This window comes from Epinephelus lanceolatus, chromosome 16 (genome assembly GCF_041903045.1).
Source record: "Epinephelus lanceolatus isolate andai-2023 chromosome 16, ASM4190304v1, whole genome shotgun sequence".
Taxonomy (NCBI): Eukaryota; Metazoa; Chordata; class Actinopteri; order Perciformes; family Serranidae; genus Epinephelus; species Epinephelus lanceolatus.
The window spans coordinates 541539-644349 of NC_135749.1; the positions used below are offsets into that span (position 1 = coordinate 541539).

At 44.0% G+C, this 102811-nt stretch overlaps 5 protein-coding genes across 5 annotated transcripts; all 5 read left to right on the forward strand.

Annotated features, from left to right (window-relative positions):
- Window positions 1–4981: 4981 nt before the first annotated feature.
- LOC117264018 (uncharacterized) lies at window positions 4982–29030 on the forward strand. The gene is made up of 6 exons (XM_078175991.1): window positions 4982–5299; window positions 19216–20593; window positions 21692–22260; window positions 22856–23082; window positions 25384–25624; window positions 27409–29030. The coding sequence occupies exons 1-6, from the start codon at window positions 5107–5109 to the stop codon at window positions 28794–28796; spliced, it is 3996 nt and encodes a 1331-aa protein (XP_078032117.1). The 5' UTR covers window positions 4982–5106; the 3' UTR covers window positions 28797–29030.
- A 12764-nt stretch (window positions 29031–41794) lies between these two features.
- On the forward strand, window positions 41795–58690 carry LOC144467334 (uncharacterized). Its single transcript, XM_078175779.1, has 5 exons — window positions 41795–42100; window positions 42532–42633; window positions 48849–49158; window positions 49290–49572; window positions 55833–58690. Exons 1-5 carry the CDS (start codon window positions 41913–41915, stop codon window positions 56972–56974), a joined length of 2025 nt encoding a protein of 674 aa, XP_078031905.1. The 5' UTR covers window positions 41795–41912; the 3' UTR covers window positions 56975–58690.
- A 3015-nt stretch (window positions 58691–61705) lies between these two features.
- Window positions 61706–72876, forward strand: LOC144467333 (uncharacterized). The gene is made up of 2 exons (XM_078175773.1): window positions 61706–61884; window positions 68572–72876. The coding sequence occupies exons 1-2, from the start codon at window positions 61812–61814 to the stop codon at window positions 71421–71423; spliced, it is 2925 nt and encodes a 974-aa protein (XP_078031899.1). The 5' UTR covers window positions 61706–61811; the 3' UTR covers window positions 71424–72876.
- Window positions 72877–76267: 3391 nt separating this feature from the next.
- Window positions 76268–82595, forward strand: LOC144467342 (uncharacterized). The gene is made up of 2 exons (XM_078175793.1): window positions 76268–76477; window positions 81596–82595. Exons 1-2 carry the CDS (start codon window positions 76405–76407, stop codon window positions 82387–82389), a joined length of 867 nt encoding a protein of 288 aa, XP_078031919.1. The 5' UTR covers window positions 76268–76404; the 3' UTR covers window positions 82390–82595.
- A 13379-nt stretch (window positions 82596–95974) lies between these two features.
- Window positions 95975–98216, forward strand: LOC144467359 (uncharacterized). The gene is made up of 3 exons (XM_078175796.1): window positions 95975–96252; window positions 96336–96443; window positions 98060–98216. The coding sequence occupies exons 1-3, from the start codon at window positions 96145–96147 to the stop codon at window positions 98171–98173; spliced, it is 330 nt and encodes a 109-aa protein (XP_078031922.1). The 5' UTR covers window positions 95975–96144; the 3' UTR covers window positions 98174–98216.
- Window positions 98217–102811: the final 4595 nt, after the last annotated feature.

Genomic DNA, 102811 nt, shown 5'->3' on the forward strand with positions numbered 1-102811 from the left:
GCTGTATCAGTCTTGTTGTGGATGTTTGATTCAGACGTTTTAAGAAAAGTATTAATATATAATTTGATTCTGACTGTGAGTCCATAAATCTATAAACATGTTCCCACACCTGCTGCTGACATTGATTCAGGTGAGGTCAGGGCCCTGTTTCACAGAGCAGGCTCAACAAACTCTGATCCTGATCTCTGAGCTGACTGAGCCTGAACTGAGAAACAGAACAGCTGATCAGAATCAGTTCAATCAGCTCTGAGTATGTTCAGCCTGAGGGAAGCTGGGTCACAGTGAGCACCAACAGACATCAGCAGAGTGCAGATAACATGACTCTCAGAGACAGGAAGTGGAGTTAAAAGCAGAGCCACTGATTTCATCCAAAGCTGAATCAGAGATTTGAAGACATGAAAAATCAGTGTGCTCCATCAGCTGAACAGAGAGAGGTGTGATGGGAACAGCCTGCAGAGCGTGTTCATATGTGAAGTGATGTGATGTCATGTGATGAGCTCATGTGTCTAACATACAGAAACATGTTTCTATCTTAACAGTGTTCATATTTTTTTTTTTTTGGGGGGGGGGGGGGGGCTTTTTGCCTTTAATGGACAGGACAGATTGAAATGGGGTGAGAGAGAGAGAGTGGGGGTTGACATGCAGTAAAGGGTTTGCAAGCCGGAGTCGAACCTGCAACCGCTGCAGCGAGGCATCGTCTCTGTACATGGGGCGCCGGCACTATCCACTATGCTACCGACGCCCTGACAGTGTTCATATATTTGAATATAATTTATTCAGCTGTAACGTGATGGAGCCCAAACACACTGGGCACAAACTCAACATCAAACACAAAGGATGCAAGCTGGGTTTGAACCCACGGCTGTTGCGTATGATCACAGGGCGTTCGCTCCATCCACTGAGCCACCGATGACCCGTAGGACTTGTCCTTGATAATGGATTGTGATTTATGACCAGGGAAAACCACAACAAGGGTCCAAAGTCTTTTCAGAGCCAGAGACACTTTTCTTACGGGCCGACAAACCGCTGTCTCTCTGATGTGTTCAGTGTCTCTGATGTTATAAAGAAAAGAATCAAAGGACAATGCATAAAATGTGCTGTGATGATAATGTAAATCCAGGATGTGTAATATGTGATATATGTGGGTGGAACAGATTGTTAGATAAATGACAGAGTGTGAGGTCAAACAGTATCTTTCATATAGACACTCCTCCAGGGAGACATCCAAACAGGCTCTAATCACCTTCTCCTTACACAACAGCCTCTGAATACACTGGGCCTCAACCTCCACCACTTCATTCACTAAAGGACAACCTGTGAACAGCAGACAGACAGGTGAGATTTACAGATCAATTAATCAATTTTATTTATAAAGCCCAATATCACAAATCACAATTATACATACACCATACGACATCCCTCTGTCCTTATGAGTCTCACAGCTGATCAGGAAAAACTCCCCAAAAAAACCTTTAACGGGGGGGGACGGTAGAGACAGAGAGAGAGATGCAGGTAATGACAGTAGCTTACAACAACATTAATGAAAGTAATAATATTATAGTTATAGTTCTGGCTACTGTGGTACAATATGTTGAAAGTATGTATTAATATCTGGCAGTATACATGTGTGACAATAGTCATATGTGTATAATAACAGTAGAAGTATGACTAATGACTAATGATGGCAGCAGCAGCAGGAGGCATCTGGCAGGACCACGGCAGCAGCACAACCACACACGTCACGCTGTCCAGGCACCGCTGTGATATGAGTTAATCTGAGAGACAGTGGAGCACAAAGGCTCCGGAGAAGAAGCCGAGTTAGTGACATCCAGAATGGCCGAGTTAGCAAGATGCAGTAATAGAATACGAGAGAGAAGGAGAGAAGGTGCCCGGTGTATTATAGGGGGGTCCTCTGGCAGACTAGACCTAAATCAGCCTAACTAGGGGCTGGTACAAGGCAAGCCTGAGCCAGCCCTAACTATGCCTTAACAGATGGGATCTTTCAGTAGGAGCTGAATGATTCAGAGACATCACTGACACAGACACAGACTGCTTCAGTGATGTTTTTTTATCTCTATTTCGATTTTCTTAAAATCGCCTCATTTTATTTGCTAACTTGTTGTTAACTAGCTGCTAACAGCAAATGTTGATAACTGCTAACAGCTAATGTTAACTAACTGCTCACAGCTAATGTTAACTAACTGCTCACAGCTAATGTTAACTAACTGAACACAGAATCTGCCCTGTTGAGTATAACAAATGATCTACTATTATCCTTAGACTCAGGCTGTCATGCCACTCTGATTCTCTTAGATCTTTCAACAGAATTTGATACTGTGGATCACTCCATTCTCTTGGACCGCTTGGAGCATGTTGTTGGCATTCACGGACTGGCTCTTCAGTGGTTTGCTTCCTACCTCCAAAGCCGCTCAGCCTCCGTCCAAATTGGTAATGTGTACTCCTCCTCTGCTCCCATCTCCTATGGTGTTCCCCAAGGCTCCATTTTAGGCCCAATTTTATTTTTACTATACATGCTTCCATTAGGCTCTATACTAAGGAAATACAATATATCTTATCACTGTTATGCAGATGATTCCCAGTTGTACCTCCCTTTGAAACCATCAGATCCTTGCTGCATTAATTCACTATTACTCTGTATTAATGACATAAAATCTTGGATGGCACAAAGCTTTCTTCAGCTGAACCATGACAAAACTGAGGTCCTCATCTTTGGCCTTACAGACACTCCTGCCTCTGTTACCAGTGCTCTTGGTCCTCTGTCTTCACATTTAAAATCTCATGTAAAGAATCTTGGCGTCATCTGACTCTGGCTTTAAATTTCACAAACATCCACTCAGTTGTCAGCTCAAGCTTCTTCCATCTAAGATCCATTGCAAAACTTAAATCATTTCTGTCCATAAAAGATTTAAAAATTCTGGTTCATGCTTTCATCTCCTCCCGATTAGATTATTGTAATTCCCTCTACACCGGCATCAACCAGTCAGCTCTGTCATGCTTGCAGCTCGTTCAGAATTCAGCAGCAAGACTCATTACTGAAGCCTATGAAAGAAAAAAGCTTAGATATGCAGACTTAGGAGCAGAAGCTGAGCAGCGTGGATGGAAGACTAGGATTTGTCCAGTGGAAGTGGGGTGTAGGGGATTCATAGCAAGATCAGCTGTCTCGCTCCTGGGGGAACTCGGAGTGCGGGGACAGAGTTTGAGGAAGACAGTGAGGGAAATGTCAGATGAAGCAATTAAATGTAGCCAGTTTATCTACAAGAGAAGAAATAATGTCAGTTGGGGGCCAGCAGGGGGAACTACTAAACAGGGCACATAACTCCTTGAGATCAGGTGGAGAGATCCACTTCCTCTCAGGAGGAAATCCAGGAAGAGGAAGGTTATTTAAGTGTGGGAGTGGCCTATTGGAATCCATTTTGTTTGAGACCATGCTGCAAGGTGAGTGTGTTTGCTGATCCTGTGAGTTTATTTATCTCCTTTAACTTTAGCTTATATTGTAGTTATGCTATGTAGCGTGTGAAATAGAGTATGGTGAATGTGCTAGGAAAGGTAGTATCAGCCCTGCCTCTACCTGGAGCTCTACCTGTTTGGGCTGAGAAAGCCATGTGTAAGTAAGGTAAAGGAGGTTATTGGGTTGGTGCGGGGAGCAGTGAGACCTGGCATTAGGGGAGTGTCTCTGGGACGCCAGAGATCACTGTCTAGCCTCCTGGAGGTGTCGTGGGACCAAGTAGACGAAACACTGGTGAAAGGAGGTTCCCACCCGATGACCCCAAAGACATGTTAGTTATCACTGCTCACTGGTCTGTATAGTTAAGCCTTGCCATAATAGCTTATCGTAGGGCTTAGGAGGTTATTCACTGAGTGCTGATCCTTTCTCTAGAGCACAAACTTCTTGTGTTTATTTGAATGAACTGGTACCAGGAGAAGTGATCACATTTCCCCTGTATTGGCCTCGCTTCACTGGTTACCTGTAAAGTATAGGATTGATTTTAAGACTCTTTTATTTGTTTTTAAAGCACTGCATGGACCAGCACCAGATTATATTTCAGAACTCCTCACTCCCTATTCCACTTCTCGTCCCCTCAGATCCACTGACAAATCACTGCTTTCTATCCCACTTACAAAGTTAAAAACCAGAGGTGACAGCTTTTTCAGTTGTTGGTCCACAACTGTGGAGCAGCCTGCCACAAACAGTTAGATCCTCACCCTCTATAAATATATTCAAAGCCCGGCTAAAAACCCATCTCTTTGCCTTAGCTTTTGGTGATTCATCATGAGAACATATTGTTTGATATTCATCTTTTTCATTGAATTTGCTCAAGACGAACTCTACTGTCTTAGTTGATTATTGTTGTGCATAATTGTGTCCATTGTAAAACACTTTGGTCAACAATTGTTGTTTTTAAATGCGCTCTATAAATAAAGTTGACTTGACTTGACTACTGCTTACAACTAATGTTAACTAACTGCTAACAGGCAACAGCAAACATTTACCAACTGTTAACAGCTAGCATTAATTAGCAGCTAAAGCTAACTTTCAGCTAATGTAAACCCACAACTAACAGCTATCATTAAGTAGCTGCTAACATCTAACAGACAGCTAATGTTAACTAGCTGAATTTTCTTTGACATTGAAGGATAAAAATGACTAAAATGTGACTAAAACAAACACTTTAACATGTTTGTCTAAAATATCTGTCAAATTAACTAAATTAAAAAGTTCACACCAAGCCACGCCCCTCCTCTTATAAGTAAAGAACGGTCCCTAATTAAAAAAAGCAAAAGTGTATGAAGTTTTAAAAAAACGAGGATTTAATGATTTTATAGTATAGAATATAATCAAAACCTTCATTATCATATTTGATACACACATTTAACATTTAAATTTACAAACATTTATTTTCATTACTTCCTGCGTGTTTTTCTAAATAAACCTGTGATCTGGACTTTTATTTTGAAGGAGAGCAGCTGAACTGCCCCGGAAGCACTATTCTTTCCTGTGGCTAACTTGACAGTGTTTGAAGAAGATGGCGTCGAGCAGAAACGTCTGTTAGCAGAGTGTCTTTGTTGTGTTTTTAAAGTGTGAAGATGTGTAAAGTCCAAATGCTGAGAGCGTTGGTGAAGCAGCGACTAACTGCGGCTGCTGAAGAGATATTTGGGCTGTTTGAAAGAACGATAGCAGAGTACGAGGAGCAACTTTGTCGCTCAAAAGAGGAGAACGAGCGACAACGGAAACTACTGGACGCTGTTTACAACCCTCAGCTCAGGTTACACAGAGCAGGTTAGTGTCTTCTTCTTCTGTGGTTATAAACACAGAGCAGGTTAGTGTCTTCTTCTTCTGTGGTTATAAACACAGAGCAGGTTAGTGTCTTCTTCTTCTGTGGTTATAAACACAGAGCAGGTTAGTGTGTTCTTCTTCTGTGGTTATAAACACAGAGCAGGTTAGTGTCTTCTTCTTCTGTGGTTATAAACACAGCAGGTTAGTGTCTTCTGTGGTTATAAACACAGAGCAGATTAGTGTCTTCTTCTTCTGTGGTTATAAACACAGAGCAGGTTAGTGTCTTCTTCTTCTGTGGTTATAAACACAGAGCAGGTTAGTGTGTTCTTCTTCTGTGGTTATAAACACAGAGTAGGTTAGTGTCTTCTTCTTCTTCTGTGGTTATAAACACAGAGCAGGTTAGTGTCTTCTTCTTCTTCTGTGGTTATAAACACAGAGCAGGTTAGTGTCTTCTTCTGTGGTTATAAACACAGAGCAGGTTAGTGTCTTCTTCTGTGGTTATAAACACAGAGCAGGTTAGTGTCTTCTTCTGTGGTTATAAACACAGAGCAGGTTAGTGTCTTCTTCTTCTGTGGTTATAAACACAGCAGGTTAGTGTCTTCTTCTTCTGTGGTTATAAACACACAGCAGGTTAGTGTCTTCTTCTGTGGTTATAAACACAGAGCAGGTTAGTGTCTTCTTCTTCTGTGGTTATAAACACAGAGCAGGTTAGTGTGTTCTTCTTCTGTGGTTATAAACAGAGCAGGTTAGTGTCTTCTTCTTCTGTGGTTATAAACAGAGCAGGTTAGTGTCTTCTTCTGTGGTTATAAACACAGAGCAGGTTAGTGTCTTCTTCTGTGGTTATAAACAGAGCAGGTTAGTGTCTTCTTCTTCTGTGGTTATAAACAGAGCAGGTTAGTGTCTTCTTCTGTGGTTATAAACACAGAGCAGGTTAGTGTCTTCTTCTGTGGTTATAAACACAGAGCAGATTAGTGTCTTCTTCTTCTGTGGTTATAAACACAGCAGGTTAGTGTCTTCTCCTTCTGTGGTTATAAACACAGAGCAGATTAGTGTCTTCTTCTTCTGTGGTTATAAACACAGAGCAGGTTAGTGTCTTCTTCTTCTGTGGTTATAAACACAGAGCAGGTTAGTGTCTTCTTCTTCTGTGGTTATAAACACAGCAGGTTAGTGTCTTCTTCTTCTGTGGTTATAAACACAGAGCAGATTAGTGTCTTCTTCTTCTGTGGTTATAAACACAGAGCAGGTTAGTGTCTTCTTCTGTGGTTATAAACACAGCAGGTTAGTGTCTCCTTCTTCTTCTGTGGTTATAAACACACAGCGGGTTAGTGTCTTCTTCTTCTGTGGTTATAAACACAGCAGGTTAGTGTCTCCTTCTTCTTCTGTGGTTATAAACACAGAGCAGGTTAGTGTCTTCTTCTGTGGTTATAAACACAGAGCAGGTTAGTGTCTTCTTCTTCTGTGGTTATAAACACAGCAGGTTAGTGTCTTCCTCTGTGGTTATAAACACAGAGCAGGTTAGTGTCTTCTTCTGTGGTTATAAACACAGAGCAGGTTAGTGTCTTCTTCTTCTGTGGTTATAAACACAGAGCAGGTTAGTGTCTTCCTCTGTGGTTATAAACACAGAGCAGGTTAGTGTCTTCTTCTGTGGTTATAAACACAGAGCAGGTTAGTGTCTTCTTCTTCTGTGGTTATAAACACAGAGCAGGTTAGTGTCTTCCTCTGTGGTTATAAACACACAGCAGGTTAGTGTCTTCTTCTGTGGTTATAAACACAGAGCAGGTTAGTGTCTTCTTCTTCTGTGGTTATAAACACACAGCAGGTTAGTGTCTTCTTCTTCTGTGGTTATAAACACAGCAGGTTAGTGTCTTCTTCTTCTGTGGTTATAAACACACAGCAGGTTAGTGTCTTCTTCTGTGGTTATAAACAGCAGGTTAGTGTCTTCTTCTTCTGTGGTTATAAACAGAGCAGGTTAGTGTCTTCTTCTTCTGTGGTTATAAACACAGCAGGTTAGTGTCTTCTTCTGTGGTTATAAACACAGAGCAGGTTAGTGTCTTCTTCTGTGGTTATAAACACAGACCAGATTAGTGTCTTCTTCTTCTGTGGTTATAAACACAGCAGGTTAGTGTCTTCTTCTTCTGTGGTTATAAACACAGAGCAGATTAGTGTCTTCTTCTTCTGTGGTTATAAACACAGAGCAGGTTAGTGTCTTCTTCTTCTGAGGTTATAAACACAGAGCAGGTTAGTGTCTTCTTCTTCTGTGGTTATAAACACAGCAGGTTAGTGTCTTCTTCTGTGGTTATAAACACAGAGCAGATTAGTGTCTTCTTCTTCTGTGGTTATAAACACAGAGCAGGTTAGTGTCTTCATCTTCTGTGGTTATAAACACAGCAGGTTAGTGTCTTCTTCTGTGGTTATAAACACAGAGCAGGTTAGTGTCTTCTTCTGTGGTTATAAATACAGAGCAGGTTAGTGTCTTCTTCTTCTGTGGTTATAAATACACAGCAGGTTAGTGTCTTCTTCTGTGGTTATAAACACAGCAGGTTAGTGTCTTCTTCTGTGGTTATGAATACACAGCAGGTTAGTGTCTTCTTCTGTGGTTATAAACACAGAGCAGGTTAGTGTCTTCTTCTTCTGTGGTTATAAACACAGAGCAGGTTAGTGTGTTCTTCTTCTGTGGTTATGAATACACAGCAGGTTAGTGTCTTCTTCTGTGGTTATAAACACAGAGCAGGTTAGTGTCTTCTTCTTCTTCTGTGGTTATAAACACACAGCAGGTTAGTGTCTTCTTCTTCTGTGGTTATAAACACACAGCAGGTTAGTGTCTTCTTCTGTGGTTATAAACACAGAGCAGGTTAGTGTCTTCTTCTGTGGTTATAAACACACAGCAGGTTAGTGTCTTCTTCTTCTGTGGTTATGAACACAGAGCAGGTTAGTGTCTTCTTCTGTGGTTATAAACACAGCAGGTTAGTGTCTTCTTCTTCTGTGGTTATAAACACAGAGCAGGTTAGTGTCTTCTTCTTCTGTGGTTATAAATACACAGCAGGTTAGTGTCTTCTTCTTCTGTGGTTATAAATACACAGCAGGTTAGTGTCTTCTTCTGTGGTTATAAACACACAGCAGGTTAGTGTCTTCTTCTGTGGTTATAAATACACAGCAGGTTAGTGTCTTCTTCTGTGGTTATAAACACAGCAGGTTAGTGTCTTCTTCTGTGGTTATAAACACAGAGCAGGTTAGTGTCTTCTTCTGTGGTTATAAACACACAGCAGGTTAGTGTCTTCTTCTTCTGTGGTTATAAACACAGCAGGTTAGTGTCTTCTTCTGTGGTTATAAACACAGAGCAGGTTAGTGTCTTCTTCTGTGGTTATAAACACAGCAGGTTAGTGTCTTCTTCTGTGGTTATAAACACAGAGCAGGTTAGTGTCTTCTTCTGTGGTTATAAACAGAGCAGGTTAGTGTCTTCTTCTGTGGTTATAAACACAGAGCAGGTTAGTGTCTTCTTCTTCTGTGGTTATAAATACAGAGCAGGTTAGTGTCTTCTTCTGTGGTTATAAACACACAGCAGGTTAGTGTCTTCTTCTTCTGTGGTTATAAATACACAGCAGGTTAGTGTCTTCTTCTGTGGTTATAAACACAGAGCAGGTTAGTGTCTTCTTCTTCTGTGGTTATAAACACACAGCAGGTTAGTGTCTTCTTCTGTGGTTATAAACACAGCAGGTTAGTGTCTTCGTCTTCTGTGGTTATAAACACAGAGCAGGTTAGTGTCTTCTTCTGTGGTTATAAACAGAGCAGGTTAGTGTCTTCTTCTGTGGTTATAAACACAGAGCAGGTTAGTGTCTTCTTCTTCTGTGGTTATAAATACAGAGCAGGTTAGTGTCTTCTTCTGTGGTTATAAATACACAGCAGGTTAGTGTCTTCTTCTGTGGTTATAAACACAGAGCAGGTTAGTGTCTTCTTCTTCTGTGGTTATAAACACACAGCAGGTTAGTGTCTTCTTCTGTGGTTATAAACACAGAGCAGGTTAGTGTCTTCTTCTTCTGTGGTTATAAATACAGAGCAGGTTAGTGTCTTCTTCTTCTGTGGTTATAAATACACAGCAGATTAGTGTCTTCTTCTGTGGTTATAAACACAGAGCAGGTTAGTGTCTTCTTCTGTGGTTATAAACACACAGCAGGTTAGTGTCTTCTTCTTCTGTGGTTATAAACACAGAGCAGGTTAGTGTCTTCTTCTGTGGTTATAAACACACAGCAGGTTAGTGTCTTCTTCTGTGGTTATAAACACAGAGCAGGTTAGTGTCTTCTTCTGTGGTTATAAACACACAGCAGGTTAGTGTCTTCTTCTTCTGTGGTTATAAACACAGAGCAGGTTAGTGTCTTCTTCTGTGGTTATAAACACAGCAGGTTAGTGTCTTCTTCTTCTGTGGTTATAAACACAGAGCAGCTTAGTGTCTTCTTCTGTGGTTATAAACACACAGCAGGTTAGTGTCTTCTTCTTCTGTGGTTATAAACACACAGCAGGTTAGTGTCTTCTTCTGTGGTTATAAACACAGAGCAGGTTAGTGTCTTCTTCTTCTGTGGTTATAAACACAGAGCAGGTTAGTGTCTTCTTCTGTGGTTATAAACACATCAGGTTAGTGTCTTCTTCTGTGGTTATAAACACAGAGCAGGTTAGTGTCTTCTTCTTCTGTGGTTATAAACACAGCAGGTTAGTGTCTTCTTCTTCTGTGGTTATAAACACAGAGCAGGTTAGTGTCTTCTTCTGTGGTTATAAACACAGAGCAGGTTAGTGTCTTCTTCTGTGGTTATAAACACAGAGCAGGTTAGTGTCTTCTTCTGTGGTTATAAACACAGCAGGTTAGTGTCTTCTTCTGTGGTTATGAACACAGCAGGTTAGTGTCTTCTTCTTCTGTGGTTATAAACACAGAGCAGGTTAGTGTCTTCTTCTGTGGTTATAAACAGAGCAGGTTAGTGTCTTCTTCTGTGATTATAAACACAGAGCAGGTTAGTGTCTTCTTCTTCTGTGGTTATAAACACAGAGCAGGTTAGTGTCTTCTTCTTCTGTGGTTATAAACACAGCAGGTTAGTGTCTTCTTCTTCTGTGGTTATAAACACAGAGCAGGTTAGTGTCTTCTTCTGTGGTTATAAACACACAGCAGGTTAGTGTCTTCTTCTTCTTCTTCTGTAGTTATAAACACAGAGCAGCTTAGTGTCTTCTTCTGTGGTTATAAACACAGAGCAGGTTAGTGTCTTCTTCTTCTTCTGTGGTTATAAACACAGAGCAGGTTAGTGTCTTCTTCTGTGGTTATAAACACAGACCAGGTTAGTGTCTTCTTCTTCTGTGGTTATAAACACACAGCAGGTTAGTGTCTTCTTCTGTGGTTATAAACACACAGCAGGTTAGTGTCTTCTTCTGTGGTTATAAACACACAGCAGGTTAGTGTCTTCTTCTTCTGTGGTTATAAACACACAGCAGGTTAGTGTCTTCTTCTTCTGTGGTTATATACACAGAGCAGGTTAGTGTTTTCTTCTGTGGTTATAAACACAGAGCAGGTTAGTGTCTTCTTCTTCTGTGGTTATATACACAGAGCAGGTTAGTGTCTTCTTCTTCTGTGGTTATAAACACAGAGTAGGTTAGTGTCTTCTTCTTCTGTGGTTATATACACAGAGCAGGTTAGTGTCTTCTTCTTCTGTGGTTATAAACACAGAGCAGGTTAGTGTCTTCTTCTTCTGTGGTTATAAACACACAGCAGGTTAGTATCTTCTTCTGTGGTTATAAACACAGAGCAGGTTAGTGTCTTCTTCTGTGGTTATAAACACAGAGCAGGTTAGTGTCTTCTTCTTCTGTGGTTATAAACACAGAGCAGGTTAGTGTCTTCTTCTTCTGTGTTTATAAACACAGAGCAGGTTAGTGTCTTCTTCTGTGGTTATAAACACAGAGCAGGTTAGTGTCTTCTTCTTCTGTGGTTATAAACACAGAGCAGGTTAGTGTCTTCTTCTTCTGTGTTTATAAACACAGAGCAGGTTAGTGTCTTCTTCTTCTGTGTTTATAAACACAGAGCAGGTTAGTGTCTTCTTCTTCTGTGGTTATAAACACACAGCAGGTTAGTGTCTTCTTCTGTGGTTATAAACACACAGCAGGTTAGTGTCTTCTTCTGTGGTTATGAACACAGAGCAGGTTAGTGTCTTTTTCTGTGGTTATATACACAGAGTAGGTTAGTGTCTTCTTCTTCTGTGGTTATAAACACACAGCAGATTAGTGTCTTCTTCTGTGGTTATATACACAGAGCAGGTTAGTGTCTTCTTCTGTGGTTATAAACACAGAGCAGGTTAGTGTCTTCTTCTTCTGTGGTTATAAACACAGAGCAGGTTAGTGTCTTCTTCTGTGGTTATAAACACAGAGCAGATTGGTGTCTTCTTCTTCTGTGGTTATAAACAGAGCAGGTTAGTGTCTTCTTCTGTGGTTATAAACACAGAGCAGGTTAGTGTCTTCTTCTGTGGTTATAAACACAGAGCAGGTTAGTGTCTTCTTCTGTGGTTATAAACACAGAGCAGATTAGTGTCTTCTTCTTCTGTGGTTATAAACACAGAGCAGGTTAGTGTCTTCTTCTTCTGTGGTTATAAACACAGCAGGTTAGTGTCTTCCTCTGTGGTTATAAACACAGAGCAGGTTAGTGTCTTCATCTTCTGTGGTTATAAACACAGCAGGTTAGTGTCTTCTTCTGTGGTTATAAACACAGAGCAGGTTAGTGTCTTCTTCTGTGGTTATAAACACAGAGTAGGTTAGTGTCTTCTTCTGTGGTTATAAACACAGCAGGTTAGTGTCTTCTTCTTCTGTGGTTATAAACACAGAGCAGGTTAGTGTCTTCTTCTGTGGTTATAAACAGAGCAGGTTAGTGTCTTCTTCTGTGGTTATAAACACAGAGCAGGTTAGTGTCTTCTTCTTCTGTGGTTATAAACACAGAGCAGGTTAGTGTCTTCTTCTTCTGTGGTTATAAATACACAGCAGGTTAGTGTCTTCTTCTGTGGTTATAAACAGAGCAGGTTAGTGTCTTCTTCTGTGGTTATAAATACACAGCAGGTTAGTGTCTTCTTCTGTGGTTATAAACACAGAGCAGGTTAGTGTCTTCTTCTTCTGTGGTTATAAACACAGAGCAGGTTAGTGTCTTCTTCTGTGGTTATAAACACAGCAGGTTAGTGTCTTCTTCTTCTGTGGTTATAAACACAGAGCAGGTTAGTGTCTTCTTCTTCTGTGGTTATAAACACACAGCAGGTTAGTGTCTTCTTCTTCTGTGGTTATATACACAGAGCAGGTTAGTGTTTTCTTCTGTGGTTATAAACACAGAGCAGGTTAGTGTCTTCTTCTGTGGTTATAAACACAGAGCAGGTTAGTGTCTTCTTCTTCTGTGGTTATAAACACAGAGTAGGTTAGTGTCTTCTTCTTCTGTGGTTATAAACACAGAGCAGGTTAGTGTCTTCTTCTTCTGTGGTTATAAACACACAGCAGGTTAGTGTCTTCTTCTGTGGTTATAAACACAGAGCAGGTTAGTGTCTTCTTCTGTGGTTATATACACAGAGCAGGTTAGTGTCTTCTTCTTCTGTGGTTATATACACAGAGCAAGTTAGTGTCTTCTTCTTCTGTGGTTATAAACACAGAGCAGGTTAGTGTCTTCTTCTTCTGTGGTTATAAACACACAGCAGGTTAGTGTCTTCTTCTGTGGTTATAAACACAGAGCAGGTTAGTGTCTTCTTCTGTGGTTATATACACAGAGCAGGTTAGTGTCTTCTTCTTCTGTGGTTATAAACACAGAGCAGGTTAGTGTCTTCTTCTGTGTTTATAAACACAGAGCAGGTTAGTGTCTTCTTCTGTGTTTATAAACACAGAGCAGGTTAGTGTCTTCTTCTTCTGTGGTTATAAACACAGCAGGTTAGTGTGTTCTTCTGTGGTTATAAACACACAGCAGGTTAGTGTCTTCTTCTGTGGTTATAAACATAGAGCAGGTTAGTGTCTTTTTCTGTGGTTATATACACAGAGTAGGTTAGTGTCTTCTTCTTCTGTGGTTATAAACACACAGCAGATTAGTGTCTTCTTCTGTGGTTATATACACAGAGCAGGTTAGTGTCTTCTTTTGTGGTTATAAACACAGAGCAGGTTAGTGTCTTCTTCTTCTGTGGTTATAAACACAGAGCAGGTTAGTGTCTTCTTCTGTGGTTATAAACACAGAGCAGGTTAGTGTCTTCTTCTGTGGTTATAAACACAGAGCAGGTTAGTGTCTTCTTCTGTGGTTATAAACACAGAGCAGATTGGTGTCTTCTTCTTCTGTGGTTATAAACAGAGCAGGTTAGTGTCTTCTTCTGTGGTTATAAACACAGAGCAGGTTAGTGTCTTCTTCTGTGGTTATAAACACACAGCAGGTTAGTGTCTTCTTCTTCTGTGGTTATATACACAGAGCAGGTTAGTGTTTTCTTCTGTGGTTATAAACACAGAGCAGGTTAGTGTCTTCTTCTTCTGTGGTTATATACACAGAGCAGGTTAGTGTATTCTTCTTCTGTGGTTATAAACACAGAGCAGGTTAGTGTCTTCTTCTTCTGTGGTTATAAACACACAGCAGGTTAGTGTCTTCTTCTGTGGTTATAAACACAGAGCAAGTTAGTGTCTTCTTCTGTGGTTATAAACACAGAGCAGGTTAGTGTCTTCTTCTGTGGTTAGAAACACAGAGCAGGTTAGTGTGTTCTTCTTCTTCTGTGGTTATAAACACAGCAGGTTAGTGTCTTCTTCTTCTGTGGTTATAAACACAGCAGGTTAGTGTCTTCTGTGGTTATAAACAGAGCAGGTTAGTGTCTTCTTCTGTGGTTATAAACACACAGCAGGTTAGTGTCTTCTTCTGTGGTTATAAACACAGCAGGTTAGTGTCTTCTGTGGTTATAAACACAGCAGGTTAGTGTCTTCTTCTGTGGTTATAAACACAGCAGGTTAGTGTCTTCTGTGGTTATAAACAGAGCAGGTTAGTGTCTTCTTCTGTGGTTATAAACACAGAGCAGGTTAGTGTCTTCTTCTGTGGTTATAAACACAGAGCAGGTTAGTGTCTTCTTCTTCTGTGGCTATAAACACAGAGCAGGTTAGTGTCTTCTTCTTCTGTGGTTATAAACACAGCAGGTTAGTGTCTTCTTCTGTGGTTATAAACACAGCAGGTTAGTGTCTTCTTCTTCTGTGGTTATAAACACAGAGCAGGTTAGTGTCTTCTTCTTCTGTGGTTATAAATACACAGCAGGTTAGTGTCTTCTTCTTCTGTGGTTATAAATACACAGCAGGTTAGTGTCTTCTTCTGTGGTTATAAATACACAGCAGGTTAGTGTCTTCTTCTGTGGTTATAAACAGCAGGTTAGTGTCTTCTTCTGTGGTTATAAACACAGAGCAGGTTAGTGTCTTCTTCTGTGGTTATAAACACACAGCAGGTTAGTGTCTTCTTCTGTGGTTATAAACACAGAGCAGGTTAGTGTCTTCTTCTGTGGTTATAAACACAGCAGGTTAGTGTCTTCTTCTTCTGTGGTTATAAACACAGCAGGTTAGTGTCTTCTTCTTCTGTGGTTATAAACACAGAGCAGGTTAGTGTCTTCTTCTGTGGTTATAAACATAGCAGGTTAGTGTCTTCTTCTGTGGTTATAAACACAGAGCAGGTTAGTGTCTTCTTCTTCTTCTGTGGTTATAAACACAGAGCAGCTTAGTGTCTTCTTCTGTGGTTATAAACACAGAGCAGGTTAGTGTCTTCTTCTTCTTCTGTGGTTATAAACACAGAGCAGGTTAGTGTCTTCTTCTGTGGTTATAAACACACAGCAGGTTAGTGTCTTCTTCTTCTGTGGTTATAAACACAGACCAGGTTAGTGTCTTCTTCTTCTGTGGTTATAAACACACAGCAGGTTAGTGTCTTCTTCTGTGGTTATAAACACAGAGCAGGTTAGTGTCTTCTTCTGTGGTTATAAACACACAGAGCAGATTAGTGTCTTCTTCTTCTTCTGTGGTTATAAACACAGAGCAGCTTAGTGTCTTCTTCTGTGGTTATAAACACAGAGCAGGTTAGTGTCTTCTTCTTCTTCTGTGGTTAAAAACACACAGCAGGTTAGTGTCTTCTTCTTCTGTGGTTATATACACAGAGCAGGTTAGTGTTTTCTTCTGTGGTTATAAACACAGAGCAGGTTAGTGTCTTCTTCTTCTGTGGTTATATACACAGAGCAGGTTAGTGTCTTCTTCTTCTGTGGTTATAAACACAGAGTAGGTTAGTGTCTTCTTCTTCTGTGGTTATATACACAGAGCAGGTTAGTGTCTTCTTCTTCTGTGGTTATAAACACACAGCAGGTTAGTGTCTTCTTCTTCTGTGGTTATAAACACACAGCAGGTTAGTGTCTTCTTCTGTGGTTATAAACACAGAGCAGGTTAGTGTCTTCTTCTGTGGTTATATACACAGAGCAGGTTAGTGTCTTCTTCTTCTGTGGTTATAAACACAGAGCAGGTTAGTGTCTTCTTCTTCTGTGTTTATAAACACAGAGCAGGTTAGTGTCTTCTTCTTCTGTGGTTATAAACACACAGCAGGTTAGTGTCTTCTTCTGTGGTTATAAACACACAGCAGGTTAGTGTCTTCTTCTGTGGTTATAAACACAGAGCAGGTTAGTGTCTTTTTCTGTGGTTATAAACACAGCAGGTTAGTGTCTTCTTCTTCTGTGGTTATAAACACAGAGCAGGTTAGTGTCTTCTTCTGTGGTTATAAACACAGAGCAGATTGGTGTCTTCTTCTTCTGTGGTTATAAACAGAGCAGGTTAGTGTCTTCTTCTGTGGTTATAAACACAGAGCAGGTTAGTGTCTTCTTCTGTGGTTATAAACACAGAGCAGATTAGTGTCTTCTTCTTCTGTGGTTATAAACACAGAGCAGGTTAGTGTCTTCTTCTTCTGTGGTTATAAACACAGCAGGTTAGTGTCTTCCTCTGTGGTTATAAACACAGAGCAGGTTAGTGTCTTCATCTTCTGTGGTTATAAACACAGCAGGTTAGTGTCTTCTTCTGTGGTTATAAACACAGAGCAGGTTAGTGTCTTCTTCTGTGGTTATAAACACAGCAGGTTAGTGTCTTCTTCTTCTGTGGTTATAAACACAGAGCAGGTTAGTGTCTTCTTCTGTGGTTATAAACAGAGCAGGTTAGTGTCTTCTTCTGTGGTTATAAACACAGAGCAGGTTAGTGTGTTCTTCTTCTGTGGTTATAAACACAGAGCAGGTTAGTGTCTTCTTCTGTGGTTATAAACACAGAGCAGGTTAGTGTCTTCTTCTGTGGTTATAAACAGAGCAGGTTAGTGTCTTCTTCTGTGGTTATAAACACAGAGCAGGTTAGTGTCTTCTTCTGTGGTTATAAACACAGAGCAGGTTAGTGTCTTCTTCTTTTGTGGTTATAAACACACAGCAGGTTAGTGTCTTCTTCTTCTGTGGTTATATACACAGAGCAGGTTAGTGTTTTCTTCTGTGGTTATAAACACAGAGCAGGTTAGTGTCTTCTTCTTCTGTGGTTATATACACAGAGCAGGTTAGTGTATTCTTCTTCTGTGGTTATAAACACAGAGCAGGTTAGTGTCTTCTTCTGTGGTTATAAACACAGAGCAGGTTAGTGTCTTCTTCTGTGGTTATAAACACAGAGCAAGTTAGTGTCTTCTTCTGTGGTTATAAACACAGCAGGTTAGTGTCTTCTTCTTCTGTGGTTATATACACAGAGCAGGTTAGTGTATTCTTCTTCTGTGGTTATAAACACAGAGCAGGTTAGTGTCTTCTTCTGTGGTTATAAACACAGAGCAGGTTAGTGTATTCTTCTTCTGTGGTTATAAACACAGAGCAGGTTAGTGTCTTCTTCTGTGGTTATAAACACAGAGCAGGTTAGTGTCTTCTTCTTCTGTGGTTATATACACAGAGCAGGTTAGTGTATTCTTCTTCTGTGGTTATAAACACAGAGCAGGTTAGTGTCTTCTTCTGTGGTTATAAACACAGAGCAGGTTAGTGTCTTCTTCTGTGGTTATAAAGACACAGCAGGTTAGTGTCTTCTTCTGTGGTTATAAACACAGAGCAGGTTAGTGTGTTCTTCTGTGGTTATAAACACAGAGCAGGTTAGTGTCTTCTTCTGTGGTTATAAACACAGAGCAGGTTAGTGTCTTCTTCTGTGGTTAGAAACACAGAGCAGGTTAGTGTGTTCTTCTTCTGTGGTTATAAACACAGCAGGTTAGTGTCTTCTTCTTTTGTGGTTATAAACACAGCAGGTTAGTGTCTTCTTCTGTGGTTAGAAACACAGAGCAGGTTAGTGTGTTCTTCTTCTGTGGTTATAAACACAGCAGGTTAGTGTCTTCTTCTTCTGTGGTTATAAACACAGCAGGTTAGTGTCTTCTGTGGTTATAAACAGAGCAGGTTAGTGTCTTCTTCTGTGGTTATAAACACACAGCAGGTTAGTGTCTTCTTCTGTGGTTATAAACACAGCAGGTTAGTGTCTTCTGTGGTTATATACACAGCAGGTTAGTGTCTTCTTCTGTGGTTATAAACACAGCAGGTTAGTGTCTTCTGTGGTTATAAACAGAGCAGGTTAGTGTCTTCTTCTGTGGTTATAAACACAGAGCAGGTTAGTGTCTTCTTCTGTGGTTATAAACACAGAGCAGGTTAGTGTCGTCTTCTTCTGTGGTTATAAACACAGAGCAGGTTAGTGTCTTCTTCTTCTGTGGTTATAAACACAGAGCAGGTTAGTGTCTTCTTCTGTGGTTATAAACACAGAGCAGGTTAGTGACATCAGTGACAGAAAATGTTGATAAAACATCCGAAAAATATTACCAAAAAAAAGTACAAAAATGGGAATAAAATATTCAAAACTGTTGATATTGTTGAGAAAAACTCAAAATATAAAAAATATTATTGCAACATTGTGTAAAAGAAATATATATATCAGAATAATATGAATGTTGGGGGAAAAATGTAGAATGTCTTTTAAAATGAATTATAAAATGTAAAATGAAAAATATTTTTTAATTTGTCGAATCAATTGTTGAAAATTGTCTGGAAAAAAAGTCTCAAAAATATTTATAAAATGTCTTTAAATATTATTAAAATGTTGGGGAAAATGAAATGTCTGAAAAAAATGTTGATAAAGTTTATTTATCAAACTTCGGGAAAAAATTAATAAAATGTCACAAAAATATTATTTAAATTAAAAGAAAATGTTCATAAAATGTCCAAAAAATATATTCTATATATTGTTGAAACTTCGGTGAGAAATTAATTGAATGTCAGAGAAATAATTATAAAATTTTGGAACAAAATATCGATAAATGTTTATTAACAGTCCAAAATAGAATGTTGATAAATTGTCTGAAATATATTATTAAACTGTCCACTAAAATATTGAAAATATGTCAGAAAAAAATGTTTATAAATGTTTATAAATGTTTATATAAATGTTTATATATAAATATAAAAATAAAAAATTGTCTAAACAATGCTCATAAAACGTCTGCAAACATTTTTAAAATGTCTGAAATACATTTAAAAAAATGCCAGAAGAAAATCGTAAGTGAATATTTGAAAAAAATGTTGATTAAAATGTGAAATGACAAAAAATATTGACAAAACATCTTAAAATAATGTTATTAAAAAAGACCTGAAAAACAAAGCTGATAGAATTGTCTAAAACAAAAAAGTAAATATGTCCATAAAATGCTGATAAAACATCCGAGGAATATTATTACAAAGTCCAAAAATATTCTTTTAAAAGTCTGAAAAATGCTGATAAAATGTCTAAAAAATATGAATAAAATATCAGAAAATATGTGGGCACTATATCCTGCAGTTTGTCAGGTTGCTCACCTGGCATCAAATGACAGTTTGCCTCTGTTTCCTGTTTCCTGTTTGGTGCAGAGGTCCAGCAGCAGCTGTTGGTGGTTAAAGAAGAGGTTCCCCCTGAGCAGCAGGAGTGGAGCTCCAGTGTGGACCAGGAGGACCCAGAGCCCCCACACATTAAAGAGGAAGAGGAGGAACTGTGGAGCAGTCAGGAGGGAGAGCAGCTTCAAGGGCTGGAGGAGGCTGATATCACCAAGTTCACATTCACTCCTGTCCCTGTGAAGAGTGAAGATGATGAAGAGAAACCTCAGTCTGAGGGACACCACTGTGGAGGACCAGGACCAGGACCAGGACCAGGACCACCACCAGGACCAGACAGGAATTCTGATCCAGAGTCTGAGGACAGGAGCGGAGACTCTTTAGTAGCTGAAATTGAAGTCAGTGTTGACGACTCAGTGGAGACCAGAGAACCTCATGAAGTTCCCGTCAGCGATTCGAAACCATTCAGCTGCTCTGAGTGCGGGAAAAGATTCAGCCTCAAGACAACTCTCAGGAAACACATGATCATTCATACAGGAGAGAAACCGTTCAGCTGCTCCATTTGTAACAAAAGATTTTTAACAAAGGGTAACCTGAATGTCCACATTAGGTCTCACACAGGAGAAAAACCGTTCAGCTGCTCCGTCTGTATGAAGTCTTTTACACAAAACGTGAGTTTACAGACACACATGAGAATTCACACTGGAGAGAAACCGTTTCATTGCTCAGTTTGTGCTCAGAGATTTTTGAGTAAGGCGCACCTGAAGACGCACCTCATCACTCACACAGGAGAGAAACCCTTCAGCTGCTCCGTGTGCGGGAAAGCTTTTATTGAAAATGGAAATCTAAAGAAACACATGATGACTCACACGGGAGAGAAACCCTTCAGCTGCTCCATCTGTGACCAGAGATTTTTACGAAAGGCAAATCTGAAGAATCACTTGATCAGGCACACAGGAGAAACACCATTCAGCTGCTCTGTGTGTGGGAAAGCTTTTAAAGAAAGTGGAAACTTGAAGAAACATCTGATGACTCATACAGGAGAGAAACCGCTTGGCTGCTCTGTCTGCAATCAGAGATTTTGGGAGAAAACTGACCTGAAGAAACATGTGATGACTCACACGGGAGAGAAACCCTTTTGCTGCTCCGTTTGCGATCAGACATTTTTGCAGAAACCAAATCTGAAGAGACATATGATCACACACACGGGAGAGAAACCGTTTCTTTGCTCTGTCTGTGGGAAAAGGTTCACACAGAAGGTTCACCTGACGCAACACACGGCCCGTCACACAGGGGAGAAAAGATTCAGATGCGGCGTTTGTGAGCAGAGATTCATGTGGCGTTATCAGCTCAGGAACCATCAGTGTGATGCTCAGCAGTCATCACAGCTTCTTCAGACTGAGGACAGGAAACTGAAGTTGCCAAATTAAGTTCAAACAATTAGTAGCTCAATGGTAACTTGAGTATCTAAGGAATAAAGAAAAGTGTTCTCCTTGTGTGGCGTCCCACAGGGGTCATCCCTTGGTCCTCTGCTGTCTCTTCTTTATATAAATGACCTGCAGCCTCATTTATTAATACAAAGTCCTGCAGATTTTTTTACACATTATTGGACAATTAAATATAAATTTTCAGATATATAATTGGATATTTTGGACTTTTTAAAAATGTTTTTCTTACAGACATATGACATTTTTTTTTTTTTAGCATTGTATTTATGTGTCAGACACTTTATCAACTTCTTTGGATTTTTAAAAACACATTTGGACATTTCATTAATGTTTTGTTTTGTTTTTTACATTTTTTAAACAGTTTTTGGGGTATTGTATCAATATTTTTTAGACACTTAACAGTCTTCAGATCTTTTCAGGCATGCTAATATTTATGGACAATTTTTTGTGTAGAAAAGAGTATCTGCACACTTCGATCAATGCAAGTATCTTTAATATACCAAGCTTTCGGTCAGAGGACTTGCTTCAGGATATGGACAATTTATTGACATTTTTTCAGACACTTGATTACCATTTCTTTCAGGTACAAGTATTTTTCAGACACTTTATCAACACTTTTTGAACTTTTTGTTTTTCAGATATTTTAATGTTTTTTGGACATTTTATCAACATTTTGTTGGACTTTTATAAAGAATTTATTAGACCATTTAATATTATTTTCAGACATTTCATTAACATTTACTTGGACTTTAAAAAAAAATTGGGAACTCAATCATGTTTTTCAGACATAGACATTTTATCACAACTTTTCAGGGTGTTGTATTAATATTTTCCTGACAGATTATCAACATTATTATTAAAATAATGCAATATCCAAAAAATGGTAATAAAATATCTGTAAAATGTTGATAAAATGTTCAAAAAACATTATTTAAATGTCAGAAAAAGTGGCCGAAAAAATGTTGATAGTCACAAGCCCCCACCTGAGCGCCACCATGTTGAGGTTCTCCCTGGAGAATGAGAGGGTCGTCTCAGACTGTTGTTTGTGCGTATGCACTGAACGGTAGTGCGGAGTACCCGGCCTTCTTGGAGTCTCTTGGCAGCATCCTGCAAGGGGTGCCGGCTGGGGACCCCATAGTTCTCCTGGGGGACTTCAACGCTCACGTGGGCAATGACGGAGAAACTTGGAGGGGGGTGATTGGGAGGAACAGCCTGCCTGATCTGAACCCGAGTGGTGCTTTGTCATTGGACTTCTGTGCAAGTCATGGACTGGTCATAATGAACACCATGTTCAAGCACAGGGAGGTTCATAAGTGTCCCTGGTACCAGAACACCCTAGGCCAAAGATCAATGATCAATCTTGTGGTCATATCAGCAGATCTGCAGCCGTGTGTCTTGGACACTCAGGTGAACAGAGGAGCAGAGCTGTCAACTGATCACCACCTGGTGGTGAGTAGGATTAGATGGCGGGGGAAGCTGTCGGACAGACCTGGTAAACCCAAATGTCTAGTGAGGGTGAACTGGGAATATCTAGCTGAGGCCCCTGTCCTCCCCATCCCAGGGGAGGTTGGGGTCATGGAGTCTGAGTGGTCCATGTTCAAAGCCTCCATTGTGGAGGCGGCTGCTAGGAGCTGTGGTCAGAAGGTTGTCGTTGCCTGTCATGGTGGCAACTGAAGAACCCGCTGGTGGACACCAGCAGTGAGCGAGGGCGTCAGGCTGAAGAAGGATGCCTTTCGGGTCTGGCTGGCCCAGGGGTCTCCATAAGCAGCGGACAGGTATCGGTTGGCCAGAAGGGCTGCAGCTGTGGTGGTCGCTGAAGCAAAAACTCGGGTGTGGGAGGAGTTCGAGGAGGCTATGGAGAAGGGCTTTCAGTTGGCCTCAAGGAAGTTCTGGCAGACCGTTAACCGACTCAGGAAGGGAAAGCAGGGCTTGTCTCTGTCTGTGCTCGGCAGAGAAGGAGAACTGCTGACCCGAACTGGGGACATTGTCGGGCGGTGGAAGGAGCACTTTGAGGACCTCCTGAACCCGGCCATCATGTCCACCGTGAACAAGGCAGAGCCTGAAGACAAAACTTTCACCCATATTCCTGGCAGAAGTTGCTGAGGTAGTTAAAAAGCTCCCCAGTAGCAAGGCACCAGGTGTGGATGAGATTCACCCTTAGATGCTGAAGGCTCTGGACACTGTTGGGCTGTCTTGGCTAACACGCCTTTTCAGTGTCGCGTGGAGGTCAGGTACGGTGCCTGCAGAATGGCAGACCGGGGTGGTGGTCCCCATCCTCAAAAAAGGGGACAGGAGGGTGTGCTCCAACTATCAGGGTATCACACTGCCCAGCCTCGCGGGTGAAGTTTACTCTAGGGTGCTGGTAAGGAGGCTCCGACAGATTGTCGAACCTCAGATTCAGGAGGAGCAATGTGGATTCCGTCCTGGCAGTGGAACAATGGACCAGCTCTTTACCCTTGTGAGGCTGCTGGTGGGGGTTTGCCTATCCAGTCTACATGTGCTTTGTGGACTTGGAGAAGGCTTATGACCGCGTCCCTCGGGGGGTCTTGTGGGGGGTACTGTGGGAGTACGGGGTGCCAGGCTCACTGCTATGAGCCATCCGGTCCCTGTATGACCAAAGTGAGAGCTGTGCCGCATACTTGATGTAAAGCCAAACACGTTCTCGTGGGTGTGGCCTCCGCCAAGGTTGTTCCTTGTCACCAATCCTCTTTGTGATATTAATGGACAGGATCTCGAGGTGCAGCCGGGGGAGGAAGGGGTCCAGTTTGGGGACCTCAGAATTGCATCTCTGCTTTTTGCAGATGAGGTGGTTCTTTTGGCTTCATCGTACTGTGACCTCCAGCATGACTTGGGGTGGTTTGCAGCCGAGTGTGAAGCAGTTGGGATGAGAGTCAGCACCTCCAAATCTGACGCCATGGTCCTCTGCCGGAAACCGGTGGTTTGCCCTCTCTGGGTTGGGGGAGAGTTACTGTCTCAAGTGAGAGAGTTCAAGTATCTCGGGGTCTTGTTCACAGTGAGGGTAGAATGGAGCGTGAGATGGATCGGCGGGTCGGCGCAGCTTCTGCAGTGATGCGGCCGCTGCGCCAGACTGTCAGGGTTCCAAGGCAGCTGAGCCAGAAGGCAAAGATTTTGATTACCTGGTCCATCTCCGTCCCAACCCTCACCTATGGTCATGAGCTCTGGGTAGTGACTGAAAGAATGAGGTCACAGATACAAGCGTCTGAAATGAGTTTCCTCTGTAGGGTGTCTGGGCTCAGCCTTAAGGCTCATTTATGCTCTCTTTACGTACGAAAATGTATACGTCCGTTTCAAACAATGTTATCGTCACTGCCCACATACTTCCATGCGCCCTTTACGTTGGCATGGATGTTAACCAATATATCCACCAGGAGGCAGTCCAGCGTCAAAAGTTTATGACAACAACAAACTCAAAAACAAACATGGCGACTGTGGAGGAGATATTGATAATGTACCTCTTGCATAAAAGACAAAAACAGAGGCAGCGTTGTGGTCGGTGAGGCCGTTAAATACATCGCGACTGGAGGACGGAGAATTCTTTTCTCTAGTACTGCTGATGAGAGAAATTGAATTGTTATTTCGTCTTCGTGTCTCACTAGAGCTACGTATCGGATAGTGACAACAACACTGCCCCCACGGTTCCCAGTGGTACTGCTCCGTTTGGCTCGTATCCATAAGCTTTATGGAAACGTGCAGAAATACAGACGAAATGAGCGCGGAGCACGGACAGAAGGCTCCGTCCATATCCGGATCCGTATTTAACGTTGAGCATAAATGGGCCTTTAGAGTTAGGGGGAGGAGTCAGACATCTGGAGGGAGCTCGGAGTAGAGCTACTGCTCCTTTGCGTCGAAAGGGGTCAGTTGAGGTGGTTCTGGCATCTGACTAGGATGCCTCCTGGGCACCTCCTGCTAGAGCTGTCCCAGGCACATTCCACGCTGGACCCAGAACACACTGGAGGGATTATAGATCTCATCTGGTCTGGGAACGCCTCCTCCAGGAGGAGCTGGAAAGTGTCGCCGGGGCGAGGGATGTCTGGGGTGCTTTCCTCGGCCTGCTGCCCCCTAGACTTGACTCTGGATAAGCAGATGAAAATGGATGGATGGAACATTATTCAAATGTCTCAAAAAATGTTGATAAAATGTCCAAAAAACGTTATTAAAATGTATGAATGAATCTGAATAAAATGTCTGAGTCTGATGTCTGTACGCATGTCAAATGTGGTGCGAAAAAAATGGACTAAAGATTTACATTAACCAGAGGAGGTGCCTTGCTCAAGGGCACCTCGGCACTGCCCAGGAGGTGAACTGGCACTTCTCCAGCTACCAGTCCACAGTTGCTATAAAATTAAAGATGGTTTGGTAAAACGAAACTGTTATACCAGAAAAATATGCTAAAAATAAATACATTAAAAAAAGTTTGTTTCTGCCTTTAGTCATGACTCCACGGATTTTTCTGTAATCGTTCTCTGGACTTTTATTTTGAAGGAGAGCAGCTGAGCTGCCCCGGAAGCTCTATTCTTTCCTGTGGCTAACTTGACAGTGTTTGAACAAGATGGCGTCGAGCAGAAACGTCTGTTAGCAGAGTGTCTTTGTTGTTAGTGATACAGTGTGTGTGTACCTCAGCAGCAGGGATCCGTCAGAGCCTCTGTGTGACTGAATACACTTTATAATTCTGGATGTTTTAACTCTGACTCAACTTCCGGCAGACCACGGAACCGGCGGAGTTAGCTTAGCGTGCTAGCTGTTAGCGGAAGTTAGCATCACAGATCGGCTGTCGGAGAGACTGAAGATGTGTAAAGTCCAAATGCTGAGAGCGTTGGTGAAGCAGCGACTAACTGCGGCTGCTGAAGAGATATTTGGGCTGTTTGAAAGAACGATAGCAGAGTACGAGGAGCAACTTTGTCGCTCAAAAGAGGAGAACGAGCGACAACGGAAACTACTGGACGCTGTTTACAACCCTCAGCTCAGGTTACACAGAGCAGGTTAGTGTGTTCTTCTTCTGTGGTTATAAACACAGAGCAGGTTAGTGTCTTCTTCTGTGGTTATAAACACAGAGCAGGTTAGTGTCTTCTTCTTCTGTGGTTATAAACACAGAGCAGGTTAGTGTCTTCTTCTGTGGTTATAAACAGAGCAGGTTAGTGTCTTCTTCTTCTGTGGTTATAAACACAGAGCAGGTTAGTGTCTTCTTCTGTGGTTATAAACACACAGCAGGTTAGTGTCTTCTTCTGTGGTTATAAACACAGAGCAGGTTAGTGTCTTCTTCTTCTGTGGTTATAAACACAGAGCAGGTTAGTGTCTTCTTCTTCTGTGGTTATAAACACAGAGCAGGTTAATGTCTTCTTCTGTGGTTATAAACACAGAGCAGGTTAGTGTCTTCTTCTGTGGTTCTAAACACAGAGCAGGTTAGTGTCTTCTTCTGTGGTTATAAACACAGAGCAGGTTAGTGTCTTCTTCTTCTGTGGTTATAAACAGAGCAGGTTAGTGTCTTCTTCTGTGGTTATAAACACAGAGCAGGTTAGTGTCTTCTTCTTCTGTGGTTATAAACACAGAGCAGGTTAGTGTCTTCTTCTTCTGTGGTTATAAACACAGAGCAGGTTAGTGTCTTCTTCTGTGGTTATAAACACAGAGCAGGTTAGTGTCTTCTTCTGTGGTTATAAACACAGAGCAGGTTAGTGTCTTCTTCTATGGTTATAAACACAGAGCAGGTTAGTGTCTTCTTCTTCTGTGGTTATAAACACACAGCAGGTTAGTGTCTTCTTCTGTGGTTATAAACACAGAGCAGGTTAGTGTCTTCTTCTGTGGTTATAAACACAGAGCTGTAAGTGTAAGCAGTGACTGTGATGTCTCATCAGTCTGATCATTTCTTAATATTAATGAATTGTCTAAAGGCATTTTTTTGTTTTGAATGTTGATAAAAAAAATCTGAAACTTTGTATTAAATTTTCCAATAAAATATTTTTAAATAATGACCAAAAAATAGTAATAAAATGTCTGAAGAAATATAAATAAAATATCTGAAAAACTTTTTAAAAACTATAAAATGTCTGAAAAAATATTAATACAATTCCCGACAAAAGAGTAATAAGATGTCCAAAAACATTATTTAAATTTAAAAAAAAGTCCCAAAAAATTGTAAAAGACCCAAAAAACATTGATAAATTGTTCGAAAATACTTTGATGAAATGTCAGAAGAAAATTTTTAAGAAGTCCAAAAAAACTGTTGATAAAATGTCTGAAAATGAATATTAAATTGTACAATAAAATGTAAAAAAAAAAAAAAGGCTTAAACAATAATAATCAAATATCCGAAAATTATGAATACAATGCCCGAAAAAATATAAATAAAATGTCCTGAAAATGCAATTAAAAGTCTTAAAAATGTTCATAAAATGTTTTAAAAATGATATTACATTGTCTGAAATGTTAAATGCCCAAAAGATGTTGATAGAATATCCAAAAACTTTATTAAAATGTCAGAAAAAATGTTAATGAAATGTCCAAAAATGTTTTTTTGTTAAAAGTTCAAAAACACTTTGAGAAAATGTCTGTAAATACTATTGAATTGTTGCAAAAATGTCCCAAAACATTATTAAATGTTGATGAAATGTCAGAAAAAAATTTCAAAACCTAAAACAGTGTTGATAAAATGACCGAAACAATGTTAATGTAAAGTCCAACAATAATGGGTAAGATGTCTGAAAAATATTATGAATTTGGACAAAAAATATTAATAAAATGTGTGTTTCCTGTTTCCTGTTTGGTGCAGAGGTCCAGCAGCAGCTGTTGGTGGTTAAAGAAGAGGTTCCCCCTGAGCAGCAGGAGTGGAGCTCCAGTGTGGACCAGGAGGACCCAGAGCCCCCACACGTTAAAGAGGAAGAGGAGGAACTGTGGAGCAGTCAGGAGGGAGAGCAGCTTCAAGGGCTGGAGGAGGCTGATATCACCAAGTTCACATTCACTCCTGTCCCTGTGAAGAGTGAAGATGATGAAGAGAAACCTCAGTCTGAGGGACACCACTGTGGAGGACCAGGAGCACCACCAGGACCGCCAAGACCGGGACCCGGTGGAGGAGAACTACCAGTGCTCAGAGGAGGAGAACTACCAGTGCTCAGAGGAGGAGAACTACCAGTGCTCACAGGAAGAGAACTACCAGTGCTCAGAGGAGGAGAACTACCAGTGCTCGGAGGAGGGGAACTACCAGCGCCTGGAGGAGGAGTACGACCAGTGCTCAGAGGAGGAGAACTACCAGCGCCTGGAGGAGGAGTACGACCAGTGCTCAGAGGAGGAGAACTACCAGTGCCTGGTGGAGGAGAACTACCAGTGCTCACAGGAAGAGAACTACCAGTGCTCAGAGGAGGAGAACTACCAGTGCTCGGAGGAGGGGAACTACCAGCGCCTGGAGGAGGAGTACGACCAGTGCTCAGAGGAGGAGAACTACCAGCGCCTGGAGGAGGAGTACGACCAGTGCGCAGAGGAGGAATACGACCAGTGCTCAGAGGAGGAGTGCGACCAGTGCTCGGAGGAGGAGTGCGACCAGTGCTCGGAGGAGGAGTGCGACCAGTGCTCGGAGGAGGAGTACCAGTGCCCAGAGACTCTTCTGAACCAGACACTGATGACGAGACCAGAGACCCTGTTGTCGCTGAGATTGAAGTCAGTGTTGATGACTGGAAGGAGACCAGAGAACCTCAGTTGGGTTTAAACTCTCTGGGAAACAATGACATCCCTGTGAATCATCTGAAACGATTCAGCTGCTCTGAGTGCGGGAAAAGTTTTGGCCTGAAGGCAACACTGAAGAAACACCTGAGGACTCACACCGGAGAGAAACCGTTCAGCTGTATCGTTTGTGAGAAATCTTTCACACAGAGAGGAAGTCTTCAGTTACACCTGCAGATCCACACCGGAGAGAAACCATTTGGCTGCGTAATCTGTGATTTCAAATGTCGGCGAAAATCATATCTGCAGAAACACATGAGAACTCACACAGGAGAGAAACCATTTAGCTGCTCTGTCTGCGGTCGAAGGTTCACCTGGTCTCAACAGGCCAAAAGACACACCTGTGCCAACCGTCAGCCGTCACAGCTTCATCAGACTCAACCTGAGCAGAGCAGAGTGGCGGAGCCTCCAGACGGCACCTCAGCTGATGGAAACAGAAGCTGATGGACACCACTGTGGAGAACCGGGACCAGGACCAACCAGGAATTCAGGTCCAGACACTGAGGACAAGTCAGGAGACTCTTCTGAAGCTGAGAGTTACGACAGTGATGATTGGACGGAGACCAAAGAACCTCAGTCACCTTTAGACTGTGAAAAATTAACTTCCTGTTTGTGGTATGACTCATGTCACTGTGGGCTGAGTGTGTCTGAAATAAATCTAGTGTGCATGAAAACTCATTTCTGTTCTTTTACTGAGCTCACGAGATCATGTGACGTGTCTGTGCTTCCAAAACAAACTAAAACAGGAAAGGACTCTTTGTTTCTCATTCTGCTGAGAAGTGTGTTACGTAACTTAGAAATAAAAACCAAAAACATTTTCTAATAATCAGAGTGACAAGATGTTTACAAAAGCCTATGAGGTTGTTATGCACAACTCCTCTTTGTTTAATTTTAGATTTAAATAATTTAGGTGGTCGGGGGACAGACACCGTTTGTATAAACCTATGAAAACTATGGCTGGGTAACTGAACTAGAAGCTCAGAGAGGCGTATAGGACTGCGTCTCCGAGTCCTGGTCTCAACTCTGGGTTGTCAGGGATTTGATTTACTAATAAAGTCTGCCAGGTTCCTAGAAATGAGAGCAGCTCCATCCAAAGTGGGATGAATGCCGTCTCTCCTAATAAGACCAGGTTTTCCCCAGAAAGTTTGCCAATTATTAACGAATCCCACATTGTTTGCTGGACACCACCTGGACAGCCAGCGATTAAATGATGACATGCAGCTAAACATGTCATCACTGGTCAGATTTGGGAGGGGTCCAGAGAAAACTACGGAGTCCGACATCGTTTTTGCATATTCACACACCGAGGCAATATTAATTTTAGTGACCTCCGATTGGTGTAACCGGGTGTCATTGCCGCCGATGTGAATAACAGTCTTACTGAATCTACGTTTAGCTTTAGCCAGCAGTTTTAAATTTGATTCAGTGTCGCCCACTCTGGCCCCAGGGATACATTTGACTATGGCCGCTGGTGTTGCTAACTTCACGTTCCTCAGAATAGAGCTGCCAATAACCAGAGTTTTATCTTCAGCGGGTGTGTCGCTGAGTGGGGAAAAGCGGTTGGAAACGTGAACAGGCTGGTGGTGAGCCGTGGGCTTCGGCTTGGAGCCGTGCTTCTCCCGGACAGTTACCCAACCTCCCGGCTGAACAGGGGTTACCGGGGGACCGCTAGCAGAGGCTATGCTATGTGGCTCCGCACCGGCTACAGGGGGCTGGCTAACTACCGCAGCTACCGAGTGATTTTCCATGGTGCGCTTCTAATTCACTGAGCCTCACCTCCAACGCAGCAAATAAGCTACACTTGTTACAATTACCACTGTCGCTACAGGAGACAGAGGCATAACTGAACATCAATCAATCAATCAATCAATTTTATTCATAAAGCCCAATATCACAAATCACAATTTGCCTCACAGGGCTTTACAGCATACGACATCCCTCTGTCCTTATGACCCTCACAGCTGATCAGGAAAAACTCCCCAAAAAACCCTTTAACGGGGAAAAAAAACGGTAGAAACCTCAGGAAGAGCAACTGAGGAGGGATCCCTCTTCCAGGACGGACAGACGTGCAATAGATGTCGTACAGAACAGATCAGCATAATAAATTAACAGTAATCCGTATGACACAATGAGACAGAGAGAGAGAGACAGAGAGAGATGCAGGTAATGACAGTAGCTTACAACAACATTAATGAAAGTAATAATATTATAGTTATAGTTCTGGCTACTGTGGTACAATATGTTGAAAGTATGTATTAATATCTGGCAGTATACATGTGTGACAATAGTCATATGTGTATAATAACAGTAGAAGTATGACTAATGACTAATGATGGCAGCAGCAGCAGGAGGCATCTGGCAGGACCACGGCAGCAGCACAACCACACACGTCACGCTGTCCAGGCACCGCTGTGATATGAGTTAATCTGAGAGACAGTGGAGCACAAAGGCTCCGGAGAAGAAGCCGAGTTAGTGACATCCAGAATGACCGAGTTAGCAAGATGCAGTAATAGAATACGAGAGAGAGAGAGAGAGAGAGAGAGAGAGAGAGAGAGAGAGAGGGAGAGAAGGTGCCCGGTGTATTATAGGGGGGTCCTCCGGCAGACTAGGCCTAAGTCAGCCTAACTAGGGGCTGGTACAGGGCAAGCCTGAGCCAGCCCTAACTATAAGCTTTATCAAAGAGGAAAGTCTTGAGTCTAGTCTTAAATGTGGAGACGGTGTCTGCCTCCCGGACCGTAACAGGAAGATGATTCCACAGGAGAGGAGCCTGATAGCTGAAGGCATCTGGCACACGAAGCAAGAAAGAGCAGAAGGAGAAGCCATCGCTAACTGTTGAGCTAATGTAGCTACCAAGGCTAATAACATGCAAACAACAGCTAAGAGATTAGCAAGAAAGTCATAAAAAGGAGGAGAGCTATAAGTGCTTAAACAGAACTAGTGTGGGTTAAGACTTGAAGTAGATGTTGAGCAATTGAAGTGAGGAAAAGACAGAAAGAAAGCTGGTGGAGTTCACTAGAGCAGCACAGAGACGCTGTCAAAGAAAACACCGGAAATGACACAACACACTTACCGCAATACGTCAGCACGTCAGCCGTTCATGTAACTACAAAGTTGAAAAGCTTCCTGTCAAACTTTCAAACTTTCACAAACAAGCTATGCTGTCCTGGAAACTGATCTAAAGCATCACTTCTTATTATATTTGGAATAATGAAGACATCCTTTATAAAAACAAATTACTGCTTTTTAAGGTTTGGATGGAGCATGGAATTTTATTAGTTGACCAACTTATTAATGACCAGGGTTTTTTTAATTTCTTATTAAGAATTTTTGTTAAAATTTCAGTTGCCAGGTACACCAAAGAAATAAGCTGCAATTTTTGATGCACTACCACAGGGTGTGCTGCAGCTTCTTAAAGGGACTGAAAGAAATACTGCTGTTTTGTTGGTGGAGTAGACATTGCAAAAAAATCCTGCTCTAACAGATATTTGAGAAGCTGCTTACAGTCAACGATTCAGCATCTCCACGGGCTACCTTAGGGAGATTCAATATGGTCTGCATATCTGATGTGGTTGACCATACTGTCGCTCTAAGGTGGCTAGTGCCATAGTTACAGGCTGTGGATCATGTGCATAGGACAGGGCAATATGGCGGGCTGAGGGGAGCTGTAGATGATCCAATAGGATATGAAATTTGTACAGTTCAGGTTCATCTGCAGGTAGCAGGTTAGTCAGAGCCATCTTCAACAGTATAAACTCATGAGGGTCATCATGGCTGAAATAAGGGAACGACGGTCCCTCCACACGTGTTGAGAACCTGGAACCCATAGTTTGCTGCACAGGAGCCACGGGTAAAGACAAGCTTGGACTGGCAGGAGGGAAAGCTCCAGTTAAATGTGGGGCACATGAAACTGGAGCTGGCTGAGACACAGAACCTTGAGCTTGAGGTTGCTGTATGGCCTGAGGGGGCATGTAGTGGAACTGGTATGGAACAACATTGCTTGAGTGATAAACATATGACTGTGAACTGGTTAGCGGAGCTTGAGGTGCAGGGACTGGTGGAGGTTGCATTGCATGGGATGGCAAATGACTGGGAGGGCCATAGCCCATGAGTGCTGTGCTAATGCTCTGGGATGTTGCTGTGGGATACACCTGATGAGAAGACACATGGAACACAGGGTCTTGTGCCATCTGTACTGGCAGTGGTACTTGAGAGGGAACGTGAGGATTTACTTGATATACATGCGGCCCAGCTGCAGGTGGGTGGCTAGAGGTGACATTAGACAACAACACTGAATTTAAATGCTCTGAAACTGGTATGGCTGAACTTAGAGGTGGCATATAAGCTGCTGAAGTTGAAGGTAATGGGCTAGGAGATTCAGGCATTTGTGGCTCAGATCTTACATATGGAGCTGAAACAGGTCTCTTATGTTCACATTCTAGAAAGGCAGATGTCTTATGGACGCAAGGGAAAAGGGTCTGGGCTGACTGGGAAATCTTTCCAGGGTTTAAAGCAGGCGCTGATTCAGATAGGTTCGGTATAAACGAACCTATGTTGCTTGTTGGGCCTCCTGGGGCTCTATATCACGTTCCTCTTCTAAATCTCCCTCCGAGTAACTCTGCTCACACTGCTGAACTCTGTCCATCAAGTCTCGAACCATACCTTTGAGTTGGGCAACTTCTTCCCTTAACAAGTCCGTTTCAGGGGTCTCTTGAGACAGGCTTGGTTGCAGTGATTGCAGAGGAGGCCTGCCGTAAAGTTCAGTCTGGTAATCCTGTAGGTACCTTGGGGGCATTCTCTCCCACTGTGGCCTTTCTCCATGCTCTCTCCCATCATGCGACAGAATAGCTTGTGGATCCATCGCCCAGCATGGATGCTCGATCTGGCTCGAAGAACCATGAAAAAACTAGGCTGTATGTGGCGGTGGTTCAGGGGAGCATCCAGTGTGGTGTGCACATTTAAACACAGGAACCGGCAGTCTGTTCTTGGCAATTTATTTGAGGTTACGAAGATGAGCAGAGTGGAACAAAGGGTGGTGGATGATTTCCTACACAAAATAAACATAAATAGAAGATAACTCATAAAACATAAATTTCCATCTTCAAACAGATGATAACAATAAATCAAGGTCCATGAACTTAACTTACTTCACATTTACGCAACCACAATTTACAATAATAAAACAGGAGGGTACTTCAGGCGGCTTTCTTTGTCTGGTGGTTTTGGAGGGAAGGAGAGAGAGGAGGGGCTGAGGTTCGAGGCGGGTTTATATCACCTCAGGAGGTGGGCGGTTCCAACAGGGTGGAGTCGAGTCTCTTGTGATTTTTAACAGTACCTAGAGTAGAACTTTTAGGAAAGATGTTCAGCATTGTGTTCAAGAGAAAACAGGGAAAACGATAAGTTTCCAGGAAAAAAAAACATTTATATTTATTTTGATGACAAAGATTTGTGTTTGTTCTGTCAGTTGATCTTGAGTCAGGGGAAATTTCACATCCATAAAAACAAATGGGCCAAATCTAAACCAAACATTGTCCTCTTTGGACAAGAACTGCACCGCTGTGCTGCCACAGTCAGGGACATTAGAAATAAGAAAGCTGCTAACACAAACTCTGTCATGGAGACATTCTGTGGAAGTGATCTGTAAAGTCTTTTTGCTGTCTTTTGTTTTTTACCTTTGTTTTATCTGTATCTCTGTATGTTTGTAAGTATGTGTAGGTTTATGTCTGTATGTGAGGTATTGTGTGTCGCACAATTCATAAAAAAAAAAGTTCATCTCAAACGAGTCTAATGTCAGGGTGAGTCAGTTGGAGGGCGGGTCTTACCTTTGCCATCCTAGGATAAAAAAAACATGCTGCCGTCATTAGACATGTCATCTCACACCATCTCCTTGGTTTTTGCAGCATTGAGCTGCAGCTGGTTTCTGTGACACCACCCGACAGTCCTTCACTAGGTTCCTGTACTCCTCCTCCCCTCCTCTAACACATGCCACAATAGCAGTATCATCCGAAAATGTCTGCATGTGGCAGAGTTCTGAGTTGTGCTGGAAATCAGCTGTGTACAGGGTAAAGAGGAGAGGACACAGCACAGTGCCCTGTGGTGCTCCCATGCTGCTGGTCACTGTGGTGGATACACTGCCTCCCAGCCTGAAAAATTGTGGTCTGTCAGTGAGATAGTCGGTGATCCAGGTCACGAGGTGTGGGTCGACTTGCATGCTGGTCAGCTTCTCTTGTAGTAGGAGGGGCTGGATCGTGTTAAATGCGCTTGAGAAGTGGAAGAACAGAATCCTCACAGTGCATCTCCTCTGTCCAAGTAAGAGAGGGCCTGGTGTTGGAGGTACAGGACAGCATCCTCCACCCCTATCTTCTCCCGATATGCAAACTGGAGGGGGTCCTGGGCGTGCTGCACCTGAGGTCTTATACAGTGCAATATCAGCCGCTCCAGGTCCTTCATCACAGGGGAGGTGAGGGCCACAGGTCTGTAGTCGTTGGGCTTGGTGGGACAACCATTCTTGGGAACAGGGACAATGCAGGACGTTTTCCACAGTGTGGGAACTCTCCCTGGTGCAGGCTTAGGTTGTAGACATGCTGCAGAGGTTCCCCCAGCTCAGCAGCACAGGAACTGAACCGGCTGAAAAAGGTGTTGAGCTCACTTGCTCTCTCGATGTTCCCCTCCACTGTGTCGATAAGATAGAGCAAGGCCGGGCTAAGACACTGTGCGCACTTATGGAAACACTTCAGCTGTGATCAACCCCTTGTACCTTTTGTTTAATTATTTATTTACCTTTTTCATTGATTTGTTTTTTATTTGTACTTTCTATTAACTTTATATCTTCTCCCTTGTCAGGTTGTCAGGTTTATCACACAACCTTTATGGCGGGTGTTTCTGATACCTGGCACAATGCAGGTGTGATTTTCTTTTTGCTTTGACATGAGTTGGACAGAAATGAGTCTGTCGCTGTTTCATATTGTTCTATATCTTCAATAAAGGACAAAAAAAGTTTCTTCTCTCCCCCGTGTCCTGCGAGGGCGGAGCTAAGACGCGAGGAAGAGATGAACCCAGTGTGTGGAGAGAGCAGGTGGGAGACAGTGATGGAAGTGGAATTCGGAGACTCGGTTGGCGGTAGGATTGCATAAACTGTACTTTGACTGTAGCGCCATGTCCTCGTCTTCAGGGGGAAACAGTGAGAATGAAATGGAGTGGATGATCTCTAGATCTGCTAGAATGAAAAGAGCGCTTAGAGATAGGCAAGAAAGAGCGAGGAGTTGGTCAGAAGAAAGTGAAAACTCGAAAAGTCATAACAAGAAGATGCGGACCTCTCCAATAAAAACAGCGCATGAGGAGCAAAAACAGACAGATGAGATGAAAGTAATGATTGAATTTGATCGGGAGGGGGGTCATTTCCACCCGATCAAACTAACAAGAGCAATTGAACAGGAAATTTGTAAGATCAAGTTAGCAAAGCTGCTGAATAAAAAGAGAGTGCTAATTCATGCAGTGAGCAAACAACAGCAGGATAAGATCATTAAAATGACATCGCTAGTAGGGGAAAAGATAAAGGCCTATGTACCTGGAGCACTTGCCAGGTTGAAGGGAGTAATCTCAGGGATGCCACTGAGTGAGTCTATGGATGACATTAAAAAAGAAGTCAAAGGATGGAAAGTGATTGATGCGACCAGGATTAAGAGCAAAAGGGATGGTATTCTGAAAGACTCAATGTCAGTGATTCTACAGTTTGAGAACAGCATCCCAAAATCAGTGCAGATTGGGTACATGAATTACAATGTGAGAGAGTATATACCTAAACCAATCAGGTGCTTTGTATGTCAAAGAATGGGACATATTGCTAAAGAATGCAAAGGGAAACTACGGTGTGCATGATGTGGAGGGCAGCATGAGTATGGAAAATGTGGAAAAGACGCTCAAGTGAAATGTTGTAACTGTGGAGGAGATCATAGTGCTGCATACGGAGGATGCATAGTTCAGAGAGAAGCAAGGGAAGCTCAGAGAGTCAAAATAACGGAGAATGTCTCATATGCAGAAGCTCTAAAGAGAATAAGAAAGGAGGGAGCTCACAATATGGATGTCAGTGGAAAGGGACAGAGGGATACAGTGGAGAGAGCAAGCACTCAAGGAAATCAGACCCAAATACGAGGGCCCTCTGTACCAGAGCAAAGGATATGCTCACATAAATGTAAAGTGGATGACAGTACCATGGTAGTGAAAAAAGAGACCTTTGTGGCTTTTATCTGCCATGCCATCAATGTAGCAGTAAACATGGAGAAGAAAAGTGATAAAATTAAGACAATTGTAGAGGCAGCAGGAAAATTCCTCAACATGAAAGAAATTAAAGCTGATCAAATACATACACTGTTGACAGTAGCAGAAGCTGCAGAAAACACCAAAGATGTGGCTTGATGCACTATTTATGGTTACACACATTCTTCAATGGAATGCCAGAAGTTTGTTAGCTAATGGTCAGGAGCTTAAAAGATATATTTATGACCTGGAAGTAGTTCCAGATGTTATTTGTGTTCAGGAAACTTGGTTGAGACCACAGATAGATTTTAGGATCCCTGGATTCAGCTTAGTTAGACATGACAGAGATGATAAGCATAGTGGAGGAGGTTGTGCCACATTTATCAAAGATGGGTTGGCCTACAGAGAGATCACCTCACCTAAAGAGATAGAGTGTGTTGTAGTAGAGCTCTGCAGCTCACGGAAGGAAAGAAATTTGAAGATAATAAACTTCTATAATCCATGCAGGAACTTAACATGTGACATGTTTAAAGAAATAGCAGGTATAGTATATAAGAGAGAAATTTGGTGTGGGGATTTCAATGCTCATAACAGCTTATGGGGCAGTAACCTTACAGACAATAATGGGAGTGTAGTTGAGGAAATGATGGATGAGAGAAATCTGGTTTGTATTAATGATGGAAAAGGAACCAGAATAAATGTAAACAGAGGAACAGTATCAGTACTAGATCTTACTCTGGTGTCAGATAAAATGGTGAATAGTTGTGAATGGTGTGTTAAAGATGACACTACACTAGGAAGTGATCATTTTCCAATTATTACCACAATAAATGATAATGTGTGCAAACAAGAAGGGTATACAGTCACCAGATGGTGCATTAGTAAAGCTAACTGGGAACATTTTAGGTTGTGTTGTAAGGAGACTGCACACATGGTAACACTTGAAGGAAATATTGAGGAATGTGCTAGTGAAGTTACAGAGCATATCTTAAATGCTGCAAATCTTTGTATCCCAAAAAGAACAACAAAAGGTGAGGTAAGAGTAGTCCCCTGGTGGAATGACGAATGCAGCAGAGCAATAAAAGAAAGAAACAAGGCTCTTAGAATATTAAGAAAGAACATGTCAATAGAGAACCTTGTAGATTACAAAAGGAAAAGGGCTGTAGCCCGAAGGATAATAAAGGAAGCAAAAAAGGAAACATGGAGAAACTATTGTTCATCCATAGGAAGAGAAATAAAACTACAAAATGTTTGGGCAATGTTTAAGAAAATGAGTGGGAAAAAAAGTTCTGGTAAAATCCCAGGGTTGGTCAGTTGTCAGAGGTTAACTATAGCAAACAAAGAAAAGGCAGATGTGTTAGGTGAGACATTTGCTGCTGTACATAGCGGTGAACACCTGGGTGATAAGCACAGGCAGCAAAAGGAGAGGATACTGAGAGAACTTGGAGAGGTAAGGAAGAAGAAAGAAAGCTTTACAACAACACTAGACATGGAATTAACAATGCAAGAACTTAACGTAGTGCTTAAAGGTACTGAGTACACAGCCCCAGGGGAAGATCAGCTCTGTTATGCCTTGTTCCGGCAGCTCCCTGAAGTGTCATTAAATAAAGTGTTGAAATTCTTTAATAAAATCTGGAGAGATGGAGATGTTCCAAGTAGTTGGAAAAGGGCAATTATATTGCCATTTAACAAGCCAGGGAAAGATCACACTAACCCTAGTAACTATAGACCAATAGCACTCACGTCCCACCTGTGTAAATGGATGGAAAAGATTCTTGTACACAGACTTTCGTATGTATTGGAACAGAGAGAATTAATAAAGGATATTCAGTGTGGGTTTAGAAAGAGTCAATCCACTACAGAAGCACTAGTTAGGGTAAGTAATGATATTGAAAAAGCATTAAAGATGAAAGAAACAATGGTAATTGTATTTTTCGACATAGAAAAAGCATATGATTCAATGTGGAGGGAAGGTTTACTTATTAAGTTAAATCAAATGGGCATTAATGGAAGAATGTATAATTGGATAATGAGCTTTCTCTCAGACAGGAGAATAAGAGTGAAAGTTGGGGCAGAACTTTCAAAAGAGTTTAAAGTGGAAAACAGTACCCCACAAGGGAGTGCTATTAGCCCAGTGTTGTTCAACATAATGATAAATGATATTTTTGCAAATGTAGAAGGAGGTATTAGATCAGCTTTGTATGCAGATGATGGGGCCGTCTGGATGAGAGGGAGAAATGTTTCTCATGTGATGGAAAAAATAAAGAGAGCAGTTGAGGAAGTAGAGAGATGGTCATACCAATGGGGCTTTAAGATGTCAGTAAATAAGTCCTGCTATATGATGATCACAAGTAAGAGAAAGATTGAGGTGGAGAATATAACAATGTATGGTCAGCCATTAGAGAGGGTGGCTGAATTTAAGTATCTGGGCCTATGGCTTGACAGTAAATATTCATGGAAAAAACAAATTGAGTTCATGGAAACTAAATGTAAAAAAGTCATTAATTTGCTGAAAGCTGTGGCTGGATGTGACTGGGGGGCAGACAAACAGGCTCTTCTTGACATGTATAGGGCACTCATGAGGTCAATACTTGACTATGGATGCATAGTGTATGGTGCAGCAGCTCAAACATCATTACATAGATTGGACAGATTACAGTACAGAGCATTACGTGTATGCACGGGAGCCATGAAGACTACCCCCATTAATGCTCTGTTAATAGAAGCAGGAGAGATGCCTCTGGAATTACGGAGAGAAAGGGTATCATTAGCTTATTGGATCAAGCTTAAAGGAAGTGGGGCAAAGAATCCATCTGCACAAGTTCTACAAAGCTGCTGGGAATATTCCAGGTTTCAGAGGAAAGGATTTGGGTGGACAGGAAATGAGTGGGCTAAAAAGTATGGGATAGATAATTTAGAATTCACACAGCCCAGTCCAGTCAGTATGGTCCCTCCATGGATCTACCCTGAAGTTATTTGTAATATGAAGAAAGAATGGCGACTGAGTCAAGTGGGTGAAAGAACTAGTGAATACCTAAGAACTAGGTATTACAACTACCTCAAAATATTTACAGATGGATCTAAGAACACAAAGGAGTGTGTGGGAGCAGGGGTGTACATACCATTATTTTGAGTGAACATTTCAAAACACCTGTCAGACCATTTGTCAGTATTCACAGCAGAAATGGTGGCTGCAATTATCAGTCTACAGTGGGTGGAGGAGGTCAGACCAGATAGGGTGGTGATATGTACAGATTCAGTTGCTATTTTGGAAAGCCTACAGTCAAAAAGCATAATCAGGGAAGATTTGTTCATTGAAGTACAGCACAGTTTGTTCAGACTTCACAGGGGTGGAATTGAGGTACAGTTCTGCTGGGTGCCAGCTCATACAGGGGTGAAGGGAAATGAGGTAGCTGATAACCTAGCAAAAAGGGCTCTGGAAAAGAACATAACAATCACAATACCTTATGGAAAAGGAGAGGGTAAAAAAATGATAAGGGTGATAGGCAAGGAAATTTGGCAGAAAAGATGGGAAGATGATCAGAAAGGAAGAAAATATCACAACATACAAAAATCGGTTATAACAAAAATCTTTAAAGAAAGGAACAGAAGAGAAGAAATCATCATGATGAGGCTTCGAGTTGGTCATACTGGTCTGACACATGACACAATGAATTTAATTGGGAAAAAGAATACTGACAAGTGTGAGAGATGTGGTGTTAAGGAAAATGTGGAACGTATTTTAATAAACTGTCTAAAGTATGCTTCAGAGAGAGAGAGGCTACAGAGGAAAGTCAGAGCAGCGCAGCAGGACTGGAGTATGGCTGGAATTCTGGGAACTGAAGGGGAAAGAGAAAAGATCCAAGTTGTAAGGAAAGCATTATTCAGCTTTCTGAAAGAGACCCAGTTGATGGGTAGAATCTAGAGGTGGGGATATGACGCTACACACTCTTGTACAGTAGGTGGCGGTATGCACCTGAACGTTGCTTGCGAGCCGCCATTAAACGAAAGAAGAAGAAGAAGAACTCAGTGTGTGTGTGTCCCTGCGTTCCAATACCCATACTACCATACTATTTAGTACGCCAGAAAAAGAATTAGTGTGTCCCAATACATAGTATGTCAGATGCAGTATGCCAAAAGTACCAGGATGTTCTACTACATCCGGTCACATTTCGCAGTATGCATGTCAGCATGCTTCTTTGGCCATTCTGACCCACAATCCTTTGCGCAGCGGAAGTTACGTCACGCTGAGCTGCGTGTACAACCAACGCCCACACTTCCTTTCATACATGGTTTATTCAATTTGAGATACTAAGACACTACATATTAGGACTGCAATGATCTGATTATATACTGCCACATATCATACAGTTTTGCAAGAACACAGTTACAACATTCAACTTTACTGTGATTACAGTATAATCAGTGTTAGGGTTCAACTATGACTACAGTATAGAAGATTCTACCAGTACAGGCAGTGGTGTAAGTGTGGTATAAATAATGAATGAATATGACTAAATATGAATACACTATGGGCCAGGTATGAGCAGTATAGACTAGTAAATATATAAATAGTAAAAGTCAAACACATATTAAGTAATGTAGTAAGAATGTGCAGGTATGTTACACTACAAATAAAAGTAATGTGAATGTAAGGCTGCTTCATGTGCAGACAGAATATAGTGCCAGCAGCTGCACAGCTGTAAATATATTTAACAACACACATCTGCCAGCAACAGAGAGCTGTGTGTGAAGGGGTTAATGTGCCTACTGGTGACTAGTTCAATAGACAGGTCACTAATAATAGGCTTGGGACTGTTTATTAGAAACAACAACATACATGACGACATAACAGCAACAGAGCTCTCCAGCACCTCCGACAGTATGCACGACTCTGGCGAGCTCGACGAGAGGAGATTTGCTGCATCTCCGAAGTACAACAACATAAAATATTCAAATGTGGCGCTACAGACGGCGGCGGAAGTGAGCAAGAGGGTCGGAGTTCAGGGAGCGATGTGATGGCGGATGTAGTGTGTCCCAATAGTATGCATACTGCATACTACACTACATACTTTTTAAGGGCAGCTGCAGTACATACTGAAAGTATATAGTAGAAGTATGCGATTTGGAACGCAGGGTGTGTGTGTGTGTGTGGATGTGGGGCTTTTATTTCGAAGGGTAAAACCGGAAAAGGAGGTCGACTGTGAGGGTGAGGCAGGGAAATGTTTCCGGTGAACTTCTCTTCGGGTCGTTTCGGTGTTTGCGGGAATTTTGGTTTAAACACGGTAGATTTAAGCTGTAACAAAGATGGCGGAACGACCCGCTGAAGGGGAACTTCCGCTGAATAAAACCCGGTCTGTGGCGAAGAGGGCCTGGGACAGGGAGCGGGACAAAACCCGGGTCAACATCGGGGTGGCGTTTCAAAGGTGGAGAGCTCTGCGGGCGGCTAAAGGGCTCCAGCTGGACGCGGAACTGGCTCTGCTGCTGCTCGACAGGTGGGTGGATATGCTAACGTTAGCTTAGCACGGGGGGATGCTACAGTGCTAGCCGAAGTTAACGGGTGTTGACTCAGCCTGTCTGCAGGCCTCTGTAGCTAATGCTAATGCTACATCCCATTCTCTGAGCTAAGTGTATGCTAAACACCGACCAGCCCAGGTCAGATAACAAGATGGAGAGCAGCCGCTGTTAGGGACTGTTCTGTATTTGTCACAGATGTCAGAATAAATTGTCAAATAAATACAAACAGCCATTTAAATGTGTCAGTTGCTCCCTGTAGTCAAAATAAAACATGTAAATCCTCCCAAGTGTAAAATAATTATGTGACATACCTCCCCCATGTTACCCTGCCATTCAGAAATAACTAACAGTCCCTTACTGAGCTCATAGATACAGAGGATGAAACCTGTGAACTGTTTCCCTTTTTCAGTTATGAAAACAACCCTGCGGCACAAACGGCCCCGAAGACGAGTTACCGAGGAGTCCACCCTCCTGACCTGTCCAACACTGACCAGGGTTCAGCGTCTGATCGGTGAGGGCCCTGACGCCAATCAGCAAGTTCTAATTTATCGTTTAGTCTAAGAGGACGTTTGTGCCGAATTTGAAAAACATCCATCAAGGCCTTCTGGAGAGAATAATAATAATGATTTATTTATATGCATCTTTTAAAACACAAAGTTCTGATCAAGCTAAACTGAATTAAAACACAAGAAGAAGAAAACAAATAAGGTCATAGGTCATCTAGTAAAAGATAAAATCAAGAAAATGAAAGATAATTAATGATCATTAAAATCAATAAGATGTAATAAACAGCTGAGATAAAGTCAGGATATGATTTCTGACAGAAGGATGTTTTTAGCAGAGACTCAGACAGATTTAAATCCTCTGCAGGTTGTTCAGAGCCTCGAGGCCTGCTTCTAAGGCTCTGTCCCCCTTTGGTCTTAAAAGGAGGCTCAAGACCCACCATTTAAATTTGGCCTTTAACTGATTTCTTCTACTCTTCTTTTATTAAATTTTATTTCATATTTTATTTTATTTATTTTTATTAATCTGTTAATGTCTAATGTTCTTAATGATCTACTTTTAAATCCTTATGCATTTTATTATTTTTAATATTTAACTCTTTATTTTTTAAAATTTTCTAAATCATTACATTTTTAAACCTTTAAATTTTTATGCATTTTATCATTACTCTGTCTTATGTTTGTTTTTATCCCATTGTCTTTTAGTCTTTTAGTTTTTAGTGCCAGTGTTTCCTCATGGGGGGCCTCCACACTGGGAGGTAGGGTTGGGAACGATTAACCGATACGACTGGATATCCAGTTTGACAAGCGAGAGATACGGCTGCGTCGGTAGCAGCCTCCTCAATCGATACGAATCAGCCATGAATCCTTAGATGAATCGATTGTAGAGTCATGGATCGGGTATCGCGAGACTAGCAATCGGTTGACTGGCTTTAACAGTTTGCATCTCTAAAACAACGCGAGAGCCGGCGGCATGCTCCGTAGCAGGCATTACTGACAACGATAATGGATGTAAACATCAGCGCCAGCTTGACTGGTGGAGCTGAGGAACAGAAGCTAATGCTGGTTGGATAAACCAGAGAGCAGCCAAGCCTCAGCAGAAACTAAGGGCGAATCCTGCCGGTTGTGGGTTGAACGGGGGGTCACAGACACAGACAGAAATATGCATTCCTGTCAAATACGGCAGCCATAGTGCTCCGCCACTCAAGATAACGGCTTACCGGCGACCGAGAAGCCCGGCTCCAGGTCCAAGAAGTCTTCGTCGGTATCATGACTGCCCAGAAATACCAGGTGAGCCGTGGCAGCACACAGGTATGTGACGTGTCAGAGGAGAAACGAGCAGTTCACATTTCCACAAACCTCACCGCACTTTAGGGACTGTTCTTTACTTGTCAGGGGAGGAGGGTGGCTGGTTGATTCTTACTTTACTTATTTTATTTTGATCCCCCCTATGTTAATCACTTATTGATGCTGTTTTTGAAGTATGAATAAGTCAATAAGTCAATCAATCAATCAATTCAATCAATTTTATTTATAAAGCCCAATATCACAAATCACAATTTGCCTCACAGGGCTTTACAGCATACGACATCCCTCTGTCCTTATGACCCTCACAGCTGATCAGGAAAAACTCCCCAAAAAACCCTTTAACGGGGAAAAAAACAGTAGAAACCTGAGGAAGAGCAGCTGAGGAGGGATCCCTCTTCCAGGACGGACAGACGTGCAATAGATGTCGTACAGAACAGATCAACATGATAAATTAACAGTAATCCATATGACACAATGAGACAGAGAGAGAGAGAGAGAGAGAGACAGAGAGAGAGATGCAGGTAATGACAGTAGCTTAGAACAACATTATTGAAAGTAATAATATTATAGTTATAGTTCTGGCTACTGTGGTACAATATGTTGAAAGTATGTATTAAGTAATTTATTCCATTGAAATATCAGTGATGTATTATAGAAAAGTGATTTATCTTTTTATAAATGACAAACACAGTGTAGCAAACACAGAGAAATAGTCTGACATGCTGTCAGTGATAAGCTGCTAGTCATCACAGTCCATGATATCAACTAATAACAGGAGATGTCAGATTCTGCCCCTACATTGCATGTTATTATTTTATTCTGCTTTATGTTTATATTGTACAGCGTTATGATAAACTTTATTCCAGACTCAAGTCCATATAAGATACATACAAAAACACAGACAATACCATAAAAACAACACAAGTAGGTTTAAAACACTTAAGTTTTACTTAAAGTTCACTTCACTTAAAGTTTAAAACTTCTTCTCATTTTTATATTGATCCCATCCAACAAAATGATTTTCATTCAGCAAGACTTTTTGGTCCATGTCTAAAAATAAATACATTTGACATGTGATTTTGTTGTTGTTTGTCTTTTTATTTTATTTTTGCCAGTGCCATACAGCAACAATGCTTGGGGATGTGGTCTTTTACAAATCTGAAAATACTGTAAGAATGTCACTTTTATAGAATTGGCTTCTTTATTTTATAATATATGATTAATGTCTACATCAACAAATGTTAACCATAGAATCGTATCGAATCGAATCGAATTGTATCGTTCCTACACTGTATCGAATCGTATCGAATCATTCTGTATTAAAAATATATCGTTTTTGAATCGTGTCGTAACCCGTGTATCTAGATACGTATCGAATCGTCTATCACAGAGAGATTCCCATCCCTGCTGGGGGGTGTGTCTGGTTTGCCCGTGAGGACGTTGTCCTTGAGATCCCTCGGGCCCGGAGGACTGGGAGGCTCTGCACCATATGTGGAGTCCACCCCAGTCTGTCTGGGTCGGGGTGGACTCTGTGGCGGCACTCCCTGTGGCCGAAGGCTGTGGCGCCTCTCGGTGTGGATGAGCTCCCCATAGGTGGTTTTTCCACACCTGGTGCCTCAGTGCCCTGCCATGTTACTATACTGACTCTGTGTGCGTGCGTGTGTGTGTGTGTGTGTGTGTGTGTGTGTGTGTGTGTGCGTGTGTGTGTGTGTGCGCACGCATGTGTGTGAGTGCACGCATGTTATACGTGGGAGGGGTGGGTTTTTCATTGTTTTTATTTTGTGAAGCACTTTGTGTTGCATTTATAATGTATGAAAAACACTATATAAATAAAGTTTGATTTGATTTGATATGTGATGTGATTTCTAGGAGCTCTGGCAGAGTAATAAGAGCTCAGGGAGTCACGGTGCGGGTGGGACTGGGGCTGACACCAGGTCTGATCGACTTCACCTGACCAGCAGAGGACAACAGGAAGTTGTCACAGTCAGAGTCAGAGGGGGAGGGCACAGCTCCACCAGTCCTAATCAATTCACTGTAGCATCCAAGAAACATCTGGCCAAACTTGAAGAAATTGCCTCAAGCTGTTTTTAACATATCACATTAATAAGAATGAGATAGATGCAAGGTCACAGCAACCTTGACCTTTGATGCCTGACATGCAGATTCTAATCAGTTCATCGCTGTGTCCATGTGAAGATTAGTGACAAATTTGAAAAAAAATCCTATCAAGGCTTTTTTTTAAGTATCTCATTCATGAGAATGAGACAGACCAGGTCACAGTGAACATGACCTTTGACCAGTAACCACCAAAGTGTCAGTTCTAATTCATCGTTTAGATGTTTGTGCCGAATACGAAAAAATTTCCTTGAGGCGATACTACGTTCAAAAGAATGAGACAGATGAGGTCACTGAAACCTTTGACCACCAAAATCAAATGCCTTTTTTAGGTCTAAGGTCAAAATCACTGTGACCTTGTCTGTCTTATTGTCGTGAATGACAAGGTCACTGTGATCTTGGGCCTCATTAATAAATGTGGCGTACACACAGAAGGCGGCATATGTCACTTTCTCTGCAAACTTTGAGATTTCTAAAAATCAAACTTGATGGGAAAATGCGGCTCTACCACGGAAGCTCTGACCCATGTGTACGCACAAAAACTGCAGACTGCAGATATCTTTGTGTAAAATAAAGACAGATATGACCTCTCACGTTTTATATATGAAGAGCTCACTGGCAAAAACAGATAAATATGAATAAAGAACACACAACTACAAGAAACAGTAACAACAATCAGACACCAGGTTAAAAAACACACACACACAAAAAAACATTAGAACCACAAACAAACACACTCCAGTGCCTCCAAAAACTAGAGGAATAACAGGTACTGGTCTTTTTAGGCATGACTAGAGACATAACAGTTTCATTTGTGCTTCAGCCGTGCCATAAAAGTAAACATCAAATTCCTAAGAAGAGCATCCAATGTGGGAACATTGCTGTGTACAAGCAGCTGACTGGCACTCGTCCATCTAGGGAGCTTCAACAGGATTCGCAGTGCATCATTATATACCACCCGAAGTTTGTTAAATTTAGCCTTACTGTAACTGCACCACAAGTGGGCAGTATACAGTGGAGTACAATAGGCTTTAAACAAAGTAATTTTAACATTATCTGAACACATCGAAAATTTACGTGCCAACATATTTGGTTGTGCATACAACTTACAGTACTGTCACTGTATGTCATCATCATCATCATCATCACACAGGTCATCCCTGATGATGTGACCAAGATATTTCACCTTGTCCACAACAGTCAGTGGATTCTCTGCCAAGAGGAAAGAGGGGAATGTTCTCTTCATGTCTGCCTCAGTCTTTATAATCATAACTACACTCTTTTTAGAGTTAAATTTGATATCAAACTGCTTTCCGTAGTCTGAGCAGACTCTAAGAAGTTGCTGCAGACATGATGACCACATCATCAGCGTACAGTAGGTAATCATCTTTTCTCCCACCATGCAGCCAGTGCTACACTCTTTAAGCCTTTTAGAGAGCTCATCCATATACAAACTAAACAACATAGGTGACAGAATTCCACCCTGTCTAATCCCATTTGTCACTGAAAAGGGTTCAGATGTAGCGTTACCCCATCTTACCTGCATTGTTTGATGTGAGTACCAGAAATATAAAACCCACAATAAATAAGGTTTCCCATGATGAATGCAATCAAAGGCCTTAGAGGCATCTAGGAAGCACAAAAACATGGTAGAGTTTTGTCTTCTACTGACAGCCTCTTTCAAAGCATAGATACACATGTCAGTGCCATGTTTATTTTTAAATCCAAACTGCTCATCAGTGGTGGTTATATGTTCCTGTAGCCTATCTAGCAGGATTCTCTCAAGCACTTTTGACAAGACACCTTCCCTATTTTATCTTTAACCACTGGCACCAGTAAAACAGACAACAGAGAGTCAGGTAGTGTGCCATGCATCAACATTCCAGAGACACACAGAGAAAGTTAGATAACCTGATGAACTTTAGTCTGTGGAACAATGATGTTGGACAAATTGAGTGAATGCTGCTGCTGTTGATGCCTCAGTCGGGCAGATCTGAGTGCACAGCTTAGTTCCTGTGGGTGCTTCTTTGTAACGCCGGGTCCGACGCAGTGTGGGGATCCAGCAGCACCGCACGCAGCAGTCTGAACCGGCTCATAAGCCACTCATCTTCGTTGGCCAGTAGGTCTTGCTGGTCCCTGAAGATCCGCTCCCTCCGGAGTCTCCCATCCACCACATCCTCTAACAGTGCCAAATAAGTCACTGTGCGTCTTTACACACTGTGATCGCTGCTTTTATACCCACCCATCAACTGATTGATCGCATGTGAAAAGGGATTCACTGATTGTAACTGAGGGGCAATTTTGGCCAACGAACACGTGAGATAAATATTAATACACATTATTTCTTACACTTTAACTAACAGTGACTCAGCACTTTACAATGACATACATCACTTTTAACTCACAGCGTTAAAAATTATTAAAAGCCATAAAACACCTTATAAAACACAATATATGGGCTTACCCTTTTTGTTGAATACAATATCTCAAGAACGCCTCAAGGGAACTTTTTCATATTTGGCACAAACGTTCATTTTACTCAATAATGAACTGATAAGATTTTGTAGGTTATAGGTCAAAGGTCAAGGTCACTATGACCTTGTCTGTCTTATTCTTGTGAAAGAGATATCTCAAGATTGGCTAAAAGGATTTTTTATTTATTTATTTATTTTTTCAAATTTGGCACAAACGTCGTCTTGGACTCAACATTGAACTGATTAGATTTTGGTGGGCAAAGGTCACAGTGACCTTGTCGGCCTTATTCAAGGTAACGTCTCACTCGTGTTGTCTGTTCCCACAGTTTTGGAGCCACCATGGACACGAGGCTGATGAACGATGTGCCTGTCACCGCGGCCGATGAGACAACCCATTACTTCCCTGAGAACCTTGGACCTCCAGCTGAAGAGATCCTGGAGGTCCTGATTGAAGAAGACATCATTGGTTCCCGTGCGTCCATCCTTTATGAAGAGAATATACGTCAGCTGGCGACACTGGTTCACCTTCCAGTCAAACACTGTCCCCACATGGTATCGACAGGACAGTTGTGCCAAAGCCTACCTCCATTCGCGTGCTCTATCCAACAGAGGTGTACTGCCTTTGTTGTGGAATGGGTATGTCTCATGTCCTCATGACTTGTCTCTGTCCACTGTGATTGGTTTTATGTTTGTCTAACAAGCTTTACCGTGAGTTAGCAACATTTTCCACCTGCAGCGATGCTTTCAGTTTGTCTGTCTGTCTCCAGGTTTGTCCTCGGGGTCACGTGGTCTGGAGTTGGACCTCACAGCCAACCTTCAAGTTTGGGATGTTGGCTGGTGACTTGTTGCTCGGGATGAACATCCTGTTGAGCGGTAACAGCTATGCCAAAGTCGCCCTGCTGTTCCGCTTCATGAACATGGGAGTCGTCAACCCGGTCACCTTCTTCAAGATTCAGGACTCGTACTGTGTCGACGCCATCAAGGAGTTCTGGATGGAGCGGAGAGCGAAGGCCATTCAGCGGCTACAGGGCAAAGATGAGGCCGGTTCAGGTGAGTTGCAAACATTTACATCTGATGTGGAGGTCATGTTCGGGTGTAAAAAAAAAAAAAGGCTCAGTAACACCCAATACAAAATTTCTATGAAGCAGCCCCCAAAGCGACGCCTGGGATCAGCACACCCGGGGCCCCACCCCTGCCTGCCCTCCAGCACACAATGCACTGGACCTGTGATTCCTGTCCCTGCGAGTGGTGGGCCCACAGGGTGACGGCTCCATGGTATTTATTCGGGCTGAGCCCGACCAGGCCCCATTGCCCAAGGCCCCGCCCCCAGACGTTTGCTGGGCTGGGGGAGGTGTCCCCATACCGGGAGACGTGCTCGAAGTCCAAATATGCCGTGTCATCAAGGTCTTCTTGAACCGCATTTGGTCTGGCCCCTCCCCTGAGACCCCTTTGCCTTGGGAGGCCTTACCAGGGGCTGTTAGCCCCAAACAGCACAACTCTCAGGTTCACTGGTTACTGGTTCGATTTCCTGGTCCATCTGCATCCCAACCCTCACCTATGGTCATGAGCTCTGGGTAGTGACTGAAAGAATGAGGTCACAGATACAAGCGTCTGAAATGAGTTTCCTCTGTAGGGTGTCTGGGCTCAGTCTTAGAGATAGGGGGAGGAGTCAGACATCTGGAGGGAGCTCGGAGTAGAGCTGCTGCTCCTTCATGTTGAGGTGGTTCAACATCTGATCAGGATCCTCTCATCCCAACCACTTCACACTCAAACTGCCCCAGGTCATGCTGGAGGTCACAGTATGATGAAGCCAACAGAACCACATCATCTGCAAAAAGCAGAGCTACAGTTCTGAGGTTCCCAAACTGGACCCCTTCCTGCGCCTTGAGATCCTGTCCATGAATATCACAAATGGAATCAGTGACAAGCCACGACCCTGGCGGAGGCCACACCCACTGAGGATGTGTTTGACTTAGAGTATGCAGACACAGCTCTCACTTTGGACAAATAGGGAACAGATTCAAATGAGCTCCTCATCTGGTGGCAAAAAAAAATTATAAAAACTTAGACAAAATGTTAATTAAATGTCAGAAAAATATTATTTAAATGTCAGTAAAAGTAAAATGTATTAAAATATTGATAAAATGGCTTAAAAATGTTGATGAAATGTCAGAAGAATTTTTTTTAAATGTTAGTAAATATTATAAAAATGTCCAAAAAATAGTAATAAAATGTCTGAAAAATATATTTTTAAAGTCAGACATATATGTTAATTAAATGTCTAAAAAGTTCTGTTTAAATATTCACAAGATATTATTAAAATGTTGAGGAAAAAACTTTGCCAAATGTTTAAAAAAAAAAAAAAAAAATTAAAAATGTTGATAAAATGTCCAAAATATTTTATTGAAATGTCGGGAGAAAATAATATTATAAATGTCCAAAAGATAATGAGATAACCATGTGACGTATAGGGAAGATGGCTGCCTGACAACTTTTTGCTCCAGCCCTTTTCCCCTCTCTCTACTTATTAAACTACCTACAGACAACTTTTTGTCATCATTATTGCCTGGCATACATCCTGGATTCAACACCTAAAATGCTGAGCACCAGATCGTCTAAACCCTCGGACGTTCACCACAACAGTGACAAGGACGCTCCATGTGAAAGCTGGGAGTAATGAGGTAACCACAATGCTAGCCACCACTATGGATAAGCAACATCCTTTCATCGAGTCGCAGTTCATGAGCCCGAACGGAAAGTTAGACGACATCAAGACCGACCTGGCCAACTGCACTAAGGACAGACAGAAACTCTGTGCTGACTGCAATGATCTCTAGAACACAACATTGAATAAAGAGAACTTGCAGAGTATTGAAGCTAAGTTAGCCGACCTAGAAGATCGCAGCCGGCAGGACAACATACGTATCCTGGGACTTCCAGAGGGAGCCGAAGGCACGAATGCTGTCCAGTACATTTCTTCTAAACTTCCAAAATGGTTCCCCAGTTTGGGCGAGCAGCCGATTGAAATCATGAGGTCACATTGCATCTCCCTCCCCAGCAATAACTCCAATGGCTCTCGCACTCTCATCTGCAAACTCCTGCGCTTTACGCCCGTGATAAAATCCTCAAAGCAGCAAGACGCACTCCTCTTCGGGTCGGCGGGAGGGACATTCACTTCACCGCAGATTACATCCCCTTCACTGTCAACCGTCGCCGATGTTTTTCTGCTGCCATTGAATCTGCGAAGAAGCAAGGTTTTCAAACCTTTTTTCTCTACCCAGCTAGGGCTGGGCGATATGACCAAAATCTCATATCCCGATAACAGTACCTATCCCGATATAGCACATTTTAATCCAATGAATAAAAAGTTGTCGTCGAGCAAGCTGGAGAGTGAGTGAAGAGAGGGAGCGCTGGTACCGAGAAAGCTGGTGAATCAGATCAATAAAACGTCCAAATGACGAAAAATATTGCAGTAAAAAGTGTAATTTGCGTCACAGCGATATAAACGATAGAGCAAAATATGAAACGATAGACATTTTTCTCTCGTCACACGATGTATATTGTCATATCTTGTGTTTTGGGATTGTCTTGGACAATTCATGTTATGATCGCCTGGAATGGGATTATTTATGATTGACTTTGGACAGATATGGCTTGGGCCCTAACTTCATAAAAATGGTTAAAGTCCTTTATGCTAACCCCTCAGCCATGATTATTACAGGAAACATTTTCTCATCTTCTTTTAGCATTTCAAGGGGTTCCAGGCAGGGCTGTGTTCTCTCGCCCTTATTATTTGCTCTTTCTCTTGAGCCTTTGGCACAAAGAATAAGACCGCACCCTTCAATCTCTCCCATTACCTTTTGTAAAATATCACATCAATTATCATTATTTGTCGATGATATTTTACTATTTTTAGATAATGTCCTTACCTCCATCCCCCCAGTTTCGGACACTTTTGAAGAATTTAGTGCTTTATCAGGCTTTGTAATTAACTGGTCTAAGTCATCATTACTTCCGCTCAACTCAGTCCTTGCCCCTTCCACCATACCATCCAACATTCCAGTGGTGAAGTCCTTTAAATACCTGGGAGTGGACATCTTTTCCTCCCTGTACACCACTATAAATAATGATTTTCAGAACATCTTAAGCAGAGTTGAAGCTGATATGAAAAAAACGGTTTCCACCCAAGCACGTATCTCAATTATAAAAATAAGGGTTAATTTCTGTTCAAATACGCTTCCCTCTCTCATTCCCCCAGGGCTACAGCGTGGCGGGAAAGAAGGAGGACTGACTGTCCCTGATTTTGAGATGTATTTTTGGTCATATGAGTTGCACCCATTATCACTCTGGTTTGACCCCAGTGTAGTAACTTCATGGAGGGCTACTGAGGAGAATTTGACCTCTTCTCATTGATTCGATCCCTCGTAAATGTTCAAAACTTAAACTGGGCCCCATAACGTCTTCCCTTTTATCAACTCACTCTGAACTAAAGTGGCATACTCATAGTGCTATCGTTCATAATGTTGCCCTCCTTACTGGAGGTGTCCCCTTTACATTTCCCCAGTCGAGCAACAGAGGAATCCATACTTTGTCTAACATCTGTAATAAGGAGGATCTCAGAGCATTCAACAATCTGCAAATTTCTTTTGACTTACCTGGTTCTCCATTTTTCCTGTACCTGCAACTCAGATCTTCTATGCGTGCCTATGGTGTACCCTGTGGCCATCCTTTATGCACCCACAAGCTCCATGTCATTTTAGATGTTGGTGTCCAATCAAGTGGTTTGGTGTCTAAGCTTTATACTTTGTTATTGAACTCTTCTTGTGGCCCGCTTGCTATTCATCAGGTGTGGGAAAGAGACCTTGGTAATGTGGATTGGTTTGTTGTCTTGGACAACTTGCATCATACATCCAGAAATCCTAATCACAGATTTATTCGTTTTAATTTTAAACATAGCCTGTACCTCACTCCTAGAAAACGTTATCTCATGAAACTCCTCTCCAATTTGTCATCTATGCTCCCTTGGTCTCATGGGTACATTTTTACATATGTACTGGGAGTGTTTTGGAAAGAGGTCTCATCTCCTTTATCAGATTTACTGGATGTGCAGATACCTTGTTGTCCCAGGCTGCTGATGAAACATCATCACTGGCTCTGTCTCCCTCCAAACACTGTGTTTTAGATGGAACCCCCCCCCCCCCCCCACCACACACACACACACACACACACACACACACTCACTTGTGTACAATGGTTGACGTCCCTTTTGAACATCATACTCTTTGAACAATCTATAGCCAGAATACATGGGGCTACTGAGAGGACTGTTTAGGCATGGTCCTCTGCAGCAGGAGATGTTAGAAAGCTGCTGACTTGAACATGTTACTTGTAAATCATTAAGTTGTTTGGAAGTGCATTTCAATATAAGGCTGTCAATTTATGAATTTATGTATCATTAAGTGTAGAAATATGGTGGGAGGAGAGGACACAGGTCACCACAGGGATGGGGTGTTGGACCTTGCATGGTCACAGTGGGGTAGACACGCATTAATACAATGTCTGCTGTTTGTTTGCTGAAATAATAAAAATAATTGATAACAAAAAATAAAATGTCCAGAAGATGTTATTAAAATATTTGTTTAAAAAAGTTTGTAAAATGTCTGAAAAAATGTTTAAAGAAAATTAAAGCACCAGTAGGCAGCATTGTTTTGGTATAACTATAATCATATATAATATATAATATATAATACACCGGGCACCTTCTCTCCTTCTCTCCTTCTCTTTCTCTCTCTCTCTCTCGTATTCTATTACTGCATCTTGCTAACTCGGCCATTCTGGATGTCACTAACTCGGCTTCTTCTCCGGAGCCTTTGTGCTCCACTGTCTCTCAGATTAACTCATATCACAGCGGTGCCTGGACAGCGTGACGTGTGTGGTTGTGCTGCTGCCGTGGTCCTGCCAGATGCCTCCTGCTGCTGCTGCCATCATTAGTCATTAGTCATACTTCTACTGTTATTATACACATATGACTATTGTCACACATGTATACTGCCAGATATTAATACATACTTTCAACATATTGTACCACAGTAGCCAGAACTATAACTATAATATTATTACTTTCAATAATGTTGTTGTAAGCTACTGTCATTACCTGCATCTCTCTCTCTGTCTCTCTCTCTGTCTCTGTCTCTCTTTCTGTCTCTCTCTCTGTCTCTCTGTCTCTCTCTCTCTCTCTCTCTCTCTCTCTGTCTCATTGTGTCATACAGATTACTGTTAATTTATTATGCTGATCTGTTCTGTACGACATCTATTGCACGTCTGTCCGTCCTGGAAGAGGGATCCCTCCTCAGTTGCTCTTCCTGAGGTTTCTACCGTTTTTTCCCCGTTAAAGGGTTTTTTTGGGGAGTTTTTCCTGATCAGCTGTGAGGGTCATAAGGACAGAGGGATGTCGTATGCTGTAAAGCCCTGTGAGGCAAATTGTGATTTGTGATATTGGGCTTTATAAATAAAATTGATTGATTGATTGATAACTGAGTAAAAATGTATAATATCCTCTAAGCATAATGTAAATGAAGTGGTCTGAGACAAACAGTAGGTTTCTGCACCTCACCATGGCTCTGTGTTCAGCCTCTAAAGAATCAGTATCGTGCCGATGTGCATCAACCAATGAAAGGTCAGCTCAGACCACTGCGTTCCTATTGGCTGTTCTACTGCATATGCGCGTTCCCGTGCTGCCGGCAGAAGGGGAGAGCAACCGGCAATGGCGAACAGTGCACCAGGTAAAATAGCTATTCCAGCACTGGCTATAACTGCCTACACGACTAAATCCAAAAAAGGAAGACAGAACTCTGGTTCCCCGGAGCCCCGGAGGGAGGGGAAGGGTGAGGTGGGGCTGGCCGGAGGACACGAGCGTTGGCCGTGGGAGCAGAGCCGAGGGCTCTCCATGGAGAGGGAGAGCCGAGGCTCCCATAGAGGGAGAAATAGAACCAAGTAGGATAAAATACTCGCATGCTCGTCTGGTAGGAATCGGTCAGGGCGGAGACGAACGAAACCTAACTCAGATGAGACTCAAAAATGAACCGTTTTCAGGCTTTCTACCTACTGCAGCTTTAATAAAAAGTCTAAAAGATGAAATGTTAAAATGTCCAAATGATATTGATGAAATGTATAAAAAATTATTGAAATGCTAGAAGAAAATAAAAAGTAAAAAAATATGAATGAAAGCACTATATCCTGCAGTGTGTCAGGTTGCTCACCTGGCATCAAATGACAGTTTGCCTCTGTTTCCTGTTTCCTGTTTGGTGCAGAGGTCCAGCAGCAGCTGTTGGTGGTTAAAGAAGAGGTTCCCCCTGAGCAGCAGGAGTGGAGCTCCAGTGTGGACCAGGAGGACCCAGAGCCCCCACACATTAAAGAGGAAGAGGAGGAACTGTGGAGCAGTCAGGAGGGAGAGCAGCTTCAAGGGCTGGAGGAGGCTGATATCACCAAGTTCACATTCACTCCTGTCCCTGTGAAGAGTGAAGATGATGAAGAGAAATCTCAGTCTGAGGGACACCACTGTGGAGGACCAGGAGCAGGACCAGGACCAGTGCCTGAAGACTCTCCTGAACCTTACCCAGATATTGATGACAGGACCGGAGACTCTTTAGTCGCTGAGATTGAAGTCAGTCTTGACGACCTGGATGAGACCAAAGAACCTCAGTCAGGTTTAAACTCCCCGAAAACTGGCGACGTCCCCATCAGCGACTCGAGACGCAGTGTCCGTGAGAAACCGTTCAGTTGCTCCGAGTGTGGGAAAAGATTTGGCATCAAGACTTCAGTGAACCGACACATGAGGTGTCACACGGGAGAGAAACGTTTCAGCTGCTCGGTGTGTCAGAAGTCGTTCTCGCAGAGCGGATATCTGCACACGCACATGAGGATCCACACGGGAGAGAAAAGATTCAGCTGCTCCGTCTGTGACCAAAGATTCTCCCAGAAAACACACCTCAACAGACACATGATCACGCACACGGGAGAGAAACCGTTCAGCTGCTCCATCTGCGGCAAAGCTTTCAGCGAGAATGGGAACCTGAAGAAACACATGATCACTCACACGGGAGAGAAACCCTTCAGCTGCTCCGTGTGCGGTAAAGGTTTCATCCAGAAGGTCAACCTGACGAACCACATGACGTATCACACGGGAGAGAAACCGTACAGCTGCTCAGTGTGTCTCAAAGGGTTCATGCAGAAGATCAATCTGAAGCTCCACATGGCTCATCACACTGGAGAGAAACCGTTCGGCTGCACCATCTGTGACAAAAGGTTTGCATCGTGTCATCGGCTCAAAAGACACAAATGTGGTGGTCGGCGGTCGGCGCGGCTTCGTTGGACTCAAACTGAGGATGATGGAGGGGTGGAGCCTCCAGACGGCGGCTCGACTCAACAGACAGAAACAAACACTTTTATATAAGTTTCATCATGTTTCTGATACAGTTAATGACGAAATGTTACTTGCCAAGTTAACTTCCTGTGGCGTGTGAGGTTCCTCAGTGATACGTGAGCACTGATGAAACAAAGCAGATTGTATCTAAAGCCTCGTTTCCACCGAGCGCTACGTTGTCCCCATGTTTGGGCCCCCCCTCTGTTGGGGCGGAGCTAGAAACCCTGCAGTCTGATTGGTCAGTAGAGGACGGTCATTGTGGTTTTAGGCAAGTGTGTGTCTGTAACAAGTGTGTGTGTGTGTGTGTGTCTCTGTCTGTCTTTCAGTCTTTTCTCAGATTTTGGTGAAATATTTTGGGTTTTTTTATGACTTCTATAAAGTTTAACATTTTTCAACAACACCAAAAATATTTTTTTTTAAGAACGAACTCATAAATGTGATAATGTGAGTGAGGCAGTCCACCTTCATGTGTTCATCACAGGCTGCGTCCACCTTCATGTGTTCATCACAGGCTGCGGAAATTATTCCGTCGGTTTGAAACAATCATTTCACCCGTTTTATAAATCTTTATAAACTTTTAAGCAACTTTTATAAACTTCAGCCCAAAAACAAAAATCTTTAATTTCATTCCATGTGGTCAAACACTGTTTCATCATCGTGTCAGACGCTGCAGTACGTGTGTATTTGTCTCTACAATTAGGCGCTGTTGAAAATCCGACCCCCAGGGCGTCAGTGGCTTAGTGGATAGTGCAGGTGCCCCATGTACAAGGCTGTTGCTGCAGCGACCCGCGTTTGAATACAGCCCGTGGCCCTTTGCTGCATGTCACTCCCTCTCTCACGCTTGACTGCCCTGCCCACTAAAGGCTAAAATGCCCCAAATTATATCTTTAAAAAAAAAAAAAACTGAAAGAAAATCCGACCCAAAAAAATTCACATCCTCATCGGGCTGATATTCAGGGGTCAGAGGCCCTTCAGGTCTGGCATTCGAGAGCGTCTAATTTTGAGCCCTAAAAACTGGACTAGTTACCATGGTAACGTCCCTGAGGTGGACAACCTCATCCCTCAATTCGACAGAATCATCTGCTCGGAGCACACGGCTGCGTGCACTGGCAGGAATTGTGGCGGCCATTGGATGCCTGTCATCGCTTAACAGACCAAAGGTCTAGGTACCAGGTCTGAAAGGTTCCTGTTGTGACATCAGAATCAGAATGCCTTTATTGTCATTACAAAAAGAATTTGCAACGAAATTGAAAGTGCTACACCTATTTCAGTGTTTAGGTAAAAAAAAAAGACAAAAAGAAACAACAGGAACATCCACACAGACATTCAGTTTAGAATAAATTAAGGACTATACGTTTAAAAGCAGCGATGCCCTCAGAGGGGAATAAAATTGTCATTATTGCACCCCAAGAACGAGCATATGCACTTAAGCTCATTTCATTTGCCCTGGTTGATGAGCCTGATAGCCCAGGGGTAGAAACTGTTTTTGAGCCTGTTAGTCCGAGATTTTAGGCTTCTGTACCTCCTGCCAGAGTGCAGAAGAGTAAACAGTCTGTGGCCAGGGTGTGTGCAGTCCTTTAAAAGAAGGGGGGGCCGGCTCTGCTCCATGCCTCCTAAAGTCCATAATCAGTTCTTTCGTTTTGTTTTCGTTTCGACATGTTGTGTGGCGTCCCTCAGAAGTCGATCCTGGGGCTTTTATTCCTCTTTGACTGTAGTAAACATTTACAATAATAAACTTTTTTTACATTATTTCACTATGTAATATTTTTCTTGTAATGCAAAAAATAGATTTTCTTCATGTCAGTAATCAACAAGTGAAATTTCATGCTGATATTTGTGAATCTAAAGTTTTAACCTAGCGTCTTTTATTTGTTCTAAAACTTTGGAATTTGATCAAATGTATCTCTTAAATAAGTTTACTCACACTCTGAGCCAGAAATCTCGTAATGTAGAAAGTGTCACATTGTCTCTGAGTTAGCCGCTAACTGCTAACAGCTAACAGCTGTTGTTCTTTGAGTTGAGTTGAGTTGAGTTGGTGGTTTGAGGTCAAAGGTCATTTTGGCACAAATGTCCACTTGGACTAGAGGATAAACGGATTAGAATTTGATGGTCAGAGGTCACTGTGACCTTGTGTCTGGGTCATTCTCATGAATGCAATATCTCAGGAACGCCTCAAGGCAATTTCTTTTAATTTGGTACAAACATCCACTTGGACTTGGACTAAAAAAAAAAGCTGATAAGAATTTGGTGTTTAAAAATCAAAGGTCACTTTGACCTTGCATTTTCTCATTCTCATGAACACAATATGTTAAGACAGCCTTGAGGGAGTTTCCTCAAAACAGCTCGAGGATTTTTCATTTAATTTCTAATTTTTTTTAATCAAATTTGGCACGAACGTCCACTTGGACTCAGGATTAACTGATTCGTTTTTGTTGGTCATAAGTCTGAGGTCAAAGTCACTGTGACCTTGTCTGTCTCATTCTAGTGAATGTGATATCTTAAAAATGCTTCAAGGGAATTACTTCAAATTTGGTATAAATGTCCACTTGGACTTGGGATGAACTGATGATTTTTGGTGGTCATGGATAAAATATCAAGGTGGCTATGACCTTGCTTCCATCTCATTTATGTGAACAACATCTTTTGAACAGCTTGAGGGAATTTCTTTAAATTTGGTGCAAACGTCCCTTTTGACTGAACAGGTTTGAGTTTAGTGGTCAAAGGTCAGTGTGACCTCACAAAACATGTTTTTGTCCATAACTGAAGAATTCATTCACTAATTCTGACAAAACTTGACACAAATGTCTAACAGGATAAAATAACGAAGGTCAAAGGTCAGCTTGACTGTGACATCATCATGTTTTAAGGTCATATCTCAGGAACAGAAGGGGAGACATTTGGTCAGATACTGAATTGGTATAGTCGGACCGTCCGCCATTTTATGTTTTCTACATTCAGCTTTGTGTTTCTTGAAATGGACACAAAGTCACTTTCCTCAGGTTAAATATGTCAAAAGTAATGTAACTATTTTAACTACTTTATTAAAGTAACTGATTACATTTGATTATTTTTCTAATAAATGTTTTAAATTGGGCATTAAAATTTTTGAAAATTAAAAAAAAATTCTTAGAAGACAAAAAGTTGAAAAATTGCCTTTTTAAAAGAAAAAGACTTTCTTACTCATTGCCATTTTGTTGGCATAATAAACCATCATTTCCCCTTTCCTTGCACAAATATTTTAATCCAATTCATTTTAAAGATCAATCCACTGCATTTAAACCCTCTTGTGGCAACACGGCAACACAGGTTGCATCATACACTTATTTTTATTTTCCACACAAAACAACACAGGCTCATTGACTGTGTGTCTGTGTGTGTGTCTCTCTCTCTTTGTGGATGTATGAACTTTAACCCCTTTGTCTCCTCACTGACAGAGACTCATGTAATATTGGATGTTTTCTCTGCTGCAAACAGAAAGTTGTTTAAAATCAAAACTAATTCAGAATCATAAATATTCTGCTAACGTACATGCAGTGTTGCTCCTGGCTCTGCAGCTGCCTCTAAATGTGTCACTGAATCGTTGTCATAGTCTCTTTCCTTTAATGAAACTAAAGCTATTTCAAACCTGTGAGAACGCACCAGAGGGCAGGAGATGGCTGAAATCTCTTTCTTTAACACCCGCCCTCGGAAAGTGTCAATGAGGTTTCTGTCTGATAAACTCAGGTGGAGACATTAATCCAAATAAACGACATATTGCAAATCGTGTTGTGTGCAAAGCATTGTGGGGATTTTATAGCTGTGGAGGATCCACACATGCATCCTTCAAGTTTCTCTGAAAGAAGGAAACTCAGAAGGATCCTTGACGTTGGTTTGAGGGTCCTTCCTTGAAATCCCTGTTAAAATCTCTGCCTTTCATCGCCAGGCTTTCTCATCATGGTCTCTCATCTACAAACATCATTTTTCACCTCAGAACTACTTTATATGGAATAACAAGGACGTCTCATTCAAACACATCTCTTTTGTTTGGAATATTGGTTTCACAATAACACTGTATTGGTAAATCAGTTATTCAACAGGGATGTTTTCTTTATGTCAGAATATAATCTCCCTGTGACAGCCTGCAGATGATGCAAAGGTCTTTGGTGCAATTCCCTCTGGAATCTGTCTGCTGTTTAAATCTCAACCGAGGACTGATGTTCAACAGATGCCCTTGTTATCTCCAGCAGACACTGTCACAGGCAAAGTTTGTGTTTCTGCTGACTCTCGTGACGACATCAGTTCCATAAGGGCTCTGTTCCAAACAGATATTAGCACATTACCACATGTGACTTCATATCGGAACCAATTATTATCTGGAAGAATGTAGAGTTTGGTCTCTACAAAAATAATAAACACACACAGGATTCATTGTATTATTATATTGTCATATTCACAGATGTAAGTTCAGAAATAGAAAACCTTGCTTTGTTGCTTTTGATAAAGATCAAACACATTCATTCAGTCCAGTTCTCTCAAACACCAAAAGCAATTAGAGCTGTGAGTGAAATATATTTTACACTGTGCAGCCTCCAGACCTGTTCTGTCCTGTCACAGTAAAAGTACTTTAATCATTTTTATTAATATGATGCTCACTGTGTTACATGTGCTTTGTAAATAATGTTCTGTAATCCTTCCTTGACTTTGAGAAACCGGTCTCCGTAAGAAACACCTCCATAGTCTTATTTTGAAATCTGTTCCCGGAAGTGATAGTCATATCCGGTGGTCTGACCGCCGTGATTAGCAGTGTTAGCAGAGTGAACCGTTAGCTGGATCTAAATAACGGCAGAAAAACAAACCGTCAGAGTTTAGTTCAGTAACCGGAGCAGAGATGGACCCGCACCGGAAACTGCTGCCTGACGTCACGGACGAGGCTTTAAACCCGCGAAGAAGAACAAGAAGAGGTTAGTTTCCTCTCTGCTAATGTTGCTAAGCTAACGTTAGCCGGTGTTACGGATTTACTCGTGACCATGTTAACTGGCGACTTTCAGCCGTCTGTGGTTGTCATAGTGACAAGAGCTGTTTTCAACCAGGAAGTGAACACGTAGCTGTCCTCCATATTAGTTTGAGAACCGTCACCAAAGAGCATGGATACCAAGAGGCGAAGCTCAATAGAACGGCCCATAGCAACTAGACTTAACATTGCATTACATTAAATGCAATTATAACAACGTATTGCAGAACATTGGATGTGTATTCATAACAACGCATTGTTGATTAACATGTTGCTACTCTGCAACATCCTGCAAAAAGACATTAATAACATGTAAAATGACATAACTAAAAAGAAGATAAAATGGACCAAAAGGAACAGAAAATAACTCATATGCTAAAAACATAAGAAGGAAAAGAAAACATGTCCCGACAATAAGGTGTATGAGGGAAAAACTACCATATGCCGAACAGCCTCATCAGTTTTGTTACATATCACACATTTAGATCATTCAATACGTAGGATTTTACCAATTATTTGAGAGGTCTTAAAAGCTTTCTTGTTTTTAGTTATTTTGGAGACAGAAGCAAAGAGATATTGTAATTCGACATAAAATAAATTTATGTTAGGTTTAGTCTGAGTGATTCTAGATTTATGAATGTGAAACTTGCCAGTAAGACAGATGGCTTTGAGAGCACAGTTAATAGGTTGTACGTCTGTATTACAGCTCAGAAACAAGACCATTTCTTCTGATATTGGTGTCAGTGTATTAAATGCTGAGAAAATCAGTAGAGCAGCATCAGTCCAAAATTCTCGAGAAAAGGAACAAGTGTAGAATAGATGAGAAATCGATTCGCTTTCAGCTTTACAGAAAGAGCAAAGTGGAGAGACATCTGCTTTAAATTTATGCAATAGTTCATTACAAGGATAATACCTATGTAAGATCTTCAGATGGACTTCTTTTATTTTGTTTGGTAAAAGGAACTTATGATGGTCTGTCAAAACTTTTTCTGCTGAGATAACGGGAAAAGTTATTTTCCATAATAGAATAGATTTGGGAAAGCAACTCTGATATGAAGTAAGTCTCTTTCTGATATGCAGATTGCTACACATACCACCCGAAATATCTTTTCCACCATATATTACTGCATTTTGGATAAAGAACAGTAACTTAGGAGATATACTTTTAATAACATTGTTATAATCTTTTCAAGAGAAATTAATACCTTTGTTCTGAACAAAGTTTTCATATGTGTAGGGGTTACCTCTATCGCTAAGTACATCTAATACAAAGATTATGTTCCTATCAAACCAGTCTTTCTTGAATATGGATTTGTTTCTGGAAAGTATATGCTGATTGTTCCAAAGTATGCATGAATGTGGAGAGAAATTATGTTTGAAGGCAATCAACCAAGCTTCAAGAGCTTGTTTGTGAAAGTTAGCGAGCTTGAGGGGCAGTTTATCATATTTATAATTACAAGAGAGTAGAAAACTCAGACCGCCACACATATTAAACAACAAATTAGGAATGTAGAACCACTGACAGTTGTTCTTAGCCAAACACTGCTTAATCCAATTAATCTTAAAAATCCTATTAATAGTATGGAAATCTATTGCATTCAATCCCCCATCAGAGTAGATCCTGATGCATGTTTTTCTTTTAATATACTCTGTTTTGTTTTTCCATATGAACTTGAAGAGGAGAGAATCGATTGCTGCACATGTCTTCGGGTCAACATAAAGAGAGATGGCAGGGTATACTAATCTTGAGATACCTTTAGCCTTTGACAATAGTACACGACCTTGAATAGTAAGGTCTCTTTGCAACCAGGAGTTAAAGATTTTTTTTGCTTTTTCTATTTTGGGTAAAAAATTGTTGGAAATTCTATCAGGGGATGATTTAGTTATTGAGATACCAAGATATTTAACTGATTTTTTAACCTCTATACCACTTATTGATGTCTTATCAGTATCATGTACTGCTAAAATTTTGCATTTACTCTGATTAATTGTAAGACCTGAGGCTTTAGAGAAATTCTTGAACGCCTCTAATATGACTGGGACTTGAATATCATTTTTTAAAGAGACAAGTGTCATCAGCTAACTGATGATGGCATCTCTACATATTACATCCACTTATGAGAAGATTAACTTCATTACTCCTTCAAAATCACCCCATAAGCCAATCTACCAAAAAATAAAAAAAAAATTAAAAAAATCAATATTTTAACTAGAAACACATTAATGGCGACGTCACATAGTCAGGAATAAAGATTTATTTACAGGTTGTACAGTAAGGGGACAGTAATAATAATAATAATAATAATAATATAGGCTATTTTAATATGATATATTTTAATGCTAAAGCAGTAATCAGTTCTGATATAAATGGTCCAAGAGGCCATATATATATATATATGTACATATATATATATATATATATATATAAGTGTTATCTTCCCACGAAAACTGGCATATTAAATTGAAAAACACTTAAAACACTTAAAAACTTACACCTCAGGAGTTCTTACCTGTCGGGATCCTTCGGGAAACGGTGGAAGGCCAGGTGCGGGGTGTTCCACTGATAGTTGTTGCAGTTAATTGCACTACACTGTTTTCTTTTACTTTTTTCTCCTCTCTTGACATGTTGTCTGGGCGCAACAGTCCAAAATGGCGGCAGCGCCCCTAGTGGCTGTTGGCAGAAATTCAATGGAGCTTCGCCTCTTGGTGTCCATGCTCTTTGATGTCAGCCTGAGGCTGAGCGTGTAGCAGGAAGTAGAAACATGGCGTGTCCTTTAGTGAATGAAGTGGTGGAGGTTGAGGCCCAGTGTATTCAGAGGCTGTTGTGTAAGGAGAAGGTGATTAGAGCCTGTTTGGATGTCTCCCTGGAGGAGTGTCTATATGAAAGATACTGTTTGACCTCACACTCTGTCATTTATCTAACAATCTGTTCCACCCACATATATCACATATTACACATCCTGGATTTACATTATCATCACAGCACATTTTATGCATTGTCCTTTGATTCTTTTCTTTATAACATCAGAGACACTGAACACATCAGAGAGACAGCGGTTTGTCGGCCCGTAAGAAAAGTGTCTCTGGCTCTGAAAAGACTTTGGACCCTTGTTGTGGTTTTCCCTGGTCATAAATCACAATCCATTATCAAGGACAAGTCCTACGGGTCATCGGTAGCTCAGTGGATGGAGCGGGCGCCATAAGTATGGGAGCTTAGTCCTTGATGCAGCGGCCGCGGGTTCAAACCCAGCCTGCTGTCCTGTGCTACGTGTCGTTCCCTCTCTCCCCATAACGTTATGCTGTCCTGACATTAAAGGCAACAAAAGCCCAAAAATAATGTTTAACAAAAGAACTGCAGGTGTCTCAGTGTTGATGAGAAATGAATCTACCTGGACACATGATGAGGTCATTGATCAAGACGTCTCATATATTCAAAGATGGAACTGGCTCACTGATGGGACTCAACATCCCATAATAGCTCCATCAGCCTGATGTCCACGTCGTCATGACGTCAGGATCAGTTCCAGTCTGTTTAATATCTGTGTGTTTGATGTTGAGTTTGTGCCCAGTGTGTTTGGGCTCCATCACATTACAGCTGGATAAATTATATTCAAATATATGAACACTGTTGAGATAGAAACATGTTTCTGTATGTTAGACACATGAGCTCATCACATGACATCACATCACTTCACATATGAACACGCTCTGCAGGCTGTTCCCATCACACCTCTCTCTGTTCAGCTGATGGAGCACACTGATTTTTCATGTCTTCAAATCTCTGATTCAGCTTTGGATGAAATCAGTGGCTCTGCTTTTAACTCCACTTCCTGTCTCTGAGAGTCATGTTATCTGCACTCTGCTGATGTCTGTTGGTGCTCACTGTGACCCAGCTTCCCTCAGGCTGAACATACTCAGAGCTGATTGAACTGATTCTGATCAGCTGTTCTGTTTCTCAGTTCAGGCTCAGTCAGCTCAGAGATCAGGATCAGAGTTTGTTGAGCCTGCTCTCTGAGGGGCTGTCCACACCAATGCAGGTATTTATATAACCGTGACTCTTTTCTCATGGTTTGGCCTTTCATCCACACGTAACCGCAGTTTTGGGCCCCTGTAACCGGAGTTATTTGTAACCGGAGTCCAGGGTGAACTTTTTGGAAAAGTCCGGTGTCAGTAGTCATGTGTGGACAGGATAACCACAGTTACTTTGTCTCGTCTCCATTGTATGACATCACAGTGTGCGACGTAAACAGAAAACAGCTGTGTTATTACACGATCCAGTGTGTGCGAGAGACGATTTGAGGATGGACCTAAACAAAATACTGCTGCTATTTAGCAGCATATCAGCACTTTGTGGCTGTATCATACAACTAACGCTACTCAACCACATCCAGCAACTGAGGCACAAGAGTGTGCTATTACGGAGACTGCTCCTGCTGCATAATAGTACGCTTGTTGTTGTTTTTCCGGTAATGACGTTTTACTGCCTTCTGATTGGCTACAATGGCCTTACAGTTAGGAGTTATATCGCCACCTACTGCTTTGGCATGTGTATTACATTGCTTGATAGTGGAATTTGCGGTGTCATGTGGACGGAGGTATTTTTATTACACCGCTCGTATGGACGCAGATTTTTTAAAAACTGGAGGCCAAAAAAGTTCGGTTTTAAAAATACCCGCGCTCGTGTGGACTAGGCCTCAAACAGGGCCCTGATCCGTCTGTGGACTCTTGCTCGAGGAGCCCGGTCGCAGACCGACACTCAGTCGCAGTTTGAACTTGTTGTGACAGAATGTTGGAAACAGGAAGAGGCAAAATTGCTTCTCCTGTAAATTTAACTCATATCTGTAATAAATGATCTCAGAAGGCCGTCACAGTTTGGTCTCTGGTGCCTGTTTAAATAAACATGTGTCATAGAGACCATCTTCACGGGATTCAAACTCACTCCATCACGAGAACATAAATATAAGTTGGTTAGCCGCTGTCACTGCTCATCACATGAGACAGATACACTCAGCTGAGTCTTATGATTAATGAAAATATTCTTTGTACCTCAGAGGTGGACTTAACTACAGCACTTGAGTCAATTTAGTTTTATTTATAAAGCCCAATATCACAAATCACAGTTTGCCTCACAGGGCTTTACAGCATACGACATCCCTCTGTCCTTAAGACCCTCACAGCTGATCAGGAAAAACTCCCCAAAAAACCCTTTGTCATTAAAAAAGCTCATAAAATCATTACTGCTAAGGGCTAAAGGAATACAAGGCTCAATAGAGCTTTGACTCTCAGTCAGCCTGGCTACAGTGCTGAAAAGAAACCTGGGGTTGTTCTTGTTTTCTTCTATTAATGCTGAGTAATAGTTTGCTCTGGCATTGCGGAGGCCCCTCTTATAAGTTTTGAGACTGTCTGTCCAGATTAAACGAGATTCTTCCAGTTTGGTTAATCGCCAATTCCTTTCAAATTTTCGCGATATTTGTTTTAACTTACGGGTTTGAGAGTTATACCAAGGAGCGAACTTTCTTTGCTTTGTTAACTTCTTTTTAAGAGGAGCTACAGAGTCAAGTGTTGTTCGCAGCGAGCCTACGGCGCTATCGACAAAATGATCAAAGTCGGTACAGGAAACCTCTGTTACTGAAGGACTTGTTATTGAATTTAACGACGAAGTAATCTTTTCCTTAAATTTTGCGACAGCACTATCTGATAAACATCTAGTATAGTAACTGTTGCTGAGTGGCGTGTAATCGAGTAAAAAGAAATCAAAAGTAATCAGATAATGATCCGATAGCGAGGGATTCTGTGGAAAGACTTTTAGGTTATCAATTTCAATTCCATACGTCAGAACTAGATCGAGGGTATGGTTAAAACAGTGAGTGGGTTCATGTACACCCTGACTGAAGCCAATGGAGTCTAATAATGAGATAAACACGGTAGCCAGGGAGTCATTATCAACGTCGACATGAATGTTAAAATCGCCTACAATAATAACTTTATCTGATTTAAGAACTAGACTGGATAAAAACTCTGAGAATTCAGATACAAATTCAGAATACGGGCCAGGAGCAGAGTAAATGTACTTAGTTACTTTCCACCACTGGACTCTCACAGACAAACATGATTCTATGTTGCTGTAAACGTCTGTCTGTGTCTCAGTGTTGTCTTCAGACATCCAGCAGCTGTTGGTGGTTAAAGAAGAGGTTCCAAAAATAAAATAAAAAGTCCAAAGAAAATGTTAATTAGATTTCTGAAAAATCTATAGTATCTGGAAAAAATGTTTTTGATTTGATTTGATTTCTTTATTTCGAACATTTAAAAATATATACATATGTTGTAGAAAAAAAAAACAATAAAAAATTAATATATAAAATGTCGTAAGCAAATATTACTTAAATGTCTGAAAAAATGTTGATTAAACCGCCCAAAAAAACAAAACAAAAAAAAAACTTTTAAGTGTCTCAAAACATTTTGATAAAATCTCAGAAAACTGTGATTAGATGTCGGGACAAGTCAGAAAAATGTATAAAATATTCATAAAATGTGTGAAAATAGAGTTGTGTGGGCACTATATCCTGCAGTGTGTCAGGTTGCTCACCTGGCATCAAATGACAATTTGTCTCTGTTTCCTGTTTCCTATTTGGTGCAGAGGTCCAGCAGCAGCTGTTGGTGGTTAAAGAAGAGGTTCCCCCTGAGCAGCAGGAGTGGAGCTCCAGTGTGGACCAGGAGGACCCAGAGCCCCCACACATTAAAGAGGAAGAGGAGGAACTCTGGAGCAGTCAGGAGGGAGAGCAGCTTCAAGGGCTGGAGGAGGCTGATATCACCAAGTTCACATTCACTCTTGTCCCTGTGAAGAGTGAAGATGATGAAGAGAAACCTCAGTCTGAGGGACACCACTGTGGAGGACCAGGAGCAGGACCAGCGCCTGAAGACTCTCCTGAACCTTACCCAGATACTGATGACAGGACCAGAGACTGTTCCGAAGCTGAGACTGACAACAGTGATGATTGGACAGAGACCAAGGAACCGTCAGGTTTAAAGAAACCATTTACCTGCTCCAGGTGCGGGAAAAAAATTAGCACCAAGGCTCATCTGAGGGAACACATTAGGACTCATACAGGAGAGAAACCGTTCAGCTGCTCTGAATGTGGGAAAAGATTTGGCACAACAATACATCTGAAGGGACACATGAGGACGCACACCGGAGAGAAACCGTTCAGCTGCTCTGTCTGTAAGAAGTCTTTCGCACAGGGCGGAGGTTTACAGCTGCACATGAAAATTCACACTGGAGAGAAACCATTCAGCTGCTCAGTGTGTGGGAAAAGATTTATCCAGAAGGTGCAGCTGACACAACACACGACCATCCACAGCGGAGAGAAACCATTCGGCTGCGACGTTTGTCACAAAACATTTGCCACTTGTCAGCTGGTGACACGACACAAATGTGTTGGCAGTCAGTCCTCGCAACGAACTCCAACTGAACACGTAAATACAGAAGCTGATGGAGAGGATTGTGGAGGACCAGGTCCAGTCAGGAATTCAGATCCAGATCCACATTCACAAGACAAGATCAGAGACTCTTCTGAAGCTGAGACTGACGACAGTGACGATTGGACGGAAACCAGAGAACCTCAGTCAGGGTTCACATATCAGAGATATAAAAAAGTCTTTGATAACAAGGCTGAAAATAACCTTGGTAATTTTTACAAACATGCTCAGAACCACGTGAAAACTGAGGATGTCTTTGAGACTGAAACAGGAAGTAATAATACCGAGGAGAAACCGTTCAGTCACACTGAAAACTCAGATTCTCACCTGATGTGCGACACAGGAGTGAAACCGTTCCACTGCTCAGTGTGTAGCATTGGTTTCAGCGACAGTGAGGCGTTAGTCCAGCACATGAGGGTCCACACTAGACAGACTCAGTTCAGATGCCAAATCTGTGGTCAAGAATTCGCTTGGAGGCGTTACCTGACCAAACACATGGAGGTCCACAAAATCTACAGCTGTAGAGTCTGCGACAAAAAGTTCACCTGGTACTATCAGCTGAAAGACCACCAGTGTGTCGGCCACAGGTCTGACACTGACAGAGAGGACTGTGGCGGACCAGGACCAGCCAGGAACTCAGATCCAGGTCCAGATTTACAACCAGGTACCGATGATAGTGTTGATAGTGACTTTTGGAAGGAAACCAGAGAACGTCCCTCTGGTTCGGATTCCTTTAAAAAATGCGAGAGATGTAAAACTGACGTGAAACCGTTCAGCTGCTCCGAGTGCATGAAAACGTTTGGCTCCAGTGGAGAACTTAAGATCCACATGAGGACTCACACCGGAGAGAAACCGTTCACCTGCTTGGTTTGTCAGAAATCTTTTACGCAGAGAGGAAGTTTGCGGAGACACGTGATGGTTCACATCAGGGAGAAACCGTTTAATAGCTCACTGCATGACACGAGACCCCGTGGCAGGTCCAGCTCAGTTCATCACGTGAGAATCCACACAAGGTCATCAACGCAGCTCAGGAATCATCAGCGTGTCGGTCTTCAGTCTGCAAAGCTTCATCAGAGTCGACAGATAAAAACAGAAGCTGGTGGAGAACCAGAACCAGTGAACACAGGAGAAGAAGTACGACCAGTGCTCAGAGACTCTTCTGAAGCTGAGACTGATGACAGTGATGATTGGACGGAGACCAAGGGTCAGTCAGGTGTAAAGAAACCGTTCAGCTGCTCTGAGTGCGGGAAAAGATTTGGCCTCAAAGGTAACCTGAACCGACACATGCGGACTCACACGGGAGAGAAACGTTTTAACTGCTCAGTGTGTACGAAATCTTTCGCTCAGGGTGGAACGTTACAGAGACACATGACGGTTCACACCGGAGAGAAACGATACAACTGCAGCGTCTGTAATGAAAGATTTGCCTGGCGTCAACAAGCCGACAGACATAAATGTCCCGGCCGTCATGGTGGAGAGGACAGTGGAGGACCAGAACCAGCTGGGAACTCTGATCCAGATCCAGATTTACAACCAGACTCTTTGAGATGTGGTCCTGATGAGAAACCGTTCAGCTGCTCCGAGTGTGACAAAAGATTTGCCCGAAAGGCCCATCTTCAGGAACACATGAGAACCCACACGAGAGAGAAACCGTTTAGCTGCTCCATCTGTACGAAGTCTTTCACCCAGAGCGGGAGTCTACGGCTTCACATGAGGAGCCACACTGGAGAGAAACCATTCAGCTGCTCAGTATGCGGGAAAAGATTCCATCGCAAGGAGAACTTAGTCCAGCACGACAGAACACACACCGGAGAGAAACCGTTCAGCTGCTCCGTCTGCAAGAAGTCTTTCACTCAGAGAGGAAACTTACTGACACACATGAGAACGCACACGAGAGGGGACGGATTTAGCTGCAGCGTCTGCGGACAAATGTTTGCTCGGCTGTTTCAGCTCAGGAACCATCAGTGTGACGGACGTCATCCATCGCAGCTTCGTGAAACTGCGTCAGACTGACAACAGAGAACTTTTGTTGGTTAAAAAAAAAGACTGTTACTAAATGTTTCTGTCTCGTTAAAAACTGTTTCAAAGAAATTCATTCTTGTTAAAAACTCACAAAAAGTTTAGTTTTTGTTAACAACCAAAAAACAGTTCTTAACCCAGAGCCCGACCTGATCAACCTGATCAGCCTCACACTGAGTTGTGAGGATCACGCTGTTTTTCTCAGGGATCAGAAACATCAGACAGAGTGTTGAACTATAACGTAGTCCCTGGCCTGGTGATGTCGGATAGCTCTCCCCTCTCTCTTACAGCTGGAACACATTTCTCATGTCGGCAAAGATCGGCTCAGGTCAATGACCTCGACACCTCGACGTGTCATCTTGACCCAACCCTCATCCGATTTTTCAAACAAGTGTTTAGTTGTTTTGAGGATTTTGTTCTTGAAAGTGTAAATCAGTCTCTGGTCAAACCTCTTCTCAAGAGACGCTCTGGTCTGAAGCAGCTTCAGGAACATTTCTAATCCACCTGTCGTGAGTGAGATCACCGGAGAGCGAGTGTCCCGACAGCTCAACAATTATTTAAATTCACACTGTATCAGCTTTTACACCATTAATTGCAGCGTCCTTCTAAACCGGCTCTGTACCCATCCGAACATTTCAGGCTCAGTTCTAACCTGGTTCAACCCTATGCTGACGATACTCAGCTGTATATCTCATTCTCATCACATGATAAAAGCCCAACTGAAAAACCGTCTCGCTGTTTCGACCACATTAACAGGTGTGTAATCATTGGTTCAAAAGAAAAGCAACTTTGATGTAACAACATTTAGAAAAGCTGAAGTACAGAAGCTTTTATCTGACGCAGACTGGACCACTTTAATGCCTTGTTCTCAGACCTCTCACAGAAACCTTTAAACAAACTGCAGATGATCCAAAATGCAGCAGCACGTCGACTCACCAAGACTAAACATAGAGGACACATGACTCCGGTTTTAGAGGCTCTTCATCGACTTCCTGTTCACTGTTTAAATCTCTTGATGGACTGGCTCCTGACTGTTAATCTGATATGTTGGTCAGTCCCTCAGATCCTTCAGGTCCTCCACCTCTGGTTGACTAAATGTAGTCAAACTAAAAGACACGGTGATGCTGCGTTCAGAGGACGTCAAGCTCTGATTCAGTCAACAGCTTCAAACTAAACCTTAAAACCTTCAAATCAGACCCAGCTAAAACACAGTGTTCCCATAACTGTCCTGGAACCTTCTGGGAATGTTCCCAAACGTTCCCAGAACATGTTTTTAATGCAGTAGCTGGCAGGAAGTAAACAGGGACTGCAGATTGACGTCTCACTGTGACGAACGTTTTGACGACACAGAAACGAATGTGAAATAATTTGTAGTAAAGTTTTTATGATTTGTGTTTTTACTGTTTTTTGTTCAGATGATTTTATTTTTAATAAATGTTCAAGTTTCAGACCGGAGTGTTGGACAGAGTTTGTGGGGTCGAAACACCGCAGAAATAAAACTAAGTTTCAAAACTGTCCTATCAAAAATGAAAAATAAAAACACATAAAACATAAAACAATGAAAAACATACACATTAAAAATCAAAACGTAAAATACAGAAATATTTACATATAAAACACATGATAAAAACAAAAGAGAACAGACATACAGTACAGGCCAAAAGTTTGGACACACCTTCTCATTCAATGCGTTTTCTTTATTTTCATGACTATTTACATTGTAGATTCTCACTGAAGGCATCAAAACTATGAATGAACACATGTGGAGTTATGTACTTAACAAAAAAAGGTGAAATAACTGAAAACATGTTTTATATTCTAGTTTCTTCAAAATAGCCACCCTTTGCTCTGATTACTGCTTTGCACACTCTTGGCATTCTCTCCATGAGCTTCAAGAGGTAGTCACCTGAAATGGTTTTCCAACAGTCTTGAAGGAGTTCCCAGAGGTGTTTAGCACTTGTTGGCCCCTTTGCCTTCACTCTGCGGTCCAGCTCACCCCAAACCATCTGGATTGGGTTCAGGTCCGGTGACTGTGGAGGCCAGGTCATCTGCCGCAGCACTCCATCACTCTCCTTCTTGGTCAAATAGCCCTTACACAGCCTGGAGGTGTGTTTGGGGTCATTGTCCTGTTGAAAAATAAATGATCGTCCAACTAAACGCAAACCGGATGGGATGGCATGTCGCTGCAGGATGCTGTGGTAGCCATGCTGGTTCAGTGTGCCTTCAATTTTGAATAAATCCCCAACAGTGTCACCAGCAAAACACCCCCACACCATCACACCTCCTCCTCCATGCTTCACAGTGGGAACCAGGCATGTGGAATCCATCCGTTCACCTTTTCTGCGTCTCACAAAGACACGGCGGTTGGAACCAAAGATCTCAAATTTGGACTCATCAGACCAAAGCACAGATTTCCACTGGTCTAATGTCCATTCCTTGTGTTTCTTGGCCCAAACAAATCTCTTCTGCTTGTTGCCTCTCCTTAGCAGTGGTTTCCTAGCAGCTATTTGACCATGAAGGCCTGATTGGCGCAGTCTCCTCTTAACAGTTGTTCTAGAGATGGGTCTGCTGCTAGAACTCTGTGTGGCATTCATCTGGTCTCTGATCTGAGCTGCTGTTAACTTGCCATTTCTGAGGCTGGTGACTCGGATGAACTTATCCTCAGAAGCAGAGGTGACTCTTGGTCTTCCTTTCCTGGGTCGGTCCTCATGTGTGCCAGTTTGGTTGTAGCGCTTGATGGTTTCTGCGACTCCACTTGGGGACACATTTAAAGTTTTTGCAGTTTTCCGGACTGACTGACCTTCATTTCTTAAAGTAATGATGGCCACTCGTTTTTCTTTAGTTAGCTGATTGGTTCTTGCCATAATATGAATTTTAACAGTTGTCCAATAGGGCTGTCGGCTGTGTATTAACCTGACTTCTGCACAACACAACTGATGGTCCCAACCCCATTGATAAAGCAAGAAATTCCACTAATTAACCCTGATAAGGCACACCTGTGAAGTGGAAACCATTTCAGGTGACTACCTCTTGAAGCTCATGGAGAGAATGCCAAGAGTGTGCAAAGCAGTAATCAGAGCAAAGGGTGGCTATTTTGAAGAAACTAGAATATAAAACATGTTTTCAGTTATTTCACCTTTTTTTGTTAAGTACATAACTCCACATGTGTTCATTCATAGTTTTGATGCCTTCAGTGAGAATCTACAATGTAAATAGTCATGAAAATAAAGAAAACGCATTGAATGAGAAGGTGTGTCCAAACTTTTGGCCTGTACTGTATATATGATAAAAAATAAAACCAAAATTGAAAAAATAAAAAATAAAGACATGAAAATAAAAATAACATATTTAGATAGAAAACTATAGACACACACACACACACACACACAGAGATATAGGAAAGTATTATCATCAAAACGCCCACAGGTAAAAGAACTCATCATTCAGAGTAATATATATTACATATGTAATATTTACTGTAGATTGATCTGTAACAACACGTCATGATTGATTATTGATAATATTTATTATCAGTAATGTGTGAAGGACCGGAAGTTGTCAGCAGGAAAAGTGTAAAAGTTCCTTTAAACTGTGACTCAGTAGAAAAGTCTTTTCTTAGTCTTTTTTTTTATATTATCTTTATTAACAAATTCAAACATTTCAGTCAAGATGCAGCACATTTAGCAAAACCTAACATACAGTCAGTATAAATCATGTGAACAACATTATAACATAAAATAAATTAAAACAGAAGGAAAAGAAAGTCAGAGATTTTATCAAGAATCAAACTTTTATAAACATGAGGCTTGTTTAGTTTTTATATATTTCAAAGGTTGTTTTTTTTTTAATTGAATAGCTCATTCATAAAAATTAAAAACAGTGGTGTGACATTTGAACTCTACATCTATGGACAAAGTATTTAGCCATAATAAAGTCTTACAGAGCACAGATGGCTGCTTGAGAGTCCTTTGCAGAAGTCAAAAAAAACATGTTCAAGTGTTCCAATTTCAAGGTCACAAAATTTACATTTATTTCTTTCAAAATTAAATCTTTGTCTAAGAAACTCATTACAAGGATGAACGTCATTTAAATGGCTCTCTTTAGTTGTTGGTAGGGTGGGGACACAGAGGTATCTGTACTGTTTCCTTTTTAACGGTAAAGGGAGGATTTCAGACATGACAGCGTGTCTTATCATTTTATTTCTCCCTAGAATCAATGTCATTGATATAAAGTGAAGGTAACTGTGGAGCTCACACCATATAAGGTGTCATGCCTCTTACTATAGTCACCATTGCTTTAATCACCACTGTGTGTTAAATGTCTCATTGAATTCATTATATTGGAGAAAATGACCACTTGAATCCATGAGGTGTAAAACAGACCAGACACATCACAACAACACAAGGATTGTCTTCTCATTAATTTGTGTCTGTTATTCCAGATATATCGTGCTCATGGATCATTTTACAACATAACAGGACATGTTCATGGAATTTAGAAGCGAAACATCAACACCACCACACACTGCAGATATTTTAAAAGGGATGTGAAACCAGAAACCATTTCTCTTTTGTTTGAATGGCTTTAACCATTTTAGTTTTATCGTACCAGTTATTGCCTCATAATCAGTTACATTTAAACCTCTTCATTTGATGTTTCACTGCGTCTCCTCTCCTGAGATACTGATGTTTATCTCTCCAGATAAAGTTAAAGTTTGTTTGGTTAATTGACATAATGAAAGTTTCTGGAACTGAGACATGTGTGTCAATGAGTTCACTCTTTTTTTTTTAAAATTCTGGTGAAATCCAGTCCGCCATTTAGTCTTATTTTGAAATTCTTTCCCGGAAGTGATAGTAGTCATATCCGGTGGTCTGACCGCCGTGATTAGCAGTGTTAGCAGAGTGAACCGTTAGCTGGATCTAAATAACGGCAGAAAAACAAACCGTCAGAGTTTAGTTCAGTAACCGGAGCAGAGATGGACCCACACCGGAAGCTGCTGCCTGACGTCACGGACGAGGCTTTAAACACGCGAAGAAGAAGAAGAAGAGGTTTGTTTCCTGTCTGCTAATGTTGCTAAGCTAACGTTAGCCGGTGTTGTGTCCCTACTGGTTTCCAATTTAACTGGTTTCCTTACCGAACAGCTGCAGATGTGCTTCGCCTCCGTCAGCAGATTCGTCACAAATTCACAAACATACACAACATATTAGTGGCGATCTTAAAGTCGCAGCCCACATCTACCACAGCGAATATGCTTCTGTCAGTGAGCACTACGTACCAGCGACATTAAAAAAAGAAAGGAAAGAAATATGATATACACAAATTTGCGTCAAGCTGGACTCGATTTCACGTCAACAAAAGACAATATAACACAAACCGCATGTCCACCTGTGTGAGCCACTGAGACTCACAGAGCGCACAGCTTTCCTCAGGTATTAGTAAATTACGTCAGCATCCAGGTAACATTTTGATTTGGGCTGACCTGAGACAACTGGTTACCCTCGGCTTGCCTTGAAAGTACCCACACATATTTATCAATGTTTCTTGTTCTTTTTCCACGAGTCTACAAACATATTCAGTGCCACATTACAGTCTGCACAACACTGCACACTGACAAAGCCTGTCATGTTTAAAAAGTGACGATCTAACTCGAAAATACTCTCAAAATACGCTTAATAATATGTAAATAAAAACCAAGCACTTACAGCCACTGGATCATTACAGAGGTGAAGCAAGGACTTACATTTACTCACGTCACTATAACTGAGTAGTTTTTTGTGTACTTGCACTTTTTAAAATCTAATTTGAGTGTTACATCAGTAGCCTATGTTTTAATTTAAGTATTATGCTTCGCTGCATTTTAAATGACTTCCGTGACCGAGTAAAAAAAAAAAAGTCGGCCGAAATTTTAAAAAAGCAAACGGAATTGTACAAGCGTTAACTACCATGACACAATAATAATAGTATTACACTGTATGACGACCTGGCAGCTAGCTCTGATGGAGACATATGAGCTCTAAGAACAAACTCACAATTATGGACGCACACTAAAAGAAATGTCGCCATGGTCCGAGAGAGGTGACGTCATGCTGTTATCTCTGTCTCTACAGGTACGCAGTGAGCGAGTTAGATCGTCACTTTTTAAACATGACAGGCTTTGTCAGTGTGCAGTGTTGTACAGACTGTAATGTGGCACTGAATATGTTTGTAGACTCGTGGGAAAAGAACAAGAAACATTGATAAATATGTGTGGGTACTTTCAAGGCAAGCCGAGGGTAACCAGTTGTCTCAGGTCAGCCCAAATCAAAATGTTACCTGGATGCTGACGTAATTTACTAATACCTGAGGAAAGCTGTGCGCTCTGTGAGTCTCAGTGGCTCACACAGGTGGACATGCGGTTTGTGTTATATTGTCTTTTGTTGACGTGAAATCGAGTCCAGCTTGACGCAAATTTGTGTATATCATATTTCTTTCCTTTCTTTTTTTAATGTCGCTGGTACGTAGTGCTCACTGACAGAAGCATATTCGCTGTGGTAGATGTGGGCTGCGACTTTAAGATCGCCACTAATATGTTGTGTATGTTTGTGAATTTGTGACGAATCTGCTGACGGAGGCGAAGCACATCTGCAGCTGTTCGGTAAGGAAACCAGTTAAATTGGAAACCAGTAGAGACACAACACCGGCTAGCCGCGGTTAGCTTCAGTCTGAGCCTTTGTTTGTTTATTAGAGGAAGCGGGAGAAGTAACGAAGTACTTTAACTTGTAACAGAGTATTTCTACTCTAGTATCAGTACTTTTACTCAGTTTCACACCAACAGAAGTTTGAACAAACAACATTCAGAAACTTTCAGGATTTAAAAGAAAATTATTTTATTGTTTTTTTTTTACAACTCAGACATTAAAATGTTGTTGTAAGAGGAAGAGTTGGACAAAACATCTTTACTGTCACACATGTGATTATTGTCACATATAATTATTGTCACATGTGACAATAATTATATCTGGCTGGCAGCTTAGTGATGCATTGAATATATGGACCCCTGTAGTGGAAACCCAGTAACAGTCTATGGTGCCTGTTTGTTGACTACATGTTGACTACATGTAGTCAACATGTAGTCAACATGTAGTCAACATGTGACAGATGTTTTGTCCAACTCTTCCTCTTACATGTTACTACATGTAGTCAACATGTAGTCAACATGTGACAATAATCACATGTGATTATTGTCACATGTGATTATTGTCACATGTGACAGATGTTTTGTCCAACTCTTCCTCTTACATGTTACTACATGTAGTCAACGTGTAGTCAACATGTTACTACATGTTGACTACATGTTGACTACATGTTGACTACTCACGGTGTCTAAATCAATCCAATACATTCTTAAAATACTGAAGAACTGAAAAATGCTATAATTGGCTCCCCAGATAAAATATGAGGCTGCTACAACCTTCTTTTTTAAAATTCTGCATAGACAGAAATGAAATTTTAATTTTTCTGTTCTGTATCTATTCACGCCAGAGTAATTAGGTGATATTTACCTTCTTTAAGACACCAGATTTGAAGTCTTACCTTTCACCAGGCACCAGAGTAATTATGGGTGTAGCCCATATAGTTGTCGAGATATACTCATGTTTTTGTGTGTATGGTGTTTCATGTCCATAAAACATGAAAGGTTTATTTATATCAGGATCCCTGTGCCTACGGTGATAATAACCATATGATTCACCTGCAAGACTGATGTTTCTGAATTTAAGGAAAATGATACTCAAGAAACAAATCAACACTTTTTACTTTTGAAGCAATCATTTGTACATAAAACTAGAAAAAACAGATGATGATCCTTATGTGAAAGAACGTGGAGCACACGAGTACAGTATTTAGATTATTTCAAGGCCCGACTCAAGATCAGACGTCTGTTTCTGAGTCACTCAGGTCTGTATCTGTGATCATGTCAAGTTATGCTCTTGGGCTTGATTGTCACATGCTTGCAACTTGCACAGGTTGGTACATTTCAAGCCTTTGCTCATGCACTGGCAGCTTGCGTCTACGACTGCAGCTGCAGCACTGCCTCAGGGGCTGGAGACCCCTGCATCCATTCCAGGGTGAGCTGACCATCATCATTTCTGGCCCAGCCATGTTCAACTAGGCTTGGGACTTGCAGCTGTTGCTGGAGATTAACTCTCCAGATGCCAGCCTGGTAGCTGGCACGCATAGCATGCATAAAGAGGCAGTCCTCACATGGTGGTAGCTGGCTAGATTCAAGCTCCCCACGCCACGTGCAGAAAAGTTGGTAGCGGGCTGTGTTGATGTCCTCTGTCGTCGCAGGTGCTGAGTACAGTTTACATGTGAATGCATGAATGCTTGCAGCCTCTTGAACAGGTCAGGGGATACTTCCCAGGACTGCCCCAGCTCTTCTTCCTGGAAATGCTCTGATCTTGTGATAAGCTTCAAGGCTCGGTGCTTACCACAGCCTGCGAAGGCACTCACAGTATCACACCTGGTGAATGCATGCATGCCACCCAGAGCATTACAGACAGCGTCTCCCAGCCCCTGACGTAGCTTGGTGATGTAAGGGATAATGTATACCCCGACGCACAGCGGTGTTTTGTCACCTTACCCTCACAGAAAAGGAGAAAAACAACTTTGTAATGACGATGTGATGAAAGAATTTGCGCTCCAATTTAGTTCTAAATTTAAAAAAAAAACAACAACAATGAAGACATAGGGATGCATGATGAAATTGGCACGTCATTGGTATCGGCTTTAAAATGATAAAAAAAAAGATACTGATATCGATATCAGTTATGGGCCAAATCAATATCAGCGTGTCAGATATCAGTAAATAATCCAACATGAAGCTGTTGTATAAATGAAACAGTCCAACATGTCAGATATTTGCTCTTGTACGAGTTTTATGATAAATACGGTAAGTCAGAGATTTAATCATCAGTCAGCTGAGTCGTTTTTGTTTGTTTGTTTATTATGTTTTGTAATTCTCAGCGTGATGTGACGACCTGACACCTGTTAGCTCGTTTTATATTATCATATTAACGTCTGTCTGTGTTTCAGTTTTACCTTCAGATGTCCAGCAGCTGTTGGTCCTTAAAGAATTAGAATAGCACACAAATGATGATAAAATCACTGATAAATATAAAAACAATGCCTGAATAAATGGTATTAAAATGTCACAAAAATGTTAAAGGAATGTCCGAAGAACTTCATTAAAAAGTCTGAAAGAATTATGATAAAATGTCCAAAAAACATAATTAGAATTTCCAGAAAAATATTGATATGTCCAGGAAAAAAAAACATTTCTAAGTCTAAAAAAATGCTGACAAATTGTTTAAAAATATTATTAAATTGTCCGATAAAATGTTTAAAAACTTGTAATAAAAGATTTTTGATGAAATATCAGAGAAACATGATTAAAATGTTGAAAAAATTGTTAAAAGTCCCAAAAAGTTGATAAATTGTCGAAAAAATATTTTTAAATTGTCTGATAAAATGTTGTCAGAACCTGTCAGAAAAATGCCGATGAAATGTCTGAAACATTTTTAAAAGTGTCTGAAGAAATGTTTAAAAAAATGTATTAAAACAACACCCTAATAAATGTTTATAAAATGTCCTAAAACCATAATTAAAATGTTCAAAAAAAAAAAAGTTGCAATTTCCTAAAAAAAAATAAATAAATAAATGAGAAGTGGCACTAAAATGTCCCAAAAAATGGCAAAGAAATTTCCAAAGAACTTAATTAAAATGTTGGACAAAAATGTTGATAAAATGTCCAATAAAACATTATTAAAATGTTTGATAAAATGTAAATTTGTATTGAAGAGGCTTTCACACACCAGGATAATCAGCATCTGTCATCAGGTGCATTGGCACAGCACAAAGTGCTAAACATGGAAAGATGGAATGCTCACAAGTCAGTATGTGAGCAGTCCTTCTTTCCATGAGAAAATGGAAATCAAATGTCCAAAAAATATTTTTAAAAGTCCCCAAAAAATGTCTGAAAATTGTGTAAGAAAATGTTTAAAAAATGTCTGATGAAATGTCCAAAAGACATTATTAAAATGTCTGAAATATGTTATTTAAATGTCCCAACTTTTTTTAAAAAAGTCCAAAAAATGTTGATAAATTTTCTCAAATTTTGTTTGGTGCAGAGGTCCAGCAGCAGCTGTTGGTGGTTAAAGAAGAGGTTCCCCCTGAGCAGCAGGAGTGGAGCTCCAGTGTGGACCAGGAGGACCCAGAGCCCCCACACATTAAAGAGGAAGAGGAGGAACTGTGGAGCAGTCAGGAGGGAGAGCAGCTTCAAGGGCTGGAGGAGGCTGATATCACCAAGTTCACATTCACTCCTGTCCCTGTGAAGAGTGAAGATGATGAAGAGAAACCTCAGTCTGAGGGACACCACTGTGGAGGACCAGGACCAGGACCAGACAGGAACTCAGAGACTGGAGACTCTTCTGAATCTGAGACTGACGACAGCGATGATTGGACGGAGACCAGAGAACCTCCGTCAGGTGTAAAGAAACCGTTCAGTTGCTCCGACTGCAGGAAAACGTTCGGTAAAAGCGGGAACCTGAAGCAGCACATGAAATCTCACACGGGAGAGAAACCGTTTGCCTGCTCCGAGTGCGGGAAACGATTCGGCCTCAAAGGGAACCTGAAGCAGCACATGAGGACGCACACAGGAGAGAAACCGTTCGGCTGCTCCGTGTGTCAAAAAACGTTTGCGCAGAGAGGAAGTTTACAGACGCACATGAGGATCCACACCGGAGAGAAAATCTTCAGCTGCTCCATCTGTCAGCGAAGCTTCTCGTGGTGTCATCAGCTCAGGAACCATCGGTGTGAGCGCCGAGGATCCAAACCAACCAGGGACCGAGTCCTGCTGCCACGCCCACGCAGTGACCAGCCCGTGGTGTTGGTGTACCTGTCAGGTACTCTGGACTCCTACTGACGCGTGTCAGGGACTCAAACTGTGGACTTCCTGTTTGACATCATCACTTTACCGTTACAAAACAATCCTCTGATGCTCATGAAAACGTCGGAATAATAACTAAACAAATAAAAAGTGCTGCGCGGTAAGTTAGCATCAGCTAGCTCACATGGCTAACAGATGACCTGTTATTAATGCTGTGTTTTGTAAATAAAATGATGTTTAATGAATCACATGTTGTTTGTTTTCAGACAGATTTTAACCTGTGGAAACAAAAAATAACCTCTAATTCACACTTTATTTATTTATTCAGTATTTTTACATCACTGATTGAAACAGGAACAAAAATATTTCAGGACTTTGATGAAATAAAAAAACAACAAGGAAAAGAGTAAAAATTATAGATTACAATAATTCTTCAATTTTTTTCCCTATTTATAAAAATAACTTTCTAAATCTATTTTTATTTTATTTTGTTATTTTATTTTATTTCACTTGATGTTATTTCATTTTGTTTCTTTGTTTTTGTTAATTCATTTTATATTTTATTTGAATTTGTGATAAGTTATTGGTTTACTTTTATTTATTTATTTATTTTTCTAAGATTTGGAACATTTCAGGTTGCTCGTTGCCTTTTTCCTCATGTTTTTTAAAGAAGTTGCAGCGACAGAGTTTAAAGGGTTAAATCCTTGTGACAGCAGCAGAAACGTCACTCCAGGTTTCAAAGGGCTAAATTTCACAGAGCTGTTTGCGTTGAGATAATATTTAATTTTTACCTGAGAGTTTCTGACGCTCGGCACTCGTATCAACTTTATTTAAATGTTGTCAGACAACATTAAACAATTATAATTACATAGGTTTTTTCCATAAATAAATGAAACAGGAACAAAAATATTTTGATGAAATTAAATCAAATTAAAACTCTGATGATGATCCTGATGTTAACCAGGTGTCACATGATCACACAACTGTGACTCCATTTTGTTTTCTGTGTTGATGATGGTTGTTGGTATAAAATGTGTGTTTTTCATAATTCAACTTTAATTCATTCATTCAATTAAAGAGTAATAATAATAATTCTTTAATTTTTCCATATTTTTTTAAAACAATTTTTAAAATCTTTTATTATCTATTATTTTATTTTGTGTTGTTCTTTTATTTTACTTTATTTTTTCTGGACAAGACGACTGTTTTTGATCGTGGACATCATCAACTCATATTGAGACATCTGACCACTGCTGGGACAGCGACATCGAGCGGGCTGTTAGCATGGATGCTGTTAGCATGGTTAGCTAGCGTAGCCGTACTGTTTACATTTCTGTGGTCGCAGTTTTTATATTAACTGTTTATTGTTATGTTTGTTTTGTTGCTGATTTTAAAAACAAACAAGTGAGGCGAGACATGTGGAGCGAGGTAGTGTCTCTGGGGAGGAGGTGGAGGACACAAAGACATCACTGGACTTCCTGTGTCCAAACAGTAGAAGCTAATAATGGAGCTCTAAAGACGACCTGTGGCCCTTTGCTGCATGTCACTCCCTCTCTCTGCCCCCTTCACACTTGTCTGTCCATTAAAGGCTGAAAATGCCTCCCCAAGAAATAAAAAAAATTAAAAAAACACTGACATGGAGGCTCGCCATCCTCTTCCTTCAGAAAGCAGCTGTGACAAACTGGCCAAAATAACACGCTGCGTAGACGAAGACAGAGCCGAAGGAATCTGACGTGTCTGTGAACGAATATCTGACAAAGGAAAACGCAGACATTGTCAGAAGGACACGATTCCTGATGACAAAATTCAAACTGGTCACCAGAGGCAGAGACAGGTCATAAGAAGCGTCCCACAGGGGTCAATGTCAGGTCCCACAGGGGTCAATGTCAGGGCCTACAGGGGTCAATGTCAGGGCCCACAGGGGTCAATGTCAGGGCCCACAGGGGTCAATGTCAGGGCCCACAGGGGTCAGTGTCAAGTCACACAGGGGTCAATGTCAGGTCCCACAGGGGTCAATGTCAGGGCCCACAGGGGTCAGTGTCAGGTCCCACAGGGGTCAGTGTCAGGGCCCACAGGGATCAGTGTCAGGGCCCACAGGGGTCAGTGTCAGGTCCCACAGGGGTCAGTGTCAGGGCCCACAGGGGTCAGTGTCAGGGCCCACAGGGGTCAATGTCAGGGCCCACAGGGATCAGTGTCAGGTCCCACAGGGGTCAGTGTCAGGTCCCACAGGGGTCAGTGTCAGGGCCCACAGGGGTCAATGTCAGGGCCCACAGGGATCAGTGTCAGGGCCCACAGGGGTCAGTGTCAGGTCCCACAGGGGTCAGTGTCAGGGCCCACAGGGGTCAGTGTCAGGTCCCACAGGGGTTAGTGTCAGGGCCCACAGGGGTCAGTGTCAGGTCCCACAGGGGTTAGTGTCAGGGCCCACAGGGGTCAGTGTCAGGTCCCACAGGGGTCAGTGTCAGGTCCCACAGGGGTCAGTGTCAGGGCCCACAGGGGTCAGTGTCAGGTCCCACAGGGGTTAGTGTCAGGGCCCACAGGGGTCAGTGTCAGGTCCCACAGGGGTCAGTGTCAGGTCCCACAGGGGTCAGTGTCAGGTCCCACAGGGGTTAGTGTCAGGGCCCACAGGGGTCAGTGTCAGGGCCCACAGGGGTCAGTGTCAGGTCACACAGGGGTTAGTGTCAGGGCCCACAGGGGTTAGTGTCAGGGCCCACAGGGGTCAGTGTCAGGGCCCACAGGGGTTAGTGTCAGGGCCCACAGGGGTCAGTGTCAGGGCCCACAGGGGTCAGTGTCAGGTCACACAGGGGTCAATGTCAGGTCCCACAGGGGTCAGTGTCAGGGCCCACAGGGGTCAGTGTCAGGTCCCACAGGGGTCAATGTCAGGGCCCACAGGGGTCAATGTCAGGGCCCACAGGGGTTAGTGTCAGGGCCCACAGGGGTCAGTGTCAGGGCCCACAGGGGTCAGTGTCAGGTCCCACAGGGGTCAGTGTCAGGTCCCACAGGGGTCAATGTCAGGTCCCACAGGGGTCAATGTCAGGGCCCACAGGGGTTAGTGTCAGGTCCCACAGGGGTTAGTGTCAGGGCCCACAGGGGTCAGTGTCAGGTCCCACAGGGGTCAGTGTCAGGGCCCACAGGGGTCAATGTCAGGTCCCACAGGGGTCAATGTCAGGGCCCACAGGGGTTAGTGTCAGGTCCCACAGGGGTTAGTGTCAGGGCCCACAGGGGTCAGTGTCAGGTCCCACAGGGGTCAGTGTCAGGGCCCACAGGGGTCAGTGTCAGGGCCCACAGGGGTCAATGTCAGGTCCCACAGGGGCCAATGTCAGGGCCCACAGGGGCCAATGTCAGGTCCCACAGGGGCCAATGTCAGGGCCCACAGGGGCCAATGTCAGGTCCCACAGGGGTCAATGTCAGGTCCCACAGGGGTCAATGTCAGGGCCCACAGGGGTCAGTGTCAGGGCCCACAGGGGCCAATGTCAGGTCCCACAGGGGCCAATGTCAGGGCCCACAGGGGCCAATGTCAGGTCCCACAGGGGTCAATGTCAGGTCCCACAGGGGTCAGTGTCAAGTCACACAGGGGTCAGTGTCAGGGCCCACAGGGGTCAATGTCAGGGCCCACAGGGGTTAGTGTCAGGGCCCACAGGGGTCAATGTCAAGTCACACAGGGGTCAGTGTCAGGGCCCACAGGGGTCAGTGTCAGGGCCCACAGGGGTCAATGTCAGGTCCCACAGGGGTCAGTGTCAAGTCACACAGGGGTCAGTGTCAGGGCCCACAGGGGTCAATGTCAGGGCCCACAGGGGTCAATGTCAGGTCCCACAGGGGTCAATGTCAGGGCCCACAGGGGTTAGTGTCAGGGCCCACAGGGGTCAGTGTCAGGGCCCACAGGGGTCAGTGTCAGGTCCCACAGGGGTCAGTGTCAGGTCCCACAGGGGTTAGTGTCAGGGCCCACAGGGGTCAGTGTCAGGGCCCACAGGGGTCAATGTCAGGTCCCACAGGGGTCAATGTCAGGGCCCACAGGGGTCAGTGTCAGGGCCCACAGGGGTTAGTGTCAGGGCCCACAGGGGTCAGTGTCAGGGCCCACAGGGGTCAGTGTCAGGTCACACAGGGGTCAATGTCAGGTCCCACAGGGGTCAGTGTCAGGGCCCACAGGGGTCAGTGTCAGGTCCCACAGGGGTCAATGTCAGGGCCCACAGGGGTCAATGTCAGGGCCCACAGGGGTTAGTGTCAGGGCCCACAGGGGTCAGTGTCAGGGCCCACAGGGGTCAGTGTCAGGTCCCACAGGGGTCAGTGTCAGGTCCCACAGGGGTCAATGTCAGGTCCCACAGGGGTCAATGTCAGGGCCCACAGGGGTTAGTGTCAGGTCCCACAGGGGTTAGTGTCAGGGCCCACAGGGGTCAGTGTCAGGTCCCACAGGGGTCAGTGTCAGGGCCCACAGGGGTCAATGTCAGGTCCCACAGGGGTCAATGTCAGGGCCCACAGGGGTTAGTGTCAGGTCCCACAGGGGTTAGTGTCAGGGCCCACAGGGGTCAGTGTCAGGTCCCACAGGGGTCAGTGTCAGGGCCCACAGGGGTCAGTGTCAGGGCCCACAGGGGTCAATGTCAGGTCCCACAGGGGCCAATGTCAGGGCCCACAGGGGCCAATGTCAGGGCCCACAGGGGCCAATGTCAGGTCCCACAGGGGTCAATGTCAGGTCCCACAGGGGTCAATGTCAGGTCCCACAGGGGTCAATGTCAGGGCCCACAGGGGTCAGTGTCAGGGCCCACAGGGGCCAATGTCAGGTCCCACAGGGGCCAATGTCAGGGCCCACAGGGGCCAATGTCAGGTCCCACAGGGGTCAATGTCAGGTCCCACAGGGGTCAGTGTCAAGTCACACAGGGGTCAGTGTCAGGGCCCACAGGGGTCAATGTCAGGGCCCACAGGGGTTAGTGTCAGGGCCCACAGGGGTCAATGTCAAGTCACACAGGGGTCAGTGTCAGGGCCCACAGGGGTCAGTGTCAGGGCCCACAGGGGTCAGTGTCAGGTCACACAGGGGTCAATGTCAGGTCCCACAGGGGTCAGTGTCAGGGCCCACAGGGGTCAGTGTCAGGGCCCACAGGGGTCAGTGTCAGGTCCCACAGGGGTCAGTGTCAGGGCCCACAGGGGTCAGTGTCAGGGCCCACAGGGGTCAATGTCAGGTCCCACAGGGGCCAATGTCAGGGCCCACAGGGGCCAATGTCAGGTCCCACAGGGGCCAATGTCAGGGCCCACAGGGGCCAATGTCAGGTCCCACAGGGGTCAATGTCAGGTCCCACAGGGGTCAATGTCAGGGCCCACAGGGGTCAATGTCAGGTCCCACAGGGGTCAATGTCAGGGCCCACAGGGGTCAGTGTCAGGTCCCACAGGGGTCAGTGTCAGGGCCCACAGGGGTCAGTGTCAGGTCCCACAGGGGTCAATGTCAGGGCCCACAGGGGTCAATGTCAGGGCCCACAGGGGTTAGTGTCAGGGCCCACAGGGGTCAGTGTCAGGGCCCACAGGGGTCAGTGTCAGGTCCCACAGGGGTCAGTGTCAGGTCCCACAGGGGTCAATGTCAGGTCCCACAGGGGTCAATGTCAGGGCCCACAGGGGTTAGTGTCAGGTCCCACAGGGGTTAGTGTCAGGGCCCACAGGGGTCAGTGTCAGGTCCCACAGGGGTCAGTGTCAGGGCCCACAGGGGTCAATGTCAGGTCCCACAGGGGTCAATGTCAGGGCCCACAGGGGTTAGTGTCAGGTCCCACAGGGGTTAGTGTCAGGGCCCACAGGGGTCAGTGTCAGGTCCCACAGGGGTCAGTGTCAGGGCCCACAGGGGTCAGTGTCAGGGCCCACAGGGGTCAATGTCAGGTCCCACAGGGGTCAGTGTCAAGTCACACAGGGGTCAGTGTCAGGGCCCACAGGGGTCAATGTCAGGGCCCACAGGGGTTAGTGTCAGGGCCCACAGGGGTCAATGTCAAGTCACACAGGGGTCAGTGTCAGGGCCCACAGGGGTCAGTGTCAGGGCCCACAGGGGTCAATGTCAGGTCCCACAGGGGTCAGTGTCAAGTCACACAGGGGTCAGTGTCAGGGCCCACAGGGGTCAATGTCAGGGCCCACAGGGGTCAATGTCAGGTCCCACAGGGGTCAATGTCAGGGCCCACAGGGGTTAGTGTCAGGGCCCACAGGGGTCAGTGTCAGGGCCCACAGGGGTCAGTGTCAGGTCCCACAGGGGTCAGTGTCAGGTCCCACAGGGGTTAGTGTCAGGGCCCACAGGGGTCAGTGTCAGGGCCCACAGGGGTCAATGTCAGGTCCCACAGGGGTCAATGTCAGGGCCCACAGGGGTCAGTGTCAGGGCCCACAGGGGTTAGTGTCAGGGCCCACAGGGGTCAGTGTCAGGGCCCACAGGGGTCAGTGTCAGGTCACACAGGGGTCAATGTCAGGTCCCACAGGGGTCAGTGTCAGGGCCCACAGGGGTCAGTGTCAGGTCCCACAGGGGTCAATGTCAGGGCCCACAGGGGTCAATGTCAGGGCCCACAGGGGTTAGTGTCAGGGCCCACAGGGGTCAGTGTCAGGGCCCACAGGGGTCAGTGTCAGGTCCCACAGGGGTCAGTGTCAGGTCCCACAGGGGTCAATGTCAGGTCCCACAGGGGTCAATGTCAGGGCCCACAGGGGTTAGTGTCAGGTCCCACAGGGGTTAGTGTCAGGGCCCACAGGGGTCAGTGTCAGGTCCCACAGGGGTCAGTGTCAGGGCCCACAGGGGTCAATGTCAGGTCCCACAGGGGTCAGTGTCAGGGCCCACAGGGGTCAGTGTCAGGGCCCACAGGGGTCAATGTCAGGTCCCACAGGGGTCAGTGTCAAGTCACACAGGGGTCAGTGTCAGGGCCCACAGGGGTCAATGTCAGGGCCCACAGGGGTTAGTGTCAGGGCCCACAGGGGTCAATGTCAAGTCACACAGGGGTCAGTGTCAGGGCCCACAGGGGTCAGTGTCAGGGCCCACAGGGGTCAATGTCAGGTCCCACAGGGGTCAGTGTCAAGTCACACAGGGGTCAGTGTCAGGGCCCACAGGGGTCAATGTCAGGGCCCACAGGGGTCAATGTCAGGTCCCACAGGGGTCAATGTCAGGGCCCACAGGGGTTAGTGTCAGGGCCCACAGGGGTCAGTGTCAGGGCCCACAGGGGTCAGTGTCAGGTCCCACAGGGGTCAGTGTCAGGTCCCACAGGGGTTAGTGTCAGGGCCCACAGGGGTCAGTGTCAGGGCCCACAGGGGTCAATGTCAGGTCCCACAGGGGTCAATGTCAGGGCCCACAGGGGTCAGTGTCAGGGCCCACAGGGGTTAGTGTCAGGGCCCACAGGGGTCAGTGTCAGGGCCCACAGGGGTCAGTGTCAGGTCACACAGGGGTCAATGTCAGGTCCCACAGGGGTCAGTGTCAGGGCCCACAGGGGTCAGTGTCAGGTCCCACAGGGGTCAATGTCAGGGCCCACAGGGGTCAATGTCAGGGCCCACAGGGGTTAGTGTCAGGGCCCACAGGGGTCAGTGTCAGGGCCCACAGGGGTCAGTGTCAGGTCCCACAGGGGTCAGTGTCAGGTCCCACAGGGGTCAATGTCAGGTCCCACAGGGGTCAATGTCAGGGCCCACAGGGGTTAGTGTCAGGTCCCACAGGGGTTAGTGTCAGGGCCCACAGGGGTCAGTGTCAGGTCCCACAGGGGTCAGTGTCAGGTCCCACAGGGGTCAATGTCAGGTCCCACAGGGGTCAATGTCAGGGCCCACAGGGGTTAGTGTCAGGTCCCACAGGGGTTAGTGTCAGGGCCCACAGGGGTCAGTGTCAGGTCCCACAGGGGTCAGTGTCAGGGCCCACAGGGGTCAGTGTCAGGGCCCACAGGGGTCAATGTCAGGTCCCACAGGGGCCAATGTCAGGGCCCACAGGGGCCAATGTCAGGGCCCACAGGGGCCAATGTCAGGTCCCACAGGGGTCAATGTCAGGTCCCACAGGGGTCAATGTCAGGGCCCACAGGGGTCAGTGTCAGGGCCCACAGGGGCCAATGTCAGGTCCCACAGGGGCCAATGTCAGGGCCCACAGGGGCCAATGTCAGGTCCCACAGGGGTCAATGTCAGGTCCCACAGGGGTCAGTGTCAAGTCACACAGGGGTCAGTGTCAGGGCCCACAGGGGTCAATGTCAGGGCCCACAGGGGTTAGTGTCAGGGCCCACAGGGGTCAATGTCAAGTCACACAGGGGTCAGTGTCAGGGCCCACAGGGGTCAGTGTCAGGGCCCACAGGGGTCAGTGTCAGGTCACACAGGGGTCAATGTCAGGTCCCACAGGGGTCAGTGTCAGGGCCCACAGGGGTCAGTGTCAGGGCCCACAGGGGTCAGTGTCAGGTCCCACAGGGGTCAGTGTCAGGGCCCACAGGGGTCAGTGTCAGGGCCCACAGGGGTCAATGTCAGGTCCCACAGGGGCCAATGTCAGGGCCCACAGGGGCCAATGTCAGGTCCCACAGGGGCCAATGTCAGGGCCCACAGGGGCCAATGTCAGGTCCCACAGGGGTCAATGTCAGGTCCCACAGGGGTCAATGTCAGGGCCCACAGGGGTCAATGTCAGGTCCCACAGGGGTCAATGTCAGGGCCCACAGGGGTCAGTGTCAGGTCCCACAGGGGTCAGTGTCAGGGCCCACAGGGGTCAGTGTCAGGTCCCACAGGGGTCAATGTCAGGGCCCACAGGGGTCAATGTCAGGGCCCACAGGGGTTAGTGTCAGGGCCCACAGGGGTCAATGTCAAGTCACACAGGGGTCAGTGTCAGGGCCCACAGGGGTCAGTGTCAGGGCCCACAGGGGTCAGTGTCAGGTCACACAGGGGTCAATGTCAGGTCCCACAGGGGTCAGTGTCAGGGCCCACAGGGGTCAGTGTCAGGGCCCACAGGGGTCAGTGTCAGGTCCCACAGGGGTCAGTGTCAGGGCCCACAGGGGTCAGTGTCAGGGCCCACAGGGGTCAATGTCAGGTCCCACAGGGGCCAATGTCAGGGCCCACAGGGGCCAATGTCAGGTCCCACAGGGGCCAATGTCAGGGCCCACAGGGGCCAATGTCAGGTCCCACAGGGGTCAATGTCAGGTCCCACAGGGGTCAATGTCAGGGCCCACAGGGGTCAATGTCAGGTCCCACAGGGGTCAATGTCAGGGCCCACAGGGGTCAGTGTCAGGTCCCACAGGGGTCAGTGTCAGGGCCCACAGGGGTCAGTGTCAGGTCCCACAGGGGTCAATGTCAGGGCCCACAGGGGTCAATGTCAGGGCCCACAGGGGTTAGTGTCAGGGCCCACAGGGGTCAGTGTCAGGGCCCACAGGGGTCAGTGTCAGGTCCCACAGGGGTCAGTGTCAGGTCCCACAGGGGTCAATGTCAGGTCCCACAGGGGTCAATGTCAGGGCCCACAGGGGTTAGTGTCAGGTCCCACAGGGGTTAGTGTCAGGGCCCACAGGGGTCAGTGTCAGGTCCCACAGGGGTCAGTGTCAGGGCCCACAGGGGTCAATGTCAGGTCCCACAGGGGTCAATGTCAGGGCCCACAGGGGTTAGTGTCAGGTCCCACAGGGGTTAGTGTCAGGGCCCACAGGGGTCAGTGTCAGGTCCCACAGGGGTCAGTGTCAGGGCCCACAGGGGTCAGTGTCAGGGCCCACAGGGGTCAATGTCAGGTCCCACAGGGGTCAGTGTCAAGTCACACAGGGGTCAGTGTCAGGGCCCACAGGGGTCAATGTCAGGGCCCACAGGGGTTAGTGTCAGGGCCCACAGGGGTCAATGTCAAGTCACACAGGGGTCAGTGTCAGGGCCCACAGGGGTCAGTGTCAGGGCCCACAGGGGTCAATGTCAGGTCCCACAGGGGTCAGTGTCAAGTCACACAGGGGTCAGTGTCAGGGCCCACAGGGGTCAATGTCAGGGCCCACAGGGGTCAATGTCAGGTCCCACAGGGGTCAATGTCAGGGCCCACAGGGGTTAGTGTCAGGGCCCACAGGGGTCAATGTCAGGGCCCACAGGGGTTAGTGTCAGGTCCCACAGGGGTTAGTGTCAGGGCCCACAGGGGTCAGTGTCAGGTCCCACAGGGGTCAGTGTCAGGGCCCACAGGGGTCAGTGTCAGGGCCCACAGGGGTCAATGTCAGGTCCCACAGGGGCCAATGTCAGGGCCCACAGGGGCCAATGTCAGGGCCCACAGGGGCCAATGTCAGGTCCCACAGGGGTCAATGTCAGGTCCCACAGGGGTCAATGTCAGGGCCCACAGGGGTCAGTGTCAGGGCCCACAGGGGCCAATGTCAGGTCCCACAGGGGCCAATGTCAGGGCCCACAGGGGCCAATGTCAGGTCCCACAGGGGTCAATGTCAGGTCCCACAGGGGTCAGTGTCAAGTCACACAGGGGTCAGTGTCAGGGCCCACAGGGGTCAATGTCAGGGCCCACAGGGGTTAGTGTCAGGGCCCACAGGGGTCAATGTCAAGTCACACAGGGGTCAGTGTCAGGGCCCACAGGGGTCAGTGTCAGGGCCCACAGGGGTCAGTGTCAGGTCACACAGGGGTCAATGTCAGGTCCCACAGGGGTCAGTGTCAGGGCCCACAGGGGTCAGTGTCAGGGCCCACAGGGGTCAGTGTCAGGTCCCACAGGGGTCAGTGTCAGGGCCCACAGGGGTCAGTGTCAGGGCCCACAGGGGTCAATGTCAGGTCCCACAGGGGCCAATGTCAGGGCCCACAGGGGCCAATGTCAGGTCCCACAGGGGCCAATGTCAGGGCCCACAGGGGCCAATGTCAGGTCCCACAGGGGTCAATGTCAGGTCCCACAGGGGTCAATGTCAGGGCCCACAGGGGTCAATGTCAGGTCCCACAGGGGTCAATGTCAGGGCCCACAGGGGTCAGTGTCAGGTCCCACAGGGGTCAGTGTCAGGGCCCACAGGGGTCAGTGTCAGGTCCCACAGGGGTCAATGTCAGGGCCCACAGGGGTCAATGTCAGGGCCCACAGGGGTTAGTGTCAGGGCCCACAGGGGTCAGTGTCAGGGCCCACAGGGGTCAGTGTCAGGTCCCACAGGGGTCAGTGTCAGGTCCCACAGGGGTCAATGTCAGGTCCCACAGGGGTCAATGTCAGGGCCCACAGGGGTTAGTGTCAGGTCCCACAGGGGTTAGTGTCAGGGCCCACAGGGGTCAGTGTCAGGTCCCACAGGGGTCAGTGTCAGGGCCCACAGGGGTCAATGTCAGGTCCCACAGGGGTCAATGTCAGGGCCCACAGGGGTTAGTGTCAGGTCCCACAGGGGTTAGTGTCAGGGCCCACAGGGGTCAGTGTCAGGTCCCACAGGGGTCAGTGTCAGGGCCCACAGGGGTCAGTGTCAGGGCCCACAGGGGTCAATGTCAGGTCCCACAGGGGCCAATGTCAGGGCCCACAGGGGCCAATGTCAGGGCCCACAGGGGCCAATGTCAGGTCCCACAGGGGTCAATGTCAGGTCCCACAGGGGTCAATGTCAGGTCCCACAGGGGTCAATGTCAGGGCCCACAGGGGTCAGTGTCAGGGCCCACAGGGGCCAATGTCAGGTCCCACAGGGGCCAATGTCAGGGCCCACAGGGGCCAATGTCAGGTCCCACAGGGGTCAATGTCAGGTCCCACAGGGGTCAGTGTCAAGTCACACAGGGGTCAGTGTCAGGGCCCACAGGGGTCAATGTCAGGGCCCACAGGGGTTAGTGTCAGGGCCCACAGGGGTCAATGTCAAGTCACACAGGGGTCAGTGTCAGGGCCCACAGGGGTCAGTGTCAGGGCCCACAGGGGTCAATGTCAGGTCCCACAGGGGTCAGTGTCAAGTCACACAGGGGTCAGTGTCAGGTCCCACAGGGGTCAATGTCAGGGCCCACAGGGGTCAATGTCAGGTCCCACAGGGGTCAATGTCAGGTCCCACAGGGGTCAATGTCAGGGCCCACAGGGGTTAGTGTCAGGGCCCACAGGGGTCAATGTCAGGTCCCACAGGGGTCAATGTCAGGGCCCACAGGGGTCAATGTCAGGGCCCACAGGGGTTAGTGTCAGGGCCCACAGGGGTCAGTGTCAGGGCCCACAGGGGTCAGTGTCAGGTCCCACAGGGGTCAGTGTCAGGTCCCACAGGGGTTAGTGTCAGGGCCCACAGGGGTCAGTGTCAGGGCCCACAGGGGTCAATGTCAGGTCCCACAGGGGTCAATGTCAGGGCCCACAGGGGTCAGTGTCAGGGCCCACAGGGGTCAGTGTCAGGTCCCACAGGGGTCAATGTCAGGGCCCACAGGGGTCAATGTCAGGGCCCACAGGGGTTAGTGTCAGGGCCCACAGGGGTCAGTGTCAGGGCCCACAGGGGTCAGTGTCAGGTCCCACAGGGGTCAGTGTCAGGTCCCACAGGGGTCAATGTCAGGTCCCACAGGGGTCAATGTCAGGGCCCACAGGGGTTAGTGTCAGGTCCCACAGGGGTTAGTGTCAGGGCCCACAGGGGTCAGTGTCAGGTCCCACAGGGGTCAGTGTCAGGGCCCACAGGGGTCAATGTCAGGTCCCACAGGGGTCAATGTCAGGGCCCACAGGGGTTAGTGTCAGGTCCCACAGGGGTTAGTGTCAGGGCCCACAGGGGTCAGTGTCAGGTCCCACAGGGGTCAGTGTCAGGGCCCACAGGGGTCAGTGTCAGGGCCCACAGGGGTCAATGTCAGGTCCCACAGGGGCCAATGTCAGGGCCCACAGGGGCCAATGTCAGGGCCCACAGGGGCCAATGTCAGGTCCCACAGGGGTCAATGTCAGGTCCCACAGGGGTCAATGTCAGGTCCCACAGGGGTCAATGTCAGGGCCCACAGGGGTCAGTGTCAGGGCCCACAGGGGCCAATGTCAGGTCCCACAGGGGCCAATGTCAGGGCCCACAGGGGCCAATGTCAGGTCCCACAGGGGTCAATGTCAGGTCCCACAGGGGTCAGTGTCAAGTCACACAGGGGTCAGTGTCAGGGCCCACAGGGGTCAATGTCAGGGCCCACAGGGGTTAGTGTCAGGGCCCACAGGGGTCAATGTCAAGTCACACAGGGGTCAGTGTCAGGGCCCACAGGGGTCAGTGTCAGGGCCCACAGGGGTCAATGTCAGGTCCCACAGGGGTCAGTGTCAAGTCACACAGGGGTCAGTGTCAGGTCCCACAGGGGTCAATGTCAGGGCCCACAGGGGTCAATGTCAGGTCCCACAGGGGTCAATGTCAGGTCCCACAGGGGTCAATGTCAGGGCCCACAGGGGTTAGTGTCAGGGCCCACAGGGGTCAATGTCAGGTCCCACAGGGGTCAATGTCAGGGCCCACAGGGGTCAATGTCAGGGCCCACAGGGGTTAGTGTCAGGGCCCACAGGGGTCAGTGTCAGGGCCCACAGGGGTCAGTGTCAGGTCCCACAGGGGTCAGTGTCAGGTCCCACAGGGGTTAGTGTCAGGGCCCACAGGGGTCAGTGTCAGGGCCCACAGGGGTCAATGTCAGGTCCCACAGGGGTCAATGTCAGGGCCCACAGGGGTCAGTGTCAGGGCCCACAGGGGTCAGTGTCAGGTCCCACAGGGGTCAATGTCAGGGCCCACAGGGGCCAATGTCAGGTCCCACAGGGGTCCTCAGTGTGTATATCGCAGTGTGTGTATCCCATTCAGAGAAGACTGGAGGAGATCAGTGTGATGTCATCACCTGGTCATGTGACCTGTAAACCAGAGTAAGAGGATTATGGTCTCTTGGTGAGTCTCTGAGTTTTGCTGCTGTTATTCACACAGGAGAAGAAGAAGAGACAAGTACGTGATTGATTGATTGATTGACTGATTGTTAGATTGACTGATTGATTGATTGATGAAGCCGACAGCGTGCGCCGTGTTCTTGCTGCTGATCTGCTGCGTCCATCTGCAGAGAGTTGACTGCAGTCTGCCCGTCTTCACGCCAGCGTCCCCTCAGCTGCAGGTAGGACAGGTGCATGCTGGGAGGAAGTTTGTCCTGTGATGATGTCATCAATAAATATTTATGGCTGTCCGTCTGTCCGTCAGTTTGAAGTTTCACAGTCAGACAGCGTCACCGCTCTGAACAGAAAGAATGGACCCAGTCGACTTCCTGGACTCTGTCGACGGCTGAAGAGACGCAGAGTCACCGTCCTGGTAAACACAGACAGGATGTGACGTCATCAGGTGGACAAGAAGCAGAGGCAGAGGGAGCAAGGTGTAGGGAGTGAAGTATAGGGAGTGAGGTGTAGGGAGTGAAGTATAGGGAGTGAGGTGTAGGGAGTGAGGTGTAGGGAGTGAAGTGTAGGGAGTGAGGTGTAGGGAGTGAAGTGTAGGGAGTGAGGTGTAGGGAGTGAAGTATAGGGAGTGAGGTGTAGGGAGTGAAGTGTAGGGAGTGAGGTGTAGGGAGTGAGGTGTAGGGAGTGAAGTGTAGGGAGTGAAGTATAGGGAGTGAGGTGTAGGGAGTGAAGTGTAGGGAGTGAGGTGTAGGGAGTGAGGTGTAGGGAGTGAAGTGTAGGGAGTGAGGTGTAGGGAGTGAAGTATAGGGAGTGAGGTGTAGGGAGTGAGGTGTAGGGAGTGAAGTGTAGGGAGTGAGGTGTAGGGAGTGAGGTGCAGGGAGTGAAGTGTAGGGAGTGAGGTGTAGGGAGTGAGGTGCAGGGAGCATGGTGGAGGAAGCAAGGTGTAGGAAGTGAAGTGTAGGGAGTGAGGTGTAGGGAGCAAGGTGTAGGGAGTGAAGTGTAGGGAGTGAGGTGTAGGGAGTGAGGTGCAGGGAGCATGGTGGAGGAAGCAAGGTGTAGGAAGTGAAGTGTAGGGAGTGAGGTGTATAGAGTGAAGTGTAGGGAGTGAGGTGTAGGAAGCGAGGTGTAGGAAGTGAAGTGTAGGGAGTGAAGTGTAGGGAGTGAAGTGTAGGGAGTGAGGTGTAGGGAGCATGGTGGAGGAAGTGAGGTGGAGGAAGTGAAGTGTAGGGAGTGAGGTGTAGAGAGTGAGGTGTAGGGAGCATGGTGGAGGAAGCGAGGTGTAGGAAGTGAAGTGTAGGGAGTGAGGTGTAGGGAGTGAGGTGTAGAGAGTGAGGTGTAGGGAGCATGGTGGAGGAAGCGAGGTGGAGAAAGTGAAGTGTAGGGAGTGAGGTGTAGAGAGTGAGGTGTAGGGAGCATGGTGGAGGAAGCGAGGTGTAGGAAGTGAAGTGTAGGGAGTGAGGTGTAGGGCGTGAGGTGTAGAGAGTGAGGTGTAGGGAGCATAGTGGAGGAAGCGAGGTGGAGGAAGTGAAGTGTAGGGAGTGAGGTGTAGGGAGTGAGGTGTAGGAAGTGAAGTGTAGGGAGTGAGGTGCAGGGAGTGAGGTGTAGAGAGTGAGGTGTAGGGAGCATGGTGGAGGAAGCGAGGTGGAGGAAGTGAAGTGTAGGGAGTGAGGTGTAGAGAGTGAGGTGTAGGGAGCATGGTGGAGGAAGCGAGGTGGAGGAAGTGAAGTGTAGGGAGTGAGGTGTAGAAAGTGAGGTGTAGGGAGCATGGCGGAGGAAGCGAGGTGGAGGAAGTGAAGTGTAGGGAGTGAGGTGTTAATAAGAGACCTGCTGTCTCTGTCTGTCTTTGTCTCTGTCTGTCTTTGTCTCTGTCCTTCTCTCTCTCTCACTGTCTCTGTCTCTCTCACTGCCTCTGTCTCTCTCTCTCTCTCTCTCTCTCTCTCTCTCTCACTGTCTGTCTTTCTCTCTCTCTCTCGCACTGTCTCTCTCTCACTGTCTGTCTCGTTCTGTCTCTCTCTCTCTCTCTGTCTCTCTCAGTGTAACCAGGAGAAGTTCTGTTGGAGGGGGCGGAGTCAGAGGACTAGGTCTGGCCAGGTGTGTCTCTGTCCGCGGGGCTCCAGGTGTCCACATGTCTTTGTCCATAGTCTGTGATCACTGCAGCAGTTCACAATCAATTAAATTATGTTGCATCTGTTTTTCTTTTGTTGTTTTTGCTGTTGTCACATCGTATCTGTAGAGCTCGAAATGAATTTTATTTTAAAAAAAAAAAAACGTCTCTGATGGCAGAGCCATGTTTGACGACTGTCCATCCCATAGTATGAATTATGGCTTGTACGGCCCCTCATAGACATATATGCACAGACATATATACATAGACATATGTACACAGATATATACACAGACATATATGCACAGACATATACATAGACATGTACACAGACATATATACATAGACATATACATAGACATATGTACACAGACATATATACATAGACATATGTACACAGACATATATACATAGACATATACATAGACATATGTACACAGACATATATACATAGACATATACATAGACATATATACATAGACATATACATAGACATGTACACAGACATATATACATAGACATATACATAGACATATGTACACAGACATATATACATAGACATATGTACACAGACATATATACATAGACATATACATAGACATATGTACACAGACATATATACATAGACATATGTACACAGACATATATACATAGACATATACATAGACATATGTACACAGACATATATACATAGACATATACATAGACATATGTACACAGACATATATACATAGACATATGTACACAGACATATATGAATATATAGGATGAAAGCTGAAGTGTTTGGGGCACCATTATCTGCTCAGATTCAATTAAATGCTTCAAAACTCATTGGACGATGCTTCACAGTGCAGATGGACAATGACCTGAAGCATATTGCAAAAGCAACCAAAGACATTTTTAAGGCAAAGAAGTGGAATGTTGTGCAATGGCCAAGTCATATCATCTGACCTGAATCCAACTGAGCATGCGTTTCTCTTGCTGAAGCCAAAACTGAGGGCAAAACACCCAAAACACAAGCAGGAAGTGCAGACGGCTGCAGTAAAGGGCTGGCAGAGCATCACCAGGGAAGAAACCCAGCATCTGATGATGCCTATGTGTCCAACACTTCAGGCAGTCATTGACTGTAAAGGATTTGCAACCAAGTATTAAAACTGACTGTTTAATTGATGATTATGTTAGTTTGTCCAAATACTTATGAGCCCTTAAAGTCGGGGGACTGTGTGAGGAAATGGTTGTTATTCCTACATGGTTCATACTACATTTTTGAAAAAAGCCTTAAATGAAAGCTGAGAGTCTGCACTTTAAGCAGGTATTCATTGTTTCATATAAAACCCACTGTGGTGGTGTACAGAGCCAAAATGATGACAACTGTATCATTGTCCAAATAATTATGGACCTGACTGTATATACATAGACATATGTACACAGACATATATACACAGACATATATGCACAGACATATATACATAGACATATGTATACAGACATATATACACAGACATATATGCACAGACATATATACATAGACATATGTATACAGACATATATACATAGACATATGTACACAGACATATATACATAGACATATATACACAGACATATACACACAGACATATATACATAGACATATGTACACAGACATATATACATAGACATATATACACAGACATATACACACAGACATATATACACAGACATATATACATAGACATATGTACACAGACATATATACATAGACATATGTACACAGACATATATACATAGACATATATACATAGACATATGTACACAGACATATATACACAGACATATATACATAGACATATGTACACAGACATATATACATAGACATATGTACACAGACATATATACACAGACATATATACATAGACATATATACACAGACATATATACATAGACATATATACACAGACATATACACACAGACATATATACACAGACATATGTACACAGACATATATACATAGACATATATACACAGACATATATACATAGACATATGTACACAGACATATACATAGACATATGTACACAGACATATATACATAGACATATGTACACAGACATATATACATAGACATATATACACAGACATATATACATAGACATATATACATAGACATATACACACAGACATATGTACACAGACATATATACACAGACATATATACATAGACATATATACACAGACATATATACACAGACATATGTACACAGACATATATACACAGACATATATACACAGACATATATACACAGACATATGTACACAGACATATATACATAGACATATGTACATAGACATATATACACAGACATATATACACAGACATATGTACACAGACATATATACATAGACATATATACACAGACATATATACACAGACATATATACATAGACATATATACACAGACATATATACACAGACATATATACATAGACATATGTACACAGACATATATACATAGACATATACACACAGACATATGTACACAGACATATATACACAGACATATATACATAGACATATATACACAGACATATATACACAGACATATATACATAGACATATATACACAGACATATATACATAGACATATATACACAGACATATATACACAGACATATATACATAGACATATATACAAAGACATATACACACAGACATATATACATAGACATATATACACAGACATATGTACACAGACATATATACATAGACATATGTACACAGACATATATACATAGACATATACACACAGACATATGTACACAGACATATATACATAGACATATGTACACAGACATATATACATAGACATATGTACACAGACATATATACATAGACATATATACACAGACATATATACACAGACATATATACATAGACATATGTACACAGACATATATACATAGACATATATACATAGACATATACACACAGACATATATACACAGACATATATACATAGACATATATACATAGACATATATACATAGACATATACACACAGACATATATACACAGACATATGTACACAGACATATATACATAGACATATACACACAGACATATATACACAGACATATGTACACAGACATATATACATAGACATATATACACAGACGCCGCATTGACCGTGGCGGGGCGTGCCTAAAGCGCCGCCATTTTGATACAGGACCAGCAGAGGTGGTCGTGCATGTACATCTACAGAGGTCAGAGGTACTCCTAGAATTATTCACTGAAGTTTCGACCGATTAGTTAAAAACGTCACAGATGTGGCTATGACACAGGACGCTTGGTCATTTCAAAAATGCCAGTTTTACAGCAGACAATCCCACGTATTAGACAGCTGCTTACTGGTGAATTAACTCGTTTGAGACACAATTTCGGTTAAAATACAACGTTATTTCATCTATAAACAGACCTTAGACTGCAGTGAGTGACCAGTTAATAGTATGTACACTCAAACAAATAACAGCATGTGATGGATCCTGTAAGATCCTGCAGACTGACGGGCTGCTGTTCACAAAGGGTAGAGACAGCTGATTTTAGACCTACAGTAATAATAGCAATAATAACAAATTGATAATGATAATAGCAATATATACCCTACAAGCAAGTCTCTACATAAAGACCTGAACACATTTGAACGTTTTCTGGGTTCTTTTTGTTCTATGTCTGTCTGTATCTGTCTGTCTGTCTGTAACTGTCTGTCTGTATGTGTCTGTCTGTCTGTCTGTCTGTCTGTAACTGTCTGTCTGTATCTGTCTGTCTGTCTGTCTGTAACTGTCTGTCTGTATCTGTCTGTCTGTCTGTCTGTAACTGTCTGTCTGTATCTGTCTGTCTGTCTGTCTGTCTGTAACTGTCTGTCTGTCTGTCTGTAACTGTCTGTCTGTCTGTCTGTATCTGTCTGTCTGTCTGTCTGTCTGTAACTGTCTGTCTGTATCTGTCTGTCTGTCTGTCTGTCTGTCTGTAACTGTCTGTCTGTCTGTCTGTCTGTAACTGTCTGTCTGTATCTGTCTGTCTGTCTGTCTGTCTGTAACTGTCTGTCTGTATCTGTCTGTCTGTCTGTCTGTCTGTAACTGTCTGTCTGTCTGTCTGTCTGTAACTGTCTGTCTGTCTGTCTGTCTGTATCTGTCTGTCTGTCTGTATCTGTCTGTCTGTCTGTCTGTAACTGTCTGTCTGTCTGTCTGTATCTGTCTGTCTGTATCTGTCTGTCTGTCTGTCTGTAACTGTCTGTCTGTATCTGTCTGTCTGTCTGTCTGTCTGTAACTGTCTGTCTGTCTGTCTGTCTGTAACTGTCTGTCTGTCTGTCTGTATCTGTCTGTCTGTCTGTAACTGTCTGTCTGTATCTGTCTGTCTGTCTGTCTGTCTGTAACTGTCTGTCTGTATCTGTCTGTCTGTCTGTCTGTCTGTCTGTAACTGTCTGTCTGTATCTGTCTGTCTGTCTGTCTGTCTGTAACTGTCTGTCTGTATCTGTCTGTCTGTCTGTCTGTCTGTAACTGTCTGTCTGTCTGTAACTGTCTGTCTGTCTGTCTGTATCTGTCTGTCTGTCTGTAACTGTCTGTCTGTATCTGTCTGTCTGTCTGTATCTGTCTGACGTTTGAAACCAACAACCTGCATGGACATATGTTGACAATTGAGTGATTTATG

Bases quoted from the DNA above. Each gene is read 5' to 3' on its own strand.
- LOC117264018 (XM_078175991.1), top strand. From the start codon at position 5,107: ATGTGTAAAGTCCAAATGCTGAGAGCGTTGGTGAAGCAGCGACTAACT. The intron at 23,083-25,383 runs GTGAGGCTGCTG...TTAGCGTGCTAG, and splicing joins TGGACCAGCTCTTTACCCTT to CTGTTAGCGGAAGTTAGCAT. The intron at 25,625-27,408 runs GTTAGTGTGTTC...TGTTTGGTGCAG, and splicing joins GCTCAGGTTACACAGAGCAG to AGGTCCAGCAGCAGCTGTTG.
- LOC144467342 (XM_078175793.1), top strand. From the start codon at position 76,405: ATGGACCCACACCGGAAGCTGCTGCCTGACGTCACGGACGAGGCTTTA. The intron at 76,478-81,595 runs GTTTGTTTCCTG...TGTTTGGTGCAG, and splicing joins GCGAAGAAGAAGAAGAAGAG to AGGTCCAGCAGCAGCTGTTG.
- LOC144467334 (XM_078175779.1), top strand. From the start codon at position 41,913: ATGGCGGAACGACCCGCTGAAGGGGAACTTCCGCTGAATAAAACCCGG. The intron at 42,634-48,848 runs GTGAGGGCCCTG...CTGTTCCCACAG, and splicing joins CAGGGTTCAGCGTCTGATCG to TTTTGGAGCCACCATGGACA. The intron at 49,573-55,832 runs GTGAGTTGCAAA...TGTTTGGTGCAG, and splicing joins CAAAGATGAGGCCGGTTCAG to AGGTCCAGCAGCAGCTGTTG.
- LOC144467359 (XM_078175796.1), top strand. From the start codon at position 96,145: ATGAAGCCGACAGCGTGCGCCGTGTTCTTGCTGCTGATCTGCTGCGTC. The intron at 96,253-96,335 runs GTAGGACAGGTG...TCTGTCCGTCAG, and splicing joins CAGCGTCCCCTCAGCTGCAG to TTTGAAGTTTCACAGTCAGA. The intron at 96,444-98,059 runs GTAAACACAGAC...TGTCTCTCTCAG, and splicing joins GACGCAGAGTCACCGTCCTG to TGTAACCAGGAGAAGTTCTG.
- LOC144467333 (XM_078175773.1), top strand. From the start codon at position 61,812: ATGGACCCGCACCGGAAACTGCTGCCTGACGTCACGGACGAGGCTTTA. The intron at 61,885-68,571 runs GTTAGTTTCCTC...TATTTGGTGCAG, and splicing joins GCGAAGAAGAACAAGAAGAG to AGGTCCAGCAGCAGCTGTTG.